We start from the raw sequence: 144,179 nt of genomic DNA, 5'->3' as shown, positions 1-144,179 counted from the left end.
GGGGTTAGGGATAGACACTAGGGGGAGGTTTAGGGTGCAGGGAGAGGGAGGTTAGGTTTAGGCACTAGGAGGGATGTTAAGTTTAGGCATAGGGGAGGGAGGGTTAGGGGAAGCGTTAGGATACCGACTGACAGGTGTCGGTATCCTAACCCTGTCGGGAGGACCACCGGCATCCCGTACCCAACCCGCGCAGGAGTGTGCACGGAGATAAGGTCAGAGATGTAAATAGGAGAGGATTGGATATATATCTGGTAAACATGGTATATGTGGCAAGTGTGTTCATATTTAATTAATATATGTAATTCTAATTTCAAATAATTTCTCAGTAATGTCTCTTTAATGACACTGTAAAATTTTATTCACATATTAAATACCTATAATTCATGTACCCCAGTCTGTTCTCGGAGGTCTGTCTGTGATTGTCAGCTCTTATGATAAGTCTTTTCTTTTAGGAATACCAGACAGAATTCCTCACTGAGTGGAGAAAGCTGAATCTAGATGTGGTCCTATGTCCCATGTTGGGCCCGGCCTTCAACATCGGTTATCCGGGGAGACTTTACGGTATTTCTATAAGTCACAGTGTTTCGTCACTAATTTATATATATTATTATACAGGGTGTAACTGGAGATTTATGGGCCCCACAGCAACATTTATTACGAGCCCTTTTGTACATTTTGTCCGCTGGAAATGGTGTGCCTTAGGTTTAATAGAAAACCATTCTCAGCTGTCTGGTCCTTGTAGCTGCACCCCCTCTCACTACAGTAGGACCACCTTAGGTCCTCCGATGGGGTCCTGCAGTGTATAATGACAGTGGCACATGCAACACTCACTAATTATTAGCAGCCAATACAGCAACATCAGATATAGAATGTGCATAATGTAATGATAATGATATAACTGGTGTACTTCATGTAAGATATAAGAAGTTCTTATTGCAGAATAAAAGGGAGATCTCAGCATGTGCGCTATGGTACATAAGGATATATTTATTTCAGTACAGAGAAAAAATATATATTCAATGTTCATGACAAAAGAATTATCAGACTCAATTGTCTAACTTACTTCCATATGGCCAGTATACCCATAGAGCTTTGTATGCCACCAATCTAATGTGCCCCATATGGCCAGTATACCCATAGAGCTTTGTATGCCACCAATCTAATGTGCCCCATATGTCCAGTATACCCATAGAGCTTTGTATGTCACCAACCTAATGTGCCTCTTATGGCCAGTATACCCATAGAGCTTTGTATGCCACCAACCTAATGTGCCCCTTGTGGCCAGTATACTCATAGAGCTTTGTATGTCACCAACCTAATGTGCCCCATATGGCCAGTATACCCATAGAGCTTTGTATGCCAACAACCTAATGTGCCCCTTATGGCCAGTATACCCATAGAGCTTTGTATTCCATCAACCTAATGTGCCCTGTGTGGCCACTATACCGATATAGATCTTTGTATGCCACCAACCTAATGTGCCCCGTATGGCCAGTATACCCATTGAGCTTTGTATACCACCAACCTAATGTGCCCCTTATGGCCAGTATATGCATAGAGCTTTGTATTCACCAACATAATGTGCCCTGTATAGCCACTATACCGATATAGATCTTTGTATGTTACCAACCTAATGTGCCTCTAATGGCCAGTATACCCATAGAGCTTTGTATTCCAGCAACCTAATGTGCCCTGTATGGCCACTATACCGATATATATCTTTGTATGCCACCAACCTAATGTGTCCCGTATGGCCAGTATACCCATAGAGCTTTGTATGCCACCAACCTAATGTGCCTCTAATGGCCAGTATACCCATAGAGCATTGTATTCCATCAATCTAATGTGCCCCGTATGGTCAGTATACCCATAGGCAACCAGCCAAATATGCCCCATATAGTCATACTCACAGAGCTTCATATACCAGAAGTATATGGCAGCGGTTCCCAAACTCTGCCATTACAGTCCAGGTTTTAAAGAATATCCATACTTGAGCACAGATGACTTAATTAGTACCTCAGTCAATTCGATTTAACCATCTGGATTTCGGTATGGCTATCCATAAAACCTGGACTGTAAATGTCGGAGTTTGTGAAACTTTGGTATATGGAATAGTTTTAAGCACCATAATTATGGGGATCAAATCCAAGACACAAATACAGTATACCACAAGCCACAGACACTGATCAAAGATCCATTCTCATTTATGATTTATACTACAAAACGTTACGTATAGAAGCACACATCAAAATACACTGAGCAGGGCTGTAACTAAGGTAGTGTGGCTTGTGCCATGGCACAGGGCACCACAGGTCAGAGGGCACTGTTTGGGCCTGTCAAATTTCTGTTTATTATCATTCTTGCTTGTAGCTTCCTCTTATTTCATCCCCAGCATCTCCTGGCCTCTTCTATCACTTCCCTGGCCCTTCCCCATGAAGCCATGGCCCTTTTTTGGGTTCATTATGTCCCTATTTGAAAAATGTGGGGGCGCCAATGCTCTTTCTGGTACAGGGCACCAAAAAGTCTAGTTACGGCTCTGGCACTGAGTGATTGGTCTGTAATGAGCAGGTGTTTGGGGACAGTACATATACAGAGCATTGGTCTTATACAAAGGAGAAGTGCTCAGTAATACTGTAACCTCATTTTGTACACAATGGCAATTAGTGTGCAACAGTGACAAAATAAGACGTATGATGTGAAGCTCACAGGGGATACAGTTAATATCCTAGCAAAGGGGATGCCGGTGCTTAAAATACCAGTGCCGGCATGCCGACACCGGTCAAGGTCCTGGCGCTGGAATCCCGACCACCGGCATTCTGAAGGTGAGTAGCGGGGTTAGGGGGAGGGTTAGGGGTTAAGGTTAGGCACTTGGGGGAGGATTAGGGTTAGGCACATGATGTCACAAAAGTCTTCCTAAATGATTTATTATTAGTATTAACATGTATGTAAATAGCACCAGCATAGTCCACAGCGCTGTTCAATTATGAAGCAATACAGCTATAAGTTTGGGTTTGGGTATTAGACAAAGCGATAAGAGGGCGCCACTTAGAAGCTTACATAAGTCACCAATCTCTCTTATGTCTCTCAGCTCCCATTGCCTGCACAATGCTGTACAATGTATTAAATTATCCGGCTGGAGTCGTTCCTGTTGGTTCCGTCACTGCGGAGGACGAGAAAGAGCTAAAAAATTACAAAGGTTACTGTAATGATCCCTGGGACAAACTGTATAAGAAGGTAATTATTATAGTGGTTTTTAAGATATAGGTGAGGTTTATTTGTGCTATCTCTCATAGGGCTCTATTTATTATCATTATTTTCACACCCTTTTCACATTATTTTAGTTTCACCCAAAGTTACTAAAGGGCAATTGGAGTAGAATTAGTAAAATTCCCTGTGATATTTCCTGAATTCGCAATACGAATTCAGTCGGTAATATCACACTACAATCTGCATTCAAAATGCGGATTGTATTAAATAGAGCCCATAATATTATTGTTATAAAGTGTCTAATCTCCAGGATTGTGTTTATTTATATATATGAGTACAAAGGGCCTGATTCAGAGCCGCTCGTAAGCGGCAGTATGCTCGTTCCGAGCGATGTTCGCCCATCTGCGCATGCGTACGGTTTTTAATACGCATGCGCGAACCAGTCAGTGCGGCCGAAAATCGTTTGTTCGCTATATAGCGAAGGCCTGCTATTTTGATTGACAGAATGAGGCGTATGTGGGTACAGGGGAAGGTGCTTGAAAACGGGGAGTGGAGATCAGAACGCAGGAGTGCTTAAAGGTCATAGCGGGCGTTTTATGGGTGTGCATAATTTAAACTGCAGCGTCATTGACCACGTCACTGGGTTATTTTATAGCCAGAACTGCTCGCAAAATTGTGGTAGGAAAAACCAACCACAAGAATAGCGAGCAGTTCATACGCTGTTCGATGTACTCGATTAATCTAATAAATAGCGGACATGACGTATGATGCGAGCGGCCAGGGGGCGTATTTTTCAAATAAACGTACGCATGTTTTGTTCGCTCGTTCAGACATGGAGGCGTCAACAGACAGCAAGGAGCGAACGGTTCATTTGAATAGCCACCCCCTTTTTCTGAATGAGCGAGCGCTAATTGCGTCCGGCTCTGAATCAGGCCCAAAGCCTGGACAGGTGTCTAAACATTGCTGGGGCTCAGTGGTTATGTGCTCTGTCTCTCTTCCTCCCCCTACTGTTTACTCTGTGTAACTGCTTCTCTATCACTATCTCTGCAGGCTTTGGAAGGAGTGGTGGGTCTACCGCTGTCTGTTCAGTGTGTGGCGCTTACCCACCAGGATGAGCTCTGCCTGCGTCTCATGAAAGAAGTCGAGACCCTTAGCGGCCATCACCAAAAGAGGCGATAAGCCCCTGCCTGGCTCTTGGGCAACTCATTAGAGATGACTATAAACTAGGGATGTGCAGGCTCGGATAGGTTCGAGTTTGCACGTGGAGTTCGGATTTTTCCCTCCAAAAAAACGGAACTCAGAAAGAGGCAAAACATCATCTTACATGGACGAACATCATCATTCCTGGACTTTTGTCCAAACTCGAACCTATCCGAGCCTGCACATCCCTACTATAAACATATATTATTAGTTATTATTTCATTAGAGAAACCTATATCGCTACTCTTTATTACTCTGTTATCTGTAGAGGTTACTAGTCGTTGACTGATCCTCTTCAGGGACAGCAGCAAGTGACAGCCATAGGTAGACTGAGCAATGAGGATTCTTATAGCAAAGCAGTTATTTTCATCTGTATCGTGTGTAATATAACTATGAATGTTCAGCTATAATAAACATATTTACGTTTGTTAAACACATATTCACTCCATTGTATTTGAAATCTTTCTGACATTGCAACGTTCTTTGTGTGGAAATATTCCAGCACAGAGTCTGTATTTGGATCCTGGATGCTGGAAACAATCAGATTCTTGTTTACTCTCTGTAGAATATACTAACATAATAATAATACTACTACTAATAATAATAATAATAATAATAATAATAAATAATAACGGAAGCTTACAGAAATACACCATGTGGATACCATGTGACAAGTTTTGAAATCAGACAGAAATTTTGGGAATCACATATTTAATATAAGTGAAGATTGACAGCTGATTTGGGTTCATTGCTTAAGGGCTGTGACCAACCACCAGAGGGGCAGAAGGAAAGAACAATAACTGCTTGGTCACCTCACCTGAGTGATCCTTCCGGCACAGTAAAAGGGACAGGGGCTGATATTAGTCACACAGGTAAGAATGATATCATACAGTCACTATACACAGGTAAGACTGATATCATACAGTCACTATACACAGGTAAGACTGATATCATACAGTCACTATACACAGGTAAGACTGATATCATGCAGTCACTATACACAGGTAATAGAAACAAGTGGAAAGCAGCATTGATAATGAAAATGTACACAATTTAATATACATACAAAATACACTAACGGCACCTAATATTTTGGACATTGACACCTACCCTGCATTGGAATACCAAATTGGATTTGGGACCTTATCCATTGTTTCCAGCACTGACTGTTAAGAGGCAGCATCCCTTGCGTTGGATTTTCGCTGACTGTGATGCCATCGCTAATTTCAGGTTCCTCAATCATCTTGGTCTAAGCTGGTAAAACTATCGCTATATCATTGGATTGCTTTTACAAACTTCATCCTACCCTCTCCTTGAATGACGTTTCATCGGTGTCCATTCCAATTTAATTGCAGCAGTATTTAGTGCCCACAGGGTTCATTTATTTGCATGAGATTCAATATCATGTGTTTTATTTCTCCATGTCACATGTGACCTTTTGATGCTCCATATGTTTCAATTTATCTGTGGTTTTTATATTGTATTTTATTGCATTCAGTGTATTTTGTATGTATATTAAATTGTGTACATTTTCATTATCAGCACTGCTTTCCACTTGTTTCTATTACTCTATAGGAGGCTGACTACCTCCCTCCAGCAGCTGCTAGGAAAACTGACACATGACAGCGCCCTCTATACTATAATATCTTTATAGACATTTCTCTACTATACACAGGTAAGGCTGATATCATACAGTCACTATATACAGGTAACACTGATATCATACAGTCATTATACGCAGGTAATACTGATATCATACAGTCACTCTACACAGGTAACACCGATATCATACAGTCACTATACACCGGTAACACTGATATCATACAGTCACTATACACAGGTAAGACTGATATCATACAGTCACTATACACAGGTAAGACTGATATCATGCAGTCACTATACACAGGTAAGACTGATATCATACAGTCATTATACACAGGTAAAACTGATATCATACAGTCATTATACACAGGTAACTGATATCATACAGTCACTATACACAGGTAATACTGATATCATACAGTCACTCTACACAGGTAACACCGATATCATACAGTCACTATACACCGGTAACACTGATATCATACAGTCACTATACACAGGTAACACTGATATACAGTCACTATACACCGGTAACACTGATATCATACAGTCATTATACACAGGTGACACTGATATCATACAGTCACTATACACAGGTAACTGACATTATACAGTTATTATACACAGGTAACCGATATCATACAGCACTATACACAGGTAACACCGATATCATACAGTCACTATACACAGGTAACACTGATATCATACAGTCATTATACACAGGTAACACTGATATCATACAGTCACTATACACAGGTAACACCGATATCATACAGTCACTATACACAGGTAACACTGATACCATACAGTCATTATACACAGGTAATATTGATATCATACAGTCACTATACAAAGGTAACACCGATATCATACAGTCACTATACACCGGTAACACCGATATCATACAGTCATTATACACAGGTGACACTGATATCATACAGTCACTATACACAGGTAACTGACATCATACAGTTATTATACACAGGTAACCGATATCATACAGCACTATACACAGTTAACACCAATATCATACAGTCACTATACACAGGTAACACCGATATCATACAGTCACTATACACAGGTAACACTGATATCATACAGTCATTATACACAGGTAACACTGATATCAGTCACTATACACAGGTAATACTGATATCATACAGTCACACTACACAGGTAACACCGATATCATACAGTCACTATACACTGGTAACACTGATATCATACAGTCACTATAAACAGGTAAGATTGATATCATACAGTCACTATACACAGGTAACACTGATACCATACAGTCATTATACACAGATAACACTGATATCATACAGTCACTATACACAGGCAATATTGATATCATACAGTTACAATACACAGGTAACACCGATATCATACAGTTACTATACACCGGTAACACCGATATCATACAGTCATTATACACAGGTGACACTGATATCATACAGTCACTATACACAGGTAACTGACATCATACAGTTATTATACACAGGTAACCGATATCATACAGCACTATACACAGTTAACACCAATATCATACAGTCACTATACACAGGTAACACCGATATCATACAGTCACTATACACAGGTAACACTGATATCATACAGTCATTATACACAGGTAACACTGATATCAGTCACTATACACAGGTAATACTGATATCATACAGTCACACTACACAGGTAACACCGATATCATACAGTCACTATACACTGGTAACACTGATATCATACAGTCACTATAAACAGGTAAGATTGATATCATACAGTCACTATACACAGGTAACACTGATACCATACAGTCATTATACACAGATAACACTGATATCATACAGTCACTATACACAGGCAATATTGATATCATACAGTTACAATACACAGGTAACACCGATATCATACAGTTACTATACACCGGTAACAATGATATCATACAGTCATTATACACAGGTAACACTGATATCATACAGTCACTATACACAGGTAACTGACATCATACAGTTATTTTACACAGGTAACCGATATCATACAGCACTATACACAGGTAACACTGATATCATACAGTCATTATACAAAGGTAACTGATATACAGTCCTTATACACAGGTAACTGATATCATACAGTCATTATGCACAGGTAACTGATATCATACAGTCATTATGCACAGGTAACACTGATATCATACAGTCACTATACACAGGTAACTGACATCATACAGTTATTATACACAGGAAACCGATATCATACAGCACTATACACAGGTAACACTGATATCATACAGTCACTATACACAGATAACTGATATCATACAGTCATTATACACAGGTAAGACTAATATCATAGTCATTATACACAGGTAACACTGATATCATACAGTAACTATACACAGGTAAGACTGATATAATACAATCATAACACACAGGTAAGACTGCTATCATACAGTCATTATACACAGGTAACACTGATATCATACAGTCACTATACAGAGGTAAGACTGATATCATACAGTCATTATACACAGGTAAGACTGATATCATACAATTGTAAGACTGATATCATACAGCCAATATACACTGATCACTATACACTGTTTATGCTGATTTCATACAACTGATATACACTGATCACTACTATGCACAATTAACACACAAGTCACACTGATATCGCACAATGAAATACCTTCAATGTAGAGCCTAACTATGTATTTGAGGGACAGAGATGATTTTATAACATTGTATATTCTGTCTGAGCAACTTACTGTAGGGCCCCATTGGTTCATAGTCTGACAGTTTTCTAATCATAATATGAGTTTTCTAAATATTAACACAAGCTTTAGGGCTTATGTATAAAGTAATTATAAGATATCTTTCCTGCAAGAATGCCTCCATAGACACAAAGCATTATATACCATCTGAAGATTGTGTAAATCGGTGAGTTCAAACTTGGTACATAGGGGTCAGACTGTAATCCTCATTGATTATAAAGGGGACTGCGATCTCCACTGATCCTGCATTAGGCTATTCCAGGCCTCCCATTGAAAATAGTCACACAGGATACACTGACTGCAGTGCAGACAGGAAGAAAGTTTTTTTCCCTGTCACCACCGACAGCCTTACTGCCCAGCTCACTCATCTCCCGGGCCGCACAAAGCTGAGCACATCGTAACCCCCACACCCCCCCTCTCGGCTGGTCGACCCAAGCCCCGCCCACCACTGCCGGTCGAAGCTCCGCCCCTATGTGCCTTAAGCTCCGCCTCCTGGGCTGTCCTACTGCAAAGCTGTGACTCACCAGACCAATTGCCTAGTTCAGGATGGAAGGCACTGCAGCCCAGCATGTCACTTCAGGTTAACAGGTCAGTGTAAAGTTTGGCCTCTGTGTATTATTTATGTATGTTTTGTGTGGATGTATGTATCTAATCTATATATTTATTTACACATATATATATATATATATATATCTGTGTGTGTGTGTTAAATTAGGTGGATACAGGAGGATATATTATACATATATATATTTATAATATGTGTGTGTGTGTATATATATATATATATATATATATATATACACACACACACATATAATATGTGTGTGTGTGTGTGTGTGTATAGAGAGAGAGAGAGAGATATCACACACACAGTGGTAAATAGGGAGGGTACAGGAGCTTGAGGCACACTTATGGCGACTGAAGAGGGTGTGGTATGATATGTCGACATTCATCATGTAGACTGTGATGGAATAGCGACATATCATCCCTGTTGGCCCACTTACATGCTCCTGACGGCTGTGGCAGCTCCAGCCCGGCTTCAGGGTACCAGCATTTATGACCTGACCTCTGCTGCTCCTGCCTTCCGGTGAGTATTCCCACTTCTTCCCCTGCAGCCTAACCCTAACCTTCCCCTAGTGCCTAACCAGGGCCAGCTCTTGGGATGTTCGACCAGTGCAGTCGAAAAGTGGTGCTCTCCCCAACATCCCGATTTCAGCGGGACAGCACTGTCCCGCTGTTCCACCCATGGGCCGAAGTGGCCCATGGGTGGTCTGGTTGGGAGGTCGGGTACCCCCACCGATGCACCTGTGCGGCTGTGCTGGACCCCGGAGTCTGAATGGATGCTGTGTGCAAACGCGCGGATCCATTCAGTGCTGGGAGAGGCCTGGGGGATACCCAGCTAGTGACAAAGTGCTGGGCGTTACACCTGACGTTACACAGGACGTTACACGGGAGGAGTGCCATGCGGGCATGCCCCAAATGTCATTTAGGGGGCATGGCCTATAGTAATTAGGGGGCGACTACCACCTGGGCGGCACAGGGGGTGCTAACCCTGGAGCTGGCCCTGTGCCTAACCTCCCTGCACAGCCTAACCCTAATCCCTACCTCTAACCCTCCCTGTAGTGCCTAGCAGCCACCCTCCGCAATCTAACTGTATACTCCCCTAGTGCCTAACCCTCCGTGCAGTGTCTAAAACCTATCCTCCTCCCCCACAGCCTAGCTTCCACTAGTGCAGGGGTGGAGAACCTCAGGCCTCGGGCCATATAAGGCCCGCCGAGTCATTTGGTCTGGCCCTCTGAGCTTTTCTCTGCTAACCTCATCTGGCTAGCAGGGGGCCTAGAATGGCACCCTGCAGCCAGAATCTATGTAGCAGTGCCGCCTGGAGCTTAGGACGCCTCAGACGGTCACACCGCTGCCCTTACAGCTCCCTAGAGAATCCTCAGGATGCTCCTGGAATTACTGTAATCACCGGCGACGTCACATCAAGGGAGCGTAGCCTGCACCGGGCCCGTGAATAATGTTATATATATATCATAAAGTTCCCCACACCTGCCCTAGGGCCTAACCCCCCCCCCCATACACAAATACACAGTCATTTTTTCATTAATTTGCATGACAACATGATGAATGTTAACATTATGACTGTCTGTTTGTATAAAATACACTAAAATCCATTTAAGTAATCATCGTCTCAGAACTTTTATTCATTCTTTTGTCAAGATTACCAAAAGGACAAATACAAGTTCTGAAAAATTGATTACGTAAATGGATCAGTGTGTTTTATACAGGCCGTCCAGAGTGTCACACCCATACACACACACACATACACACACACACACACAATCAGCTGGCTCCAGAGCGCAACACACACACACAATCAGCTTACTCCAGACCGCCCTGTGCCGGCACTGCCCCCCAAGTGCATGACGTTATGCTGTCCCGTAGAGGGGCCTGGAATTGTAACCCTGCCCGGAGCATCCTGAGGACGCTGCAAAGACTGCAGAGTGTCTGACTGGGCAGCACTGCAGGAGTGATACTGGCTGCATGGTGCAAGCACCCTACTAGCCAGTAACAAGGACCATGGGGTAGCGACAGTCCTGCAAACAGAGTCCTTCGCTCTGTGCAGCATCACCAGTCGCATACCTGTACTTATGGCACTGTATACAGTCAAACCAGGCCCACAACACAGGCCACACCCCTAGTGGCGGAACTCGTGACTGGTGGGCCTATGTGCAGAAATATGTTTTGGGCCCCCCTCCTCTGCCCCACCCCAAGTTCATAGTGCCGTGGGTGACAGAGAAAGGTAGAGGGTGACAGGGAGATGATGACAGGCAGTGGCTGATAAGGAGAGGGTGACATGGACTGGGTGACAGGGAGAGGATGACAGGGACTGGGTGATAGGGACTGGGTGACAGGAAGAGGGTGATAGGGAAAGGGTGACAGGCAGTGTGTGACTGGAACTGGATGACAGGGAGAGGGTGACGGAGAGGATGATGAAGAGGGTGAGAGGCAGTGGGTGACAGGGAGAGGTGACAGGGAGAGGGTGACAAATATATTACTTATATCATACCTCCCAACATGACCCTCTCCAGGAGGGACACAATGCTCTGGTCCTGGACTTCCCTGGTAATAGGCGGGGCTACAGCGCAGTTCAAATAGGGGAGCCACACCAACTGTCATTTCACACACTGCCATATATCACTGGCTGGGACTCACTGGCAGTTGGGGTGACTCCCTTATTTGAATTTTGGACTGTGCTGCAGCCCCACCTCTGGAGCCTCCACCAATCATAAATTACCAGGGAAGTCCAGGACCAGAGCATTGTGTCCCTCCTGGAGAGGGTCATGTTGGGAGGTATGCTTATATTACTATTTACTTACGTGATCCCAGAACTGGAGCTCGTGGATCCTCCTCTCCTCCTTGGATTTTAACAATGGGGACAGTCATGAAATTGTGACATCAGATCCCAGGCACCAGTGGCAAGGACTACCTCAGAGAGGAAGAGCCAGGCCAGTCGGGGAAAAGCAGGGCGGGACCGGGAGGAGCAGGTAGGAGAGAGGATATAAGGGGAGGAGAAGGGGGCCCAGCCGACTCCGGCCGGATCACATCCACGACCACAGGCAGCGCATCATTCCATAATGTTACCACTGGGACGGGTTGGCGTCACGTGGTGGTGTATAATCAGTCAATCTGACTCATTATAATGCAGCCAGCAGCAGGACCCTTTATTGCAGTGGGCCCCAGTGGAATGCACCAGCTGCACCGCCGGTAGTTCCGCCACCTGCACACCCCTATGTAAATCACACCTACACCACACTGGTCATGACCCCACATCACCAGTCACACTGCTGCAGCGCTGGTCACACCCCCTGCAGCGGCACACAATAGGTCCTTCATAAATTTCAGCTCCAGGCCCATGTGGACATTATTCTGGCACTGGATGTAACCTCCTATATATTGCATCACTTAGTACTCAGATATATCGATAATAAAATACACATATTGTGGCCAGTGCAGAGGTGGATGCAAAATCGGGCGCAATTGCTTCTGCATTTTGAGCACAATAAATGCGTATTTTTTACCTGTATAAAGAGCAGTTGGTGTATCAGCAATCCCGCTAGTGTCACTATTATCACCGCCAAATAGCGCACACATAACAACAATATCTTCCCTTTATCTGTCACCTAGACACAGGGCAAGCAGGTGCTCTGAGGGCTGAACCAATATTCCTCCTACCACCTCACTGAGAACTAGTGACATCAGAGGCACAAAGTGTACGTCAGTAGTTCCTAGTGTACTGAGAGGCAGCATTACCGGTCATTCTACCTGTATAACTACTGATACTTATACAGGTCACTTATTATTGAGGTGCAGTTTCCCTGTAAAGCAGACTACTATGACATCACAGTGTGTGATGTCATTACTGCCATATAACCTCCCCTCCCAGACACAGGCCCCTGATTTCCAATGAGGTGTACACAGAGCAAGATGCTTTGGATCCTATGCTGTGAGTATTCCAACATTTAGCTTGCATGCATGTAACATTATTTTATATTTATTTTATAAATGTAACCAAAGAGAGGCAGGCACATTTCTCGGGTTCCTTTACATAGACGCCACTTATCCCTGGGACATACATGCCACAGTTAGGCTTTTATATATCATATTTGCCAGGGCCGGACTGGGACCAAAAATAGGCCCTGGCATTTAAAGCACACAGGACCACCTCGTATCAGCATCTGACTCCTGGCATAGACTCCTCCCCTTACTATTCCTGACTCCTCCCACTTCTTAGTCTATGCTCTTACAACTATATATAATATTAGGACATAGAAGTGTACATTATTCTCTGTATTAAAATACACACACTACAGAGCTCATCCTGCAGGGGATTCATAAATGTGCTATAGTTAATCATTTGGTATTTGGTTGGTTCTGTTAGGTAACGCTGGCACTACATTGGCATAACTCCCAATTTTTGAAGATGGGGAAGAGGGACACTTGTGAGCACGCACCCAAAAATAGGGCTGTCATTCTCAAGGGCTGCTGCAGGCGGCAGGGCGTGCGCAAACAAATCCAAAGACCAACATTGGCCAGGCCGGTCCAGCCCATCTGGGCATTGGTCCTTCTAGCATTTGCCAGAACTTCCAGATGGGCAGTCCAACCCTGATATTTGCCAAGATTGCCCAGCCAGAAAGTGGAGCAAGCTGTGCGTGTGGGGCTCACACTAAAGGGGGGGGGGGGGTTTCCAATGTTTATTCATGTGTATTTATTAGAATACGTACATAGCAGCACATGAACATAACACACTATTGCATAGTCATATATACACAGGTAAAGGCTGTAACATGTTGTCTTTGTACTTACAGTCCTTGCATTTCTCCCTGGCATACAGTGCCAATTGGAAGATTATGAATATGATGGAGATATTGTGAGTATCATTTTGTTTATTCATATTTAATAGTATTTAAATGTTTTGTGACACGTGCATCAAAATGCCATTGAGTTATGAATCATACTTGCCAACTCTCCCTGATTGTCAGGGAGACTCCCTGAAGTAATAGCAGATATCTCCCTGACTCCCTGAAGAGTCCAGCAATCTCCCTGATTGCACCTTACCCCATTAGGAAGCTGTTATATACTTGGGAAAATAAAATTCAGAGACATATACATTCAAATGGGCTCATCAGTGTCATTTCCCTGCATTGAGATGTGTGGCTCGGTCTTCCAGAAATACGAATCCATCCGAATTTCATGAATCCGGGTAAATCCAAGTCACGGTTCTGATCTCCTGAGTCGCGGTTCTAATGTTTTCGTGGTTCAGAATTCAGATTTTAAATCCGAATTTTGGGTTTTGGATTGCATAAATTACATGATTTTAGCTGTTTTTATTTATTTTTTAATCTATTTTGTTTTTTAAATTCACATCCAAAACCAAAACCAACACACTTAAGGGTGGTTTTGCAAATCCAAAACCCCCAAAAATACAATGATGAATCCAGCTTCAAAACCAAAACACGGGGGCCAGCAAACATCGCTAATTTTCATATAAGGTTTCTTTCAGCCTCTTATATGGAACCCCTTGTAAAACACAATACAAGAGCAAGCCCTGAAAAGTATCAGTGTGATTTCATTAACAAGTAGATTTTGCGTAGAAACTACTTTAGTCATTAGGGCTCAAATACTATGAATAAATGTTATTATTAATAATAATATTATTATTATTGTATCTGATTTGTATAAAGCATTACCCTGGGCAGCAATAGACAGAAAGGAAAACACATGATAACTAAAACAGGGACATAAATGGTAGACAAAAAAAATAAAATGGTTTGGGAGGGCCCTGCTCATGGGTTAGATTACAGTCTAAGGAGAAAATGTCACATTTTAGATGGGAAGAGTGAGACTGACTCAGAAAGAGGATTAAGACAGTTCCAAAAATGGGATTACTGGTGGATTTATTATAGGTAGAAATAGAGTAGATTATGTGGGAGTAGGGTAGGTGTGAGGGCATACCAGTGTGAGTAGTATAGGAGGAGTAGGATAGGTGTGAGGGTGTACCAGTGTGAGTAGTATAGGAGGAGTAGGGTAGGAGTGAGGGGGTACCAGTGTGAGTAGTATATGTGGGAGTAGGGTAGGTGTGAGGGTATACCAGCGTGAGTAGTATAGGTGAAGTAGGCTCGGTGTGATCATATACCAGTGTGAATAGTATAGGTGGGAGTAGGGTAGGTGTGAAGGTATACCATGGTGAGTAGTATAGGACGAGTAGGGTAGGTGTGAGGGTGTACCAGTGTGAGTAATATATGTAGGAGTAGGGTAGGTGTGAGGCTGTACCAGTGAGAGTAGGGTAGGTGTGAGGGCATACCAATGTGAGTAGTATAGGTTGTAGTAGATGTGATGGTGTACCAGTAAGAGTAGTATATGTGGGAGTAGGGCAGGTGTGAGGATGTACCAGTGGGAGTAGGGTAGGTGTGAGGGCATACCAATGTGAGTAGTATAGGTTGGAGTAGATGTGATGGTGTACTAGTGAGAGTAGTATAGCTGGGAGTAGGGTAGGTGTGAGGGCATGCCAATGTGAGTAGTATAGGTGGGAGTAGGGTAGGTGTGAGGGTATACCAGTGTAAGTAGTATAGGTTGGAGTGGGGTAGGTGTGAGGCTAAAATATACACAGTCTGGCTACTGATGACATTGCCACATACTCTTAGCAGTTACCTGTGGACCAATTTTCATAAATATCCCATTGTACGTTATATATACAGCAGCAGTTTTTAACTTGACAAAACATTTATCTTTATAGTTGTATCACTGTTTTATATTTTTATCTTTTATCTATATAGTCTCCCCTTACACACCCTGAAGGAGAGGTTAGTGCCCCCAAGGACACCATGGGAGAGGCCAGCAATTCCAAGACCACCACAGAAGAGGCCAGTGCCCCTGAGACTACCACCAATGAGGCCAGTGCCCCTAAGATTGCCTTTGTAGAGTCCAAAGACCCTGACATCACCATGGGTAAGGCCAGTGCCCCCAAGACCACCGGAGAGGACAGTGCCTCTGAGACCACCTCAGGAGAGGCCAGCGCCTCTGAGGCTACTATGGATGAGGCCAGTGCCCCTGAAATTGCCACAGTAGAGGCCAGTATCCCTGAGGCTGCCATGGGTGAGGCCAGTGCCCCCATAAACATTAGAGAAGCTAGCACCCTCAAAATGATCACAATTGCTGCTAAAATAATTGAAAAAGCCAGGGTCATTGGAGTGGCCAGAACCCGCAAGACCAAAGGAGAGGCCAGTGCACCTGAGTCAGCCATTGAAGAGCCCAGTGCCCCTGACATCACATCTGTCAAGTCCAGTGACCCCGACATCATCATGGATGAGGCAAGTGCCCCCAAGACTGCCACCAGAGAGGCCAGTGCCTCTGAGATCACCTCAGGAGAGGCCAGCACCCCTGAGGCCACTATGGGAGAGGCCAATGCCCCTGAGATTGCCACAGTGGAGGCCAGTGTCCCTGAGGCAGCCATGGGTGAGGCCAGTGCCCCCTTAAACATTAGACAAGCTAGCACCCTCAAAATGATCACCATTGCCGCTAAAATAACTGGAAAAGCCAGGGACATTGGAGTGGCCAGGTCCCACGTGACCAACGGAGAGGCCAGTGCCTCAATGCCCCCTGAACAATACCAACCTCCTTCAAGTTATCTGCAGTTTTGGGTGGTGATCTTGTGCATACTTATTCTTGTACAGGCGCTGATATTTTGTGTTGCAATTGTGTCACACTATCTTTACAATAACAAGAACCCCAAACAAGACCACAGCCCTGACATTCAGGAGCCATGAAGAGAGACATGCGCCCCCACCATCACCCTGAGTGGCATGTGCCCCCACCACCAACAAAGATGCACAACCCCCACACCCACCCCCAGGGTGGCATGCCCCACCACCATCATTGGGCTCCCACTATCAACCAAAGAGCCATGAACCCTAAGGTCCACTTAAACATGTACTCAGAAATTGGTGTTTGGAATTTTCTTTCCCTAGCTGGAGTGGACTGAGATAAATGCTTGAAACATTTATGATTCAAATACATGGCTTTAAACTCTCTTAACTGTATGTGTGTTAATTACCCCCTTTGGTTATAATGATTTGGTGTATAAAGATACTACACTTATGGTCCTGATTCATTACGGAACGCAATTGTTATTGCAATAGTGATTACGCACGCAGTCTCACTGCGATAGTATGCTAATCCATTGCGATCACTATGCCGTTGCAGCGCTACATAAGGACGCCCACTTTACCTTACACACATCTGTAATCCATAGCAAGATAGTAAAACCATCGGTAACACAGAGTATCATCGCAGCCTCACGCACACTTGCACAAGCTCTGACCTTACTCAGGAATTGATAACCTCATCACACGCTATGAGTTCTCAAACTGCCTAAGGCTTTGCTGTGAATAAGTTATGCACGCCCATGCAACAGCGTTCAAACGCACTAGCACATCTGTGTTTCTCTGACCCCCCCCCGTCACCTCCCCACAAATGGCGCTTCCTGTCAATCCCTCGATTGGTCTGCGCAGTCCCCATAGCAGTGGCTGGTTCACACACTGTGATGCATATGCATATGCAGAATGGAACAATGGGCCGATTGCATGTGTATTTGCAGTTGCGAATGAATCAGGCCATATGATTGCTATTATGTCTCTGTTGTTTTCCCAATTGGAGTGTTTGCACCCTGATTGCACCTTGGGGAGCTACTACTTAGTTACATGGCTCAGATATTCATTACTTTCTGGCATAGGGACACACAACTTTCACCTCGGAAAGTAAGACACATTTCCTGTATTTTCATGTTATTACACCTTTTTGTGTTTGTTTGTTATTGCGGACGTCACCATGTCTCAGTAAGGTTCTACAAGTGGGCCGCCCTAGAATAAATTGGAGAACATTTTCGTGCACACTGAAGGTTAAAGATATTAAAGCTGAAAGCAGCTGCCCTGAACAAAAACAGTTTCCTATTATCTGCAAAAAGAAAAACAGCCTAAACCTGCTTTGGGATATGAGAGCTGACAGCAATGGGCCTGATACAGAGATAGATGTAAATATCTCCGCCTCTGTCTCTTTCTTTCTCCGAGGCTCTGCTAAAGTATGCAAAAGCCACAGGAAGGTGCTTTCAGTTATAAGATTCCCACTGCCGGCTTCTGTACTCCGCTGCTGCGTCTGAGGACGCGGCATCGAATCAACTGCATGACCATTGGACATCTGAGTAACAATAAGGTTATCAGGATGTCAAGTTAAATAACACAGGGCCTGATTCAGTAAGGAATGCAACTGCTAATGAAATTGCTAATACGCACGCAGTTCCACTGCGATAGTATGCTAATTGTGATCGCCATGCCACTGCAGCACTACATAAGGACGCCCACTTTACCTTACACACATCTGAAATGTTAGAAAGAGTGCGAAACCATCGGTATAATCAAGTACCATCGCAGCCTCACGCACACTTGCACATGGTCTGACCTTACTCAGAAATTGCTAACTTTATCGCACACTATGAGGCCTCAGGCTGCGTAGGGCGTCTCAGTGGATACTTAAAACATGCCCCTGCAATGGCATTCAAACGCCCTGGCGCGCCTGGGTTTCTCCCCCCCCCCCGTAACCACCCACAAACGGTACTTTCTGTCAATTACTATGCAATGGGTCTGCGTAGTCACTGCGATGGCAGTCCGGATTGCAGTGGCCGGTTCGCGCACGCACACTGTGATGCATTCGTATGCACAGAATGCAACAATTGGCCGATTGCGTGCATATTAGCAACTGCGATCCAAGCTGAATCAGGCCCACAGTAGGGTCTTTACAAAGAAGCAAGATATCATGTTACTGGAATCCAGTTCATACCAAGTAATGCCTATGTCAAGATACAAACTGTTAGCTCAGTCCCTTTGCTGCACATTTTGCCCTGGCCACCAAAAAACATCCTGCAGATGCCAAGTTCTGCACTTTCCTGACCAATTACTGACTCCATAGGGAGAGCGCAGTCCTGATCCACATTACCTAGACACCACAAATAGTGCCAGTGTTGGATTAGATTTCTGCATTATGCTTAAGCATTCTGTTCCTGTGCACAACTGCTTTCAGGAACTCCTCTGGCTTCTTCAGAAACGGGCAGAACAGCAGGGATAAAATGTAGGGCCAGAATGTATTATTTCCTTACTGCACATCACTTATTTAATGGGCCCTGCTGGTCAGCACTGTTGAAAATGGAGTACACGCTACTGCTCAGACTCCATGATAGTTCCTATGGGGAGGCTTCATTCCCTAACCAAGATGGCTGCTGAACCTAGCACTGTGCATGCACTGTGCCATCTTGTCACTATGTAAGAGCGACGCAGTGGTACACGGCTCCAGTGAGATCTGTGATTTACCTACTCCAGAAGCATTTCCAGAGTGATCCTGCATCACTATCCACATCCTGCATATACTCACTGGCTGGTGAGCTGTGTGACTCCCGCTCAAGATCCACTGCATCCAACCAGTGTGTATCTGAGTACTGGTGTATCCATCACTTCTTCAATAAACCACTATACTAGCCACAGCAAATGTACAGTGCACACTGCCATAGAACACATAGTGAAGACAGCACAGAGGCCCTGATTCAGAGCCGGACGCTCTGACAGAGCGCTCGCTCTGAATCAGGGCCGTCCTTCCTGATTTTAGAGTGGCCTCCTGGCTGCTCGCATAGCTGTGGGTGACCCTTATGGTAGGGTCTCGTCTTCCGCAAGCCCTGGAGTGCTTTTGGCTCTATCAGAGCCGAAAGCACTCCCACTGACATCACTTGTGATGTCAGTGGGGCCGGCCCCAGACAGTAGGCATTCCCATGGCAACGCCTCCGTCTGACCAGCATGCCCCCGGCAAGGGGGCATGCTGTCACTCACCATCGACAGCACACCCCCTTTGTAGCGAGACCCATAGCGACGGCTTGCCTGTTGCTATCCGGGTCTCGCGCATGCGCACGACGGAGCCGGGTCCGACGTGCGCATGCGCACTGGCCCAACATCAACCCGCTTGCGAGCGCTCAGTGCTCACGAGTGGGTCTGAATTAGGCCCAGAGGCCCTGATTCAGAGCCGGACGCTCTGACAGAGCGCTCGCTCTGAATCAGGGCAGGGCTATTTTTTTTTTAGCTGTGGGTGACCACCCACAGCTGTAGCAAGCGGCCAGGAAGATGGTCGCGATAGTCGCGACCATCGGGCTTGCGATGAGACCCTTGTGGTAGGGTCTCGTTGCCGCAAGCCCCAGAGAGATTTCGGCTCTAACAGAGCCGAAATCTCTCCCACTGACATCACTCTTGATGTCAGTGGGGCCGGCCCCAAACGGAGGTGTTCACATGGGAACGCCGCCATTTGGGCAGGCACTCCCCCGGCCCGCCCACCAAAGGGGGCGTGCTGTCACTCAACATCGACAGCATGCCCCCTTTGGTAAAAGACCCGGAGTGACGGATTGCCCATCGCTATCCGTGTCTCGCGCATGCGCACGACGGAGCCGGCTCCATCGTGCACATGCACACTGGCCCACCATCGACCCAGTTGCGAGCGCACAGCACTTGCGACCGGGTCAGAATCAGGCCCAGAGTGTTTCCAGTGCAGCATAGTAGCAGCGAAGCATAGAGCACACAAGCTGTATCATTATGTCTGTAAGAACATGCATACAGCCATAAATGGGTTTATCAAGCTAAAAGGTGCAGAAAATTTTATGACCTGGAAATAAATGCAATTAAAGTGTGAAAGGTTGTAGAAGGTCACAGTAGACAAACATACTTCCAGTGGTGTGCTACCAGAAGTTTTGACCCTCAAGTTTTTATAGTCTCTAGAGTCCTGGCCCTCCTTCAAGCAGGACTGGACCTTGGTCTCCGCCTGGCCTCGCTGAAAGTACATGTTTCTGCTCTGTCCATTTGGTTCCAGCGCATAATTGCTCCACTGCTGGATGTTCACACCTTCCTTCAGGATGTCCTCCGAATTCAACCTCCTTTCGTTCCTCCGGTGTCAATGTGGGATTTGTAAGTGGTTCTCCAGGCCCTTCAGAGCCCTCCATTTGAACCCCTGGAATCTGTGAAACTCAAGTGGCTCACAGCGAAGACTTTCTCCTGGCTCTTGCGTCCTCCCATAGGGTGTCAGATTTAGGGGCACTTTCCTGTCACTCCCCATTTCTGATCTTTCATCAGGACAAGGCTGTTCTTCGAACTTGTCCTGACTTCCTTTCCAAGGTTGTTTCTCATTTCCATATGAATGAGGAAATCGTAGTCCTGGGCTTCCAATCACCAGACCTCTCGGCAGGTGAGGCCTCGTTGAATGTGGTCCGTGCTCTCAGGATCTACGTGGACTGTACAAGTTCTCTTCGGAAAACAGATTCCCTATTTGTCCTCTATGGATTCCACAAGAAGGGCTAGCCAGCTAACAAACAGACTCTGGCCAGATGGCTTCGCATGACTATCTCACAGGCTTACACACAGATGAGCCTTCCTGTGCCGGCTACCATCTCTGCTCATTCCACTCGCTCCGTGGGACTCTCGTGGGCAGCTCGCTGTGGCACCTCAGCTGAATAGCTTTGTAAGGTGGCCACGTGTTCTTCTGTCCACACCTTTCTTATGTTTTATGCCTTCGATACCTTTGCCTCTCAGGATGCTTCATTTGGACACAGGATACTCCTCTCAGTTCAGGAGCATCCCCACCCTTGAATACTGCTATGGAACATCCACTGTGGATCCTTATGGACCCTGAAGAAGAAAATGAGAGTTATGGTAAAACTTACCTTTGTTAACTCTCTTTCTTTGAAGTCCATAGGGTCCACAGGGCACCCGCACTGATGCCCCTGGCTTCTCTGGGTTGGGTTTCCTGGTCACCAGGTTTCCAGTCTCTTTGATGTAAGAGTGTGATTCTTCTGTGTACCAGTCTTCCTTCTCTCCTCTCCTCCTCCTGCCTTCGGCTTGTTAACAAACTGATTTGCCTCAGACTCAGGGACGGGGTTTACGGGGGAGGAACCATTGCTTCCTGGCAGTTGAAGTCTTAGCTGTTTGGTGTCCGGTCCATATCCACCACCTACACCCCACAGTAGACCCAGGTGCAGATCCAAGCCCAAACGATATACAGTTTGTCAGTGGTTCCCAAACTTTTTTGAATCATGGTGCCCTAAAGCAGTTCTGGCCAACCTGTGGCTCTTCAGCTGTTGGGAAACTACAAGTCCTAGCATGCTTTATCAGCTGATCAGTGGTAGGGTATGCTGGCACTTATATTTTCACAATAGCTGGAGAGTCACAGGCCTGCCTAGAGTATCATCAGTTTTTATTATGATATCTTTGTCTTTTACAAAGGATTTTTCTATTGTGGAAGATGCAAAAACTTGCACAACCTCCAAATACAGAACTAGCAAACCTGTGACTTAATTCGAATCCAATACAACAAAGGACAAGTATAAAATTGAAGATCAAATCACCTGTGATACCAGCGGAGTAATGTATCTGCTAACATGCCCATGTATGAAACAATTTGTAGGTAAAACAACAAGATCTTTAAAACAAAGGATACATGAGCATCAAAAAAATATACTGCAAGAATTCGATGAACATAGTGTCTCACATCATTTTAAAAAAGCGCACAATAACCCTACTGACCGAGTCTATACATTTTTCATTTTTGGACAATTTTTTTTCCCCCCATAGGTTCTTACATCTCTTACAACATACCTCTATTGAACCATTGACTTGGTCTGACCATGCCCCGGTCACTCTTACAATCTCTACCAGTCTTCTTTCCCCTAAACCTTGCACTTGGCGCTTAAATGAAAGTCTTCTTTCGGATGCTTATTGTAGACTTCAGTTGGACCAGACTCTCACTGACTATTTTGAACTAAATCACACTCCTGAGGTTTCCAGCCTCACTGTTTGGGAGGCTCACAAGTGCATTCAGTATGATATACCGCTGGCCGCAACGGCAGCCCGACAGAGGAGGAAATCCCGATCGTCATAAAGGTAAGTATAAACTAATCTAATTCTACCCCCTAACCCTCCTTTAGGGTGCCTAACCCTAACCCCCCCTCTGCCTAACCCTAATCCCCTAAGTGCCTAAACCTAACTCCCCCTCCCCCGCCACCTAAACCTAAGTCCCTCGGGGGGTGCCTAACCCTAACCACCCCCCGGGGGTGCCGAACCCTAACCCTCCCCCTAACCCTCCCCCTAGCCCAACCCTAACCTCCCGGAGGGGGTGCCTAACCCTAAGTACCCCCTGGGAGCCCCTAACTTACCCCCCCTCCCCCCGAGCGGCTGTCCACACCCAGCGCCCGGCATCACTTTGATCAGGATCCCGGGCGCCGGTCTCCCAGCGTCGGTAAAATGACAGGCGTCTAGATTTGGACACCTGTCATTTAATCCTCGCCGGGATTAAGTAGTTGGGAAGCCGGCTGTCGGCATTGCAAAGGCTGGCTTCCTGAACGTATACCCTCTCAAATGTGTATTGAAGGGTAAATTGATTGGTCGTAAGCCACAATTGCTCCAGCAAATTAGATTGTTTGAATTGAAACACAAAAAGGGGTATTCAATATGGGAGCGAAAAGTCCGTGCTGGACTTTTCGCTCCACATCGGAGATTTTCCTGGGATAAAGTATCGGGCACGCGCCCGCTTTATCCCCGTATTCAATATAAAACCTACGAAAACGGGAACCTGCGAAGTGGGATCTGCGAAAAAATATGAAATTTACCTGGAATAAATTGTAGGACCCCCCTAAAGCTGTAAAAACATGGGGGATCACTATGGGTACCCCCGTTTTAGCCTGCAAATGAAAGTCGGCGATTTAAATAGCCGCAGCAGGTGTTTTTTTCCCGACATTGAAGAAGTGTTGCAGAAGAGCACTTAGGTTATTTTTTTCATTTGTTTAAGTGGTCTCATCAAATTTGGGGTACATGAAAATGGGTACTAGCATATTTTTATGTCCCTAAAGTAAGTTTTAAAAAATTCTGCAATTATGCACCTGCCGCTAATAGCCTATTGTAGAAAACACCTGCTGCATACTTGCAGAATAGCCCTGAACCTATTTCCCTATTGTTAAACACTTTTTTCCTTTTTTTTTTTTACCCCAATTTTTAAATTAATTTTTTGGGGTATCCCTATTTTTTTAAAAAACTTTTTTTTACAGTTATTTTTAAAATGTCAATCCCAGGGGTGCAGGCTAATTTTTTTAAGCCTGCACCCCTAAACCCCAATTCTGCACTTTTTTTCGCCACCTATTCAATGGTGAAAAGTTATCCCCGTTTTTATTCAAAGACTTTTCGAACCTGCGAAAAGTCTTTGAAATTGAATACGGTGTAAAACCAAAACCAGCAAAAATGACATCATCGGTGCGAAAACATCGCAAAAACTGAGTTTTCGCTCCATATTGAATACCCCTAAAAGCCTTTTTGACAGCTGCAGATCAGAAAACTTTATCCTTGGCCCGATCTGAATAAATATATATAAATATATAAATACCTGGTAATAATCTGAACTCAATAAACTAAAATCATTATTTTCAATGGGGCAATAAACCAGGTAAATTGTTGGCACGGGCCTTGCGGGCTCAGAGAGCGGTATCTTTTATAGAGGTGGTCAAGGATGGGACTGGTAGAGATTGTAGATTGACCCCCGCTATTGCCTCAGCATTTCAATCTTACTATTCGCAGCTGTATAACCTTTCGTCCTTGGGCTCTTCCGCAGAGGTTGGCGCTTTTCAGGAGACTGTATCTAATTATCTCCGGAAGGTTAGTTTCCCCTCTGTCTCCGACGGGGATAGAGACTGGTTAGACAGCCCATTCACATTGGAGGAATTGGAAGAAGCTCTAAAAAACACCACTACTGGTAAAAGCCCAGGCCTTGATGGCTATACGGTTTCGTATTATAACATTTTTAAGACCACTCTTTTACCCAAGATGTTGTCGGCTTTTAACTCTGTGGGGCCTATTCATCATAACTAAAGTTTCCCAGGAGGTAATTAGGTTTAGAACTCGCATGGAGTTCTACCTAATTACCGGAGGAATTCATAATTCCTCCTCCCTATAACTATCTATTCCGAAAAGCTGTCATTTTTGCGATGACAGCTTTTCGGAAAATAGACAGTTATCCCTGCCTGCTCTAACTTACCGCAGCTGGAAGCAGTGCTGCACATGCGCTGTTACATCTGTAAAACCAGCGCATGCGCAGCACTGCCTACAGATGCGGTAAGTTTGTGTCCCCCCCTCCGCTCACCTCCCCCCCGTTCAGCACTTACCTGCCCGCGCAGCAGCCTCCGGCTCCATCTGCTATGCTGTCATGTGGTCTCCCAGCAGCACACAGTACTGTTTAGAAAAAAAAAAAAAAAGTTTTTTTTATTTCTAAACTTTATTGTGCTCTGCTGGGGAGAACACATGACAGCATAGCAGACGGAGCTAAAGGAGAGACCAGAGCGCCGTAGGGAGATGCCGGGGGACCTGCACACGCTGACACAGGTAAGTGTTACCTGCTTTTCGCCACCTCACAGTGGCGAATAGTAACTCCATCAAATTCCGAAAATACATAATTTATCTCCTGTGCTAAGTATCTTCATGAATACTAAAATAACGTTATTTAAGGAAAATGTCTTTAAAAACTTTATTTTAGTGTTGATGAATAGGCCCCTGTATCTGATAAGATAGTTTTTTTTATCCCAGTCTCTTGAAGCCCATGTTGCGGTTATCCATAAGGACGGTAAGGACCCAGCCCTGTGCTCCAGCCAGGGCCGTAACTAGGGGGGGGCTGAGGGGTCATGTGCACCGGGCGCCATCCTCCAGCGGCACCGGCCACATACTTCTCTGTGCCGGAGGTCTGCAGATAGAGACCTCCGGCAGTGGTGCGCGCAGGACAGTGGTCACTGAAAATCGGCGGAAGATCCCGCCCTCCCTCCTCCTCATGGAAGTTAGGGTAAGAGCTCAGGGGGGGGGGGAGGAGGGAGCGGAGAGGGACGGCAGTGCTGCACAGGGCGCACTGCCGTCTAGCTACGACGCTGGCTCCAGCTATAGGCCTATCTCCCTACTGAATACAGATATTAAACTATTTGCCAAGCTTATTGCGAACAGACTGAAGATTCTTCTTCCTGCTTTAGTTCTTTCAGACCAGGTTGGTTTTGTCCCGGGCCGGGAGGCACGAGACAACACTACCAAGGTAACTGACTTGATGCATCTTGCTGTAACGGAAAAGTCCCCAGCTCTTCTGTTATCCACTGATGCAGAGAAGGCCTTCGACAGAATACATTGGCATTTCATGAGGGGTTTATTGGCACACATGGGGTTTGGTCCTGCCTCCTTGCATAGGATCCTGGCTTTATATTCCACACCTATGGCACGTATTAAGATAAATGGTGCCCTTTCTAACCCAGTGTGGATTTTTAATGGCACTAGACAGGGATACCCCCTATCCCCCATTATTTTTGTTTTGTGTATGGAGGCATCGGCTAGGACTATTAGATTAAACCTTGGCATGTCTGGGTTGTTTGTAGATGGGCGTGAATATAAGCTGGCCTTGTTTGACAACGACCTTCTGGCCGTCCTTACCAACCCCTCTGTTTCTGTACCTAACTTAGTTTACTAAGCACCGGGACTTTGGTGCTCTCTCTAATTTCAAAATAAACTACTCTAAATCTATAGCAGTTAACCTTTCACTCCCCCCACAGTGGCGGAAGGTTTAAAGGCCTCTTTTCCCTTCTCCTGGCATCCCCCAAAGCTTAAATACTTGGGGATTTGGTTGAACCGTGACCTGTCCAGGTTGTATTCAGCTGCGTCCAGATCATTGCATGATGATGTCATGACGCGGCGGCCGGGTTTGAGGATGGCTGCTGCACACACTCATGAGCTCCGCCTTCTGGCTCTTGCAGTGGGTAATGGGAAAGATGACGTCTCTCCCACAATGCAGAGCACGCCAGCCCGGGAGGACTGATGTGCGGCAGCATTAGCGCATGCAGGGGGGTTTCTGTGTACCCAGAAACCCCTCCTGACGAACCCAGTGATCGCAAAATTTGAGCGGGTTATGTAGTGTATGGCTGTGCTACATGCAGAGCGCCGCAACAGCCAATCACCGGTGAGATCTCAACCAGTCCCCACCGCTGTCTCCTCAGCCAGCAGGTAGCACCATCCAGCCACACAGACACTGGCTGGCCCACTCCCTCCTCCCGGGATTGCCAGGCCCCACCCACTGCCAGGAGCAGCAGCAGCGAGGGACGCACACAGTCTTCCCCCGCTCCCAGACTGGACTCGGAGCGACATCCTCACGCAGCCACGCAACTTGAGACCCGGAAGTGGAGCACAACAAGGTGATCACAGGGAGTCTGGCTCACACAATACAATGGCAGTGTCACGGCCAGGGTTTCTTGGCATGGTACCCGCCGGGTATTACCTGTGAGGTTGTTATGGCGGGGGGTCTCTGGAAGCGGTGCTGGTGTTTGGCGAGGGGCATTGGCTGCGCGTGGTTCTGTGCAGGCACATTGTTACTAGGCCTGGTGAGGTCTGGCGGTGTTTCCGTTCCGTGGGCATGGGCGCCGCCATCTTGCCTGCGGCCATGTGATTCCAGCTGTCCAATCTGGTAGGTCTTGTGCTCATTCCAGCCAGTCACAGCACGGCACTGAATATTTAGGAAGGTCCAGAGCCTTCCTTCCTTTGCCAGTGCAACATGTTTCTCAGCTGCGGCTGAGAGAGAGTACCTGTGCCTTATCTGCCTGCCTGTCGGTTACGCTACTAGCCTGAACCTTGCCTGCTCCAACCTGCTGGACTTACCTTGCACCCTCCATATACCTTCTTACCTGCCTGAGTACCTGAACCTACTGTTTCCCTGCACCTTGCTTCATTTCACTCCCAGCTGGACTTCACTACCTCTGCCTGCATCAGTTACAGCTCATCATACCTGCATTTAGTTACAGCTCATCAAGCCTGCATTTAGTTACAGCTCATCACCATGTCAGCTGATAGTTATTTTCAGCCTGTTGCACTATGGGGTAATGAATTCCTTTGTACATCCATGGAGGGAAGTTATAGTTTGACATGGGATTTATTACTATCTTTAATACCTTTGGTATATCCTCTTTTTAAGAAATTTATTCATTTTGGGTTTATATGAATGATTCACAATAGGAATATTCTACAGCTTGTTTAGGTCAGAATCTTCATATGTATTCAACTAGAATTAGTATATAGTTAGAGGTACTAATGGAATTGATTATATTTCACTTCCATTAGATCCACTCTGTTTGATGTTTTTTTTATCTAACAAGTGTATTACTGAGCTGTAAAAATTTTTTCCAGGTTGGAAGGTTCTAAATATAGCTAGGATTACAAGGGTCCATATGTAAATAAAGCGGTTACCAATGAGACCCGGGATCTAGAATGGGTACAAGTGTTATTTCCCACCTATAAGATATGATACCTCATTGTCACTGATGGAGGGACGTACTGTGGACCGCGGCGTTAATCACGCTGGGCTCCACGGGTTATACACTTCCTAGTGCGGAATAACATATTATTGGATCGTATACCGCTGTGGAGGAGGAGTCCCAGTGGAACGCAACGTTGTACGGCGTTGCGTTCCACAGGCCGCTCGCTTCCCAGCGGGCTGATCCTTATGATCTACATCTTTTAGCTCTGTCGTCTGTTAGCTGTCAGAGGATCAAAACGAGGTTTGGGACGCAGGGATACTTAATGCCGCGCCCCTCCCCATGGCTATTTCTCCCTGCCAAAAAACATGTGGTTTATATACACCAATGGGAGATAAGCATATAATCCTCTATAGGACGGAAGATATGTCCATACAATTAGAATATAAGTAAGTGGGTTAATATCCTTATTATATTATATAAGAGATCGGTTTGCCTCCATTTGTGTTTTATATAAAACTTAATTTTGTATTAAGGATAAAATATGTCAATGTTTTGTAGATTTTAAGGGTATGAGTGATGCAATTACACTCAGCGGAAATTAATCAATTCTAATGGGAGGCACTATTTAAGAGGCACATTTGAGAGACCACAGACACCTTGAAAAAGCTGCCAGAGCGGCAGTGAAACGCGTTGGTGTTACACCAGGATTCAGGCATCATCTGCACCTGCATTTGCACTTCATTTGGAAACCTATTATCGTTGGGACTCAGTCCTTATTTGAAGAATTCATGATCTTCAGCCTGGTACCAGGAACTGTGGACATTGAACTGTGACTTTGAGCATTTTTCTTCTCAGACCACCGCTACTACGAATTATTGGACCACCCTTCAGAGACTTACAGAGGTAATATTTGTCCATGTAGGAGGGTCCATGCGGTGAGGACAAATTATGTGCTCAGTCACTTATTGGATTTCCTTTTTCGGCTGATTGTTCCACCCAGATCCACATACTGAACCCATTCCAGTGCTAAACATTTGGTGCGGTATATTTTGTATTGCCTGATATAGGTGTATATTGAGGATATCAAGTCTACATTCATTTTTTGACATGCATGTCTATTTTTTATCTTAAATAGTGCCTTTTTATATTATTTTTATTTTTAATTTTCTCTATATATTTTTTACTACTTGCAAGTAATATTTATAGGTTGAATGCTATTTAGTGTTATTTTATTTGATTTAATGTGCTTTTGGTATTAACCAATAAATGATTCAAAGATTTAGCGCTGCTTTTTATATTTAATTTTCTGCATTTAGTTACAGCTCATTATACCTGTATTCTGTTTTAATCTCACCATACTTGTATACTGGACTATTCCTGCCTGTCACTATCTGGACATTTTCTCATTAACCCCCACTACAGTAACCAAGTGCACTTTAGTGCTATACCTGGACTTTTTCATTTGCCATTCCCATGTCTTCTAAGTCACTTATTAAAAACTTCACTTTTTCATTTAAGTCTGCTTCTGTGTCTGCTCCTATCACCACCCCGGGTCCACAACAAATTCAGAACCTCACAGCCATGTTTATACATATATATTTAATGTGTGTGTATGTATATATATATATATATATATATATATAAACCCCCCTCCCCCCCTAAAAATCCTGCATTTGATCCCTGGGCGGCGGAAGCTGTGGCTGGAGCGTGGATTCAGCTAAGTGTATTTTTTTATTTTTTTTTACGTTTGTATCTGCACTGCATCGGGGGGGGGGGGCACTTCTGAGGGCATCACTATTGGGGTTGGGGATTCTACTGGGGACTACTATTGGAGGGGCTACTGCTGGGGGCACTGAATCGGGGGACCTCTACTGGGGGGGTACTACTACTGGGGGGGAACTACTGCTGGGGGCACTGTATCAGGCGGGGGGACCTCTACTGGGGACTACTACTGGGGGGCACTGAATAGGGGGATCACCACTGGGGGCATGCATACGGGGGACCACTACTGGGGGTACTGCATAGGGGAGACCACACCTGGGGGCAATGTATAAGGGGCACTGAATAGGGGGGATCACTACTGGGGGCCTGCATAAGGGGGACCACTATTGGGGGCACTGCATGGGGGGGACTACTACTGGGGGCACTATATAAAGGGTACTGCATAGCGGGTACCACTACTGGGGGCACTGCATTGGGGGGGACTACTACTGGGGGCACTATATAAGGGGCACTGCATAAGGGGGACCACTACTGGAGGCACTGTATAAGGGAAACTAATGGGGGGCTGCATTTGTGGGACCACTCCTGGGGGCATTGCATGCTGGGGGTACAGTATAAGGGGAACTAATGGGGGCTGCATAAGGGGGACCACTACTGGTGGTACTGTATAAGGGGCACTACTAGGGGCCTGCATAAGAAGGACCACAACTGGGGACATTGCATACTGGGGGTACTGTATAAGGGGCACTACTGGGGTTAAGTAGTGTTCCCACTAGGCTGTTTTAGCAGGGCGTGATGCCCTGCCCTCGTTCTGGAGGGCAAAAAGCACCCTGCCCTCACAGCCTGTGGATCCCGTCTTCACCCGCGAGTCGCAGTGTCTCGCGGGTGGGGAAATGTGCGGTGACCCAGTCACCGCCGGAGAATAGACGCTTGGCGCATGTGGGGCACTATATAAGGGGGCTGTCTGGCGTGTCCGTAAGTGCCGGGCACGCCCCCAAGAGTGATGAAAAGGGGACGCGTCTTATAAACATGTCCCCTTTTCAATGGCCACGCCCCCTTTTCGGGCGCGCACACCCAAGGTGCGCGCAGAGAAGTGCCCTCTCTAGCTCCAGCGCCCTGCCTGCCACCGGAGCTAGAGTGAACACTAGTTAAGGTGCATATGGAAAGGAATGTTCAGAGCGACAAGAAAGGGGTGTGTGTCATGTTGACACGCCCTATTTTTAAGTGACCACATCCATTTTTTTGACGCGCACATAGGGGGGTCTCCATTTTTAAATTTACCCTGGGCTCTAAATACCCTTGTTACGCCACTGCTTGTATGTTGTTCTAAGATTAATTATATTTGTATGAGCATAGACTAAGAAGAAGGAGGGGTCATGAATAGTAAGGGGAGGAGGCTTTGCCTGGAGCCAGATGCTGACGCGAGGTGGGTCTGTCTGCTCTTGAAATGCCAGGGCCTCTCTTTAGTCCCAGTCCGGCCCTGGATCAAGGAAAGCCAAGCCTACCAGGTTGGTATCTACAAATCTAGGCTGAAAAATGGCATAGGAGTATTTTGCAAGTATACCTATTTGTGATTTTAATTGAAATAAATACATTTTGAAAGTAAGAGTCAGAGCAGCAGTACAAACGCACAGTGCTTATATCATACCTCCCAACTGTCCCGCATTTAGCGGGACAGTCCCGTTTTTCTGGGACTGTCCCACTGTCCCGCCCGCGGGCCGCATGGTGCCGCGGTGGGGGGGAATTTGGGGGAAGCATACACGCTGCTCTGCTATGCGTGTATGCAATAGACCTCTGAATGGACAGCGCAGCACATCCCTAGATGGACAGTACAGTGCCAGATTAATGTCCACATGGGCCTGGAGCTGAAATTTATGAAGGGCCTATTGTGTGCCGCTGCAGGGGGTGTGACCAGCGCTGCAGCAGTGTTACTGGTGATGTGGGGTCATGACCAGTGTGGTATAGGTGTGATTTACATAGGGGTGTGCAGGTGGCGGAACTACCGGCAGTGTAGCTGGTGCATTCCACTGGGGCCCACTGCAATAAAGGGTCCTGCAGCTGGCTGCATTATAATGAGTCAGATTGACTGATTATACACCACCACGTGACTCCAACCCGTCCCAGTGGTAACATTATGGAATGATGCGCTACCTATGGTCGTGGATATGATCCGGCCGGAGTTGGCTGGGCCCCCCTCTCCTCCCCTTATATCCTCTCTCCTACTTGCTCCTCCCGGTCCCGCCCTGCTTTTCCCCAACTGGCCTGGCTCTTCCTCTCTGAGGTAGTCCTTGCTACTGGTGCCTGGGATCTGATGTCACAATTTTGTGACTGTCCCCGTTGTTAAAAAAATCCAAGGAGGAGAGGAGGATCCACGAGCTGCAGATCTGGGATCACGTAAGTAAATAGTAATATAAGTAATATATTTGTCATCCACTGCCTGTCACCCTCTCCCTGTCACCCAGTGCCTGTCACACACTGCCTGTCACCTCTGCCTGTCACACACTGCCTCTCTCCCTGTCACCCTCTTCCTGTTACACACTGCCTGTCACCCTCTCCTTGTCACCCACTCCCTCTCCCTGTCACCCAGTCCCTGTCACCCAGTCCATGTCACCCTCTCCCTGTCACCCTCTCCTTATCAGCCACTGCCTGTCAATATCTCCCTGTCACCCTCTACCTTTCCCTGTAACCCACGGCACTATGAACTTGGGGTGGGGCAAGGAGGGGGGAATTGGTATGAAAAAATACCGCCGTGCCTAACCCTAATCCCCCCTCTAAGTGCCTATCCCTAACCACCCCCTTCCCCGCTGCCTACACCTAATTCCCCCATGGGGTGCCTAACCCTAACCCTCCCTCCCCCTAGCCTAACCCTAACCCTCCCGGGGGGTGCCTAACCCTAACTCCCCGGGAGCCCTAAATCTAAGTCCCCTCTCCCCCCCCCCGCGGCTGTCCGCTCGCAGCGCCCGGCATCACTACGATCGGGATGCCGGGCGCCGGTCTCCCGGCGTCGGGGAAATGCCGGGCGTCTACATCTAGACGCCCGGCATTTCACCCTTGCCAGGATATGACAGTCGGGAAGCCGGCTGCCGGTATTTAGGCAATCGGCTTCCCGATTGCATACCGAGGAGGGGGGCCCAAAACATATTTCTGCACATGGGCCCACCAGTCACGAGTTCCGCCACTAGGGGTGAAGCCTGTGTTGTGGGTGTGTTTTGACTGTATACAGTGCCATAACTACAGGTATGCAACTGGTGATGCTGCACTGCTCTGTTTGCAGCACTGTCGCTACCCCATGGCCCTTGTTACTGGCTAGCAGGGTGCTTGCACCCTGCAGTCAGTATCACTCCTGCAGTGCTGCCCAGTCAGACACCCTGCAGTCTTTACAGCATCTTCAGGATGCTCCGGGCAGTGTTGCAATTCCAGGCCCCTCTACGGGACAGCATGACGTCATGCACTTGGGGGGCAGTGCCAGACACAGGGCGGTCTGGAGTAAGCTGATTGCGTGTGTGTGTATGGGTGTGTGTGTATGGGTGTGACACTCTGGATGGCCTGTATAAAACACACTGACCCGTTTATGTAATCAATGTTTCAGAACTTGTATTTGTCCTTTTGGTAATCCTAACAAAGGAATGAATACAAGTTCTGAGACGTTGATTACTTAACTGGATTTTAGTGTGTTTTATACAAGCAGACAGTAAAGCTGACTGAGAGAATGCCAAGAGTGTGCAAAGCGGTCATCCAAGCAAAAGGGGGCTACTTTGAGGAATCTAAAATATAAAACATATTTTGATTTGTTGAACAATTTTTTTTGTTTACAACATAATTCCATATGTGTACTTTCATAGTTTTGATGTCTTTAGTAGTAATCTACTAAATAATTTAAATAAACAAAAACCATTGAATGAGAAGGTGTCTCCAAACTTTTGACTGGTACTGTATGTATATATATATATATATATATATATATATATATATATATATATATATATATATATATGTGTATATACAGTCAGGTCCATAAATATTGGGACATTGACAGAATTTTCATATTTTGGCCTCTATTCACCACCACAATGGCTTTGCAATGAAACACACAAGATGTGCTTTAACTGCAGACTTTCAGATTTAATTTGAGGGTAATTACATCCAAATCAGGTGAACGGTGTAGGAATTACAACGGTTTCAATATGTGCCTCCCACTTTTTAAGGGGCCAAAAGTAATGGGACAAACTAAACAATCCTAAATATAACTTTCACTTTTTAATACTTTGTTGCAAATCCTTTGCAGGCAATTACAGCCTGAAGTCTGGAACGCATAGACATCACCAGATGCTGGGTTTCATCCCTGGTGATGCTCTGCCAGGCCTCTACTGCAAATGTCTTCAGTTCCTGCTTGTTCTTGGGGCATTTTCCCTTCAGTTATGTCTTCATCAAGTGAAATGCATGCTCAGTCGGATTCAGGTCATGGGATTGACTTGGCCATTGCATAACATTTCACTTTTTAGCCTTAAAAAACTCTTTGGTTGCTTTTGCAGTATGCTTTGGGTCATTGTCCATCTGCACTGTGAAGCGCCGTCCAATGAGTTCTGAAGCATTTGACTGAATATGAGCATATAATATTGCCCGAAACACTTCAGAATTCATTCTGCTGCTTTTGTCAGCAGTCACATCATCAATAAATACAAGGGAACCAGTTCCACTGGCAGTCATACATGCCCACGCCATGACACTACCACCACCATGCTTCACTGATGAGGTGGTATGTTTTGGATTATGAGCAGTTCCTTTCCTTCTCTTCTCTTCGCATCACTCTAGTACAAGTTGATCTTTGTCTCATCTGTCAATAGGATGTTGTTCCAGAACTGTAATGGCTTTTTTAGATGTTGTTTGGCATACTCTAATCTTGTCTTCCTATTTTTGTGGCTCACCGATGGTTTGCATCTTGTGGTGAACCCTCTATATTCACTCTTGTGAAGTTTTCTCTTGATTGCTGACTTTGACACATATACATCTACCTCCTGGAGAGTGTTCTTGATTTGGCCAACTGTTGTGAAGGGTTTTTTCTTCACAAGGGAAATAATTCTTTTGTCATCCACCACAGTTGTTTTCCGTGGTCTTCAGGGTCTTTTGGTGTTGCTGAGCTCTCCGGTGCGTTCTTTCTTTTTAAGAATGTTCCAGACAGTTGATTTGGCCACACCTAATGTTTTTGCAATCTCTCTGATGGGTTTGTTTTCATTTTTCAGCCTAATGATGGCTTGCTTCACTGATAGTGACAGCTCTTTGGATCTCATATTGAGAGTTGACAGCAACTGATTCCAAATGCAAATGTCACACCTAGAATCAACTCCAGACCTTTTACCTGCTTAATTGATAATGAAATAACAAGGGAATAGCCCACACCTGTCCATGAAATAGCTTTTGAGTTGATAGTCCCATTACCTTTGGCCCCTTAAAAAGTGGGAGGCACATATAGAAACTGTTGTAATTCCTACAACGTTCACCCGATTTGGATGTAATTACCCTCAAATTAAATCTGAAAGTCTGCAGTTAAAGCACATCTTGTTTGCTTCATTTCAAAACCATTGTGGTGGTGAATAGAGGCCAAAATCTAAAAATTCTGTCAATGTCCCAATATTTATGCACCTTACTGTATATATATATATATATATATAGTGTTCAGTCTAGCTCCGGCGGCAGACAGGGCGCCGGAGCTAGAGAGGGCAACCCCAAAAAGGGGGCGTGGTCATGAAAAGGGGGCGTGTCTATAAAATGCGTCCCCTTTTCGTCATACTTGGGGGCGTGCCCGGCGCTTACGGACATGCCGGGCAGCCCCCAAGCGCTGCAGAAAGGGAGAATAGATGTCGGGCGCATGCGCCCGGCGTCTATTCTCCGGCGGTGACCGGGACACCGCATGTTTCTCCACCCGTGGGACACTGCGTCCCGCGGGTGAGAGCGGCACCCGCAGGCTGTGAGGGCAGGGCGCTTTTTGACCTCCAGAAGGAGGGCAGGGCGCCACGCCCCGCTAAAACAGCCTAGCGGGAACGCTATATATATATATATATATATATGCTCCTGTACCCACCTAATTTAACACACACACATATATATATGTATATTATATATATATATATATATATATATATATATATACACACACACAAAACATACATAAATAATACACAGAGGGTCTGATTCAGACCCGCTCGCAAGCGCTATGCGCTCACAAGCGGGTTGATGTTTGGCCACTGCGCATGTGTGAGACCCGGCTAGCGACGGGCGCTCCGTCGCGCCGGGTCTCGCACCAAAAGGGGGCAGCTGTCGATGTTGATCGACAGCTTGCCCCGTTTTGGAGACGGGCAGGGGGGCGGTTGGCCAAATGGAGGCGTTCCCAAGGAACGCCTGCCATTTGGAGGCGGCCCCACTGACATCACGAGTGATGTCAGTGGTGAGCTTCCGGCTCTATTAAAAGCCAGAAGCTCACTGGGGCTTGCGGGATCGAGCCCCTACCACAAGGGTCTCGTCGCAACCCCCGATGGTTGAGACCATCGTGACCATCACCTGGCCGCTCGCAATAGTTGTGGATGGTCACCCACAGCCATGCGAGCGGCCAGGAGGCCGCACAAACATTATTAAAAAACGCCCTGATTCAGAGCGAGCGCTCTTTCAGAGAGTCCGGCTCTGAATCAGGCCCAGAGGCCAAACCTTACACTGACCTTAAGCTTGAGCTTAAGGCACATAGAGGCAGAGCTTCGACTGCCAGTGGTGGGTGGGGCTTAGGTCGACCAGCCGAGAGGGGGGTTGTGGAGGTTACGATGGGCTCAGCTTTGTGTGGCCGGGAGGTGAGTGAGCTGGGCAGTAAGTTCGGCTGTCGGTGGTGACAGGAAAAAAATCTTTTTTCCTGTCTGCACTGCAGTCAGTGTATCCTGTGGGCCTATTTTCAATGGGAGGTCTGGAGCTGTAGCTCCACCCGCCCAATTGTTAATCCGGCCCTGGGACAGTACAGCACACTCAACCAGCCAGCCCTCTCTGCATGGAGACTCGGAACCTGAGCCTGACTTGGATCCTACTTGGAATCATTATGTTTGGGTTGGTCCGGTTCTACACGTGACAGTATCCCACACACGGAATGACAGGGTGGGGCAATGGAACTGGGACTGGTGTACTGTGAGAAGACCAAAAATGAGACAATACAAAAATATCCTCTGTAAATCAACTCAACATAAGTCATGACAGTCGGTGGGTTAAATATCATTGCATCAACTGACCCACGATTTCTTGGAGTTAAAGAATTGATGCCCATGGGGCAGCTGGATCATGATGACATCACACTCTAGACCATTTGGGATTTGGTGGCTTTGGATGCTGTGTTTAGAAGAACTGTTTGGTGGAAGTGTCATGGGATCCAGTGAGATTTCAAGCTTTGCGAAGAGTACTTGGTCCCGTTCCACTGCTTTCAGACTGAGTATTGACTTGTCTTTAAGGGCTTGAAAGGGGAAGTACCGAGGATACTAATAGCTGTGCTGGTGTTGATCCCTTGTGATCAGTTGGAACTCTCAGAGACACTCAGTTGATTAGGAGGATTTTGCTAGTTAGAGAATATGGACAAAGGTGGGAGGGTCAACACAGCAGAGAGTGAATTTCATCAAAGCACATATGGTTAGAAGGACAGATTCACATATTTGGAATAACAAGGAGAAAATGATTTTAGCCAATGCAACGCACAGAACAGGTCTTTGCAATGTGGTCTCTAAAACGACCACTAGGTGGTGCAACAGGACGGTAATGTAACACTTAACCAGAAAAAAAAGCCTTATGTGGTTAAAAGGTTTAAGGCTTTAAATGTAATGTGATAGTTCTATAATATAAAAAAGGGGTTGGGGGTGGAGTCGAGTCTGCATTCTTAGAGAAAAGAAAAGCAAAACGTAACTTTTAAAGAATTTTTTTTTATAGAAGTTGATGTGCCTTACATTTTCTGTAATGGTTAAAAACACAAAAGGACAGTAGATGCAAGGAGTTTCTGCATGCAACCCTGATCGCTTACATCTCTAAGAAAACATACAGTACATGCATGCAAATGTGACTGAAATCACATATGTAATGGGTAGAAGAGACATTGGACCTCATTCAGAGGCGGTCATAAGCGGCCGCTCAGTCGTACGCCTAACGACCGAGAAACTGAAAAAGGAAGCAATCGCACAGCTGGTCGGTCGCAACCAAAGTGACGCCCATACGTGAACAATACACCTCCTCTGATAGTAGCTAGCGATCGAGTCAGTCGTTGTGACGCCCACAAAAATTAACAAAAACCATATAGAATAAACCATCCCCATGAAATGTATTTATTCTTATTATTTGCTAATGCAAACTCAGCTGAATCAATTACGAGCCAATTAACAGTGTTATTAGCTACAACAAACGATTATTAGCTGCTTGCATTGTGTGGCACAAAATAGATACATCAATCCTAACATCAATAACATTCAATAGTGTCGATTGTACGCTGGGGCTTGCGGGAGCTCCTACCCTACCTTAAGCTGTACGATCAGCCAGGCCTCTAACCTGCTCGCAGAGTGACGTTTTACTACTTCCGGCCTTCTATGTCGGTCGTAGCAGGTAATTTATGTACGCCCCTAAAATGCCCTGAAAACGGTGAGGAACGCCTGCGTTTTCAGACCACCACCCCCGTCAACACCCACAAACGGCCTTTCATGTCAATCAACTCTCGGAAGCCACTTCCTGCTCGTAAGCCGTACGATCGACAGCATTTTGGAACGCAAAGCATCGTACGCACATGCGCACAACTGACCGTATGCATGTGTGGTTTGGAAACATCATATGCGTACGACCGAGCGGCCGCTTACGACCGACTCTGAATGAGGTCCATAGGCCGGGATGTACTAAAGGCGAAAATGCTGTAAAACCCCTGAAAGTGCATTTTTAGCGGGTTTTACTGCATTCCCCAAATGCTAAGCACCGGAATGCGCCCTAAGAGGTATATTTACTAAAGTGCAGGTTTTTAGAAGTGGAGATGTTGCCCATAGAGTGTACCGTCACGGCCGCCCAATAAATGGCACCTCTTCCCGGCACCTGAGAAGCTGCCATAACCATATACTAATGGAGAGCTCAGTTTCAGACCACTACCTGCCGCTTCCGTCTATATAAAGCCTGTCTCCGCTCATTGGTATCGCTGCCCCTCAGCAACTTCTTATGCCAGTGTGACACATACGGTGCCCCCCCACTCACCCACAACTGCCTGTCCCACTTTCCCCTGGCAGCAGCCCTAGCCATGGACCTGTGCAGTAGTCCCTGTGCCCCCCCCCCTCATCCACAACTCCTTGTCCCACTCCTCCCTGGTGGCAGCTCTAGCCGCAGACCTGTGCTGAGGGCCTGAGCATAAACGCGGCTGCAGATCTTCCTGACCTGGATGTCAAGAAGGATGCACCAGATAGAGCTGCGAGTAAGAGGGCATGGGCAGTGTCGGACTGGGTCATGAAGGGCCCACAGGGAGAATGCAATGGTAGGGCCCACTGGGGTGCGACGGCATAAAGCTTAAGGTGTGGCTAGCAAACTGAGGGTTGTGGCAGAAAGTGTTACAGTGCCAGTATTATACAGAGTGCATTGCAGTGGCCGGTATATAATACAGAGACAACGCAGTGACCATCATATTATCCAGAGAGCAGTTATTGCCATATAATACAGGGAGCATGCAGTTAAATGCCAACAGTGACCCATAATATAACACAGATAATATGAATACAATCCCCACCACCACGCGCACACACACAGCCCAAAGCAGTGACTGTGAGCCTGTTGCTGCCCGCAGGTCCCAGTCAGACTCCCACAGCACAGTTATTTCTGGGCAGACAGCAGTAGCATGTGTGACTGAAGCACTGTGTCGCTGTCTGTGTATGCACATAGCTTTGCGAGCTTTACGCCCAGACAACACTACTTCCTAGAACCGTGGGCAGAATACGGAAACAGTACAATTCCCAGCATGCCTTGCGTCTGTGTAATGGCAGAATGGCATCACCAAGTCAGCCAATTGGAGAGCAGTTCTATAATAGTACAGTCCATTGCAAGCATCTCCAGTCTCCTCCCCTCTGCCAGAGCACAGCAGGTATAACTGATGGTCTGCAACCACCGCATTTTGATGTCCATCCCTACTACACTCTAAATAGCACATACTGCCTGACAATGCACAGGCCACAATAGACTGTGCACAACAGACAATACAAAGGTATATATTTTATATATATATATATATATATATAAATTGTACAGGACACACTACACAGTGTACAGCAACACACATCTATAGCAATAGGCAGGTCACACTACACAATCACATATATAACAATGCAAAGGTCCTAGTGTACAATACAAATAAACAGGTCACACTAGAGACAGTACACAACATAAACACCTATAGCAATGCATAGGCATCACTAGAGCGTACTTGACTACTCTCCAGAAATTGTCGGGAGCCTCCCGAAAATCGGGTGTCACTCACGGCCCCCCGGAAGAGTGCGCAAGTCTCCCGGCCGCAACCCCTGCCGGCGACCGTTCTCACCTTGCATAGGTGACCGGTCCGGTGGGAACTGATGATGAGATTCGTGTAGAATCGCGTCATCGTGGCCCCGCTCCCGCCTACACATTGCCGGTATTCTCAGCATTGTGAAGCAGGGGGGGGGCCACGATGATGTGATCCCGCGGTCCCACCCACAAAACTGCGTCACTCCCCCGCTTACTATGCCGAGCTGCCTCTCTCTCCCGGAAAAGGCAGCCAGATTGTCAGCAAGCCTGCACTAGAGTGTACAGCACACATACACATACAGTATACTGTATAACAAGGTATAGGTCACACTACACAATCACATAACAATGCAAAGGTCCTAGTGTACAATACATATAAACATATATAACAATATACAGATCACACTAGACAATACAGAACACAAACACCTATAGCAATGCATATTTATCACCCAGCACACATACACATATATAACAAAGCAAAGCATCTATCATACTATTGTATAAAATGCATTTTACATGTATAACAACATACAGGTCACAACACAGTGTACATAACCACCTACATCAATACATAGGCCTCACTATATACAGTGTACCTAATGCCTCAATTCAACCCCCACCCCTTCCCCCACTCACCTCTTGCAGAAGGATCTTTCATCTGCAGTCACTGAGCAGGCAGAAGGAGGTAACAGGTCCCGCAGCTGTGAGGAGGAGGAGCAGCCATGAGACAAGACAGACAAGACACTGTGAGTGTAGTGCTCACAGTGAGAGGGAGTCAGGTCACTGAGGGTTATAGGACAATGTTGCTGGCTACTAGGACTGATGCTGACAGGACGGGCTGTCTGTGAGAGCAGCAGGAATCTCCCCTGTAGTGCCCTCAGTATGTGTCTAACGCGGTAACCTCTAATGTGGCCACTGTGTGTGATTCACCTATTGCCAATAGGTTATTGGGCAATTTCACTGTTGCTAGGACTCTGCATACAAATACTTTCTTTCTCAACATGAACTGTGTCTGTCTCCGCCTGCCAGGTCTGCCAGATCTCAGAAGAGAACTGTCCCACAACATCCTGTGCTGAGGCCACTCCCCCTACTGTGCTAAATGGTTGACAGGCATGCCTGTTTTTAATCTCTGCTGCTGATTGGACTAAAACACACAAGCAGCAATGTATACAGCCTATTATTTTACCTCCGCTGCGCTTCTGACACAGTGTCCAGGACACATGCTGTGCAGCATCACCCGGCCTCCCCCTCCTTCCCCGCTGCCGCGATCGCGGCCCGCTAAGCCCCGCCTCCTCGCTGAAAGGGACGTGGCCTCGGAGCAGTCGGGCCCACCGGGGAATTACCCGGCTCCCCGCTGGGCCAGTCCAAGCCTGGGCATGGGAGGCGGGGGCCTGGGGCACCAGCGACTGAATATGGGGGCAGATCTTTGGTAAAGCAATCTTCCCGGAATGTGAACTAGGCGGCAGTAGACTGGGAATTTTGTGATTTGTAGTCCCACCACAGTGGCGGTCTTACAATATCTTGACTCAAACTCAGTCCGTGGTTTTCCCCTCCATCAGTGGTATCAGGTGGCTTTCACCTCCATCAGGAGGACTCTGAGCCTCATACTAATTGCACTATACAGGTCACTATCTTATCTGTCCAGCTGGTTTGGTGTTCGTATTGCAGCATCTTACGCCATGCATGGTGGGAGACACCCTCACGCAATCCGGGACGTGCAATAGCATCCCCATTCAATCCTATGGAGACGTACTCCCGCGGACGTGCAAGTGCGTCTCCATAGAACTTAATGGACACGCGATCCCGGATGTGCCATAGCGTACTGTGGTGCGTGGCTGTATATACTATATGATAGATAGATAGATAAATAGATAGATACCATATTTATTTTCCCTTTTTTAGGAGGGGTGGCCAAATTGTAACTTGGCTCCGGGCGTCTGGGATGAACTTACGCCACTGTTTGAAACCCCTAAGCTGTAGGACAGTGGTACATCATAGCTGTATAGATAGTAGAGGGTTAATCTTTCTCAGTGTGTAGCCAATGGTAGAGTTATTAAGGCGTGGTGTGGGAGGAGCTACAGTTTACTTAGGGCAGCTGCAGATATGAGACAACCTCTTTTCAGCTTTTTCCCCTCTCTCCCAATTCTTTATTTTAATTTTTCTTTGCCTATTTTTGATGTCGCTTTTTTTCTTTGGCGTTGGGCGGGAAAGAACTGCAGCCGGGAGGTCAGTGGGCTGATTAATAGGTCACTCCCCTTTGATATACCTTTTGGCTGATTGTCGCTGTTGGGGTCAGCAGCCTTGGTTGGCTAACCGTGCGTTGGAAGGTATGGGGGAGTCTCATGTGACCTATGGACTTTCTGAGTGGGCAAGTGGCCCTGCAAGTTTTTCTAGTCATCTGATTTGGTAGTTGCTGACCTCTGATGGCTGCTGTTTCTTTCGGCCATCACCATAGTTAAGTTATTGATTGATTGATAATTAATAAAAAGGCTGACCAGTTTAATATATGCATTTAAGTTAATGTACTAGTGTCAATTGTCGATAGGGCATTAATCTTTCTTTTTTTAATAAGGGGTCTATTCAGCAATGATTTTTTTTCAGAAAAAATTCAGAAACTATCATTTCCGCATTTTTTATCTAAATCCACTATTCAGCAATGGGATAATGGAGAAGATAACACAATTATCTTCTCCATTAATTCCCATCTCGCAGAGTACCGCACTGTAGGGATCAGCCATTGATCTCTACAGTGCTTCAATGCTTTTTGCTATTCAGCAAAACAAAAAGCGTTAAATTGCTTGAAAAATATTTACTTTATATAACGTCATCTCAGAATGGCATCATACAAAGAAAATCCTTACATTTCCCGAAAACTGCAGGGACAGAGGGAAATTTTCCCATAAGTCCCTGCAGGATCTTTAAACTCCGCCCAGTCTCCATGCCTGCTTTGTGGTGACCGGCGAGGGTAAGAGTCTTCTACAGGGACGAACTGGGGTTGTAGATCAGCCCCGGCAGTTCCCCCTGTGCGCACACTGTAGGCACGTGAGCGCTCGCAAAAGGGGCGTGGTTATGTTTCACAGGGGTGTGAGGGATCATAGACCCGAAAGTCTCTCCATCACAAAGAGCCGCTCTTACCAAAAGAGCGGTCTTTTGTGGTGGTCATCATGTATACCGGGGTTATGAATGCCGGCATGCATGCGAAGGGCGGCAGGATGCATCCCGTCTGCGATGCTTCATGCATCCCACCCAGTGTGTGATTATTGCTCATCTGGTTTTACGCAGGTTTCCTAAAACATAGGAAAAGCTGACATGCCCATTTGTCATTTAGAATGGGAAATAGATATTAAGGAATGATATAACACTGATACCGTACATTTGGTTCTTATACTGTTCCTTTCAGTAAATAGGTTTAGCAAATCTTGTTGTCCTAGAGCAGGGGTTCCCAACCATGATCCTCAAGGCACACTAACAGTCCAGGTTTTAAGGATAGCCATAGTTGTTCACAGGTAACTTAATTAGTACCTTAGTTATTTTGATTTAACCATCTGTGCTTAAGAATGGATATCAGTAAAACCATGACTGTAATACCCCTTTTCCACCTAAATTCCGGGTCTGACCCGGAGTTGGAACAAAGTTCCTATTCGGATCAGACCCGGAATTTTGCCGGCGCCGACTCAGGATATTCCCGAGTCAGCGCCGCTCACACTGCAGACGTCATCTCCAAGCGCCACTGAAGCCGGACCAATCGGCCGGCTAGCAGCGCACTCCAGATCAACGTGACCCGGAGTGCGCTGTTCTCATAGCAGGGTTTCACGGGCTACGTCCGTGTTAAACCCTGCTAGTAACCTGGGTTGGACTGCCGGGTCACTCGACCCGGCGATCCAACTTTCTCCCCTTTTACACCAGGGAGCTGCCCGGGTTAACCCTTCAAAAACCCGGGTTTTAGCTCCGGTGTAAAAGGGGTATTAGTGTGCCTTGATGACCAAAGTTAGGAATCACTGTCCTAGAGTGTATAAGGAAAATTATTTTGTGTGATGAGGGAATGAGACCATACACTGCTGGTAACTCTTCCTGAGCCTTGTGCCTTATTCTACAGTGTGAGGTTCTCTCAAGAATTCCAATGCAATTTCAGTGCCTTGAGTGTGTAATGTGGAATAGCTGCAGCTGATTGGCTGGAATAGTAACCTGCAGCCTGGAGAGCCACCTCATATGCACCATCACTCAGCTTCCTGGTCTCATCCTCCTCCTCTGTGACATCATAACTGGGCTGGTCAAAGGGTGCAATAGTGCCTTGCTATGATACTGAGGGCCCGATTGAGACCTGTTCACTAGGCTGTGTTCGCACATAGCCTGACGATGTTTGCAATGTGCACATTTGTATGCATTGCAATGTGTGAACCAGTCCATGCGATCGCAAAGCAATCGCCTCTTGTATACAGATGCCTCGCTAGCTTGAGTGACAGGACGAGCCGTTTGTGGGTGGTGACAGGGATTGGTCGATGGAAATGGGGGAGTGGTGGTGTGAACGCAGGCGTGTCTGAGCGTCTTAACGCCATTTCAGAGGCGTGCATAATTAAGACGCAGTGTTATAGTACACGTCACATGGCTGAATTACACACGAAGCACTCGCAGTGTTGGCGGTTGGGTATGGTCTGCCACAAGTGCTACGTATGGGTCCGATGTTACTCGATGTTACCGATTGTTGCATACACTTCCTGGAGAGTCAGGCTGGTGGGCGTCTAAATGCACACCGCGATCGCACACCAAGACATAGTGGGCGTGCTAATGCCTTGGTGTGTGATCGCGGGATTTGCATACTTTGGCTTAGAGATGAGCGGTTTGGATTCTGTGGAATCCGAACCACTCCGAACATTGGGGATCCGAGTCCACCCGAACGATGTTCGGGTGTTCCCCGCCTGACTCGGATCCCCGTTCGAGGCCGAGCCGCAGCTCCCTGATGTCAGATTCTCGCGAGAGAATCTGACGTTAGGGCTCCTCTAGTGCAAGGGCTGGCTGGCAACTTTTAGCCTGGGGGGCAAACACAAGTAAGTGGCCCTGGCTTTTCTACCAGCACATTGTGGAGCTTGGCCCCAATAGGGTTACGCCATCTCCAGATGGCGTTACCCAATAGTAGCCTATGGGCTAGTATTTTGAAAATTCTTCCGGAGAGGGGTGCTCCGAATTCTTCTCTGTTGGCCCCTGAGAGCAGTGTACACCGAGGACCCGAACCAGAAAGCAGTGTGATAGCTGTGATAGCGTAGCTCTTCCCCAGGGCAGGCTCTTATCGGAGCCCGTCTCCTGGCAAGAGGATTTTAGTAAATTTGCATCAAATTATTAATTTACACATTGCAAATTTGGGCGTAAAATATTTATCACATCCACATTTAAATTGCAGATTGTGATAAATAAGCCCGTTAGTAACAGACAGTTGTGATTACCTGTCATCCTTAGGTTCAGTTTTATGGCACAAATGCAATTGGTCCTCTGTCTAGCCACCTCATTGCAGCCACCAGCCATGCGGTAATAGGGCAGAGGCAAACATGCTGGGAGGGGACATAGGCACAGATGGGGAGGGGGAAGAGGTGCAGATGGAAAGGGGGAAGAGGTGCAGATGGGGAGGGAGTACGGGCATACCTTATATGGAGAGGGGGATGAAGCTCAAACTTTTCAGACAGTAAAAAAGACTGCCGTGGAAAAGTGACAGTGGAGGAGACTGCAGGAGAAAAGGAAATAGTGGGAGAGACTGCAGGAGAAAAGGAAATAGTGGGAGAGACTGCAGGAGAAAAGGAAATAGTGGGAGAGACTGCAGGAGAAAAGGAAATAGTGGGAGAGATGGAAAGTGAGGGAGACTACAGTGTAGGGGATAAGGGGACCGTGGGAGAGACTGCAGGGGAAAGGGGATAGTGGGAGAGACTGCAGGGGAAAGGGGTCAGTGGGAGAGACTGCAGGGCACAATGGACAGTGAGAGATACTACAGGGGTTAAGGGGACAGCCAGAGGGATTGCAGAGAAAGGGGTCCTTGGGAGAGACTCCAGGGGAGAAGGGGACAGTGGGAGAGACTGCAGGGGAGAAGGTGACAGTGGGAGAGACTTCTGTGGTGTGCACTGCAGTTACAGTAGGGTCAGCCTTCTTTTGTGTGGTGCCAGTCGAAGCAGGGAGGAAAGAGAAGTGATGAAGTGAAGAGAACTGGGGGTGGGGCTATTGCAGAGCCAAGGAAGGGAAGCTGTTCTGGTGGGGGAGCTTGAGGGGGGAAGCTGTGTTAGTATGCCGGGGCCCTTCTCATGCTAGCTGCACTGTGCCACAGCCTGACACTGACAGCCAGGAGGCAGGTCGAGGAACCTTCCCGGCTGTCACTGCTAACATCGGCCCCTCACGCACAATTATAGTAGGTCTGACCTTACTCAGATATTGCAAGTCTTGTCACATACAGTAAGTATTCAAGCTGCGTATGCTGTCGCAATGGCTCATTTATGCACGCCTATGTAAGTGTTCAAACGGGCAGGCACGCCTGCGTTTCTCTGACCACCTCCCCCGTCACCACCCCCAAATGCTGACCTGACATCACTCACTCTAGGATGGCTTTCTGTAGTCTGTGTGATCACAATGCGAGTGCAATGCTGCTATCGTGTATGCGCAGTACGCAACAATCAGCCATCTGCATATGCTGTTGCAGTTGCGATCCATGCTGAATTAGGCCCTAAATTCAGCATTCTGCCAGAGGTGGTTTGTGTATGGGTGCCAGACAACTATAAAACACATGCTACTCTTCAAATGATGGCACTACCGAGACATGTCATCGAAACCATTTCCTCACAGACCAAGGAAACAATTCACTTAATGCAACACCAATCACTCTCTGTGCAGCCATTTAACATCAGATACACCAAACACACTTCAGGGCAGTCTGGTAGAGTGCAAGAAGTCTATTTTCAAGAAGGATTAGAAATAAGACAAAGCTTCAGCTAACTACATTTCCCATACTGCGGGAGAACTACAAGTCCCAGAAAGCCCTGCCAGTCACCAAATACATGATTCTGGGGCTCTTTATGGTACCAAAATTTGCATAACCACTAGATGCTTGCTCATCTGTATGCATTACAGTCACTCTGCTGCATGTTCAAGGTGAATGATTGACAGCTTTATTGCAAGATCTTATGCAGCAGGTCTCTTTGGAGTATGAGAGCTGAGGAGCCAGGGGTCACTGCATGCAGCCAGTTATTAACTGTACCTTGCGGTCCAGGAGGAGATGCAGCGGGGGTCCAGGTCTCCAGGATCTCCACCTGGGCTGTTGTTTGTAGAAAAACAGCCTGGCCTCCATCTTCTCTGCTAATTGGCCGGGGTTTGCGGCTCTCATAGTGTCGGTGCAGTGCGGAGATGGATCGCGTCTGGGTGAGACCTTCTCGGCTCACAGGGCATGTATTGGATGCTGCTGGCTCCTGTCTCAGCTGCTTCCTCATCAGGTGGTGCGGTGACGGGGAGGGTGAGTGAGTGAAGCAGCTGACTCCGGGAAGGAGCTTACGGCCAGCGGCCCTAGTGCCACACAATATGTACCGGCCCGGGGGGCAGCTGGCACCCTGCCCCCCGGCCCAGCCCACCACTGTCTCTGTGTATCCACAATCACAACTCCCTGCTCCATTTGTTTGATGGTTATTTCTCTATTGTTCTGAAATTCTTTAAGTGCTTCTACTGTACCTTTGTTTTGGTGAGATTGGGAGTTCTTCTTTGTTTTTTTAGTGTGTAATGATTCAAGGTGGTACATACTATCAAAGTCTATCAGAGGTGTTTATATTGTTGTCTTTCAGATAACTGAGATTAAAGTTTGAGGGTGGCTTGTGGTTACTGTTTATGGCTTTTGTCAGCAAATTACTGTGTGGGGTAAATTTTCTAAAGGGCAATTTAGCATTTTTGTGCAATTTGGTAGCTAGTTTGAAAATCAGAGATTTATTGAAGTCAAAATCGATGCCAAATCGGCCAAAAATGTAACTATAGAGCAGTTTAGAACATCGGAATGACCATCAAAACTTTACATAGATGATGGAGATTTACTAACGGTCGGTTCTGAATTTGACCGAGAAGCATCCAAATATCGACCAGACAATAGACCTGCTTGAGGCAGGTGAGTTTGGGAGAATCACTGCACAGATCACTATGATCTTAAGCCTAAAAACAATTAAACAGCTTTATATAAACTACTTTTATATGTTATGTTACATGTGCGTCCTAGACTGTCTTTTATACCGGTATTAGAAAAGCTAATATATACGTTTGTCCAGAAAGGTTGGTGCAGCCTGGCACTGTCCATCGGGATGTGTCTGTCGCGGGTTGGACTCTGCTCTTTACCATGATCCTGCATGCCATGCACACGTGTGCAGGAACAGAGCCTTAGGGGTCTATTTACTAAGCAGTGTTAGTAGACAGAGTGAAAAGTGATAAGAAAGGGATAAGGTACCAGCCAATCAGCTCCCAACTGTCATCTCACAGGCTGTGTTTGAAAAATGACAGTTGGGAGCTGATTGGCTGGTACCTTATCCCTTTCTTATCACTTTTCACTCTGTCTCCTAACACTGCTTAGTAAATAGACCCCTCAGTCTGGTGAGATCGCCAAATGTGAGACTGAGTTCTGCAACCTGGCAACTGATCTAATTTGCTGCAAAGGCTGCCTGTTACAGACAAGTTACTGATGGGATGCGCCCAACTAGTGACTGCCTGACAGACCTACTCTTATTAATATAATCAGGGTAGATCTGAACAGAGGATGGCGGGCTTCCAGCGGTGGCCATAGGCCACAGGCTGTACGCTTTCCATGGTCTGTGGTTTGTGCACCAATGTTCTACTTCTATAGTACCGAAATCCTTTTATGAATTATTCACCGAGCCTTTACACTGGTAGATGGTATGCAGTCAAACTTTTGCCTATAAAGGAGCATCATCTCAGCAAGTTAAGTATAATTGTATTCTATAGCACTTAATGCAAAGCTATTAGCTTATGTTCTCTTACAAATAGTTGCTGTGCGCTCGCAAGTGGGTCGATGGTGGGGCACTGCGCACTGCATTCTGGGGCTCGCTACAAACGGGGCGGCTGTCGATGTTGATGCAGCTCCTCCTACAATGGACCTTTGCGGAGTCCTGTAACCTGAGACAAACAAGGGAGTGGGGGCGCCAATGCTCTTGCTGGCACAGGGCACTAAAATGTCTGTGGATGAGGATTGCAATGGGTATGGGGTGATGGATGTTGCTGACTGCTGCTGTCATGTGTGCTGCTGGTTGATAGGTGCTGTGCTTGGAGAGGGGTGCTGGGTCAGAGGCGGAACTAGCGATGGTGCTAGGGGCATCACCCAAAATCTTGCCTAGGGCATCAAACTGGTTAGGGCCGGCTCTGGCTGCACGTGTCAGGAGTCTGTCGGGATGCCGCTGTCTGTATCCTACAACTATATTAAGCTAGCTGAGATTTTGTGTGTGTGTGTGTGTCCCAGAGCCTAACCCTATCCCCCCGTGGTGCCTAAACCTAACCCTCCCCCCACGGCTAACACCTAACCAGGCCCCTCTATACTTATGTTTGGGGCGCCGGCTGTCGATATTCCGCCGAGATTTAAACAGCAGGCAAGGTAACTACATCTCTGTTCATCCATTCCCCAGAACTCACCTAATAGGAATGGAATCGTCTATGAAGGACTGCCCCTCCCCCCTCACCACCACCTCCAAGTGACTATATGGACCAGAGAGGAGATCCCTTCAATTGCTTTTAGTCTCCATTTTTGGGATCCGTATGATACACTAATACAGTTATAGATACATTTGTTGCATTGGATTCAGCACTGATCTATTGCATGGACACAGCATAAGCCTGCCTAATACCTGTAACTATGCAGACAAGGGAAGCAAAGATACATGAGCATTCTTTGCTTCATTAAGGGGCCCATTTATTCATTATTGGGCTTATGACCCAATAATTATAACTTCTTATCTCCGCTATTCGCGCCAATAACAATTAAGTATCATCCAGAAGTATCAATCTTCACAGACAGGGACAGGGGGCTCCGATAGGATCCCGTCCCTGCGATATGTATAAGTAAAGTGATCGCATTAGACTCTGATTAATATCTTCTCACACAGGCGCTGGAAGTAAATGACAATCTGAACTGCGTGACCTTTTTTATGCCGGACATAGAGGCCCAGCTCAAAGGACTTCTAAAGAAAGAGGAAAAGGGTCCACTGTACGGAATCCCCATCTCTATAAAGGAACATGTCGGTTATCAGGTAACTATTATATTATATATTATGTCACAGGGCATCACTCCTCCCGCTGCTACATCTCCGACCCCATCTCAGAACACACTCCCTCTCACCTTCTCTGCTCTTCCTCTGACTGCCACCTGGGCTTGGTATAAAAGATAGTCAAGAATAAGATAGACAACAGATGTTAGACAGACAATAGGTTGACAGGGACAAAAGGTCAACACAGGTCGACAGGTACAAAATGTCAACAGGGTCAAATGGTTAACACAAAAATAGTAGACATTTATTTTCTAAACCCTATCCGTAACCCTCCTCTTGGTACCTAACTCTCCCTCATGGTGCCTAACCGTAACCGTCGAGGTAAGTGCGTAACCCGAACGGTCCCTTCAAGTGCCTATCCCTAACCATCTGGAAAGTGTCTAACCTTAAACAAAAAAAAAGTGCAGACCATATTAGTGTCAACATCTTGACCTTGTCAACCTTTATCAATGTCGACCTTTTCTGTGTCGACCTTTTGTCCTTGTCAACCTATTGCCTGTCTAACATTGTCAACCTTTTTCATAGCTATTATTATTATTATTATAATTTATTTATATGGTGCCACAAATGTTCCGCAGCGCCTTACCAAGTACATAAACAAATTGTAGACCAGCGACTTACAGAACAATACAATACAGGACCAGGACATGGATAATATATATATTGCTACATTAGCGACCATAACACCCAGATAAGCAACAGAGCAGGGCCGTAGCTAGGGTAGTGTGGCCGGTGCCATCGCACAGGGCACCACAGGTCAGGGGGCGCTGTTTGGGCCTGTCAAATTTCTGTTTATTATCATTCTTCCTCTTATTTCATCCCCAGCATCTCCTGGCCTCTCCTATCTCATCCCTGGCCCTTCCCCATGAAGCCATGGCCCTTTTTTGGGTGCATTATTTGAAAAATGAGGGGGGCGCCAATGCTCTTTTTGGCACAGGGCACCAAAAAGTCTAGTTACAGCTCAGCAACAGAGCATAAGCAACCAAGTGTTAGGTGCCCTTGTGGTGAGTAAGAAGTAGATGAAACTAAAGTAAGGAGAAGCACAAGAGGGTAGAGGGCCCTGCTCGTTAGAGCTTACACTCTAAAAGGGAGGAGAAGACAAACAGGGGTGACACAGATGGGGTAGATGGGGAGGAAGGAGCATGTAGCAGGTTAGAATGATATCTATCTATTGACTGGAACCCTGCTTCTGTGCTCCTCCCACTTTGTCACCTCCTCCCCCTCCCATGCTACTGACTATTCTCATCTGCACTGCACTACCACTCATCTGAGTGTCCCAGGGGGAGGAGGGGGCTGGGGGCATGTAGGCTGTATTGTGGGCTATTCACAAATGAACGTGCAGGTATCGGGCTGGTGTTAATGCGTGTTGATAGTGATGACGACTGCTGTCACCAACAGACGGATAGGGGTGGTTTGGTTTGAATACAGGAGAATATTTGCATTTATTTTAGACCACGCAATGTGACAGCGGCTTCGGCAGCCTTGAGGGAAATTCTGAATCAGGATCTTAGTGCTTAAATAATGTAAAAATTGTAAATTATAATTTGGTACACACTCACTATGATACCATCAGATAACCCAATATATAACAATCCAACTTGCAGCAAGTGCCGGAGCAAATCATCATTGCTCCGATGAGGAGACAGCTGATCCAAAAATCTCCTGTCTCTCCGAGTCTTTAGGAGCAGTGAAACTAGTGCGCCTACGTGAACTAGAGTTCACACTTGCGCACAAAAGCCCTGGCGTCTGGCGGAAGCAGCCAAACAGGGGTTTCGGATCCCTCTTTGCAACCCGGAACTCCTTCCAATATGGAGGAGCGAGGTGTGCGCTGCGAGCAGGAGCAAATATCATCTGAAGATGGTGAATGCTCCCGCAGGCAAGCTCCAAAAATATAGTATTTCCGGCGCTCAATGAATTTGTCTCCTCATACTAGTGTAAGGGGACAGCGGGCCATTCCCTGAGAGGAAGGTAAGCAGGAGATATCTGTGATACTAGTATATAGGGACAGCGGGCCATTCCCTGAGAGGAGGTTAAGCAGGAGATATCTGTGATACTAGTATATGGGGAAAGCGGCCCATTCCATGAGAGGAAGGAAGGAAGGTAAGTAGGAGATAGATGTGATACTAGTGTATGAGGACAGCGGACCATTCCCCGGGAGGATGTGATACTAGTGTATGGGGACAGCGGGCCATTCCCCGCGAGGAGGGTAAGCAGGAGATATCTGTGATACTAGTATATGGGGACAGAGGGCCATTCTGCGAGAGGAAGGAAGGTAAGTAGGAGATAGATGTGATACTAGTGTATGGGGACAGAGGGCCATTCCCCAAGAGGAGGGTAAGCAGGAGATATCTGTGATACTAATATATGGGGACAGTGGGCCATTCCGCGAGAGGAAGGAAGGTAAGTAGCAGATAGATGTGATACTAGTGTATGGGGACAGCGGGCCATTCCCCGAGAGGAGGGTAAGCAGGACATATCTGTGATACTAATATATGGGGACAGTGGGCCATTCCGCGAGAGGAAGGAAGGTAAGTAGCAGATAGATGTGATACTAGTGTATGGGGACAGCGGGCCATTCCCCGAGAGGAGGGTAAGCAGGACATATCTGTGATGTCTCCTGCATTACCTTTTTGATGGATGGCCTGAAAACTTATTTTCTACAAAAGCAGGTGAAAATGTCAATTTTCACCTGCTTTTGTAGAAATAAGTGATAATGAATAGAACCTTTAATAAAAGGCTCAAACTGATTCACCTGTGAATCACGGACGCCCTTTTAACAGCACCTTTGTTGGATTTTCAGGGCCATCCTTCCACTTGCGGCCTTGTGCAGTACCTCGATGATGTGGAGGAAGAGGACAGCGTCCTGGTAAAGGTTTTTAAGAAACAAGGAGCCATTGTGTTTGCCAAGACAAATGTTCCTCAGACTCTTTTATGGTAAATTCAAGAAGTCTCTGCTGTTTCTGCTGGTAGTTCCTATCCCCAGGTCTATGTGATCTGGGTGCTCGATGGCAGTGTACCTAGCTGCCTAGTCAGTGTTCCACGTGGCTCAGACTCATCCCATGCAAACTGCACAAAATGTGTCCAAATCTACATCAGCCCCAGTATCTCTATAGTTCAAGTTTCCCAACTTCAGTCTTCGGGGACCATCAACAGTGCATGTTTTCCAGATCTTCTAGTCTGTACAACGTACTGTTAGGGAACTCTGAGGACTGAGGATGGGAAACACTGCTGTAGTTCCACATGTGTCTAGTTCAGCTCATCTCCCACTTGAAACTCTGCTTATTGTATCTCGTATCTGCTGCTCTCTCTCTGTAAGCCTGATTCTCGTGATATGTAGCTGACTGCCCATACACAGTCAATATTCTGAATGTGGTCGCATTTGGACCTGAGTGTGACTTATATTCGGGTCCTGTATCTGTACTATTAGTCCTCATCTCCTCGTCCATCCAGTCAGACAAGGTCAGAACTATCCTGTTGGGCTTGAACTCCATTGAGGCACTGATCATACTGATATAGACTTCTTAGTAGTTTGGTTGGGGTTGGATTTTAAACTACTTAAACTCAATTCATTGCACTTCTATTATCTCACACTCTTCACACATAGATCCCATGGGATTGGAAAGATCATTTATTGTTTCTTGCCCTGGAGTGCAGCTAACAGTCACCCTTACTATGGGGCACAGTCCACTAAGCAGTGCTCAGTCTTATGCTGGCTACACACTTAACGATGAGTACCCAGCCGATGTCAAGTAAGGCGGATCCAGGTGGCAGTTCTGACATCGGCAAGTGAGTATGCCGGGAGTGACTTCGGGGGCCATTCAGCAGCATGGCCCCCAGTTGACGATATTGCCTGTTGGACCTGCATGCAGGTCCGATGGGTGACTACGCTGCCGATGCCCAGGAGCCAGCATCGTCAGTGACATAGTGGATGCACACTGCCCGATGTGGACGATATATAGTCCGATCCACAATATCATCTAGTGTATACCCGGTTAAAGGGGATTTGAACAGGATTTACACATGTCCATCCACTACTGGCAGAGGATCATGGGTAAGGTAATGCATACACAACTCTTTACCAACAGTCTGCACATGGAGAACACTGGACTGTAAAATCTACTCTTGTTATGTGAAACTCTTATATGTACATAATATATAATTTCCATCCTTTGCTGAATATTCTAATCACGCATCCATTATCTACATTTTCTGTATTAGGAATTTATTCCAATGCTATGTACTATTACATAATACTCTCTACCGCTTTCTCCTACTGTAGCTGTGAAACCAGTAACCCAATATACGGACACACACTAAACCCCCATAACAGAGCCAAGGGGGTATCAGGATCTTCCGGTGGGGAGGGGGCATTGATTGGTGGTGGAGGTTCAATTCTTGGTATTGGAAGTGACCTTGCTGGCAGCATTCGCCTCCTGTCCAGTGTTTGTGGAATTGCTGGATTTAAGCCAACTTCAAGCAGACAGAGGTGAGCCCTATTCCTCCTGTATATATTGTTATAATAATTTCCTACGGTCTGTCCCGTCTCCTCAATGCACACGGAGTGTATGCCGATGTGTGAGCCCTGACCGCTCCCATTGCTAGGGCGAAGGAACAGACCTAGCAAAGGAGGACTAGACGCCGGGAACGGGGTACCTAGTATCAGAGGAGCAGTGTGGAACCATGACGCCCGGAGAAAGTGCATGTCGTAGCGCCCCCTCCCTGTACTCAACTGTGCCAGTGGGGTATGGCCAGCCTGCGGGGGAATACTGAAGTGAATATAAAAACAGCAAACAGTGGCAGTATCACATTGGGTGTTGAGGTCCCATTGGGGGAATAGAATGCTTCGGTAATGCACTGTCTGACATTAAGGGGTAGCTGCTTTGGCACTGCTTTCTTTATGTATAGCACCTAGAATCTAGCTTTTATCTCATTTGCATCATTGTTATTAGTCAATAGAGGAGATAGTATTATATATTCTGATCACCTATGGGAAGCTCCATTCTCAGCTATGCTCCTACTTCACTAATATACATTGCACCTATATTAATGTGAGTACAACTAACCATGTTCTGTCTACCACTATCATTCCAGGTCTCCTAATACAGTGGGCTCTATTTACTACAATCCGCATATTGAATGCGGATTGTAGTGTGATATTACCGAGTGAATTCGCATTGCGAATTCAGGCAATATCACAGGGATTTACTATAAATCCCTTGCAGGGACAGAGCTTGCGATAAAGCTCTGTCCCTGCGGATCCCATCCGCACTCTAGTCGCGGTATTTTCGGAAAAAATACCGCAACTAAGAGCCCGCGCATGCGCCGACCGACCACCGCTACTACCCCCCACCGACGCTAAGCCCCGCCCCCCGGCGCTAAGACCCATCCCCCGCGACCCCCCCTCCCCCCCCCGCGACCCCCCCTCCCTTCATTACACTTACCTGCATCCTCCTGGCCTCCAGTGGTCTTCTCCGGGCTTCCCGATCAAGTGATCTCCCATACTGCACTGGGGCCCGATCACCTGATGACCGGGCCCCAGTGCACTGTGGGAGACCAGCTGACCGGAGAGGAGCCATCACCGGAGGCCCGATCACCGGTCCCTGGATTCAGGTAAGTAAAAAAAAAAATGTTTAATTTTTTTTTTCTTTTTTTTACAGCAATCAGCTTGCGGTCTATTTAGACCACATAGCTGAATACTGGTACCGGCTCCCGCCTCTACTCTCCCTGTTAGAGCAGAGTGGGAGCCCGGTAACCGGGGGAGACCCTGGATAACGCCACCTCCAGGTGGCGTTATTATCACAGGGCTTCCCCCGGTATTTTTTTACAATTTATTTTTAGTAACTTTCACACAGATCACATTTCCCATTACAATTATGGGAAATGCGATCTGCTTTACTAAAAATAAGTGATACTGGGGGTTGGAGTAGAATTTTACTAATTCTACTACAATTGCCCTGTAATAAATTCAGGTGAAACTAAAATAATGTGAAAAGGGTGTGAAAACACCCTTTTTCACTTTATTTTAGTAAAAATAATGTTAATAAATAGAGCCCAGTATCTTTTAAAAGATCTTTTAAATAACATTTTGTGGTCATGCCTAGGAACACCTCATTACTTTACATAGCAAAGCAGTGAGTTTTTTTTAAAACTCATACCTGCCAATAAGAAAAGGAGAGGGGTGGTGACAGAAGCCAATAAGAACGGAGAGGGGAGGGGCAAAGAGCCGATCCCATGGTAGATAGGGGAGGGAATTAAAGAGGTGAGAAGTGAATGTAATTAATCTGACAGTAAAGGAGAGGTGACAGAAGATGATCACAGAGGAGGGGGGGCCGGAGGGGAGACAATCTGGGCAGCTTGAGGGAGCATGAAATCTAGAAACGGATCTCCAATCTGTAACTTATTTAGGATATAGAGCAAAGAAACCGAGATAAAACTAACAGGCGGCCGTCATACTGTGCAGCGCCCCAAGAATTCCCGGGAAACCTGAATGGCGCCCTCTGTCCATTTTGGCGCCCAGAGCTCATGCTCCACTGGAACCACCCTCGCTATTCCCCTGCCTAGTATCAGAGGGAGGCGGGTGAGAACAGTACGAGCAGCTGCAACACTGCTGGGGCAGGGTGGAGCAAAGCTGGGGAGGTGATAGCATATGCCGGGGCCAATATACTTGTTAATATAATAAATATATATCACTAAATTAAAAAGAAAGATAGGGGGCGCTCCATAGTGCATAAATGTTTTAATTGCATAAAAACATTAAAAGGACCCTCAGTTACAGGTGTAGTACCAAGTATAGGACAGTGTAGGCTGGTTACCACATGATTCCATGCAAAATTTCCATCTGCAATACTGCTCACCACCCACTCAGGAATGAACTCGAGTCCACCATCCATGCCGGGCCTGTCTGGGAGTGTCGTTGCATGGGGTTAAGTGCAAAGACGCTGAACCGCTCGCAGGGGCGTATCTACAATGGGTGCAGGGTGTGCGGGGTACACGGGCCCCTGGGTCCAGGGGGGCCCCGCACTGCACACCCATTTTCCTGGTGACCTGTGCAAACTCTATAGACTCTGGGCACACCCTAGTGCCCAGAGTCTATAACTTCGGCGCTGGCCGCGCACAACTCACCGGAGAGAGAGGAGAGGGCCCGTGTCGGAGACTGCACACGGGCCCCCTCCTCTCTAGAAACGCCCCTGACTGCTCGCATACTCATATTCAGATGGAGAACCTGCCCATTCCATGGGGCTGGTCATTAATAAAATAGTGGAGAAGATATGTTTCAGTGTTCAATGAAAATATAATTTGTTTTGATGTTCAGCGATATATATATATAATTAGTAGTCGAGAGAAGAAAATTCAACAAAAACATAAAATTAATTCCAGACATCAAGCAATATCCTAGTAATTAAAATTCCTAGAGATTGTTTAATTCTATAGTGTCATTCAGTCCCAAACGGGTGAGGATCTGTAGCCAAAAAATCCAATAGGCTTCTCTCTTACAGAAAAGGCTACAGCGATCTCCTCCCCTATTGGTCACTTTAATGTTCCCGGGGGCTGATTCACTACCTTACGCAACTGCGATTATGCACCCAATCGGCCAATTATTATCGGGACTGTGGGGAGGCGAACGGTGGTGTGCCAGTGCATTTGAACGCCGTTGCTGGGGCGTGCATAAATTATCCACTGCGATGGCCTACGCAGTCTGAGATCTCATAGTGTGCATTGTTAGCAATTTCTGATGTGCGTGAGGCTGCGATGGTACTCGATTGTACCGATGGTTTTGAAGGCTTGCTAAACATTACGGATGTGTGCTGAGTATAGTGGGCCTCCTTGGGAAGTGCTGCGAGGGCATGGTGATCGCAATGTATTAGCATACTATCGTAGTTGAACTGCGTGCGTAATTGCTATTGCATATGTAATTGCTTAAGGTAGTGAATCATGCCCTCAATTCCTTTGATGGAAGCATTTTTTAGAGAACCATTCTGATATAATGTAATTTGTCTGGATATTTATTTAAAATTCTTCTATGTAGCATAAAACGGGTGTGCAATGGTCTTATGGTGCGGCCCACAAACTGTAGTGAATCATTCTTGACCAATATATTCCAAAACAAAACATTTAATTTTATGCTGTAGGTAGCAACTTTTTTTTTTTAAGTACACAATCCACAAACTGAAATCGTTGAGCAGATCCTGGAGCAATTCCCAAGAATGTACAGTGGGTAGAAATGGGCCAATCTATATGGACTATGACAAAGTGCTGCCAGCCCCTCACCAGTTTCTGATCCTCCTCCTCTTCATCAGTAGCAGCCATGAGCAGAGTTCCCTGGGCTAATGTCCATCACTTCTTTTGCAGGGGATTCCTAGTGAATTCCAAGGTTCCCGTTAGACCCAATTCCCCAGGTAACCCAGCACAAATAATGGTGCATAAACTATTTACAACTGGACCGATTCGTACAGTATATGAGAATATGAATTTCTAGCAGAATGCATGGTCAGAGAATTGTAGGTACGGTAATATCAGTTTCTAGAACAATATTTGGTCAAGATGGATGGGATTATATTAATTTCTAGCACAATATTCAATCATGGTAGATGAAATAACATCAATATGCACTAAAGACATGTAGTCAGGATTTAAAGTTAAATAATAATTGTTAGCCCTATATAATATATAATATTTCATTTTGCAGCCTTCGTGGAGTCCGTGCGTGCATTGATGGAATGACTGCAGGTAAAATTTGCATATTATTTGTGGATGAATAGATGTTGGAAATTGTATCTGGTTGGTTTAATTTAATATTGTATGTTATGGCGGGCATAAATTATGCAATTATGAGCCCAATATGTAGATTATCGGTGGAATAGGCCGATAATTGCATAGAGTATTGTGACCAATAAATCTTCCAACATGCACTGCTGCGGCCAGGGCCGGCTCTTCCACTAGGCAAGCTTAGGCAGCTGCCTAGGGGCGCCGGCCACTGGAGGGCGCTTCTGAGTCCGCCCTAACTACGGAGGGTGCGACTGCTGTGGGGACCCGCCGGCCCAGCGATCGCACCCCAGCGCTGGGATCGAGTATGGGATCCCATAGCGCAGGAACAGCAGCAGCATTGTGTAAGATGTGTCCCGCTGGGGACACATCTCAACAAGCGGCAGTCAGTGCTGGGACTGAGCTGGGACTAGCATCGGGTCCCGCACTGCAGTTCAAAGTTGGCACTGGTCGCCAGCCAATCCTGGCTCGTAGACCAGCTGCCAATCAAGAATGGGAAGCTTCTTAAGACTGGCTCGGCTGCGAGCCAGACGCTGCTTTCCAGCCAATGAGAAGCTACCAAGTGTCAGCTTCTCATTGGCTCACGCCCGGCGCCGGATTTGAGTGAGTGATACCGAGTGAGTCATACCCCTGCAGTGGCGGACTCAGGAGGGTGGCACTGAGGCACCTCCCCTGTCATTCTTGGGCACTTTTTTTAAAAATTACTTTACAGGACTACAGCATAGTACTGAGTCTGTCGGCTTGGCAACAGCTGCCTTCCTGACTTTTATGTGACATTATGCCGCGCACCCTTGATGAGATTAGGAGCCGCCTGTCATGAGTAGAGGAGGAGCCACGGCGCAGCCACTGGAACTGCTGTCTGCGACAGGCACAGAGAGCAGCAAACACTCAGGAGAAGCCCCGGCAAGTGCTGCTTCTGTTGTAGAACACACAGCACCACGGCTCCGCCCCCTCACACAGCACCACGGCTCCGCACCCACACACAACACAGCACAGCAGGGCTGGGGTCCAAGGTCAGCCTGACAGAGATGACAGCCACTGCAGCAAGAAGAAACTACTGTATACATATACTGATACAGAGCTGTCACTTGTTGACAATCAGTGCAGAAATGATGTGCATTGACTGTCAGTGATTGACAGCTCATAGCCTACTTATTAATATAGTTTATTCTTGCATCTCCTGGCTCCTGTCCCTCGGACCCTCACTGATAAAGGTTTGTGCTGCTAATGCTAACGTGAACTTTTAAGTAAATTCAGATTTTTATTTTATTATAAACTACTGATTGATTGATTGTTTTTTTGGGGAGGCGAGGGGAAATGGAGACACAACAAAAAGGGGGAGGGTACTAGCGGGTATTGCACACAGGGCCACTTGTTTCTTAAAACAATATATTAATAAATTGTTAGTATTCTGTATTAATAAAACATATCTATATTAGTGCTGTTATTGAGGTCATGTGACAGATTGTAATCAATGATATATTTTAACAGGAGCAGAAAATGGCCTCTAAAGCTGGGTACACACCATACGACGGTGTGACCAAACGATGTGTCAAGCGATGTAACAATACATCACATGCGCCGTACACAGGGGCATCAAGAGGGGGGTGGAGCGGGTACAAGTTAACAGGTTTTTTTTGGTGAAAATAACTAGTCCCAGCAATTTGGGGTACATGAAAATGGGTGCTAGCATATTTTAAAGTTGCTAAAGTGAAGTTTTAAAAAACGTAAAATATCCACCTGCCGCAATCTTAAAAACACCTGGGACATACTTGGGGACCCCCTTGGAGTCTATTTCGCTAGTTTTTAAGTTTGTCCCCCAAATTTCGAATTTTTCGCCCCCAAAATTAAAGTAAATTTTTGGGGTGATCTAAAGTATTTTTTTAAACTTTTTTTGATGCAGTTTACCTTTGCGGATCTGTCCCAAGCTTGCAGGGGGGTTCTCGCTACTTTGCACCCCAAAACACCTATTAATAGGCGGAACTTTTTCGCCTATTCCAATACATTGACTTTCCGCAGCGGCGAAAAGTCTATGGAATTCTGGGCCTGATTCAGACCTGCTCGTGAGTGCACAGCACTCGCAAGCAGGTCAATGGTCCCCCCCTGCGCACGCTGGAGCCGGCTCCGGCGTGCGCATGCGTGAGACCCGGCCAGCGACGGGCGCTCCGTCGTTACGGGTCTCGCACCAAAGCGGGGCAGCTTGCCCTGTTTTGGAGGCGGGCAGGGGGGGTTGGCTGGGCAAACGGAGGCGTTCCTGCAGGAATGCCTGCCGTTTGTGGGCGGCCCTACTGACATCACTCGTGATGTCAGTAGGTGTACTTCCTGCTCTATTAGAGTAGGAAGTCCACTGGGGCTTGCGGCCACGAGACCCTACCACAAGGGTCTCGTCGCAAGCACGATGGTCTTGACCATCGCGACCATCACCTGGCCGCTCGCATAAGCTGTGGGTGGTCTTCCACAGCTATGCGAGCGGCCAGGAGGCTGTCTTTAAAAAAAAAAAAGGGACGCCCTGATTCAGAGCGAGCGCTCTCAAAGAGCGTCCGGCTCTGAATCAGGCCCTGAATACGGAGGAAACTTTTCACATGGCGAAATGACGTCACTCGCAATACTTTTCCGCAGAAACTGACTTTTCGCCGCTAATTGAATATGCCCATTAATCCACTGAGCTGCTCAAAGTAAAAGTAGAACTATATACCATATATATTGTTGTATATGATACAATTATCTATATATACGGACCCTATATTCACAGTGAGCACATGGGCCACACTCCCTCACACAGTTGGCACCCCCCCCACACCACACATGTCAATCATGGTGCCCCCCCCCTGTAATTTTTTCCTGGATCCGCCCCTGTACCCCTGTCATCCAAAGTTACCAGCGTCGCGGATCCTTGACAGGCAGTTGTTCACCTGATGAGCTGGTTCAGGGGTGGGACAACTGCTGCTCTGCTGTCGGTACTCTTGGATGCAGAAACAAGAAGACGCAGCTCAGCTGCTATGACTCTCCTGTTCAGGAGCATCAGCCATAATACAGCCTAGACAAGCTCCCAATTAAGGGAACCCTGGAGATCACTCCACAGCTCAGTGGGGAAGAAGGGGTGTGTAGTGTGCTGCTGGGGGGCTATTCAAATTTCCATACCCCCACCTCTAAATTCCCACTTCGAGCACTGATTTTAGTATAACTTAAATGTATTAAAGAGCTTTTGGAGCAGTTTTCATAAAAACTACTCCACGGCCCTTAAATTTGCACTGTTTTAGTAGGCATATCGCCTTACCCATACCTGGAAGGGAAAATGTGATCTGTTTCAGATTACTAAAAGAAATTGTGAAAAGATGCAGGGGATGGAGTCCTGCTATAATAACGCTATTTAGAGATGGCGTTATGCAGGCTTTTCCCCCATTTTCCCATCTCCAGCTCAGCCTTCCCTGCCTGCTGACAGGAAAAGCAGGGCCTGGAGCAGGCTTCTGTAATCAGCCATGTGTGTCTGATAGACCACAGGCTGATTACATAGAAAAATAATCAGAATAAAATAAATAAATAACACTCACCTGCACCAGGGGCTGGTGATCAGTGAGCTCCTTCGGGACTCCTGTCAGCTGATCGCTGGGCTCATGCTCTGTGACCCCAGTCAGCTGCTCCTTTGTGCTGTAATCTGAGATACCGGTACACAGCACAGAGTATTATATGTCTGTTACTTCAGTGAGGGTAATGGGGTACAAGAGAGGTACACTTTTAATGGGAGTCAATGGTGACATTAAAAACGTGTAAGAGAGGGTGCATATTTGTACAATGTGTGTGTTATATCTATGACAGTAATAGGATGTAACAGGTACTGTGTACATGTGTTGCATGTGTGTTATTTCTATGATAGTAATAGGATATAAGAGGTACGCATTTGTTGCATGTCTGTTGCACAGATAGTAATACATTATATTGGGGTTGGACGTTTTTTTGGTATCTCCTATTGCCCAGACTGCGATGGAGTGTAAAAAGGGTGAACATTTATTATGTATCTGTTATTTCAGTGTCACTATGCACAGGACCTATGGCGAGAGATGTGGACGATCTGGTACTTTCCATGAGGGCTCTATGGTGTGATGAGTTTTTTCGCCTGGACCCAAATTTGCTACCCCTTCATTTCAATGAGGAGGTAATGAGACACACACACATATATAATAGGTGAGGAGTGTATGGGGATAGGGGAAGGGCTCCCTAACTCTGATGTTCCCATGGGAGGAGTGAGATTTATACTGATTTCCACAGAAAACCATAATAATATCATGTTTACAGCAGAAAACGGGGTATATCTTTCGGGAGCTTAGTACAGAATTTATAATTCACTTAGTGACCAACACTACGACACACCCTCATCTCGCTGATCTTTGTTCTATAGATTTACTCCTCTACCAAACCTCTCCGAATTGGATATTATGAAGAGGACGGATATTTCCAGGCGAACCCCGGTATGAGACGAGTTCTTCTAGAAACCAAACATCTTCTAGAGGATGCTGGACACAAGGTGAGAGGAGCACGCAGATGGGGCCCTTTCTGGTACATGTCAAGGTTAAGACTGGCCCACAGAGCAAACCCCTGGTAGGCCCTACTGCCTGGGGGCCAATCTCTCCTCTAGGGATCAGGTTCCAAGCTGTGAACTTGAATTATACATTATACATATGTTATAATTCACAGGACTATGATGTATTTTCTATAATGCATAGCTGTTCTTAATCTGGTACATTATCATGCATGCACTAGCAGTATTTACTATATATATATATTTTTGGGCAGTTCGACATGGTGCCTCTGCGAAGCAACTTTGTAAACTGTCAAGTGGTCCTCTGCCCATACCTTTGTGAAGTTCTATTCCTTTGATACCTTCGCCTCTTCTGTTGGGACTTTTGTGAGAAGAGTTCTCAGTGCAGCTCAGGAGCATTCCCTCCCTTAGGAGATTACCTTTGGGATATCCCAGGGTAAAGCCTGTGTCCCCTATGGAGAAAGAAGAAAAGGAGATTTTTTGGACCTGTATGTGACTCGTTCTTCCTTCTCCTCCTTCTTGCTTTAGGCATGTTAACTTAACTGAGTTGCCTGTGGCTGGGAGAGGGTCATGGGGGTGAGGGAGCAGGGGCTCATGGGTAAAGAGTTTTAACTATTTGGTGCCTAGACAACTACTCACCAACCTATACCAAGCGTAAAGCCTGTGTCCTATGGAATTGAAGAAAAGGATTTAACAGGTAAGCACATAAATGTCCTTACTAGAATATTCCGTATTTTGGAATAATTGCATACCATAATGAAATATCTTGGGAATGAGACCCAAATCTAAACAGACCTCATTTATGTTTTATATACACCTTATACACACAGCCTGCAGGTAGTTTTATACAATATTTTCAATAATTTTGTGGCTCAAACAAAGTTTGTGAACATATGTAAAATTAATTTATGTTTTATATATACCTTATACACAAAGCCTGAAGGTAATTTTATACAATAATTGTAATAATGTTGTGCCTTAAACATACTTTGTGTACATTGAACCATCAAAAAGTATAGGTTTCAATATCTCAGTCATGTGAAACAAATTCAATATTTCGTAATATTCCGTATTTCAGAATATTTGGATATGGGAGACTCAACCTGTACTACATTATTGCACTTTCTATCCTCACCTATAGACTGTCTCCTGTATTGCATTTACATGCTTCTGAGTGTCCTTTGCTTTGCAAAGTCTCATTTGGTAAAGTTTTCTTAGGAATAATTTTCTGTTTAAACTGGATCATTCATGCAGCTTCTGTAGTGCATCCCACATGCCCTTTGCAGTATTCTCGTGCCAGGTATGGTGACTGGGATGCATGGTGCCTGGTCCTATAACCTTGCTTCTTTGATCAGTCATCAAACAAACATAGAAGGTTTATGAAGCAAAACTGTAGTATGAACAGTGCCGGTTTCTCACCATACAGACACAGCATAACTAGTAACTAACATGGAGTCGATTTGCACTAGACTGAAAGACCATCTAGTAACATGTTGGTAACAGCACCACCTGTAGTACCTCCAGTGTAACTACTTAAGCAATGTTAAGACTAGAATTGTTGTAGTATTCCAACAACAATTTCCTCTTCACTTCTACATTTACTGCTTACATTACTTATATTTCACCAATTTTAGATTATATAAAATTATTAAAATAAAATTTTTCTTTTCAGCTCATCTTGTTCAGGCCTCCACGAGTGGGTTATGCATATGAGCTGCTCTGGAAGGCGTTTCTTGGAGACAAAGGGAAAACCGTAGCAGATAAGTTGTAAGTGGCATGTGCTGAGTACAAGTAGTGAAAGCTGGATATTAGGGTGAGGGGTAAATACATTTAAACATAGCACCCTGGAAGAATAATCATTTATTTATATAACACCACCAATTTACTCAGCACTGTTCAGAGAATATTTGGGTTTCATATCAGTCCCTGCCCTGTTGTAGCTTACAGTCTAAAGGGGGATGTACCAAGCCTTGGAGATACAGTGGTGTTTGAAAGTTTGTGAACCCTTCAGAATTTTCTATATTTATGCTGAAATTTGGCCTAAAACTACCTCAGATTTTCACACTAGTCCTAAAAGTAGAGAAAGAGAAGCAAATCAAACAAATGAGAAAAAAAACAGACGTGCTCATTTGTTTATTGAGGAACATTATCCAATATCACATATCTGTGAGTGCCAACAGTATGTGAACCTTTGCTTTCAGTATCTGGTGTGACCCCCCTTGTGCAGCAATAACTGCTTCTAAATGTTTCCAATACTTGTTGATTAGTCCTGAACATCGGTTTGGAGGAATTTTACCCCATTTCCCCGTACAAAACAGCTTCAACTCTGTTATGTTGGTGGGTTTCCTCCCATGAACTGTTCGCTTCAGGTCTTTCCACAACGTTTCGATTGGATTAAGGTCAGGATTTTGACTTGACCATTCCAAAACTTAAAATGTATTCTTCTTTAACCATTTTTTGGTGAATGACTTGTGTTCTTTGGGTCGTTGTCTTGCTGCATGACCCACGTTCTATTGAGACGCAGCTCATGGACAGATGTCCTGACATTTTCCTTAGAATATTCTGGTATAATTCAGAATACATTGTCTCATCAATGATGACAAGTCGTCCTGGGCCAGATGCAGCAAAACAGGCCCGAACCATGATAACACCACCACCACCGTGTTTCACAGATGGTATGAGGTTTTTATGCTGGAATGCAGTGTTCTCCTTTCTCCAAACATAATGCTTCTCATTTAAACCAAAAAGCTCTATTTTGGACTCATCTGTCCACAAAACATTGGCCCTCATTCAGAGCCGCTCGCTAGCGGCCGTACGCTCGTTCCGAGCGATGTTCGCACATCTGAGCATGCGTACGGTTTTTAGTACGCATGCGCGAACCAGTCAGTGCGGCTGAAAATCGTTTGTACGCTATATAGCGAGTGCCTGCTATTTTGAGTGACAGAATGAGGCATATGTGGGTGGTAACAGGGGAAGGTGCTTGTAAACGGGGAGTGGAGATCAGAACGCAGACGTGCTTAAAGGTCAAAACGGGCGTTTTAACGGTGTGCATAATTAATACAGCAGCGTCATTGACCACGTCACTTGGTTTTTTTTAACTCAGAACTGCTCGCAAAATAGTGGTTGAAAAAACCAACCACAAGAATAGCGAGCAGTTCATACGCTGTACGATGTACTCAATTAGTCTAATAAATAGCAGACATGACGTATGGTGCGAGCGGCCAGGGGGCGTTTTTAACAAATAAACGAGCGTATGTTTTGCTCGTTCGTTCAGACTTAGAGGTGTGAACAGACTGCAATTTGCGAACGGATCATTTGAATAGCCACCCCTTGTTTTAGAACGAACGACCGCAAATAGCGAGTGGCTCTGAATGAGGGCCATTGTTCCTATAGTTTTCAGGCTTGTCCAGGTGATCTTTAGCAAATTGCAGATGGGCAGCAATGTTCATTTTTTTTGCTTTTTCAGCCATGCATACCATTGTTGTTCAGTGTCCTCCTGATGGTGGACTCATGAACATTGACATTAGCCCATCGTGAGAAAGGCCTTCAGTTGTTTAGAGGTTACAATGGGTTCCTTTGTGACCTTGCAAACTATTTGAGGCTTTGCTCTTGGTGTGATCTTTTTTGGCCGACCACTCCTGGGGAGGGTAATAATGATCTGGAATTTTCTCCATTTGTACACAATCTGTCTGACTGTTGATTGATGGAGTCCAAAATCTTTAGAGATAGTTTTGTAACATTTTCCAGCCTGATGAACATCAACAACTCTTCTTCTGAGGTCCTTAGAAATCTCCTATGTTCATGGCCTGATACACTTCCACAAACATGTGTTGTGATCATCAGATTTTGATAGATCCCTGTTCTTTTAAAAAGATAAGTTGTCCACTCACACCTGATTGCCATCCAATAGATTGAAAATACCTGACTCTAATTTCACCTTCAAAATACAGTATCTGCTAACAGGGCCGCCATCAAGGGGGACGGCCGGGCCTGGAGTCCCGGGCCCGGATACTCTGGGGGCCCGACCGCTCCTCCTACCGCCTGTCCACTATTTCCACCCTGCTAAACTTACGTTCACTGACAGGCTCGGCTGGTGGTCCGCGGCCGCCCGTGCCCACTACTACAATATACCCTCTCACTATCTTTCCAAACGCCCGTCGCTGCTGCTATGTATGTGGCTGGCTGTTGGAGGCAGGCAGAGTGGATGCTCCCAGCCTGCTCTGTGCTGCTAACCAATAACACAATCGAGCAGACGGGAGCATCCATAAACACTGCAACAGCAGCGGGCGGTTGGAGAGGTAGGGAGAGGATATAGTACTGGGCGCAGGTGGCGCCTGTCAGTAAATGTAAATTTAACAGGGAAAAAGTAGTGGGTGGGAAGGCCCCGGGGCCCTCGTTGTGAGGAGGGAGGGAGATTACTCGGGGAAGGGTGAGGCTCTGTATAATGGGGGCTGGGGGGGCTCTGCCTATTTGGCCCGTCCCAGGCCCCATGATATCTGAAGGCGGCCCTGTCTGCTAAGCTTAAAGGTTCACATACTTTTGCAACTGTGATATTGGATCATTGTCCTCAAAAAAATTTAAAAATTAGCATGTTTAATTTATTTGCCTCATTTGCTTTAGTCTTTATCTAGTTTTAGGACTTGTGTGAAAATCTGAGGTAGCTTTAGGCCAAATTTCAGTAGAAATATAGAAAATATTGAAGGGTTCACAAACTTCCAAGCACCACTGTAGATAAAGTGGTGTAATTGCCCAATGCAACCAATCAGCATCTAACATTTCAAATGCTGCACTAGATAAATGACAGGAGCTGACCGGTTGCGTTGCGTAACTTTATCCCACTCTGCGGCTTGAAACATCTCCCCCTAAATTCCCTAACATACACACATGGAGACTAGTGTTAATTTAGAAGGAATCCAATTAACCTTTCAGTATGTTTGTGGCCTGTGGGAGATAACCATGCAAACATGAAGAGAACATGCACACTATACACAGTTAAGCCATGTCCAGGTATTTAAGTATTGTAGTCAGCAATTATCTGAAAAAGTGAAATGCGAACATTAATTAGACTGTGTATGAAGTACATTTATGTGATGTCTGCACAATTGGCTGGTAACAATCACTGTCAGGGTATGGTACATGAAAATGCTGCTCTGTGTTATATAGGGGTTTATTTACTAAGCTTTGTTAGGAGATAAAGGGCCGTATTCAATTTGAGGCGTTAAGTCCGGATCCGCAGTAATTTACTGATGATGACGTCATTATCGCCTGTTTTGGTTTTACCCCGTATTCAACTTCAAAGACTTTCCGCCTAGGCGGTAAAGTATCGCCTATGAATGACAGGCGGTAAAAAGTGCAGAATTGGGGTTTTGGGGTGCAACGTTTCGAGAAACGCCGTGCAGCCTTCAGTCAGTCCCCCAAAGGTAATCTGTGTAAAAAAAACAAAACTTAAGGACACCCCAAAAATTTACTTTGAAAAAGGGGGCGAAAAAAAAAAAGTTGGGGCACAAACTTAAAAACTAGAGAACTTGACTCTGGGGGGTCCCCAAGTATGCCCCATGTGTTTTTTGATTGCAGGTGTTTGCGCCAGGTGGATTTTTCACGATTTGTTTAAGTCACTTTAGCAAGTTTAAAATATGCTGAACCCCATTTTCAAGTACCCCAAATTTGATGGGCATAGTTGTTTTGCCCTAAAAAAACTTCTAAATGCTCTTCTGCATCACCTTATTCAAAGCCGCATTTATGCACCTGCTGCGGCTATTAGAAACCCCGACTTCCTTCAGGAGTTAAAAATGGGGGTACCCATAGTGATCCCCCATATCTGCACATCTTTAGGGGGTTCCCTAGAATATTTCCTGAAAATTCCCCTTTTGTTTAACCTGTAAAAAAACGGGGTAAAAATTTACAAAAAAAATTACATAAGGTTCCCCCCCAAAAGCCAAACCAGCCCCAGGCTTGCCAGGCAGTGCTGGTTTCTAAAAATATGGGGAACAAATTGTGTATGGTTCCACCGTATTTTAGAAACCAACCCAAGGCTGCAGGGACCAGTTCTGGTTTTAAATATAGTTGGAAAAAAAACGTGGGGATCCCCCTATAGTTAAGACCTGCACCAGACCCAACCGACTGGGGTGTAATGCCACAGCCAGGAGACCCAATCACCGGGGCTCCAGGTCCAAAGCATTAGCATCCCAAATCGGTCAGCGCAAGCCGGTGATCTCTGGGTCCCCCCTTCCCGAGCACCACAGGCTTACGCTGAAGCCTGGGGCTCTTCCCCATACCTCTGGTTTGGTGGGTATGGATGTAATGGGGGGGGCAAATAATGTAAAACTATTGTGTTTTACAGTGGAACTACAAGTGACAGCATGCCTGCCATTTTGCACTTGAGGAACAACAAGTGCCAGCAGACATGCGGCACCTGTAACTTCACTGTAAAATAAATAGTTAAAAAAAGACAAAACACACACACCGTGACAGTATAACTTTATTACACACACCTACCCATTCACACATACTTACCTATACCAGATGTGTCTGTCCCCTTGTCCAGTAGATTGTCCTCAATGAATGGGTCTGCAAAAATTCATACTCACCTATATTCTGGCGCCGGTCTCCGCAGTAATCCAGGAACTTAGCAAAACAAAAAAACGAGTTTACACGACCCACACAACAGCTATCAGTATGTGTGTTGCCACACATACTGATAGCTCCCGAATGCCAGCTGACGGAACATGCATGGAGCTGGCACTTCCCGAGAGCCAATCAGCGGCTGCACTGACTGTAGAGCGGCCGCTGATTGGCTCCGGCTACTGACAGTTCCTACGTGGTGTGAATCGCCCAAACATGTGTAGACATGGGGGATCACTATGGGTACCCCCATTTTTAACTCCTGAAGGAAGTCGGGGTTTCAAATAGCCGTGGCAGGTGCATTTTTGCAGAATTTATAAAAATGCGTTTTGGGACTTAAAAATATGCTAGTACCCATTTTCATGTACCCCAAATTTGATGGGACCATTTTTAAAAACGAAAAAAATTAGCTAAGTGCTCTTCTGCATCACTTCTTCAAAGTCAAGAAAAAAAACACCTGCAGCGGCTATTTAAAACCCGATTTTTCTTTTGCAGTCAAAAACGGGGGTACCCATAGTGATCCCCCATGTCTGGACATCTTTTGGGGGGGTCCTAGGATTATTTCCCGAAAATTCCAGTTTTTTTAACGCCGATCCAAGTATCGCCAGGTCCCGTTTTCGCCTACTTTCAAATTGAATACGGGGATACGCGGGCACGCGCGCGATACTTTAACGCCTACAAAACAGGCGAAGGCAGCGTTAAGTCCGGGCCGTAGCTCGGCTCAAATTGATTACGGGCCAAAGTGAACGGTGGTAAGGTACCGTTCACTTTATCTCCTAACAAAGCTTAGTAAATAGACCCCCTTTTCATATTGAAGTGAAAAAGAACAGAAAAAATAAAAAGGGTTTTGTCATATTTATAATTATAATATGACAAAAGTATGGAAAAACCAAGAGAAAACATAAAAATATGAGAGGAAAGTCATAAACACAGCCATGACCAATGATCACATCTTCCTACAATCACTGTGAGGAGCACTGCTCTACAAGGGAATAAGGGGAAGTCATACACCTTGACAGGATCAATTATCACATCTTCTTACAGTCACTGTGAGGAGCACTGCTCTACAAGGGAATGAGGGGAAGTTGTACACCCAGACAGGACTAATGATCACATCTTCCTACAGTCACTGTGAGGAGCACTGCTATACAAGGGAATGAGAGGAAGTTGTACACCCAGATATGACTAATGATCACATCCACCTACAGTCACTGTGAGGAGCACTGCTACACAAGGGAATAAGGGGAAGTTATACACCTTGACAGGATTAATTATCACATCTTCCTACAGTCACTGTGAGGAGCACTGCTCTACAAGGGAATAAGGGGAAGTCATACACCTTGACAGGATCTCTCCTTAGGGGTGCCTAACCCTAACCTCCCCCCAAGTGCCTAACCCTAATCCTCCCGTAAGTGCCTAACCCTAACCAGCCCTTCCCCACTGCCTAAACTTAAGTCACCCGGGGGGGTGCCTAACCCTCCCTCCCCCTAGCCTGACCCTAACCCTCACGGGGGGGTGCCTAACCCTAAGTCCCGCCCGGGTGCACTAAACCTAACCCTTCCCCCCCACGGCTGTCCGCTCGCGGCGCCCAGCATCCCTTCGATCGGGATGCCGGACGCCGGTCTCCCGGCATCGGGGAAATGAGCAGCGTATACATCTAGACGCCGGGAATTTCACCCTCGCCGGGATATGACAGTCGGGAGCCAGCTGTCAGTTTAATGTCAGCTGGCTTCCCGATTGCATCCCTAATTATCACATAATTTGTCCTCAGTCACAGGAACTTTTTCTGGATTTACCTAATGTTCTGGATACCAGATTCCATGCTGGACACCTCTAACAATATACAGTATATATAGAAATTAAGTATTTTTTATTTATTTGGTGTTTTTTTTACCTCAGACAGAGCCAATAATATGAGAATATTGCCAGCTGTGGAATGGAATCTCCAATGGATCAGAGCACAGGGATGAGGATAATTCTCTAGTTATATATAGATAACATTGCAGTAAGCAGACTGGAGGGCACTTAGGAAAGCGGGAGAGAATCCCTTTATGTTACGATGAGTTGATGTGCATAAGGATCTTTGCTCAGCATCTCCCCCCTAGCAGAGCTCTTAAAGAATATCTTATGACAATCGGTGTAACTATCAACGGGGGGCCTCAACTGTCTGCAGGCACCATGTGGCCACCTGTGATGCTTTCTGGCCTTGCTCCCCTATGCGGCCTATAGTCAGCAGGGAACTAAATGTTCAGCTGTGGGACTGCTGAAGCTCTAGAGTGCTGTGCACATGAGGCAGCACTCTAACGGATCCATAATAAAATCCTGGCCAGCGTTTGTGGGGCAGTCTCTGATGCCATGACCTCTGTGATCAGGAAATGCAGGGGGGCTAATAAAGATGGCGGGGGCTGATAACCTGGCATAGTATGTATAGGCAGGGGAAACTAAAAACCTTTGTCCGTAAGTTGCCCACTCTCCTGGAATGTTCGGAAAACTCATGCATTTCAGGGGTAGTGAATAAATGGGGCCACTTTAAATAACCACCTTGTATTTTATTTCTATTAGTAAGAACAACTTCATAGACCCCAACCTGGGGGAATGCGCACAACTCTGTAAGATGCCCGACGTGGTGAAGAGGATCCTGGGCTTCATTTTCCGGCCGATAGTATGTAGATACGAAAAACAAAAAAAAAAAACAATTCTTACTGTAAGTAAATTTGTGAACTTAATTAAATTTAACACGGACAATTTCAATATAAACAAAAATGAAAAAAACACAACATAATTATAAACACTAATTGGTCTATTCAATATGTTAATTATCATTGTCCGAACGGACTTCGACAGTTAACGTTTCTTCTCGACGAGAGCGCCGGAGGAATTCATCAAATCAGCTGTCTTCCCGAACACTTTCATTGCTCCTCTCGGAGCAGGTCACGCATGCACACAAGAGCTCCGACATCCGAAAGGATCCCTTTTCACGACCCAGGACTCCTTCCCATACGGAAGATGGCGAATGCTCCAGCAATCAAGCTCTGAAAATATTGTATTTATGGTGCTTGATGAATTCTGTCCCCATACTAGTGTATGGGGACAGCGGGCCATTCCGCGCAGGAGATATCTGTGATACTAGTGTATGGGGATAGCGGGCCATTCCGCCAAAGGAATTTAAGCAGGAGATATCTGTGATACTAGTGTATGGGACAGCGGGCCACTCCGCGAGAGGAAGATAAGCAGGAGATATCTGTGATACTAGTGTATGGGGACAGCGGGTCATTCCGCCAAAGGAATTTAAGCAGGAGATATCTGTGATACTAGTGTATGGGGACAGCGGGCCATTCCGCCAAAGGAAGGTAAGCAGGAGATATCTGTGATACTAGTGTATGGGGACAGCGGGCCATTCCGCCAAAGGAAGGTAAGCAGGAGATATCTGTGATACTAGTGTATGGGGACAGCGGGCCATTCCGGCAGAGGACGGCAAGCAGGAGATATATGTGATACTAGTATATGGGGACAGCGGGCCATTCCGCCAAAGGAAGGTAAGCAGGAGATATCTGTTATACTAGTGTATGGGGACAGCGGGCCATTCCGCCAGAGGAAGGTAAGTAGGAGATATCTGTGTTACTAGTGTATGGGGACAGCGGGCCATTCTGCCAGAGGAAGGTAAGCAGGATATATCTGTGATACTAGTATATGGGGACAGTGGGCCATTCCGGCAGAGGACGGCAAGCAGGAGATATATGTGATACTAGTATATGGGGACAGCGGGCCATTCCGCCAAAGGAAGGTAAGTAGGAGATATCTGTGATACTAGTGTATGGGGACAGCGGGCCATTCCGCCAGAGGAAGGTAAGTAGGAGATATCTGTGTTACTAGTGTATGGGGACAGCGGGCCATTCCGCCAGAGGAAGGTAAGTAGGAGATATCTGTGATATCTCCTACTTTACCTCCTTAATGAATGGCCCAATAACTTAATTTTTACAACTTTTGTAAAAATTAAGTGATGATGAATAGGTTCCTTAGAACTCTATTCATCAATCAAATTTCTCCTTAAATAATGCGGAAACGAGCAATTCATTCCAGAGCTTGGCCCTGGTAGCTAACGTCCCGAAAACTGAAAGCAAAGTGGTCACATTAGTGATCACTTTACTTTTACAATCAGCAAGGACAGATTCCTGCGAGTGCATTTAAATACATGCATGCGGTACATCATTCCTTATTGGCAATAATCATTTTCTAATTATTGGGTCTAAAACCTGATAATAAATAAACAGGCCCCATATTGTAGCTATACTTTTATCCCACTAATTAATAAATGATTTTTCTATATGAGAATATATAACATATCTAGCAAAAGCCCATAACCTGAATACTACTGTAAAGAAACAGACTGCTCCTGTCCCCCAACCCCTGTCCCTGTGTTTGGTAAGTGCGCCCAGGTGCCCTAACACTGATTAGTAACTTTCTCACTCTACAGCATAATTCCGAAAATCTGTCATTGCTCCGGCAGACACAATGGTTTACACAATGGTTACATAAGTGAATATGTTATGTTTTATTGCTTCACTTAATACTCGCTAAAATCCTAAGTGACACTTTGATAATGCCCCTGACATGGGTTTCCTAGCCCCAATAGTAATCCTTAGACCTTGAGTCCATGAGAAGAAATTAGCGGTGTGTAAGCAGCAGGTACATTAAGTTGTGACCAATGGGCATTTTAACTTTTTAACCCAAAGTAATGTCCCGTATACACAATACCCACAGTAGTAGTGCCCCTAATACACATAATGCCGACAGTAGTAGTGCCCCTTATGCAGTTCCTGCAGTAGTGGTGCCCCTTATGCAGTGCCCCCAGTAGTGGCAGTGGCCCTTATGCAGTGTCCATAGTGGTAGTGCCCCTTATACAGTGCCCCCTATGCAGTGCCCCCTATGCAGTGCCCCATGTAGTAGTGCCCCCAGTAGTAATGCCCCCAGTAGTAATGCCTCCCAGTAGTAATGTTCTCTGTAGTAGTACCCCCAATAGTAATTCCCAAATAATAATGCCCCTAGCTGTAATGCCCCCTGTAGTAGTGCCCCCAATATTAATGCCTGCAATAGTAATGCACCCAATAGTAATGCCATCAATAATAATGCCCCCTGTAGTAGTTCCCACAATAGTAATGCTCCCTGTAGTAGTGATACCAATAGTAATGCCCCCAGTAGTAATGCTGCTTACACACAAAAAACCCCCAACACAATACTTACCATAAGAACCGCACCTGAATCCCCGGCCATTCAACAGGCTGCTCCTCGGAACTATGGGAGAGACCTCATGACATCTCACCCATAGTGCACACTTCAGGAGCTGGAAGCCGGAGCTCTGGAGTGAGCTCCAGCCTCCACCTGCCAGTGTTGTTGTGGGGAAAGATCTGGGCGCCCGCTGGTAACAGAATATCAGTGGGCGCCCAGCAAATGGAGCCTACCTGCGGCGCTGGGCTGAGGTGGGCCGGAGGAGGCGTAACTGGTTCCGTCTCCAGATATTTGGCCGCTGTTGGTTAGCTACATAGCCACTGATTATAAAACTTCAGCATTCAGAGCAGATCCTGAACCATCTGTATAGTACATAGAACTCAGTGTTGCAATGCGGCATCTAATATTAACTTGAAGATAAAATATTTTAAAATTTATAGTGATGCTGATATTTTTTCCCTGTACGTAAATCTTATTTTAAATATTTCCAGTATCCGAGGATTTCCAGGTTTCTAAATTCCAGTGTTGGTGCAAGGTAAGACCCTGTGTGCTCTTCCAGATTATCTCTCATATACAATGTACACTATGTAGACAAAAGTGATTGGACACCTCTGCATTGCAGCTGGTTTAGCATGGGTCCGTGCATGGTCACATTAACTCTGAGAAGTATAAAGATGTTCATTGTGGCAGTTCTACAGAAGCAATGAATGTTTTTATCAGGATGACAATGCCACCTGCCATGTTTCCAGGGTGACGCTGGACTAGTATACAGAAAATGTGGTAACCTGGATGTACTGGCCACCTCTGACTCCAGATCTTAACCCCAGTGAGAACCTCTGGGACGAATTAGAACGATGGGTGCGTTCTAGGCTGACTCGACCTTCTTCAGTGTCACAGTTGGTCAGTGTACATAAGGCGGAATGGCAAAACATACCCCCTGCTGTTATCCAGTAACTTGTGGACAGACAGTTTGCCAAGAAGGGTGTCTGCAGTAATCACTGCACGTGGTGGACCTACAAAGTACTGACGTCAATAAAATATTGTTTATCTATGTCCTGTCAGTGTCCAATCACTTTTCTCTACATAGATATATTACCCTGGTGGATTATTCCACATAAATTCCCACCCGCTCACACTCTGTGTCCTTGGTGCAAATTTAAATAGGGGCGGGACCAAATTACTTGATTATTGCAGAATAGCGTCATTAAGCCTCGCCCCCTACACGGGAATCCACGTTTGCTCTAGAAATTCTCCCCCATTCTGCCTACTTCACTAGGAAGTGGGCAGGAATGCAGGAGAAGTGCCTACTCTACGGGGTGTGCGGGGAGTTACCCGAAAAATCGTGAGCCTCCCACGACTTCCGGGAGAGTAGGCATGTATGATACAGAGGGAGTGATAAATCTATGGATACAGCTATGGAAGAAATAGCAGAGCAGCGGTGGAAGGAGGCCCCCAGCATGATTAAGATTGGGGGCGTGACGTATGACAAGGCCCCCAAATTTACGTGCGACCCTTGCAAATGTTGGGTGGTATGAGGAATTGTCTACTGACCATTGTGGTTGGGGCTTACACAGTAAAAGAATTGGAGAATACATGGTGTAAACATGCGGATATTTTTAAGACCAGTCTAAAATGCATGTAGTCAGGAAGCCGGCGGGCGAAATGCCGACCGCCGGCTTCCCGACTGTCATATCCCGCCAAGGGACTAATGATAGGCGTCAAAATCCTGCCGCCTATCATTATCCCTACGTTGGGATCCTGACGCCTGGCACACCGAACGAAGGTAAGCCGGGCGCAGGGTGCGGACAGCCGCAGGGAGGGGGTTATGTTAGGGACTCCTGGGGGGGATTTAGGATTAGACACCCCCCTGGGAGGGTTAGGGTCAGGCTAGGGGAAGGTTGGTTTAGGGTTAGGCAACCCCAGGGGTAGGTTAGGGCTAGTCACCCCCCCGGGAGGGTTAGGTTTAGGGAGCGGGGAGGGGGGGTAGGTTTAGGCACTTACAGGGGGAGAATTAAAAAGCAATGGGAAAAAAGATCTAAGGCGATACAGATAAAATTATACTTAAATCGTGGAGGTCGTTGATATGGAGGTTTTTCCTTTTCTAGAGATGATCCACTCTGTGGAATACAATATGAAATTTAAACACAAACATAAAAGACCATATGTGAAGTAATATCAAAACGTAAAACCACAACAAAATGAAATAGTCCTTTTGTGTTTCTGAAGAAAAAAGAGTGATGGTGATATCACGTCCTTACCTCCGGCGGTGGAGATCTGCCAGAGGACGCTGCAGTGGGGTGACTGCTTCATCCGCTCCCCCTCTAGACCAAAGGTGCAGTTAAAAGCTGGCATCGGGGACCATGAAGAGGCCAGCGGCACCTGGCGGTTGGTGTAGCAGCGGGGAGGTAGGCTCTCCCCCGGCATCCTCTCCCCCAGCCCAGAGCACGATCCCTCACTTTGAGATTTCCCGCTTCTGAGCTGTTCCTCCTCCTCACCCTCTTCCCTATAGGCAGGGCCGGATTAAGGTCTGTGGGGGCCCCTGGGCAACAAACATGTGGGGGCCCCCATTACGTGCCCTTTATGCAGTGCACCCAGTAGTAGTGCCCCCAGGAGTGTTGCCCCTTATGCAGTGCCCCCTATGCAATGCCCCCTGTAGTTATACCCACAGTAGTAGTGTTCCCAATAGTAATGCCCCCTGTAGTTATACCCCCAGTAGTAATACCCCTGTATTTGTGCCCCCAGTAGTCATGCCTCCTGTGTGTGACCAATAGTAATGCCCTCAGTAGTAATACCCCTGTAGTTGTGCCCCCTGTGGTAGTAGCACCAGTAGTAATGCCCCCTGTGGTAGTGGCACCAGTAGTAATGTCCCCTGTAGTAATGTCCCCCCCGAGTAATGTCCCCTGTAGTAATGTCCCCCTCGAGTATTGCCCCCAGTAGTAATGCCCCCAGAGTATTGCCCCCAGTAGCAATCCCCCCCGAGTAATGCCCACAGTAGTAATGTCCCCCCCCGAGTAATGTCCCCTGTAGTAATGCCCCCAGTAGTCCCCCCCCCCAGTAATGTCCCCCACAGCAGTGGAAAAGCCGCTTGCGCTAAAAAGAGAAAAAAATAAAATCATACTTACCTTAAGCCCCGCTCCCGCTGCCTTCTGATCCGCTCGGCTGGCACTGCTCCTCTGCACTATGAGAGAGACGCATGACGTCTCTCCCATAGTTCACTGCCTGAGCCGGAACTCACGTGTGAGCTCTAGTCACCGGCTCTGGCTGCCGCTGCGGGGAGGGAGCCGGGCGCCTGCTGGTTACAATCTCAGCGGGCGTTTGGTGTCTCCGTGCGGCACCGGGGTTAGGTGTCCGGAGGAGGCGGAACTGGTTCCGTCTCCTCTGGTTCACTTTAACCCCGATGGCTGGGTGTGGGGGCCCTTCAGGTGTGGGGGCCCAGGGACAATCGTCCCTGTCGCCCCCCCTTTAATCCGGCCCTGCCTATAGGAGACACTCAGCAGCCATTAATTCTGAAGCTACAGGTCTCAGGAGATTTGGGTCCAGTCTTCCTTTATAACTCTGCCAGCCCTTTGAGGCTTGAGTAGTTGATTTAGTGCCCATTATAAGTAGATTTATTTATGTGCATTATACTGTCTTAAAACGTTCCGTCAGTTATATCTATCCCTGCTGCTCTTATTTAAACCCTCAACTACCAGGCGTGTAGGGGTTCATTATTACTTCACATTTACTTGTATTTGTGAAATGTGTCACTCTGCATTACTAGTCATACACTGATTGTGTGCTGCTAGCTGGTTATTACTATGTCTTCTAAGGGTAAACAGGAGCCTGAGGCCCCTGTGCTGGTTACTTGCAGATCCTATTCAGCGGGCTTGTCCCCTTAGGATTTCATGCAGAATGGTCTGTGTGTTATTTGTTATGTACCACCTCCTCAGTCCACCGTACCAGCCCCTGTCCAGGAGCCACCTTTGGCGTCCTCCTTATCATAGGTTATGACGCAGCTAGTGGACCTCTTATCAGCCCTCATGCTGCCTTCCACCATGGGGTACCCACAGCTATTACAGCCTACTATGTCAGTAACCCCTATGCATCCTCCTTGGATGGATGTTTATGTCCACTCAGTGCAGAATATGGCTCAATCGTCTGCCGCCTATCAGCAAAAGGCGGACAGACAGCCACTAAAACACTTAGGCGGACTGTATCATCCTCTCAGTCCACCCCGCTTTCGGATTCTAATGCATCATCTGTGGAGGCAAATGATGCACAGGGTTCTCTCTCTGGGTCTCCCTCGGGCAAGGAGAACTGTCATTCAACAGTGGATGTCCCTCCTTTAGTGAGGGCGGTTATATCGATCCTGAATGTAGAGGATGATGAGCCGGCCCCTAAGCCAAAAACCCAGATGTTTAAACGTCAAAAGGTGGTTAAGGCTGAATTCCCTCTATCAGAACAGCAAACTGAGCTCATGGGGGAAGCTTGGGGTACTCCTGGCAACGGTTCCAGGTCCCAAAAAGACTAGTGTCTTTTTACCCTCTCCCTAATAGTGAGTGTGCTAAGTCAGAAATCCCTCCTACTGTTGATTCGCATGTGGCAGCTTTGTCAGAAGTTCTACTCTGCTTTTACTTGTCTCAAGTCAGTCTGCTTGCTTTCTGGCGCTATCAGCAGGCCAGCTACAGTATGGCCGTGGCCTGTGTGGCTAAGGCTATCGAAGGATGGGCAGAGGCACTGGAAGAGAGCCTGCCATAAGACCCTACCAGGGTAAAACTGACCTACATCTCCCATATTTAGGAAGAAGCTGTCCCTAAGCCTAGGCTGTCCTCTTCTCTATTCTTTAGCCCTCATGGTAAGGCAAGTGAGCAGTCCTTTCCCAGGCAGTCTAGTTCTCACAAGACTACTAAGCCGCGATCCAAGCAGTCTTGGTTGGCCAGACGTCCAGGTTCCAAGTTTGACGACAAACTCTCCGTCTGATCTTGGCATTAAGCAACAACAGATGCTTGGGTCCGAGAAGTGATCTCTCAGGAGTACGCCCTCACCTTCCTCAGGTGTCCTCCACAGCTATTTTTTTTGCACATGTCCCCCATCAGACCCTATCAAGGCCCTGGCCCTCCAGGAAGCTATTCACTCCCTGCTGCGTTCATGTGTGAAAATACCGGTTCCTTCGGCTCAACGAGGAACTAGGTTTTTATTCCACTCTCTTTTTGATTCAGAAGCCGAATGCGTCTCACCAGCCTATTCTGAATCTCCATCCCCTCAACAGATTTATCCGAGTACCCAAGTTCCACATGGAAAATGTGTGATAAATTGTCCTGGCATTGGAGCCTGGGGATTTACTCCAACCCACCAGCAGTTCCTACAGTTTGATGTTCTGCAGCAACATTACCAGTTTCGGGTGCTGCCCTTTGGTCTGTCAACAGCCCCTCAGTTATTTACCATAATAATGGAAGTTATGGTGGCCCACCTCAGGTGCCATGGAATCAGAATCCTGCCATACCTAGATGACCACTTAATCTTGGCACATTCACCAGTTGTGTTACAACGACATCTCCACCTGACCGTTGACTGCCTGCAAACACACGGCTGGCTCATCAATTGGATAAAGTCCTACCTATCTCCGACATAGCGGATTGTACATCTTTGGGCACTCCTGGATTCTCGAATACAGAGGATTGTTCTGCCAGCGGACAAACTTTTTATACTACACTTGCGCAACTTGCTCTACAATCAGGGGGTATCCATTTACTTAGCAATGCAGGTCCTGGGGTCCATGGTATCTCCTTTGATATGGTAGAATATGCCCAGTTCCAGGCCCCTTCAACAATTGATTCTCTCCCGGTGGAACGGACAGTATCATCTGATCTGCTCCCAGATGATCCTCATCTCTCCGGAGGTTCGGTTTTCCCTCTCATGGTGGCTACAGACGTCCAATCCGGACAAGAGTCGCCCCTTCTAGATTCCAAATTGGGGACTTCTCACTACAGATGCCAGCCTTCGCGGATGGGATGTGGTAATCGGTCATCATACCTTTCAGGGATGGTGGACAACCGAGGAAAGTCGCCTGCCCATAAACATTCTGGAGGGGCAAACAGTGTACAGAGCGCTCTCTCTGGCACAAGATCTGCTTCGGGACAGGCCGGTCTAAATTCAGTATAAAACTTGACTGTGGTAGCCTACCTCAACCATCAGGAAAGCACGCGAAGTCGGGCAGCCATGCGGGAAGAAGCACACATTCTGGTCTGGGCCGAATGTCATCTCCCGGCAATCTCAACAGTGTTCATCCCCAGAGTGCTCAACTGGGAAGCGGACTGCCATCAGGACATACACGCCAGAGAGTGGGCTCTAAATCTGGATGGCTTTCAACTCCTGGTGGACAATGGGGCCTGCCAGACATAGACCTGATGGCTTCACGTCACAACCACAAGGTCCTCAGGTATGGGTCCAGGACCAGAGATCCCTCAGCTGCCTTCGTGGACGCTCTGGCAGTGAGGTGGGACTTAAATCTTGCATACCTCTTTCCTCCAATCTCTCTCCTCCTGAGAGTTCTCCGAAAGTTCAAGCAAGAAGTCGGGATGGTGATACTAATAGCCCCAGCCTTGCCCAGGCGACATTGGTTCATCGACCTACGAAGTCTCTCCATAGACACTCCATTCCCACTGCCTCTATGGCAGGATCTACTAGCAGAGTCCTTGCCTGTACCCATACCTACCTCATCTGTCTTTCACGGCATGACTCTTGAGAGATCCCTTTAAGAGCCCAGGGGGACCATATACTTTTTAGGGTCTCCCGGGGGCTTGCCTTTCTCCAGGCGGGGTTAGACCTCGACCTCCATCTGGCCTTCCTTAGAGTTCAAGTTTCTGCTCTGTCAATCTGGTTCCAGTGAAGGATCACTCCCCTGTCTAATGTTAGAACAGTCTTTCAAGGTGCTCTCCGCCTTCAACCTCCTTTTTGTCCATCCGGTGGCTCCGTGGGATTTGTCCTTGGTTCTCCGGGCTGTACAGGCTCCTCCGTTTGAACCTCTGGACTCAGTAGACCTCAAATGGCTGACAGTGAAGACGCTCTTTCTCTTCGCTATCTCCTCTGTGAGCAGGGTATATAATTTGACAACGCTCTCCTGTCACTCCCCATTCTTGATCTTTCATCCAGACAGAGCTGTCTTCTGTACCAGGGCTGGTAACCTCCCTAAAGTGGTATCCCGATTCCATTTGAATTAATAGATTGTGGTTCAGGCCTTCCAGTCCTCGGATATTTCTGCAGGTGAAGCCTCCTTGGATGTGGTTCGTGCTTTTCGGATCTATGTGGATCGTACTATTTCCTTTAGGAAATCAGATTCTGTATTGTATGGCAAATTTGTATGGCCATCATAAGCGCTTCTGCTGAACAATTGTGCAAGGCAGCCACGTGGTCTTCCGTCCACACCTTTCTCAGGTTCTACACCTTCTCCTTTCTGCTCAAGAGCGTCCCTGGCCTTAGGGGAAACTGCTATGGGACATCCCCATGGTATCCCTGTGGATCACCTATGGACCCTGAAGAAGAAATTTAGTTATGGTAGACTTATCTTTGTTAACTATATTTCTTCAAATATACAAATAGTTGATACCAGCGCTATATATAGTTGTTGTATATAAAAACTCAGATACGGATGTGTAGTCAATTAATATCGCATTTAATACATTACAATATAATAAAATTTGTTATATGGAAAATAATAAAATGCACAAAATAAGTGCTGTATTAAAAATAGTTGTAGTCATATGTAATCGCTATTAGGGGAGGCTGGTTAATCCATATTCGATAAAGACACTAGCTGTGGGACAATTGTTGGTTCCGTGTAATTAGGTACAGCAAATATTTACCAGGTGGCGTATCCTTAATCTCAGTCCAAAGAAATTATCATGTGTCCAAATCCTGTTGGTATTATCACAGAGTATAGACTGGGTGGGATCCACTTGTAGCTGTTATCCTGTGGAGTTGATGCAAATGTCCCAAAAGCAGGAAAATGTGTCAAAGTGTCCAAGATGAATGGATATAGATGGTGGAGAGGCTTAACGCGTTTCGTTGGTAAATCGATATCCAGCTTCTTCAGAAGTATACCTATTTCTTCAAAGTCCTTAGGATCCACAGGACGCCCACAAGGGTTCATTAGGGCCTTACAGAGTACGCAAACAGAAACAGTATGAACAAAACAAGAAAAAAATAATTACAGTACAGAACATTTGGTGCCATTGTTGGGCATGGGGAAGAGATGATTGTATAAGTGAGAAAAGGAGAAGCACATGAGGGAAGAGGGTCCTGCTCGTTAGAGCTTACAATCTAAAGGGGAGTGGGAGACAGATGGGGGTGACACAGAGGGGAGAGACAGTGAGTAAGGAGCATGGAAGGTAGGTTAGGATAAGAGCTGGAAAGCTTTGATAAAGGAGTGGGTCTTGAGAGCCTGTTTTAAACTTTGTAGAGATGTGGAGTCTGATAGGGAAAGGGAGAGCAAGAGAGTTCCAGTGGTAGGGAGCAGCACGGGCAAAATCTTGCAGGAGGGAGTGGGATGAAGTAATTAGTTGGTGAGCATTAATTTGTGGAGCGAAGTGGATGGGCGGGAGGGGATACAGTCAATATCCCGGCAATTAGAATACCGGCGCCGTAATCCAGACACCTGTCAGAATCCTGTTAGGAGGAGAGTTAGGGGTTAGGGATAGACACTAGGGGGAGGTTTAGGGTGCAGGGAGAGGGAGGTTAGGTTTAGGCACTAGGAGGGAGGTTAAGTTTAGGCATAGGGGAGGGAGGGTTAGGGGAAGCGTTAGGATACCGACTGACAGGTGTCGGTATCCTAACCCTGTCGGGAGGAAAGTGTCGGGACTCTGACCACCGGCATCCCGTACCCAACCCGGGCAGGAGTGTGCACGGAGATAAGGTCAGAGATGTAAATAGGAGAGGATTGGATATATATCTGGTAAACATGGTATATGTGGCAAGTGTGTTCATATTTAATTAATATATGTAATTCTAATTTCAAATAATTTCTCAGTAATGTCTCTTTAATGACACTGTTAAATTTTATTCACATATTAAATACCTATAATTCATGTACCCCAGTCTGTTCTCGGAGGTCTGTCTGTGATTGTCAGCTCTTATGATAAGTCTTTTCTTTTAGGAATACCAGACAGAATTCCTCACTGAGTGGAGAAAGCTGAATCTAGATGTGGTCCTATGTCCCATGTTGGGCCCGGCCTTCAACATCGGTTATCCGGGGAGACTTTACGGTATTTCTATAAGTCACAGTGTTTCGTCACTAATTTATATATATTATTATACAGGGTGTAACTGGAGATTTATGGGCCCCACAGCAACATTTATTACGAGCCCTTTTGTACATTTTGTCCGCTGGAAATGGTGTGGCTTAGGTTTAATAGAAAACCATTCTCAGCTGTCGGGTCCTTGTAGCTGCACCCCCTCTCACTACAGTAGGACCACCTTAGGTCCCCCGATGGGGTCCTGCAGTGTATAATGACAGTGGCACATGCAACACTCACTAATTATTAGCAGCCAATACAACAACATGAGATATAGAATGTGCATAATGTAATGATAATGATATAACTGGTGTACTTCATGTAAGATATAAGAAGTTCTTATTGCAGAATAAAAGGGAGATCTCAGCATGTGCGCTATGGTACATAAGGATATATTTATTTCAGTACAGAGAAAAAATATATATTCAATGCTCATGACAAAAGAATTATCAGACTCAATTGTCTAACTTACTTCCATATGGCCAGTATACCCATAGAGCTTTGTATGCCACCAATCTAATGTGCCCCATATGGCCAGTATACCCATAGAGCTTTGTATGCCACCAATCTAATGTGCCCCATATGGCCAGTATACCCATAGAGCTTTGTATGTCACCAACCTAATGTGCCTCTTATGGCCAGTATACCCATAGAGCTTTGTATGCCACCAACCTAATGTGCCCCTTGTGGCCAGTATACTCATAGAGCTTTGTATGTCACCAACCTAATGTGCCCCATATGGCCAGTATACCCATAGAGCTTTGTATGCCAACAACCTAATGTGCCCCTTATGGCCAGTATACCCATAGAGCTTTCTATTCCATCAACCTAATGTGCCCTGTATAGCCACTATACCGATATAGATCTTTGTATGTTACCAACCTAATGTGCCTCTAATGGCCAGTATACCCATAGAGCTTTGTATTCCAGCAACCTAATGTGCCCTGTATGGCCACTATACCGATATATATCTTTGTATGCCACCAACCTAATGTGTCCCGTATGGCCAGTATACCCATAGAGCTTTGTATGCCACCAACCTAATGTGCCTCTAATGGCCAGTATACCCATAGAGCATTGTATTCCATCAATCTAATGTGCCCCGTATGGTCAGTATACCCATAGGCAACCAGCCAAATATGCCCCATATAGTCATACTCACAGAGCTTCATATACCAGAAGTATATGGCAGTGGTTCCCAAACTCTGCCATTACAGTCCAGGTTTTAAAGAATATCCATACTTGAGCACAGATGACTTAATTAGTACCTCAGTCAATTCGATTTAACCATCTGGATTTCGGTATGGCTATCCATAAAACCTGGACTGTAAATGGTGGAGTTTGTGAAACTTTGGTATATGGAATAGTTTTAAGCACCATAATTATGGGGATCAAATCAAAGACACAAATACAGTATACCACAAGCGACAGACACTGATCAAAGATCCATCCTCATTTATGATTTATACTACAAAACGTTACGTATAGAAGCACACATCAAAATACACTGAGCAGGGCTGTAACTAAGGTAGTGTGGCTTGTGCCATGGCACAGGGCACCACAGGTCAGAGGGCACTGTTTGGGCCTGTCAAATTTCTGTTTATTATCATTCTTGCTTGTAGCTTCCTCTTATTTCATCCCCAGCATCTCCTGGCCTCTTCTATCACTTCCCTGGCCCTTCCCCATGAAGCCATGGCCCTTTTTTGGGTTCATTATGTCCCTATTTGAAAAATGAGGGGGCGCCAATGCTCTTTCTGGCACAGGGCACCAAAAAGTCTAGTTACGGCTCTGGCACTGAGTGATTGGTCTGTAATGAGCAGGTGTTTGGGGACAGTACATATACAGAGCATTGGTCTTATACAAAGGAGAAGTGCTCAGTAATACTGTAACCTCATTTTGTACACAATGGCAATTAGTGTGCAACAGTGACAAAATAAGACGTATGATGTGAAGCTCACAGGGGATATAGTTAATATCCTAGCGAAGGGGATGCCGGTGCTTAAAATACCAGTGCCGGCATGCCGACACCGGTCAAGGTCCTGGCGCTGGAATCCCGACCACCGGCATTCTGAAGGTGAGTAGCGGGGTTAGGGGGAGGGTTAGGGGTTAAGGTTAGGCACTTGGGGGAGGATTAGGGTTAGGCACATGATGTCACAAAAGCCTTCCTAAATGATTTATTATTATTATTAACATGTATGTAAATAGCACCAGCATAGTCCACAGCGCTGTTCAATTATGAAGCAATACAGCTATAAGTTTGGGTTTGGGTATTAGACAAAGCGATAAGAGGGCACCACTTAGAAGCTTACATAAGTCACCAATCTCTCTTATGTCTCTCAGCTTCCATTGCCTGCACAATGCTGTACAATATATTAAATTATCCGGCTGGAGTCGTTCCTGTTGGTTCCGTCACTGCGGAGGACGAGGAAGAGCTAAAAAATTACAAAGGTTACTGTAATGATCCCTGGGACAAACTGTATAAGAAGGTAATTATTATAGTGGTTTTTAAGATATAGGTGAGGTTTATTTGTGCTATCTCTCATAGGGCTCTATTTATTATCATTATTTTCACACCCTTTTCACATTATTTTAGTTTCACCCAAAGTTACTAAAGGGCAATTGGAGTAGAATTAGTAAAATTCCCTGTGATATTTCCTGAATTCGCAATACGAATTCAGTCGGTAATATCACACTACAATCTGCATTCAAAATGCGGATTGTATTAAATAGAGCCCATAATACTATTGTTATAAAGTGTCTAATCTCCAGGATTGTGTTTATTTATATATATGAGTACAAAGGGCCTGATTCAGAGCAGCTCGTAAGCGGCAGTACGCTCGTTCCGAGCGATGTTCGCCCATCTGCGCATGCGTACGGTTTTTAATACGCATGCGCGAACCAGTCAGTGCGGCCGAAAATCGTTTGTTCGCTCTATATCGAAGGCCTGCTATTTTGATTGACAGAATGAGGCGTATGTGGGTGGTAACAGGGGAAGGTGCTTGAAAACGGGGAGTGGAGATCAGAACGCAGGCGTGCTTAAAGGTCAAAGTGGGCGTTTTATGGGTGTGCATAATTTAAACTGCAGCGTCATTGACCACGTCACTGGGTTATTTTATAGCCAGAACTGCTCGCAAAATTGTGGTAGGAAAAACCAACCACAAGAATAGCGAGCAGTTTATACGCTGTTCGATGTACTCGATTAATCTAATAAATAGCGGACATGACGTATGATGCGAGCGGCCAGGGGGCGTATTTTTCAAATAAACGTACGCATGTTTTGTTCGCTTGTTCAGACATGGAGGCGTCAACAGACCGCAAGGAGCGAACGGTTCATTTGAATAGCCACCCCCTTTTTCTGAATGAGCGAGCGCTAATTGCGTCCGGCTCTGAATCAGGCCCAAAGCCTGGACAGGTGTCTAAACATTGCTGGGGCTCAGTGGTTATGTGCCATGTCTCTCTTCCTCCCCCTACTGTTTACTCTGTGTAACTGCTTCTCTATCACTATCTCTGCAGGCTGTGGAAGGAGGGGTGGGTCTCCCGCTGTCTGTTCGGTGTGTGGCGCTTACCCACCAGGATGAGCTCTGCCTGCGTCTCATGAAAGAAGTCGAGACCCTTAGCGGCCATCACCAAAAGAGGCGATAAGCCCCTGCTTGGCTCTTGGGCAACTCATTAGAGATGACTATAAACTAGGGATGTGCAGGCTCGGATAGGTTCGAGTTTGCACGTGGAGTTCGGATTTTTCCCTCCAAAAAAACGGAACTCAGGAAGAGGCAAAACATCATCTTACATGGACGAACATCATCATTCCTGGACTTTTGTCCAAACTCGAACCTATCCGAGCCTGCACATCCCTACTATAAACATATATTATTAGTTGTTATTTCATTAGAGAAACCTATATCGCTACTCTTTATTACTCTGTTATCTGTAGAGGGTTACTAGTCGTTGACTGATCCTCTTCAGGGACAGCAGCAAGTGACAGCCATAGGTAGACTGAGCAATGAGGATTCTTATAGCAAAGCAATTATTTTCATCTGTATCGTGTGTAATATAACTATGAATGTTCAGCTATAATAAACATATTTACGTTTGTTAAACACATATTCACTCCATTGTATTTGAAATCTTTCTGACATTGCAACGTTCTTTGTGTGGAAATAATCCAGCACAGAGTCTGTATTTGGATCCTGGATGCTGGAAACAATCCGATTCTTGTTTACTCTCTGTAGAATATACTAACATAATAATACTAATAATAATAATAATAATAATAATAAATAATAATGAAAGCTTACAGAAATACACCATGTGGATACCATGTGACAAGTTTTGAAATCAGACAGAAATTTTGGGAATCACATATTTAATATAAGTGAAGATTGACAGCTGATTTGGGTTCATTGCTTAAGGGCTGTGACCAGCCACCAGAGGGGCAGAAGGAAAGAACAATAACTGCTTGGTCACCTCACCTGAGTGATCCTTCCGGCACAGTAAAAGGGACAGGGGCTGATATTAGTCACACAGGTAAGACTGATATCATACAGTCACTATACACAGGTAAGACTGATATCATACAGTCACTATACACAGGTAAGACTGATATCATACAGTCACTATACACAGGTAAGACTGATATCATACAGTCACTATACACAGGTAAGACTGATATCATGCAGTCACTATACACAGGTAATAGAAACAAGTGGAAAGCAGCATTGATAATGAAAATGTACACAATTTAATATACATACAAAATACACTAACGGCACCTAATATTTTGGACATTGACACCTACCCTGCATTGGAATACCAAATTGGATTTGGGACCTTATCCATTGTTTCCAGCACTGACTGTTAAGAGGCAGCATCCCTTGCGTTGGATTTTCGCTGACTGTGATGCCATCGCTAATTTCAGGATCCTCAATCATCTTGGTCTAAGCTGGTAAAACTATCGCTATATCATTGGATTGCTTTTACAAACTTCATCCTACCCTCTCCTTGAATGACGTTTCTTCGGTGTCCATTCCAATTTAATTGCAGCAGTATTTAGTGCGCACAGGGTTCATTTATTTGCATGAGATTCAATATCATGTGTTTTATTTCTCCATGTCACATGTGACCTTTTGATGCTCCATATGTTTCAATTTATCTATGGTTTTATATTGTATTTTATTGCATTCAGTGTATTTTGTATGTATATTAAATTGTGTACATTTTCATTATCAGCACTGCTTTCCACTTGTTTCTATTACTCTATAGGAGGCTGACTACCTCCCTCCAGCAGCTGCTAGGAAAACTGACACATGACAGCGCCCTCTATACTATAATATCTTTATAGACATTTCTCTACTATACACAGGTAAGGCTGATATCATACAGTCACTATATACAGGTAACTGATATCATACAGTCATTATACGCAGGTAACACTGATATCATACAGTCACTATACACAGGTAATACTGATATCATACAGTCACTCTACACAGGTAACACCGATATCATACAGTCACTATACACCGGTAACACTGTTATCATACAGTCACTATACACAGGTAAGACTGATATCAGACAGTCACTATACACAGGTAAGACTGATATCATACAGTCACTATACACAGGTAAGACTGATATCATGCAGTCACTATACACAGGTAAGACTGATATCATACAGTCATTATACACAGGTAAAACTGATATCATACAGTCATTATACACAGGTAACACTGATATCATACAGTCACTATACACAGGTAATACTGATATCATACAGTCACTCTACACAGGTAACACCGATATCATACAGTCACTATACACAGGTAACACTGATATACAGTCACTATACACCGGTAACACTGATATCTTACAGTCATTATACACAGGTGACACTGATATCATACAGTCACTATACACAAGGTAACTGACATCATACAGTTATTATACACAGGTAACCGATATCATACAGCACTATACACAGGTAACACCGATATCATACAGTCACTATACACAAGTAACACTGATATCATACAGTCGTTATACACAGGTAACACTGATATCATACAGTCACTATACACAGGTAACACCGATATCATACAGTCACTATACACTGGTAACACTGATATCATACAGTCACTATACACAGGTAAGACTGATATCAGTCACTATACAAAGGTAACACCGATATCATACAGTCACTATACACCGGTAACACCGATATCATACAGTCATTATACACAGGTGACACTGATATCATACAGTCACTATACACCGGTAAGATTGATATCATACAGTCACTATACACAGGTAACACTGATACCATACAGTCATTATACACAGGTAACCGATATCATCCAGCACTATACACAGGTAACACCGATATCATACAGTCACTATACACAGGTAACACTGATATCATACAGTCATTATACACAGGTAACACTGATATCAGTCACTATACACAGGTAATACTGATATCATACAGTCACACTACACAGGTAACACCGATATCATACAGTCACTATTCACTGGTAACACTGATATCATACAGTCACTATACACAGGTAAGATTGATATCATACAGTCACTATACACAGGTAACACTGATACCATACAGTCATTATACACAGATAACACTGATATCATACAGTCACTATACACAGGTAATATTGATATCATACAGTTACTATACACAGGTAACACCGATATCATACAGTTACTATACACCGGTAACAATGATATCATACAGTCATTATACACAGGTGACACTGATATCATACAGTCACTATACACAGGTAACTGACATCATACAGTTATTTTACACAGATAACCGCTATCATACAGCATTATACACAGGTAACACTGATATCATACAGTCATTATACAAAGGTAACTGATATACAGTCCTTATACACAGGTAACTGATATCATACAGTCATTATGCACAGGTAACTGATATCATAAAGTCATTATGCACAGGTAACACTGATATCATACAGTCACTATACACAGGTAACTGACATCATACAGTTATTATACACAGGTAACCAATATCATACAGCACTATACACAGGTAACACTGATATCATACAGTCACTATACACAGATAACTGATATCATACAGTCATTATACACAGGTAAGACTAATATCATAGTCATTATACACAGGTAACACTGATATCATACAGTAACTATACACAGGTAAGACTGATATAATACAATCATAACACACAGGTAAGACTGCTATCATACAGTCATTATACACAGGTAACACTGATATCATACAGTCACTATACAGAGGTAAGACTGATATCATACAGTCATTATACACAGGTAAGACTGATATCATACAATTGTAAGACTGATATCATACAGCCAATATACACTGATCACTATACACTGTTTATGCTGATTTCATACAACTGATATACACTGATCACTACTATGCACAATTAACACACAAGTCACACTGATATCGCACAATGAAATACCTTCAATATACAGCCTAACTATGTATTTGAGGGACAGAGATGATTTTATAACATTGTATATTCTGCCTGAGCAACTTACTGCAGGGCCCCATTGGTTCATAGTCTGAGAGTTTTCTAATCATAATATGAGTTTTCTAAATATTAACACAAGCTTTAGGGCTTATGTATAAAGTAATTATAAGATATCTTTCCTGCAAGAATGCCTCCATAGACACAAAGCATTATATACCATCTGAAGATTGTGTAAATCAGTGAGTTCAAACTTGGTACATAGGGGTCAGACTGTAATCCTCATTGATTATAAAGGGGACTGCGATCTCCACTGATCCTGCATTAGGCTATTCCAGGCCTCCCATTGAAAATAGTCACACAGGATACACTGACTGCAGTGCAGACAGGAAGAAAGTTTTTTTCCCTGTCACCACCGACAGCCAAGCTTACTGCCCAGCTCACTCATCTCCCGGGCCGCACAAAGCTGAGCACATCGTAACCCCCACACTCCCCCTCTCGGCTGGTCGACCCAAGCCCCGCCCACCACTGCCGGTCGAAGCTCCGCCCCTATGTGCCTTAAGCTCCGCCTCCTGGGCTGTCCTACTGCAAAGCTGTGACTCACCAGACCAATTGCCTAGTTCAGGATGGAAGGCACTGCAGCCCAGCATGTCACTTCAGGTTAACAGGTCAGTGTAAAGTTTGGCCTCTGTGTATTATTTATGTATGTTTTGTGTGGATGTATGTATCTAATCTATATATTTATTTACACATATATATATATATATATATATATATATATCTGTGTGTGTGTGTTAAATTAGGTGGATACAGGAGGATATATTATACATATATATATTTATAATATGTGTGTGTGTGTATATATATATATACATATACACACACACACACACATATAATATGTGTGTATAGAGAGAGAGAGATATCACACACACAGTGGTAAATAGGGAGGGTACAGGAGCTTGAGGCACACTTATGGCGACTGAAGTGGGTGTGGTATGATATGTCGACATTCATCATGTAGACTGTGATGGAATAGCGACATATCATCCCTGTTGGCCCACTTACATGCTCCTGATGGCTGTGGCAGCTCCAGCGCGGCTTCCGGGTACCAGCATTTATGACCTGACCTCTGCTGCTCCTGCCTTCCGGTGAGTATCCCACTTCTTCCCCTGCAGCCTAACCCTAACCTTCCCCTAGTGCCTAACCAGGGCCAGCTCTTGGGATGTTCGACCAGTGCAGTTGAAAAGTGGTGCTCTCCCCAACATCCCGATTTCAGTGGGACAGCACTGTCCCGCTGTTCCACCCATGGGCCGAAGTGGCCCATGGGTGGTCTGGTTGGGAGGTCGGGTACCCCCACCGATGCACCTGTGCGGCTGTGCTAGACCCCGGAGTCTGAATGGATGCTGTGTGCAAGCGCGCGGATCCATTCAGTGCTGGGAGAGGCCTGGGGGATACCCAGCTAGTGACAAAGTGCTGGGCGTTACACCTGACGTTACACGGGACGTTACACGGGAGGAGTGCCATGCGGGCATGCCCCAAATAATGTCATTTAGGGGGCATGGCCTATAGTAATTAGGGGGCGACTACCACCTGGGCGGCACAGGGGGTGCTAACCCTGGAGCTGGCCCTGTGCCTAACCTCCCTGCACAGCCTAACCCTAATCCCTACCTCTAACCCTCCCTGTAGTGCCTAACAGCCAGCCTCCGCAATCTAACTGTATACTCCCCTAGTGCCTAACCCTCCGTTCAGTGTCTAAAACCTATCCTCCTCCCCCACAGCCTAGCTTCCACTAGTGCAGGGGTGGAGAACCTCAGGCCTCGGGCCATATAAGGCCCGCAGAGTCATTTGGTCTGGCCCTCTGAGCTTTTCTCTGCTAGCCTCATCTGGCTAGCAGGGGGCCTAGAATGGCACCCTGCAGCCAGAATCTATGTAGCAGTGCCGCCTGGAGCTTAGGACACCTCAGACGGTCACACCGCTGCCCTTACAGCTCCCTAGAGAATCCTCAGGATGCTCCTGGAATTACTGTAATCACCGGCGACGTCACATCAAGGGAGCATAGCCTGCATCGGGCCCGTGAATAATGTTATATATATCATAAAGTTCCCCACACCTGCCCCAGGGCCTAACCCCCCCCATACACAAATACAGTCATTTTTTCATTAATTTGCATGACAACATGATGAATGTTAACATTTATGACTGTCGGTTTGTATAAAATACACTAAAATCCATTTAAGCAATCATCGTCTCAGAACTTGTATTCATTCTTTTGTCAAGATTACCAAAAGGACAAATACAAGTTCTGAAACATTGATTACGTAAATGGATCAGTGTGTTTTATACAGGCCGTCCAGAGTGACACACCCATACACACACACACACACACACACACACACAATCAGCTGGCTCCAGAGCGCAACACACACACACAATCAGCTTACTCCAGACCGCCCTGTGCCGGCACAGCCCCCCAAGTGCATGACGTTATGCTGTCCCATAGAGGGGCCTGGAATTGTAACCCTGCCCGGAGCATCCTGAGGACGCTGCAAAGACTGCAGAGTGTCTGACTGGGCAGCACTGCAGGAGTGATACTGGCACCCTGCTAGCCAGTAACAAGAACCATGGGGTAGCGACAGTGCTGCAAACAGAGTCCTTCGCTCTGTGCAGCATCACCGGTCGCATACCTGTACTTATGGCACTGTATACAGTCAAACCAGGCCCACAACACAGGCCACACCCCCAGTGGCGGAACTCGTGACTGGTGGGCCTATGTGCAGAAATATGTTTTGGGCCCCCCTCTTCTGCCCCACCCCAAGTTCATAGTGCCGTGGGTGACAGAAAAAGGTAGAGGGTGACAGGGAGATGGTGACAGGCAGTGGCTGATAAGGAGAGGGTGACATGGAGAGGATGACAGGGACTGGGTGACAGGAAGAGGGTGATAGGGAGATGATGACAGGCAGTGGCTGATAAGGAGACGGTGACAGGGAGAGGGTGACATGGGCTGGGTGACAGGGAGAGGATGACAGGGACTGGGTGACAGGAAGAGGGTGATAGGGAAAGGGTGACAGGCAGTGTGTGACTGGAACTGGATGACAGGGAGAGGGTGATGGAGAGGATGATGAAGAGGGTGAGAGGCAGTGGGTGACAGGGAGAGGGTGACAGGGAGAGGTGACAGGGAGAGGGTGACAAATATATTACTTATATCATACCTCCCAACATGACCCTCTCCAGGAGGGACACAATGCTCTGGTCCTGGACTTCCCTGGTAATAGGCGGGGCTACAGCGCAGTTCAAATAGGGGAGCCACACCAACTGTCATTTCACACACTGCCATATATCACTGGCTGGGACTCACTGGCAGTTGGGGTGACTCCCTTATTTGAATTTTGGACTGTGCTGCAGCCCCACCTCTGGAGCCTCCACCAATCATAAATTACCAGGGAAGTCCAGGACCAGAGCATTGTGTCCCTCCTGGAGAGGGTCATGTTGGGAGGTATGCTTATATTACTATTTACTTACGTGATCCCAGAACTGGAGCTCATGGATCCTCCTCTCCTCCTTGGATTTTAACATCGGGGACAGTCATGAAATTGTGACATCAGATCCCAGGCACCAGTAGCAAGGACTACCTCAGAGAGGAAGAACCAGGCCAGTCGGGGAAAAGCAGGGTGGGACCGGGAGGAGCAGGTAGGAGAGAGGATATAAGGGGAGGAGAGGGGGGCCCAGCCAACTCCAGCCGGATCACATCCACGACCACAGGCAGCGCATCATTCCATAATGTTACCACTGGGACGGGTTGGCGTCACGTGGTGGTGTATAATCAGTCAATCTGACTCATTATAATGCAGCCAGCAGCAGGACCCTTTATTGCAGTGGGCCCCAGTGGAATGCGCCAGCTGCACCGCCGGTAGTTCCGCCACCTGCACACCCCTATGTAAATCACACCTACACCACACTGGTCATGCCCCCACATCACCAGTCACACTGCTGCAGCGCTGGTCACACCCCCTGCAGCGGCACACAATAGGTCCTTCATAAATGTCAGCTCCAGGCCCATGTGGACATTATTCTGGCACTGGATGTAACCTCCTATATATTGCATCACTTAGTACTCAGATATATCGATAATAAAATACACATATTGTGGCCAGTGCAGAGGTGGATGCAAAATCGGGCGCAATTGCTTCTGCATTTTGAGCACAATAAATGCGTATTTTTTATCTGTATAAAGAGCAGTTGGTGTATCAGCAATCCCGCTAGTGTCACTATTATCACCGCCAAATAGCGCACACATAACAACAATATCGTCCCTTTATCTGTCACCTAGACACAGGGCAAGCAGGTGCTCTCAGGGCTGAACCAATATTCCTCCTACCACCTCACTGAGAACTAGTGACATCAGAGGCACAAAGTGTACGTCAGTAGTTCCTAGTGTACTGAGAGGCAGCATTACCGGTCATTCTACCTGTATAACTACTGATACTTATACAGGTCACTTATTATTGAGGTGCAGTTTCCCTGTAAAGCAGACTACTATGACATCACAGTGTGTGATGTCATTACTGCCATATAACCTCCCCTCCCAGACACAGGCCCCTGATTTGCAATGAGGTGTACACAGAGCAAGATGCTTTGGATCCTATGCTGTGAGTATTCCAACATTTAGCTTGCATGCATGTAACATTATTTTATATTTATTTTATAAATGTAACCAAAGAGAGGCAGGCACATTTCTCGGGTTCCTTTACATAGACGCCACTTATCCCTGGGACATACATGCCACAGTTAGGCTTTTATATATCATATTTGCCAGGGCCGGACTGGGACCAAAAATAGGGCCTGGCATTTAAAGCACACAGGCCCACCTCGTATCAGCATCTGACTCCTGGCATAGACTCCTCCCCTTACTATTCCTGACTCCTCCCACTTCTTAGTCTATGCTCTTACAACTATATATAATATTAGGACATAGAAGTGTACATTATTCTTTGTATTAAAATACACACACTACAGAGCTCATCCTGCAGGGGATTCATACATGTGCTATAGTTAAACATTTGGTATTTGGTTGGTTCTGTTAGGTAACGCTGGCACTACATTGGCATAACTCCCAATTTTTGAAGATGGGGAAGAGGGACACTTGTGAGCACGCACCCAAAAATAGGGCTGTCATTCTCAAGGGCTGCTGCAGGCGACAGGGCGTGCGCCAACAAATCCAAAGACCGACATTGGCCGGGCCAGTCCAGCCCATCTGGGCATTGGTCCTTCTAGCATTTGCCAGAACTTCCAGATGGGCAGTCCAACCCTGATATCTGCCAAGATTGCCCAGCCAGAAAGTGGAGCAAGCTGTGCGTGTGGGGCTCACACTAAAAGGAGGGTGTGTGGTTTCCAATGTTTATTCATGTGTATTTATTAGAAAACGTACATAGCAGTACATGAACATAACACACTATTGCATAGTCATATATACACAGGTAAAGGCTGTAACATGTTGTCTTTGTACTTACAGTCCTTGCATTTCTCCCTGGCATACAGTGCCAATTGGAAGATTATGAATATGATGGAGATATTGTGAGTATCATTTTGTTTATTCATATTTAATAGTATTTAAATATTTTGTGACACGTGCATCAAAATGTCATTGAGTTATGAATCATACTTGCCAACTCTCCCTGATTGTCAGGGAGACTACCTGAAGTAATAGCAGATATCTCCCTGACTCCCTGAAGAGTCCAGCAATCTCCCTGATTGCACCTTACTCCATTAGGAAGCTGTTATATACTTGGGAAAATAAAATTCAGAGACATATACATTCAAATGGGCTCATCAGTGTCATTTCCCTGCATTGAGATGTGTGGCTCGGTCTTCCAGAAATACGAATCCATCCGAATTTCATGAATCCGGGTAAATCCAAGTCACGGTTCTGATCTCCTGAGACGCGGTTCTAATGTTTTCGTGGTTCAGAATTCAGATTTTAAATCCGAATTTTGGGTTTTGGATTGCATAAATTACATGATTTTAGCTGTTTTTATTTATTTTTTAATCTATTTTGTTTTTTAAATTCACATCCAAAACCAAAACCAACACACTTAAGGGTGGTTTTGCAAATCCAAAACCCCAAAAAATACAATGATGAATCCAGCTCCAAAACCAAAACACGGGGGCCAGCAAACATCGCTAATTTTCATATAAGGTTTCTTTCGGCCTCTTATATGGAACCCCTTGTAAAACACAATACAAGAGCAAGCCCTGAAAAGTATCAGTGTGATTTCATTAACAAGTAGATTTTGCGTAGAAACTACTTTAGTCATTAGGGCTCAAATACTATGAATAAATGTTATTATTAATAATAATATTATTATTATTATTATTATTGTATCTGATTTGTAAAGCATTACCCTGGGCAGCAATAGACAGAAAGGAAAACACATGATAACTAAAACAGGGACATAAATGGTAGACAAAAAAAATAAAATGGTTTGGGAGGGCCCTGCTCATGGGTTAGATTACAGTCTAAGGAGAAAATGTCACATTTTAGATGGGAAGAGTGAGACTAACTCAGAAAGAGGATTAAGACCGTTCCAAAATGGGATTACTGGTGGATTTATTATAGGTAGAAATAGAGTAGTATATGTGGGAGTAGGGTAGGTGTGAGGGCATACCAGTGTGAGTAGTATAGGAGGAGTAGGATAGGTGTGAGGGTGTACCAGTGTTAGTATAGGAGGAGTAGGATAGGAGTGAGGGGGTACCAGTGTGAGTAGTATATGTGGGAGTAGGGTAGGTGTGAGGGTATACCAACGTGAGTAGTATAGGTGAAGTAGGCTCAGTGTGATCATATACCAGTGTGAATAGTATAAGTGGGAGTAGGGTAGGTGTGAAGGTATACCATGGTGAGTAGTATAGGACGAGTAGGGTAGGTGTGAGGGTGTACCAGTGTGAGTAATATATGTGGGAGTAGGGTAGGTGTGAGGCTGTACCAGTGTGAGTAGTATAGGTGGGAATAGATGTGATGGTGTACCTGTGTGAGTTATATAGTTGGGAGTAGGGTAGGTGTGAGGCTGTACCAGTGAGAGTAGGGTAGGTGTGAGGGCATACCAATGTGAGTAGTATAGGTTATAGTAGATGTGATGGTGTAACAGTAAGAGTAGTATATGTGGGAGTAGGGCAGGTGTGAGGCTGTACCAGTGGGAGTAGGGTAGGTGTGAGGGCATACCAATGTGAGTAGTATAGGTTGGAGTAGATGTGATGGTGTACTAGTGAGAGTAGTATAGCTGGGAGTAGGGTAGGTGTGAGGGCATGCCAATGTGAGTAGTATAGGTGGGAGTAGGGTAGGTGTGAGGGTATACCAGTGTAAGTAGTATAGGTTGGAGTGGGGTAGGTGTGAGGCTAAAATATACACAGTCTGGCTACTGATGACATTGCCACATACTCTTAGCAGTTACCTGTGGACCAATTTTCATAAATATCCCATTGTACATTATATATACAGCAGCAGTTTTTAACTTGACAAAACATTTATCTTTATAGTTGTATCACTGTTTTTTTTTTTTTATCTATATAGTCTCCCCTTACACACCCTGAAGGAGAGGTTAGTGCCCCCAAGGACACCATGGGAGAGGCCAGCAATTCCAAGACCACCACAGAAGAGGCCAGTGCCCCTGAGACTACCACCAATGAGGCCAGTGCCCCTGAGATTGCCTTTGTAGAGTCCAAAGACCCTGACATCACCATGGGTAAGGCCAGTGCCCCCAAGACCACCGGAGAGGACAGTGCCTCTGAGACCACCTCAGGAGAGGCCAGCACCTCTGAAGCTACTATGGATGAGGCCAGTGCCCCTGAAATTGCCACAGTAGAGGCCAGTATCCCTGAGGCTGCCATGGGTGAGGCCAGTGCCCCCATAAACATTAGAGAAGCTAGCACCCTCAAAATGATCACAATTGCTGCTAAAATAATTGAAAAAGCCAGGGTCATTGGAGTGGCCAGAACCCGCAAGACCAAAGGAGAGGCCAGTGCACCTGAGTCAGCCATTGAAGAGCCCAGTGCCCCTGAGATCACATCTGTCAAGTCCAGTGACCCCAACATCACCATGGATGAGGCAAGTGCCCCCAAGACTGCCACCAGAGAGGCCAGTGCCTCTGAGATCACCTCAGGAGAGGCCAGCACCCCTGAGGCCACTATGGGAGAGGCCAATGCCCCTGAGATTGCCACAGTGGAGGCCAGTGTCCCTGAGGCAGCCATGGGTGAGGCCGGTGCCCCCTTAAACATTAGACAAGCTAGCACCCTCAAAATGATCACCATTGCCGCTAAAATAACTGGAAAAGCCAGGGACATTGGAGTGGCCAGGTCCCACGTGACCAACAGAGAGGCCAGTGCCTCAATGCCCCCTGAACAATACCAACCTCCTTCAAGTTATCTGCAGTTTTGGGTGGTGACCTTGTGCATACTTATTCTTGTACAGGCGCTGATATTTTGTGTTGCAATTGTGTCACACTATCATTACAATAACAAGAACCCCAAACAAGACCACAGCCCTGACATTCAGGAGCCATGAAGAGAGACATGTGCCCCCACCACCACCCTGAATGGCATGTGCCCCCACCACCAACAAAGATGCACAACCCCCACACCCCCAGGGTGGCATGCCCCACCACCATCATTGGGCTCCCACTATCAACCAAAGAGCCATGAACCCTGAGGTCCACTTAAACATCGTACTCAGAAATTGGTATTTGGAATTTTCTTTCCCTAGCTGGAGTGGACTGAGATACATGCTTGAAACATTTATGATTCAAATACATGGCTTTAAACTCTCTTAACTGTATGTGTGTTAATTACCCCCTTTGGTTATAATGATTTGGTGTATAAAGATACTACACTTATGGTCCTGATTCATTACGGAACGCAATTGTTATTGCAATAGTGATTACGCACGCAGTCTCACTGTGATAGTATGCTAATCCATTGCGATCACTATGCCTGTGCAGCACTACATAAGGACGCCCACTTTACCTTACACACATCCGTAATCCATAGCAAGATAGTAAAACCATCGGTAACACAGAGTATCATCGCAGCCTCACGCACACTTGCACAAGCTCTGACCTTACTCAGGAATTGATAACCTCATCACACGCTATGAGTTCTCAAACTGCCTAAGGCTTTGCTGTGAATAAGTTATGCACGCCCATGCAACAGCGTTCAAACGCACTAGCACATCTATGTTTCTCTGACCCCCCCGTCACCTCCCCACAAATGGCGCTTCCTGTCAATCCCTCGATTGGTCTGCGCAGTCCCCATAGCAGTGGCTGGTTCACACACTGTGATGCATACGCATATGCAGAATGGAACAATGGGCCGATTGCGTGTGTATTTGCAGTTGCGAATGAATCAGGCCATATGATTGCTATTATGTCTCTGTTGTTTTCCCAATTGGAGTGTTTGCACCCTGATTGCACCTTGGGGAGCTACTACTTAGTTACATGGCTCAGATATTCATTACTTTCTGGCATAGGGACACACAACTTTCACCTCGGAAAGTAAGACACATTTCCTGTGTTTTCATGTTATTACACCTTTTTGTGTTTGTTTCTTATTGTTGAGGGCACCATGTCTCAGTAAGGTTCTACAAGTGGGCTGCCCTAGAATAAATTGGAGAACATTTTCGTGCACACTGAAGGTTAAAGATATTAAAGCTGAATATTGCTGCCCTGAACAAAAACAGTTTCCTATTATCTGCAAAAGAAAAACAGCCTAAACCTGCTTTGGGATATGAGAGCTGACAGCAATGGGCCTAATACAGAGATAGATGTAAATATCTCCGCCTCTGTCTCTTTCTTTCTCTGAGGCTCTGCTAAAGTATGCAAAAGCCACAGGAAGGTGCTTTCAGTTATAAGATTCCCACTGCCGGCTTCTGTATTCCGCTGCTGCGTCTGAGGACGCGGCATCGAATCAACTGCATGACCATTGGACATCTGAGTAACAATCAGGTTATCAGGATGTCAAGTTAAATAACACAGGGCCTGATTCAGTAAGGAATGCAACTGCTAATGAAATTGCTAATACGCACGCAGTTCCACTGCGATAGTATGCTAATTGTGATCGCCATGCCACTGCAGCACTACATAAGGACGCCCACTTTACCTTACACACATCTGAAATGATAGAAAGAGTGCGAAACCATCGGTATAATCAAGTACCATCGCAGCCTCACGCACACTTGCACATGGTCTGACCTTACTCAGAAATTGCTAACTTTATCGCACACTATGAGGCCTCAGGCTGCGTTGGGCGTCTCAGTGGATACTTAAAGCATGCCCCTGCAATGGCGTTCAAACGCCCTGGCGCGCCTGGGTTTCTCCCCCCCCAGTAACCACCCACGAACGGTACTTTCTGTCAATCACTATGCAATGGGTCTGCGTAGTCACTGCGATGGCAGTCCGGATTGCAGTGGCCGGTTCGCGCACGCACACTGTGATGTATTCGTATGCACAGAATGCAACAATTGGCCGATTGCGTGCATATTAGCAACTGCGATCCAAGCTGAATCAGACCCACAGTAGGGTCTTTACAAAGAAGCAAGATATCATGTTACTGGAATCCAGTTCTTACCAAGTAACGCCTATGTCAAGATACAAACTGTTAGCTCAGTCCCTTTGCTGCACATTTTGCCCTGGCCACCAAAAAACATTCTGCAGATGCCAAGTTCTGCACTTTCCTGACCAATTACTGACTTCATAGGGAGAGCGCAGTCCTGATCCACATTACCTAGACACCACAAATAGTGCCAGTGTTGGATTGGATTTCTGCATTATTCTTAAGCGTTCTGTTCCTGTGCACAACTGCTTTCAGGAACTCCTCTGGCTTCTTCAGAACCGGGCAGAACAGCAGGGATAAAATGTAGGGCCAGAATGTATTATTTCCTTACTGCACATCACTTATTTAATGGGCCCTGCTGGTCAGCACTGTTGAAAATGGAGTACACGCTACTGCTCAGACTCCATGATAGTTCCTATGGGGAGGCTTCATTCCCTAACCAAGATGGCTGCTGAACCTAGCACTGTGCATGCACTGTGCCATCTTGTCACTATGTAAGAGCGATGCAGTGGTACACGGCTCGAGTGAGATCTGTGATTTACCTACTCCAGAAGCATTTTCAGAGTGATCCTGCATCACTACCCACATCCTGCATATACTCACTGGCTGGTGAGCTGTGTGACTCCCGCTCAAGCTCCACTGCATCCAACTAGTGTGTATCTGAGTACTGCTGTACCCATCACTTCTTCAATAAACCACTATACTGGCCACAACAAATGTACAGTGCACACTGCCACAGAACACATAGTGAAGACAGCACAGAGGCCCTGATTCAGAGCCGGACGCTCTGACAGAGCGCTCGCTCTGAATCAGGGCCGCCCTTCCTGATTTTAGAGTGGCCTCCTGGCTGCTCGCATAGCTGTGGGTGACCACCCACAGCTATAGCAAGCGGCCAAAAAGATGGTCGCGATGGTCAAGACCATCGGGCTTGTGACGAGACCCTTGTGGTAGCGTCTCATCTGCCGCAAGCCCTGGAGTGCTTTTGGCTCTATCAGAGCCAAAAGCACTCCCACTGACATCACTTGTGATGTCAGTGGGGCCGGCCCCAGATGGTAGGCATTCCCATGGGAACGCCTCCATCTGGCCAGCCACGCCCCTGCATGCCCACCAAAGGGGGCGTGCTGTCACTCACCATCGACAGCATGCCCCCTTTGTAGCGAGACCCATAGCGACGGCTTGCCCGTCGCTATCCGGGTCTCGCGCATGCGCACGACGGAGCCGGGTCCGTTGTGCGCATGCGCACTGGCCCAACATCAACCTGCTTGCGAGCGCTCAGCGCTCGCGAGTGGGCCTGAATTTGACCCAGGGTCCCTGATTCAGAGCTGGACGCTCTGACAGAGAGCTCGCTCTGAATCAGGGCAGGGCTATTTTTTTTTTAGAACGGCCTGGCCGCTCGCATAGCTGTGGGTGACCACCCACAGCTATAGCAAGCGGCCAGGAAGATGGTCGCAATGGTCATGACCATCGCGACCATCGGGCTTGCAACGAGACCCTTGTGTAACAGAGCCGAAATCTCTCCCACTGACATCACTCTTGATGTCAGTGGGGCCGGCCCCAAATGGAGGCGTTCACATGGGAATGCCTCCGTTTGGGCAGCCACTCCCCCAGCCTGCCCACCAAAGGGGGCGTGCTGTCACTCAACATCGACAGCACGCCCCCTTTGGTACAAGACCCGGAGCAACAGATTGCCCGTCGCTATCCGGGTCTCGCACATGCGCACGATGGAGCCGGCTCCATCGTGCACATGCACACAGGCCCACCATCGACCCAGTTGCGAGCGCACACCACTTGCGACCGGATCAGAATCAGGCCCAGAGTGTTTCCAGTGCAGCGTAGTAGCAGCGAAGCATAGAGCTCACAAGCTGTATCATTATGCAATGATTATGCAACATGCATACAGCCATAAATGGGTTTATCAAGCTAAAAGGTGCAGAAAATTTTATGACCTGGAAATAAATGCAATTAAAGTGTGAAAGGTTGTAGACGGTCACAGTAGACAAACATAATTCCAGTGGTGTGCTACCAGAAGTTTTGACCCTCAAGTTTTTAGAGTCTCTAGAGTCCTGGCCCTCCTTCAAATGGGACTGGACTTTAGTCTCCGCCTGGCCTCGCTGAAAGTGCATGTTTCTGCTTTGTCCATTTGGTTCCAGCGCATAATTGCTCCACTGCTGGATGTTCACACCTTCCTTCAGGATGTCCTCCGAATTCAACCTCCCTTCGTTCCTCCGGTGTCAATGTGGGATTTGTAAGTGGTTCTCCAGGCCCTTCAGAGCCCTCCATTTGAACCCCTGGAATCTGTGAAACTCAAGTGGCTCACAGCGAAGACTTTCTTTCTCCTGGCTCTTGTGTCCTCCCATAGGGTGTCAGATTTAGTCGCACTTTCCTGTCACTCCCCATTTCTGATCTTTCATCTGGACAAGGCTGTTCTTCGAACTTGTCCTGACTTCCTTTCCAAGGTTGTTTCTCATTTCCATATGAATGAGGAAATCGTAGTACTGGGCTTCCAATCACCAGACCTCTCGGCAGGTGAGGCCTACTTGAATGTGGTCCGTGCTCTCAGGATCTACGTGGACCGTACAAGTTCTCTTCGGAAAACAGATTCCCTATTTGTCCTCTATGGATTCCACGAGAAGGGCTGGCCAGCTAACAAACAGACTCTGGCCAGATGGCTTCGCGTGACTATCTCACAGGTTTACACACATATGAGCCTTCCTGTGCCGGCTACCATCTCTGCTCCTTCTACTCGCTCCGTGGGACTCTCGTGGGCAGCTCGCTGTGGCGCCTCAGCTGAATAGCTTTGTAAGGTGGCCACGTGGTCTTCTGTCCACACCTTTCTTATGTTTTATGCCTTCGATACCTTTGCCTCTCAGGATGCTTCATTTGGACGCAGGATACTCCTCTCAGTTCAGGAGCATCCCCACCCTTGAATACTGCTATGGGATATCCACTGTGGATCCTTATGGACCCTGAAGAAGAAAATGAGAGTTATGGTAAAACTTACCTTTGTTAACTCTCTTTCTTTGAAGTCCATAGGGTCCACAAGGCACCTGCCCTGATGCCCCTGGCTTCTCTGGGTTGGGTTTCCTGGTCACCAGGTTTTCAGTCTCTTTGATGTGAGAGTGTGATTCTTCTGTGTACCAGTCTTCCTTCTCTCCTCTCCTCCTCCTGCCTTCAGCTTGTTAACAAACTGATTTGCCTCAGGCTCAGGGACGGGGTTTACGGGGGAGGGACCATTGCTTCCTGGCAGTTGAAATCTTAGCTGTTTGGTGTCCGGTCCATATCCACCACCTACACCCCACAGTAGACCCAGGTGCAGATCCAAGCTCAAACGATATACAGTATGTCAGTGGTTCCCAAACTTTTTTGAATCATGGTGCCCTAAAGCAGTTCTGGCCAACCTGTGGCTCTTCAGCTGTTGTAAAACTACAAGTCCTAGCATGCTTTATCAGCTGATCAGTGGGAGGGTATGCTGGGACTTATATTTTCACAATAGCTGGAGAGCCACAGGCCTGCCTAGAGTATCATCAGTTTTTATTATGATATCTTTGTCTTTTACAAAGGATTTTTCTATTATGGAAGATGCAAAAACTTGCACAACCTCCAAATACAGAACTAGCAAACCTGTGACTTCATTCGAATCCAATACAACAAAGGACAAGTATAAAATTGAAGATCAAATCACCTGTGATACCAGCGGAGTAATGTATCTGCTAACATGCCCATGTATGAAACAATCTGTAGGGAAAACAACAAGATCTTTAAAACAAAGGATACATGAGCATCAAAGAAATATACTGAAAGGATTCGATTAACATAGTGTCTCACATCATTTTAAAAAAGCGCACAATAACCCTACTGACCGAGACTATACATTTTTCTCTTCTCCCCACAACTCTTATTCTTGATTGGACAATTTTTTTTTGCCCCATAGGTTCTTACATCTCTTACCTCTATTGAACCATTGACTTGGTCAGACCATGCCCCGATCACTCTTACAATATCTACCAGTCTTCTTTCCCCTACACCTTGCACTTGGCGCTTAAATGAAAGTCTTCTTTCGGATGCTTATTGTAAACTTCAGTTGGACCAGACTCTCACTGACTATTTTGAACTAAATCACACTCCTGAGGTTTCCAGCCCCTGACAAACCCAGTGATCGCAAAATTTGAGCGGGTTATGTAGTGTATGGCTGTGCTACATGCAGAGCACCGCAACAGCCAATCACCGGTGCCATGTCAACCAGTCCCCACCGCGTTGTCTCCTCAGCCAGCAGTTAGCTCCATCCAGCCACACAGACACTGGCTGGCCCACGCCCTCCTCCCGGGATTGCCAGGCCCCTCCCACTGTTTGGGAGGCTCATAAATGCATTCAGTATGATATACCGCTGGCCGCAACGGCAGCCCGACAGAGGAGGAAATCCCGATCGTCCTAAAGGTAAGTATAAACTAATCTAATTCTACCCCCTAACCCTCCTTTATGGTGCCTAACCCTAACCCCCCCCGTGTGCCTATCCCTAATCCCCCCTCTAAGTGCCTAAACCTAACCCCCCCTTCCCCGCCACCTAAACCTAAGTCCCTCGGTGGGGTGCCTAACCCTAACCACCCCCCGGGGGTGCCTAACCCTAATGGTGCGTACACACTGGGCGATTAAAGTGGACGACTGAACGATAACGATATCGTTATCGTTCAGTCGTCCACTTTATCGTCCATTTTTAAGCCCAAAAAGATGAACGATGACGACGACGCGCGTTCCCGCGGGTCGTTCGTCATCATCATTCATCGGGCTGACATGCAGGCCAACCTGACGATCTCGTCAGGTTGCTGCATGTCAGGGAATGGGGGAGAGAGCCCGGCGCTGAACGATATCGTTAATGATATCATTCAGCGGCTGTGCTCAATGTCATAAACGACATTGAGCACAGCCTGCCGGGGACACACTAGACGATATTGCTCAGGGAGCATATCGTCTAGTGTGTATGCACCTTAACCCTCCCTCCCCCTAACCTAACCTCCCAGAGGGGTTGCCTAACCCTAAGTCCCCCCTGGGAGCCCCTAACCTAATCCCCCCCCTTAGCGGCTGTCCACGCCCAGCGCCCGGCATCACTTTGATCGAGATCCCGGGCGCCGGTCTCCCAGCGTCGGTAAAATGACAGGCGTCTAGATTTAGACACCTGTCATTTAATCCTCGCCGGGATTAAGTAGTTGGGAAGCCGGCTGTCGGCATTGCGAACGTATACCCTCTCAAAGGTAATTGAAGGGTAAATTGATTGGTCGTACGCCACAATTGCTCCAGCAAATTAGATTGTTTGAATTGAAACACAAAAAGGGGTATTCAATATGGGAGCGAAAAGTCCGTGCTGGACTTTTCGCTCCACATCGGAGATTTTCCTGTGATAAAGTATCGGGCGCGTGCCCGCTTTATCCCCGTATTCAATATAAAGCCTACGGAAACAGGAACCTGCGAAGTGGGATCTGCGAAAAAATACAACATTTCCTGTAATAAATTGTAGGACCCCCCTAAAGATGTAAAAACATGGGGGATCACTATGGGTACCCCCGTTTTAGCCTGCAAATGAAAGTCGGGGATTTAAATAGCCGCAGCAGGTGTTTTTTTCCCAACATTGAAGAAGTGTTGCAGAAGAGCACTTAGGTTATTTTTTTAATTTTTTTAAGTGGTCCCATCAAATTTGAGGTACATGAAAATGGGTACTAGCATATTTTTATGTCACTAAAGTAAGTTTTAAAAAATTCTGCAATTATGCACCTGCCGCTAATAGCCTATTCTAGAAAACACCTGCCGCATACTTGCAGAATAGCCCTGAACCTATTTCCCTATTGTTAAACACTTTTTTCCTTTTTTTTTCACCCCAATTTTAAATTAATTTTCTGGGGTGTCCCTATTTTTTTTTAAAACTTTTTTTGACACAGTTATTTTTAAAATATCATTCCCAGGGGTGCAGGCTATTTTTTTTAAGCCTGCACCCCTAAACCCCAATTCTGCACTTTTTTTCGCCACATATTCAGTGGTGAAAAGTTATCCCTGTTTTTTTTCAAAGACTTTTCGAACCTGCGAAAAGTCTTTGAAATTGAATACGGTGTAAAACCAAAACCAGCGAAAATGACGTCATTGGTGCGAAAACATCGCAAAAACTGAGTTTTCGCTCCATATTGAATACCCCTAAAAGCCTCTTTGTCAGCTGCAGATCAGAAAGCTTTATCCTTGGCCCGATCTGAATAAATATATATAAATATATAAATAACTGGTAATAATCTGAACTCAATAAACTATTGAATGAAGGAGTGAAAAGAGATTTTTGTTTATGTAAAAATCATTATTTTCAATGGGGCAATAAACCAGGTAAATTATTGGCACGGGCCTTGCGGGCTCAGAGAGCGGTATCTTTTATAGAGGTGGTCAAGGATGGGACTGGTAGAGATTGTAGATTGACCCCCGCTATTGCCTCAACATTTCAATCTTACTATTCGCAGCTGTATAACCTTTCGTCCTTGGGCTCTTCCGCAGAGGTTGGCGCTTTTCAGGAGACTGTATCTAATTATCTCCGGAAGGTTAGTTTCCCCTCTATCTCCGACGGGGATAGAGACTGGTTAGACAGCCCATTTACATTGGAGGAATTGGAAGAAGCTCTAAAAAACACCACTACTGGTAAAAGCCCAGGCCTTGATGGCTATACGGTTTCGTATTATAACATTTTTAAGACCACTCTTTTACCCAAGATGTTGTCAGCTTTTAACTCTGTGGGGCCTATTCATCATAACTAAAGTTTCCCAGGAGGTAATTAGGTTTAGAACTCGCATGGAGTTCTACCTAATAACCGGAGGAATTCATCATTCCTCCACCCTATAACTATCTATTCCGAAAAGCTGTCATTTTTGCGATAGCTTTTCAGGAAATAGACAGTTATCCCTGCCTGCTCTAACTTACCGCAGCTGGAATCAGTGCTGCACATGTGCTGTTACATCTGTAAAACCAGCGCATGCAAAGAACTGCCTACAGATGCGGTAATTTTGTGTCCCCCCCTCGGCTCACCTGCCCCCCCTCCCCCCGCTCACCTCCCCCCCGTTCAGCACTTACCTGCCCGCGCAGCAGCCTCCGGCTCCGTCTGCTATGCTGTCATGTGGTCTCCCAGCAGCACACAGTACTGTTTAGAAAAAAAAAAAAAGTTTTTTTTATTTTTAAACTTTATTGTGCTCTGCTGTGGAGAACACATGACAGCATAGCAGACGGAGCTAGAGGAGAGACCAGAGTGCCGGGAGGACTGAAGTGCGGCGGCATTAGCGCACGCAGGGGGGGTTTCTGTGTACCCAGAAACCCCCCCTGACGAACCCAGTGATCGCAAAATTTGAGCGGGTTATGTAGTGTATGGCTGTGCTACATGCAGAGCGCCGCAACAGCCAATCACCGGTGCCATCTCAACCAGTCCCCACCGCGCTGTCTCCTCAGCCAGCAGGTAGCTCTGTCCAGCCACACAGACACTGGCTGGCCCACGCCCTCCTCCTGGGATTGCCAGGCCCCACCCACTGCCAGGAGCAGTAGCAGCAAGGGACGCACACAGTCTTCCCCCGCTCCCAGACTGGACTCGGAGCGTCATCCTCACGCAGCCACGCAACTTGAGACCCGGAAGTGGAGCACAGCAAGGTGATCACAGGGAGTCTGGCTCACACAATACAATGGCAGTGTCACGGCCAGGGTTTCTTGGCATGATACCTGCCGGGTATTACCTGTGAGGTCGTTATGGCGGGGGGTCTCTGGAAGCGGTGCTGGTGTTTGTCGAGGGGCATTGGCTGCGCGTGGTTCTGTGTGGGCACATTGTCACTAGGCCTGGTGAGGTCTGGCGGTTTTTCCGTTCCGTGGGTATGGGCGCTGCCATCTTGCCTGCGGCCATGTGATTCCGGCTGTTCAATCTGGTAGGTCATGTGCTCATTCCAGCCAGTCACAGCACGGTACTGAGTATTTAGGAAGGTCCAGAGCCTTCCTTCCTTTGCCAGTGCAACGTGTTTCTCAGCTGCGGCTGAGAGAGAGTACCTGTGCCTTACCTGCCTTCCTGTCGGTTACGCGACTAGCCTGAACCTTGCCTGCTCCAAGCTGCTGGACTTACCCTGCACCCTCCATATACCTTCTTACCTGCCTGAGTACCTGAACCTGCTGTTTCCCTGCACCTTGCTTCATTTCACTCCCAGCTGGACTTCACTACCTCTGCCTGCATCAGTTACAGCTCACCATACCTGCATTTAGTTACAGCTCATCATACCTGCATTTAGTTACAGCTCACCATACCTGCATTTAGTTACAGCTCATCATACCTGCATTTAGTTACAGCTCACCATACCTGCATTCTGTTTTCATCTCACCATACTTGTATACTGGACTATTCCTGCCTGTCACTATCTGGACATTTTCTCATTAACCCCCACTACAGTTATCAAGTGCACTTTAGTGCTATACCTGGACTTTTTCATTTGCCATTCCCATGTCTTCTGTCACTTATTAAAAACTCCACTTTTTCATTTAAGTCTACATCTGTGTCTGCTCCTATCACCACCCCGGGTCCACAACAAATTCAGAACCTCACAGGCAGCAGTTGCACCACGCCACCCCCCCCGCGCTTAGAAGATGGTTGAACAGACATAAGGAAGGAAGGTCAGTACACCCGGCTGCACAGCGCTCTTTCACACAGTACTCCTCTCTCACATACACACAGTGTTATATATATATATATATATATATATATATATATATTAGTGTGTGTGTGTATATATATATGTGTATACTTATATATTTAAAGTGTGTGTGTGTGTGTATGTGTGTATATATATATATATATATATATAGATATGTATATATAAACCCCCCTCCCCCAAAAAAATCCTGGGCGGTGGAAGCTGTGGCTGGAGCGTGGATTCAGGTAAGTGTATTTTTTTTTCTTTTTTTACGTGTGTATCTGCACTGCATCGGGGGGGGGCACTTCTGGGTGCATCACTATTGGGGTTGGGGACTTCTACTGGGGACTACTATTGGAGGGGCTTCTGCATCGGAGGGACCTCTACTGGGGGGGTACTACTACTGGGGGGGGGGCTACTGCTGGGGGCACTGTATCAGGAGGGGGGACCTCTACTGGGGACTACTACTGGGGGGCACTTTATAGGGGGATCACCACTGGGGGCCTGCATAAGGGGGACCACTACTGGGGGTACTGCATAGGGGAGACCACACCTGGGGGCACTGTATAAGGGGCACTGGATAGGGGGGATCACTACTGGGGTCCTACATAAGGGGGACCACTATTGGGGGCACTGCATGGGGGGGACTACTACTGGGGGCACTATATAAAGGGCACTGCATAGGGGTACCACTACTGGGGGCACTGCATTGGGGGGGACTACTACTGTGGGCACTATATAAGGGGCACTGCATAAGGGGGGACCACTACTGGGGGCACTGTATAAGAGAAACTAATGGGGGCTGCACAAGGGGGACCACTACTGGGGTACTGTATAAGGGGCACTACTAGGGGCCTGCATAAGAAGGACCACAACTGGGGACATTGCATACTGGGGGTACTGTATAAGGGGCACTACTGGGGTTAAGTAGTGTTCCCGCTAGGCTGTTTTAGCAGGGCGTGATGCCCTGCCCTCCTTCTGGAGGGCAAAAAGCACCCTGCCCTCCAGAAGGAGGGCAAAAAGCACCCTGCCCTCACAGCTTGCGGATCCCGTCTTTACCCACGGGTTGCAGTGTCTTGCGGGTGGGGAAATGTGCGGTGACCCAGTCACCGCCGGAGAATAGACGCTTGGCGCATGTGGGGCACTATATAAGGGGGCTGCCTGGTGTGTCCGTAAGTGCCGGGCACGCCCCCAAGAGTTATGAAAAGGGGACGCGTCTTATAGACATGCCCCCTTTTCAATGGCCATGCCCCCTTTTCAGGAGCGCGCACCGAAGAGTGAACACTAGTTAAGGTGCATATGGAAAGGCATGTTCAGAGCAACGAGAAATGGGTGTGTGTCATGTTGACACATCCCATTTTTAAGTGACCACATCCATTTTTTTGACGCGCACATAGGGGGGGTCTCCATTTTTAAATTTGCCCTGGGCTCTAAATGCCCTTGTTACGCCACTGCTTGTATGTTGTTCTAATATTAATTATATTTGTGTGAGCATAGACTAAGAAGTGGGAGGGGTCATGAATAGTAAGGGGAGGAGGCTTTGCCTGGAGCCAGATGCTGACGTGAGGTGGGTCTGTGTGCTCTTGAAATTCCAGGGCCTCTCTTTAGTCCCAGTCCGGCCCTGGATCAAGGAAAGCCAAGCCTACCAGGTTGGTATCTACAAATCTAGGCTGAAAAATGGCATGAGTATTTTGCAAGTATACCTATTTGTGATTTTAGTTGAAATAAATACATTTTGAAAGTAAGAGTCAGAGCAGCAGTACAAACGCACAGTGCTTATATCATACCTCCCAACTGTCCCGCATTTAGCGTGACAGTCCCGTTTTTCTGGGACTGTCCCACTGTCCCGCCCGCGGGCCACAGTGTGCCGCGGTGGGGGGGAAGTTGGGGGAAGCATACACGTTGCTCTGCTATGCGTGTGTGCAGAGGCAGAATAGACGCTGTGCGCATGCGCACAGCATCTATTGAGAGTACAGGGGGGAAGCCCGGGGGCTGCCCAGCATCTCAGAGATGCTGGGCACGCCCCATTAGTGATGCAAATGGGGGCCACGCCCCCTTTACGACTAGGCTACACCCCCTTTTTGGGGGCGCGCAGGTCCCGACTCTCTCCCAGCAAATGTTGGGAGGTATGTTATATGGATCCACTGGGGTACGGAAACATTCACAGGTGTATGGCCTGCAGCGTCACAGTGCTTATATGGATACACTGGGGTACAGAAACATTCATTGGGGTACAGTCTGCAGCGTCACAGTGCTTATATAGATACACCGGGGTACGGTCTGCAGCGTCACAGTGCTTATATGGATACACTGGGGGATATGGCCTGCAGCATCACAGTGCTTATATGGATACACTGGGGGATATGGCCTGCAGCGTCACAGTGCTTATATAGATACACCGGGGTACGGTCTTCAGCGTCACTGTGCTTATATACACTGGGGTACGGTCTGCAGCGTCACAGTGCTTATATGGATACACTGGGGGATACGGCCTGCAGCATCACAGTGCTTATATGGATACATTGGGGTACGGCCTGCAGCGTCACAGTGCTTATATGGATACACTGGGGGATACGGCCTGCAGCATCACAGTGCTTATATGGATACATTGGGGAATACGGCCTGCAGCATCACAGTGCTTATATGGATACACTGGGGTACGGCCTGCAGCATCACAGTGCTTATATGGATACACTGGGGTACGGCCTGCAGCGTCACTGTGCTTATATAGATCAGGGTTGCCTACCCTCCCGATTCGGGCGGGAGCCTCCCGATAAACGGGTGCAGCTCCCGGCCCCCCGGAAAGGCAGGCAAGCCTCCCGCATGTCTCCCCCTGTCTCCCCCCCGCCAGTACCTGATAAACCCCCTTCAGCGGGGGGCCGCTGACGCGATTTGCGTCATTTTGGCCCCGCCGCCTGCTTTACAATGCCTGTATTTCGGCATTGTGTAGCGGGGACGGGGCCAAAACGACGCGATCACGTGGCCACGCACCCTGTCACACCCGGAAACTGTCTTCAGCCCACCCGGCCACGCCCTTTTGCTGGCCACGCCCCCTGTTCTGCCGATCTGGCTGCTCCCTCCCGGAAGGAGCAGCCAGATAGTCGGCAAATATGATATAGATACACCGGGGTACGGTCTGCAGCGTCACAGTGCTTATACGGATACACTGGGGGATGCGGCCTGCAGCATCACAGTGCTTATATAGATACACTGGGAGGGATTTGGGCTGCAGCATAATAGTGCCTATATGTACAGCACAAAAAAATATACTTTTTAACACTTTTTGTTTTTACTTTTTATTTTATTTTTTACTTTTCTTGACTTTGTTTTACAGCCCCTGGATGGACTGCACACCCCCTGGATGGACTGCACAGCACACCTCTGAATGGACAGCGCAGCACATCCCTGGATGGACAGTACAGTGCCAGATTAATGTCCACATGGGCCTGGAGCTGAAATTTATGAAGGGCCTATTGTGTGCCGCTGCAGGGGGTGTGACCAGCGCTGCAGCAGTGTGACTGGTGATGTGGGGGCATGACCAGTGTGGTATAGGTGTGATTTACATAGGGGTATGCAGGTGGCGGAACTACCGGCGGTGCAGCTGGTGCATTCCACTGGGACCCACTGCATTAAAGGGTCCTGCAGCTAGCTGCATTATAATGAGTTAGATTGAATGATTATACACCACCGCGTGACTCCAACCCGTCCCAGTGGTAACATTATGGAATGATGCGCTGCCTGTGGTCTTGGATGTGATCTGGCTGGAGTTGGCTGGGCCCCCTCTCCTCCCCTTATATCCTCTCTCCTACTTGCTCCTCCCGATCCCGCCCTGCTTTTCCCCGACTGGCCTGGCTCTTCCTCTCTGAGGTAGTCCTTGCCACTGGTGCCTGGGATCTGATGTCACAATTTCGTGACTGTCCCCAATGTTAAAAAAACCCAAGGAGGAGAGGAGGATCCACGAGCTGCAGATCTGGGATCACGTAAGTAAATAGTAATATAAGTAATATATTTGTCATCCTCTCCCTGTCACCCAGTGCCTGTCATTTTCTCCGTCACCCACTGCCTGTCACACACTGCCTCTCTCCCTGTCACCCTCTCCCTGTTACACACTGCCTGTCACCCTCTCCTTGTCACCCTCTCCCTGTCACCCACTCCCTCTCCCTGTCACCCAGTCCTTGTCATCCTCTCCCTGTCACACAGTCCATGTCACCCTCTCCCTGTCACCCTCTCCTTATCAGCCACTGCCTGTCACCATCTCCCTGTCACCCTCTACCTTTCCCTGTCACCCACGGCACTAAGAACTTGTGGTGGGGCAGAGGAGGGGGAATTGGTATGAAATACCGCCGTGCCTAACCATAATCCCCCCTCTAAGTGCCCTTCCCCGCTGCCTACACCTAAGTCCCCTGGGGGGGTGCCTAACACTAACCCTCTCTCCCCCCAGCCTAACCCTAACCCTCCCGGGGGGGTGCCTAACCCTAAGTCCCCCCCGGGAGCCCTAAACCTAACCATCCCCCCCCACGGCTGTCCGCTCGCGGCGCCCGGCATAACTACGATCGGGATGCCAGGCGCCGGTCTCCCGGCATCAGGGAAATGCTGGGCGTCTACATCTAGACGCCCGGCATTTCACCCTTGCCAGGATATGACATTCGGGAAGCCGGCTTCCGGTATTTCGGTATTTAGGCAGTCGGCTTCCCGATTGCATACCGAGGAGGGGGGCCCAATACATATTTCTGCACATGGGCCCACCAGTCACGAGTTCTGCCACTAGGGGTGTGGCCTGTGTTGTGGGTGTGTTTTGACTGTATACAGTGCCATAACTACAGGTAAGCGACCGGTGATGCTGCACTGCTCTGTTTGCAGCACTGTCGCTACCCCATGGTCCTTGTTACTGGCTAGCAGGGTGCTTGCACCGTGCAGCCAGTATCACTCCTGCAGTGCTGCCCAGTCAGACACTCTGCAGTCTTTGCAGTGTCTTCAGGATGCTCCGGGCGGTGTTGCAATTCCAGGCCCCTCTACAGGACAGCATGACGTCATGCACTTGGGGGGCAGTGCCAGACACAGGGCGGTCTGGAGTAAGCTGATTGCATGTGTGTGTGTGTGTGTGTGTGTGTGTGTGTGTGTGTGTATGGGTGTGACATGTATGGATGGCTTGTATAAAACACACTGACCCGTTTATGTAATCAATGTTTCAGAACTTGTATTTGTCCTTTTGGTAATCCTGACAAAGGAATGAATACAAGTTATGAGACGTTGATTACTTAAATGGCTTTTAGTGTGTTATACAAGGAGACAGTAAAGCTGAATGAGAGAATGCCAAGAGTGTGCAAAGCGGTCATCCAAGCAAAAGGGGGCTACTTTGAGGAATCTAAAATATAAAACATATTTTGATTTGTTTAACACTTTTTTTTGTTTACAACATAATTCCATATGTGTACTTTCATAGTTTTGATGTCTTCAGTAGTAATCTACTAAATAATTTAAATAAACAAAAACCATTGAATGAGAAGGTGTCTCCAAACTTTTGACTGGTACTGTATGTATATATATATATATATATATATATATATATATATATATATTATATATATATACTCCTGTATCCACCTAATTTAACACACACATATATATATATATATATATACACAAAACATACATAAATAATACACAGAGGGCCGGCTAGCGATGGGCGCTCCGTCGCTCCGGGTCTCGCACCAAAAGGGGGCGGCTGTCGAAGTTGATCGACAGCTCGCCCCGTTTTGGAGGCGGGCAGGGGGGGTGGCTGGCCAAACAGAGGCGTTCCCAAGGAACGCCTGCCGTTTGGAGGCGGCCCCACTGACATCACGAGTGATGTCAGTGGTGAGCTTCCGGCTCTATTAAGAGCCAGAAGCTCACTGGGGCTTGCGGGATCGAGACCCTACCGCAAGGGTCTCGTCGCAACACCCGATGGTTGAGACCATCGCGACCATCACCTGGCAGCTCGCAATAGCTGTGGATGATCACCCACAGCTATGCGAGCGGCCAGGAGGCCGCACAAAAATAATAAAAAAAACGCCCTGATTCAGAGCGAGCGCTCTTTCAGAGAGTCCAGCTCTGAATCAGGCCCAGAGGCCAAACCTTACACTGACCTGTTAAACTGAAGTGACATGCTGGGCTGCAGTGCCTTCCATCCTGAACTAGGCGATTGGTCTGGTGCACAGTCACAGGACACAGCTTTGCAGTAGGACAGCCCAGGAGGCGGAGCTTAAGGCACATAGGGGCAGAGCTTTGACTGCCAGTGGTGGGCGGGGCTTAGGTCGACCAGCCGAGAGGGGGTTGTGGGGGTTACGATGGGCTCAGCTTTGTGTGGTCGGGAGGTGAGTGAGCTGGACAGTAAGTTCGGCTGTCGGTGGTGATGGGAAAAAAAACTTTATTCCTGTCTGCACTGCAGTCAGTGTATCCTGTGGGCCTATTTTCAATGGGAGGCCTGGAGCTGTAGCTCCACCCGCCCAATTGTTAATCCGGCCCTGGGACAGTACAGCACACTCAACCAGCCAGCCTTCCCTGCATGGAGACTCGGAACCTGAGCCTGACTTGGATCCTACTTGGAATCATTATGTTTGGGTTGGTCCGGTTCTACACGTGACAGTATCCCACACACGGAATGACAGGGTGGGGCAATAGAACTGAGACTGGTGTACTGTGAGAAGACCAAAAATGAGACAATACAAAAATATCCGCTGTAAATCAACTCAACATAAGTCATGTAAGTCGGTGGGTTAAATATCATTGCGTCAACTGACCCACAACTTCTTGGAGTTAAAGAATTGATGCCCATGGGGCAGCTGGATCATGATGACATCACACTCTAGACCATTTGGGATTTGGTGGCTTTGGATGCTGTGTTTAGAAGAACTGTTTGGTGGAAGTGTCATGGGATCCAGTGAGATTTCAAGCTTTGCGAAGAGTACTTGGTCCCGTTCCACTGCTTTCAGACTGAGTATTGACTTGTCTTTAAGGGCATGAAAGGGGAAGTACCGAGGATACTAATAGCTGTGCTGGTGTTGATCCCTTGTGATCAGTTGGAACTCTCAGAGACACTCAGTTGATTAGGAGGATTTTGCTAGTTAAAGAATATGGACAAAGGTGGGAGGGTCAACACAGCAGAGAGTGAATTTCATCAAAGCACATATGGTTAGAAGGACAGATTCACATATTTGGAATAACAAGGAGAAAATGATTTTAGCCAATGCAACGCACAGAACAGGTCTTTGCAATGTGGTCTCTAAAACAACCACTAGGTGGTGCAACAGGACGGTAATGTAACACTTAGGGGCCTATTCATTAAACATTAAAATTATCTGGAGATAATTAGCTTTAGAACTCTCATGGAGTTCTAGCTAATTATAGGTGGAATTCATCATTCCACCTCTCCATAAGTATCTATTCCGAAAAGCTGTCATTTTTGCGATGACAGCTTTTCGGGAAATAGATACTTTTCCCTGCCTACACTACCTTATCGCATCTGGAAACAGTGCTGCGCATGCGCTGTTACATCTGTAAAACCAGCGCATGCGCAGCACTGCCTACAGATGCGTTAAGTTTCGTACCCCCCCGATCCCGCCCCACCCCTCTCCCCCCTCCGCTCACCTTCCCCCCCCCCCCCCCGACTTACCTGTCCGCACAGCAGCCTCCGGCTCCGTCCTGCTGGTCTGTCATGTGGTTTCCCGGCAGACCACATGACAGATTAGAGAAATTTTTTTTTTTTTCTTTTTCTAAACTTTCTTGTGCTCTGCTGGGGAGCACACATGACAGACCAGCCTCCGGAGCCTGAGGACGGAGCAGAGCGTCGGGGGACCTGCACACGCTGATACAGGTAAGTGGATCCTGATATTCGCCACCTCACAGTGGCGAATAGTAACTGCATCAAATTCCGAAAATTGATAATTTTCGGAATTTGATGAATACCACAATTTCCACATCCCCATACTAATGTATGGGGAGTGTGGAAATTAACGCAGGGGAACTTAGCAAGGAGATATCTGTGATATCTCCTGTGTTAAGTCTGTTCATGAATACCAAAATAACGTTATTTAAGGAAAATTTCCTTAAAAACGTTATTTTAGTGTTGATGAATAGGCCCCTAAACCAGAAAAAAATCCTTATGTGGTTAAAAGGTTTAAGGCTTTAAATGTAATGTGATAGTTCTATAATATAAAAAAGGGGTTGGGGGTGGAGTCGAGTCCGCACTCTTAGAGAAAAGAAAAGCAAAACGTAACTTTTAAAGAATTTTTTTTTTTTTATAGAAGTTGATGTGCCTTACATTTTCTGTAATGGTTAAAAACACAAAAGGACAGTAGATGCAAGGAGTTTCTACATGCAACCCTGATCGCTTACATCTCTAAGAAAACATACAGTACATGCATGCAAATGTGACTGAAATCACATATGTAATGGGTAGAAGAGACATAGGACCTCATTCAGAGGCGGTCATAAGCGGCCGCTCAGTCGTACGCCTAACGACCGAGAAACTGAAAAAGGAAGCAATCGCACAGCCGGTCGGTCGCAACCAAAGTGACGCCCATACGTGAACAATACACCTCCTCTGATAGTAGCTAGCGATTGAGTCAGTCGTCGTCAGTCGCTGTATGTTAATTTTCTTCTGATGGTTGCGGCCGCTTGTGTTGTGTTGATGCCCACAAAAATTAACAAAAAACCATATAGAATAAACCATCCTCATGAAATTTATTTATTCTTATTATTTGCTAATGCAAACTCAGCTGAATCAATTACAAGCTAATTAACAGTGTTATTAGCTACAACAAACAATTATTAGTTGCTTGCATTGTGTGGCACAAAATAGAAACATCAATCCTAACATCAATAACATTCGATAGTATCGATTGTACTCTGGGGCTTGTGGGAGCTCCTACCCTACCTTAAGCTGTACGATCAGCCAGGCCTCTAACCTGCTCGCAGAGTGACGTTTTACTACTTCCGGCCTTCTATGTCGGTCGTAGCAGGTAATTTATGTACGCCCCTAAAATGCCCTGAAAACGGTGAGGAACGCCTGCGTTTTCAGACCACCACTCCCGTCAACACCCACAAACGGCCTTTCATGTCAATCAACTCTCGGAAGCCACTTCCTGCTCATAAGCCGTATGATCGACAGCATTTTGGATTGCAAGGTCTCGTACGTACATGCGCACAACTAACCGTACGCATGTGTGGTTTTGAAACATCATATGCGTACGACTGAGTGGCCGCTTACGACCGACTCTGAATGAGGTCCATAGGCCGGGATGTACTAAAGGCGAAAATGCTGAAAAACCCCTGAAAGTGCATTTTTCGCGGGTTTTACTGCATTCCCCAAATGTACTAAGCACCGGAATGCGCCCTAAGAGGTATATTTACTACAGTGCAGGTTTTTAGAAGTGGAGATGTTGCCCATAGAGTGTACTGTCATGGCCGCCCAATAAATGGCACCTCTTCCCGGCAGCTGAGAAGCTGCCATAACCATGTACTAATGGAGAGCTCAGTGTCAGACCATCAGCTGCCGCTTCCGTCTATCTATAGCCTGTCTCCGCTCATTGGTATCGCTGCCCCTCAGCAACTTCTTATGCCAGTGTGACACATACGGTGCCCCCCCCTCACCCACAACTGCCTGTCCCACTTTCCCCTGGCAGCAGCCCTAGCCACGGACCTGTGCAGCAGTCCCTGTGCCCCTCCCTCACCCACAACTCCTTGTCCCACTGCTCCCTGGTGGCAGCTCTAGCCACAGACCTGTGCGGAGGGCCTGAGCATAAACACGGCTGCAGATCTTCCTGACCTGGATGTCAAGAAGGATGCACCAGATAGAGCTGCGAGTAAGAGGGCATGGGAGGCGGGGGCCTGGGGCACCAGCGACTGAATATGGGGGCAGATCTTTGGTAAAGCAATCTTCCCGGCATGTGAAGTAGGCGGCAGTAGACTGGGAATTTTGCGATTTGTAGTCCCACCACAGTTGCAGTCTTACAATATCTTGACTCAAACTCAGTCCGTGGTTTTCCTCTCCAACATTGGTATCAGGAGGACTCTGAGCCTCATACTAATTGCACTATACAGGTCACTATCTTATCTGTCCAGCTGGTTTGGTGTTGTATTGCAGCGTCTTACGCCATGCATGGCGTGAGACGCCCTCACGCAATCGGAGACGTGCAATAGCGTCTCCATTCAATCCTATGGAGACGTACTCCCGCGGACGTGCAAGTGCGTCTCCATAGAACTTAATGGAGATGCGATCCCGGACGTCCCTGTGGTGCGTGGCTGTATATACTATATGATAGATAAATAGATAGATAGATACCATATTTATTTTCCCTTTTTTAGGAGGGGTGGCCAAATTATAACTTGCCTCCGGGCATCTGGGATGAACTTACGCCACTGCTTTAAACCCCTAAGCTGTAGGACAGTTGCACATCATAGCTGTATAGATAGTAGAGGGTTAATCTGTTTCAGTGTGTAGCCAATGATAGCTATTAAGGCGTGGTGTGGGAGGAGCTACAGTTTACTTAGGGCAGCTGCAGATATGAGACGGCCTCTTTTCAGCTTTTTCCCCTCTCTCCCAATTCTTTATTTTAGTTTTTCTTTGCCTATTTTTGATGTTGCTTTTTTTCTTTGACGTTGGGCGGGAAAGAACTGCAGCCGGGAGGTCAGTGGGCTGATTAATAGGTCACTCCCCTTTGATATACCTTTTGGCTGATTGTCGCTGCTGGGGTCAGCAGCCTTGGTTGGCTAACCGTGCGTTGGAAGGTATGGGGCAGTCTCGTGTGACCTATGGACTTTCTGAGTGGGCAATTGGCCCTGCAAGTTTTCCTAGTCATCTGATTTGGTAGTTGCTGACCTCTGATGGCTGCTGTTTCTTTCGGCCATCACCATAGTGAAGTTATTGATTGATTGATAATTAATAAAAAGGCTGACCAGTTTAATATATGCATTAAGTTAATGTACTAGTGTCAGTTGTCGATAGGGCGTTAATCTTTCTTTTTTTACTAAGGGGTCTATTCAGCAATGATTTTTTTTCAGAAAAAATTCAGAAACTATCATTTCCGCATTTTTTATCTAAATCCACTATTCAGCAATGGGATAATGGAGAAGATAACACAATTATCTTCTCCATTAATTCCCATCTCGCAGAGTACCGCACTGTACGGATCAGCCATTGATCTCTACAGTGCTTCAATGCTTTTTTCTATTCAGCAAAACAAAAAGCGTTAAATTGCTTGAAAAATATTTACTTTATATAACGTCATCTCAGAATGGCGTCATACACAGAAAATCCTTACATTTCCCGAAAACTGCAGGGACAGAGGGAAATTTTCCCATGTCCCTGCAGGATCTTTAAACTCCGCCCAGTCTCCATCCCTGCTTTGTGGTGACCGGCAAGGGTAAGAGTCTTCTACAGGGACGAACTGGGGTTGTAGATCAGCCCCGGCAGTTCCCCCTGTGCGCGCACTGTAGGCACGTGAGCACTCGCAAAAGGGGCGTGGTTATGTTTCACAGGGGTTTGAGGGATCATAGACCCGAAAGTCTCTCCATCACAAAGAGCCGCTCTTACCAAGAGAGCGGTCCTTTGTGGTGGTCATCATGCATACTGGGGTTATGAATGCCGGCATGCATGCGAAGGGCGGCAGGATGCATCCCGCCTGCGATGCTTCATGCATCCCACCCAGTGTGTAAATATTGCTCATCTGGTTTTACGCAGGTTTCCTAAAACATAGGAAAAGCTGACATGCCCATTTGTCATTTAGAATGGGAAATAGATATTAAGGAATGATATAACACTGATACCGTACATTTGGTTCTTATACTGTTCCTTTCAGTAAATAGGTTTAGCAAATCTTGTTGTCCTAGAGCAGGGGTTCCCAACCATGATCCTCAAGGCACACTAACAGTCCAGGTTTTAAGGATAGCCATAGTTGTTCACAGGTAACTTAATTAGTACCTTAGTTATTTTGATTTAACCATCTGTGCTTAAGAATGGACTGCAGGAGAAAAGGAAATAGTGGGAGAGACTGCAGGAGTAAAGGAAATAGTGGGAAAGACTGCAGGAGAAAAGGAAATAGTGGGAAAGACTGCAGGAGAAAAGGAAATAGTGGGAGAGATGGAAAGTGAGGGAGACTACAGTGTAGGGGATAAGGGGACCGTGGGAGAGACTGCAGGGGAAAGGGGACAGTGGGAGAGACTGCAGGGGAAAGGGGACAGTGGCAGAGACTGCAGGGCACAATGAACAGTGAGAGATACTACAGGGGTTAAGGGGACAGCCAGAGGGATTGCAGAGAAAGGGGTCCTTGGGAGAGACTCCAGGGGAGAAGGGGACAGTGGGAGAGACTGCAGGGGAGAAGGTGACAGTGGGAGAGACCTCTGTGATGTGCACTGCAGTTACAGTAGGGTCAGCCTTCTTTTGTGTGGTGCCAGTAGAAGCAGGGAGGAAAGAGAAGTGAGGAAGTGAAGAGAACTGGGGGTGGGGCTATTGCAGAGCCAAGGAAGGGAAGCTGTTCTGGTGGGGGAGCTTGAGGGGGGAAACTGTGTTAGTATGCCGGCCCCTTCTCATGCTAGCTGCACTGTGCCACAGCCTGACACTGACAGCCAGGGGGCAGGTCGAGGAACCTTTCCGGCTGTCACTGCTAACATCGGCCCCTCACGCACAATTATAGTAGGTCTGACCTTACTCAGATATTGCAAGTCTCGTCACATACAGTAAGTATTCAAGCTGTGTATGCTGTCGCAATGGCTCATTTATGCACGCCTATGTAAGTGTTCAAACGGGCAGGCACGCCTGCGTTTCTCCGACCACCTCCCCCGTCACCACCCCCAAATGCTGACCTGACATCACTCACTCTAGGATGGCTTTCTGTAGTCTGTGTGATCGCAATGCGAGTGCAATGCAGCTATCGTGTATGCGCAGTACGCAACAATCAGCCATCTGCATATGCTGTTGCAGTTGCGATCCATGCTGAATTAGGCCCTAAATTCAGCATTCTGCAAGTGGTGGTTTGTGTATGGGTGCCAGACAACTATAAAACACATGCTACTCTTCAAATGATGGCACTACCGAGACATGTCATCGAAACCATTTCCTCACAGACCAAGGAAACAATTCACTTAATGCAACACCAACCACCCTCTGTGCAGCCATGTAACATCACATACACCGAACACACTTCAGGGCAGTCTGGTAGAGTGCAGGAAGTCTATTTTCAAGAAGGATTAGAAATAAGACAAAGCTTCAGCTAACTAATTTCCCCTACTGCAGAAGAACTACAAGTCCCAGAAAGCCCTGCCAGTCACCAAATACATGCTTCTGGGGCTCTTTATGGTACCAAAATTTGCATAACCACTAGATGCTTGCTCATCTATATGCATTACAGTCACTCTGCTGCATGTTCAAGGTGAATGATTGACAGCTTTATTGCAAGATGTTATGCAGCAGGTCTCTTTGGAGTATGAGAGCTGAGGAGCCAGGGGTCACTGCATGCAGCCAGTTATTAACTGTACCTTGCGGTCCTGGAGGAGCTGCAGCGGGAGTCCAGGTCTCCAGGATCTCCACCTGGGCTGTTGTTTGTAGAAAAACAGCCTGGCCTCCATCTTCTCTGCTAATTGGCCGGAGTTTGCGGCTCTCACAGTGTCGGTGCAGTGCGGAGTTGGATCGCGTCTGCGTGAGACCTTCTCGGCTCACAGGGCATGTATTGGTTGCTGCTGGCTCCTGTCTCAGCGGAATGGGTATGAAATACTGCTGGCCGCATGGCCAGCGGTTCCATTCCCGTCAGCGGCAGCCCGACAGGTGCAGAGTGCGACGCAGCGGAAGCCCGACAGCGCTGGAAATCCTGATCGTGGATAGGTAAGTATCCACTAACCTAACCTAACCCCCCTAACCCTAACCCTCACCCTCCTTAGGGGTGCCTAACCCTAACTTCCCCCCCAAGTGCCTAACCCTAAGTCCCCCCCGGGAGCCCTAAACCTAAACCTCCCCCCCGCGGCTGTCCGCTCGCGGCGCCCGGCATCACGATCGTGATGCCGGTCTCCCGGCGTTCTGGGAAATGCGAGCGTCTACATCTAGACGCTCGGCATTTCACCCTTGCCGGGATAAGACAGTCGGGAAGCCGGCTGCCGGTATATAGGCAGTCGGCTTCCCGATTGCTTCCCGTCTCAGCTGCTTCCTCATCAAGTGGTGCGGTGACGGGGAGGGTGAGTGAGTAAAGCAGCTGACTCCGGGAAGGAGCTTACGGCCTGCGGCCCTAGTGCCACGCAATTGTACCGGCCCGGGGGGCATCTGGCACCCTGCCCCCCGGCCCAGCCCACCACTGTCCCTGTGTATCCAGAATCACAACTCCCTGCTCCTATTGTTGTCTTTCAGATAACTGAGATTAAAATTTGAGGGTGGCTTGTGGTTACTGTTTATGGCTTTTGTCAGCAAATTACTGTATGGGGTAAATTTTCTAATGGGCAATTTAGCATTTTTGTGCAATTTGGTAGCTAGTTTGAAAATCAGAGATTTATTGAAGTCAAAATCGATGCCAAATCGGCCAAAAATGTAACTATAGAGCAGTTTAGAACATCGGAATGACCATCAAAACTTTACATAGATGATGGAGATTTACTAACGGTCGGTTCTGAATTTGACCGAGAAGCATCCAAATATCGACCAGACAATAGACCTGCTTGAGGCAGGTGAGTTTGGGAGAATCACTGCACAGATCACTATGATCTTAAGCCTAAAAACAATTAAACAGCTTTATATAAACTACTTTTATATGTTATATGTTACATGTGCATCCTAGACTGTCTTTTATACCGGTATTAGAAAAGCTAGTATATACGTTTATCCAGAAAGGTTGGTGCAGCCTGGCACTGCCCATTGGGATGTGTCTGTCCCGGAAAGGACTCTGCTCTTTAGCATGATCCTGCATGCCATGCACACGTGTGCAGGAACACAGGGGTCTGATAAGAAAGTGATAAGGTGCCAGCCAATCAGCTCCCAACTGTCATCTCACAGGCTGTGTTTGAAAAATGACAGTTGGGAGCTGATTGGCTGGTACCTTATCCCTTTCTTATCACTTTTCACTCTGTCTCCTAACACTGCTTAGTAAATAGACATCTCAGTCTGGTGAGATCACCAAATGTGAGACTGAGTTCTGCAACCTGGCAACTGATCTAATTTGCTGCAAAGGCTGCCTGTTACAGACAAGTTACTGATGGGATGCGCCAACTAGTGACTGCCTGACAGGCCTACTCTTATTAATATAATCAGGGTAGATCTGAACAGAGGATGGCGGGCTTCGAGCGGTTGCCATAGGCCACAGGCTGTACGCTTTCCACGGTCTGCGGTTTGTGCACCATTGTTCTGCTTCTATAGTACCGAAATCCTTTTATGAATTATTCACCGAGCCTTTACACTGGTAGATGGTATGCAGTCAAACTTTTGCCTAAGCTATTAGCTTATGTTCTCTTACAAATAGTTGCTGAATACAGCTTGGTCACTATATAGCTCACTTAATCCAATGATTTTAATTATATACCATAGTGCATGTTCACATGCACATCACATGTGATATTTCAGTGGTTTAAAAATTGTTTACAGGGCCTGATGCAGACCCGCTCGCGAGCGCCATGCGCTCGCAAGTGGGTCGATGGTGGGGCACTGCGCACTGCACTCCGGAGCTCGCTACAAACGGGGCGGCTGTCGATGTTGATCGACGGCGTGCCCCGTTTTGTAGGCGGGGAGGGGGGGTGGCCGGACAAACGGAGGCGTTCCTGAGGGAACGCCTGCCATTTGTGGGCGGCCTTACTGACATCACTCGTGATGTCAGTAGTGAGATTCCTGCTCTATTAGAAACGCGCGTTTCGCTTGATGAACTTTTTTAAGTTGGAAACCCACAATAGCAATAGAAATAAATGCTAAACCAGACTATAGCTGTTTTAAATCAGTCAAAGGCGCCGATGACTGGCAGTTTTGACAACCCATTTCTTAGTAAATCAGGCCTAACATTAAGCAGACATACTGTATGCATAAGTAATAAATATTCCATAAGTATTATCAGGAGTTTGTGACAGGAGAGTGCATATATGGAGATTGCAGTTTAGCGCACAGTCTGTGCAGCTTAAGCAGGCAAAGTATTAATTCAACATGGTATAGCAGTTTGTGAGACTGGTCCACATTAATCGGCCCCAGCGACCCGTCTGTATAAACCTCGGCAGTGGGGGGAGGGGGGAAGTGACGAGATTTGCGCTGAATCGTGTCTTCGTGGCCCCGCCCCCTGCTTCACAATGCCATTAATCTCGGCATTGTGAAGAGGGGGCGGGGCCACAATGATGCATCATTTGCTGGGCCACGCCCCCTTTTGCCGCATTACGCCCTCCGTGTGAAAGCCTGACAGCTCCCTCCCGGAAGGTGGGAGCTAAATGTCGGCAACCTTGTGTTATAGTATTGATCAGCAACAATAATGAAATGATACTCACAGTAGATTGAATGGGAAGTTGCCTGCGTCACGGCAGTCAGCATGCTGGTGGTCAGAATCATGCGCCGGAATCCAGACAGCAGTAGGAATCCCGGTTCCAGAATCCTAACAGCTGACATCCCGATGCTGAGTATTAGGGTTAGGGAAAGGGCTAGGTTTAGGGTTAGGTACTAGGGGAGGGTTAAGGTTAGGCTGTGGGAGGGGAGGGTTAGGCTGCGGGAACGGTGGGTTAGGGTACTTAGCTGCACGCAGAGCCGGTCCTAGGCATAGACAAATTAAATAAATACCTAGGGGCATGCATTCCAAGCCTAGGGCCAATTCAGCTTCACAGCAGGAAATGAAGGGACTGGGACAGGTGGACGCACCTCTGCTCTTGCTGTCCTAACGCAATCGGAGGTCTCAGCTCAGCTCTGATTGGGCGGCAGCTCATACAGCTGGCAGCAGCGGGACTGGGGAGCAGAGACAGCGGGCAGTAAAAAAAATTGCCACTGGAGGAGGGCTGCTGGGCATGCCCAGCCACAGCAGCTCCTCCTACAATGGACCTTTGCGGAGTCCAGTAACCTGAGACAAACAAGGGAGTGGGGGCGCCAATGCTCTTGCTGGCACAGGGCACTAAAATGTCTGTGGATGAGGATTGCAATGGGTATGGGGTGATGGATGTTGCTGACTGCTGCTGTGATCTGTGCTGCTGGTTGATAGGTGCTGTGCTTGGAGAGGGGTGCTGGGTCAGAGGCGGAACTAGCGATGGTGCTAGGGGCATCACCCAAAATCTTGCCTAGGGCATCAAACTGGTTAGGGCCGGCTCTGGCTGTACGCGTCGGGAGTCTGTCGGGATGTCGCTGTCTGTATCCTTACCACTGGCATCCTGTACCCAACCCAACAGAACATAAACTGATTGCTTTCTATTGAGTGCTACAGAATACAACTATATTAAGCTAGCTGAGATTTTGTGTGTGTGTGTGTGTGTGTGTGTCCCGGAGCCTAACCCTATCCCCCCGTGGTGCCTAAACCTAACCCTCCCCCCACGGCTAACACGTAACCAGGCCCCTCTATACTTATGTTTGGGGCGCCGGCTGTCGATATTCCGCCGAGATTTAAACAGCAGGCAAGGTAACTACATCTCTGTTCATCCATTCCCCAAAACTCGCCTAATAGGAATGGAATAGTCTCTGAAGGACTGCCCCTCCCCCCCACCACCTCCAAGTGACTATATGGACCAGACAGGAGGTCCCTTCAATTGCTTTTAGTCTCCATTTTTGGGATCCGTATGATACACTAATACAGTTATAGATACATTTGTTGCATTGGATTCAGCACTGATCTATTGCATGGACACAGCATAAGCCTGCCTAATACCTGTAACTATGCAGACAAGGGAAGCAATGATACATGAGCATTCTTTGCTTCATTAAGGGGCCCATTTATTAATTATTGGGCTTATGACCCAATAATTATAATTTCTTATCTCCGCTATTCGCGCCAATAACAATTAAGTATCATCCAGAAGTATCAATCTTCACAGACAGGGACAGGGGGCTCCGATAGGATCCCGTCCCTGCGATATGTATAAGTAAAGTGATCGCATTAGACTCTGATTAATGTCTTCTCACACAGGCGCTGGAAGTAAATGACAATCTGAACTGCGTGACCTTTTTTATGCCGGACATAGAGGCCCAGCTCAAAGGACTTCTAGAGAAAGAGGAAAAGGGTCCACTGTACGGAATCCCCATCTCTATAAAGGAACATGTCGGTTATCAGGTAACTATTATATTATATATTATGTCACAGGGCATCACTCCTCCCGCTGCTACATCTCCGACCCCATCTCAGAACACACTCCCTCTCACCTTCTCTGCTCTTCCTCTGACTGTCACCTGGGCTTGGTATAAAAGATAGTCAAGAATAAAATAGACAACAGATGTTAGACAGACAATAGGTTGACAGGGACAAAAGGTCAACACAGGTCGACAGGTACAAAATGTCAACAGGGTCAAATGGTTAACACAAAATTAGTAGACATTTATTTTCTAAACCCTATCTGTAACCCTCCTCTTGGTACCTAACTCTCCCTCATGGTGCCTAACCGTAACCGTCGAGGTAAGTGCGTAACCCAAATGGTCCCTTCAACTGCCTATCCCTAACCATCCGGAAAGTGTCTAACCTTAAAAAAAAAAAAAAGTGCCGACCATATTAGTGTCAACATCTTGACCTTGTCAACCTTTATCAATGTCAACCTTTTCTGTGTCGACCTTTTGTCCTTGTCAACCTATTGCCTGTTTAACATTGTCAACCTTTTTCATAGCTATTATTATTATCATTTATTTATATGGTGCCACAAATGTTCCGCAGCGCCTTACCAAGTACATAAACAAATTGTAGACAAGCGACTTACAGAACAATACAATACAGGACCAGGACATGGATAATATATATTGCTACATTAGCGACCATAACACCCAGATAAGCAACAGAGCAGGGCCATAGCTAGGGTAGTGAGGCCGGTGCCATCGCACAGGGCACCACAGGTCAGGGGGCGCTGTTTGGGCTGTCAAATTTCTGTTTATTATCATTCTTCCTCTTATTTCATCCCCAGCATCTCCTGGCCTCTCCTATCTCATCCCTGGCCCTTCCCCATGAAGCCATGGCCCTTTTTTGGGTGCATTATTTGAAAAATGAGGGGGGCGCCAATGCTCTTTTTGGCACAGGGCACCAAACAGTCTAGTTACAGCTCTGCAACAGAGCATAAGCAACCAAGTGTTAGGTGCCCTTGTGGTGAGTAAGAAGTAGATGAAACTAAAGTAGGGAGAAGCACAAGAGGGTAGAGGGCCCTGCTCGTAAGAGCTTACACTCTAAAAGGGAGGAGAAGACAAACAGGGGTGACACAGATGGGGTAGATGGGGAGGAAGGAGCATGTAGCAGGTTAGAATGATATCTATCTATTGACTGGAACCCTGCTTTTGTGCTCCTCCCACTTTGTCACCTCCTCCCCCTCCCATGCTACTGACTATTCTCATCTGCACTGGACTACCACTCATCTGAGTGTCCCGGGGGGAGGGGGGGGTGGGCTGGGGGCATGTAGGCTGTATTGTGGGCTATTCACAAATGAACGTGCAGGTATCGGGCTGGTGTTAATGCGTGCTGATAGTGATGACGACTGCTTTCACCAACAGACGGATAGGGGTGGTTCTGCCAAATTTGAATACAGAAGAAGATTTGCATTTATTTTAGACCACACAATGTGGCAGCAGCTTCGGCAGCCTTGAGGGAAATTCTGAATCAGGATCTTAGTGCCTAAATAATGTAAAAATTGTAAATTATAATTTGGTACACACTCACTACTATACCATCAGATAACCCAATATATAACAATCCAACTTGCAGCAAGTGCCGAAGCAAATCATCATTGCTCCGACGCGGAAACAGCTGATCCAAAAATCTCCTGTCTCTCCGAGTCTTTAGGAGCAGTGAAACTAGTGCGCCTACGTGAACTAGAGTTCACACTCGCGCAAAAAAGCCCCGGCGTCTGGCGGAAGCAGCCAAACAGGGGTTTCGGATCCCTCTTTGCAACCCGGAACTCCTTCCAATATGGAGGAGCGAGGTGTGCGCTGCGAGCGGGAGCAAATATCATCTGAAGATGGCGAATGCTCCCGCAGGCAATCTCCAAAAATATAGTATTTCCGGCGCTCAATGAATTTGTCTCCTCATACTAGTGTATGGGGACAGCGGGCCATTCCCTGAGAGGAGGATAAGCAGGAGATATCTGTGATACTAGTATATAGGGACAGCGGCCATTCCCTGAGAGGAGGATAAGCAGGAGATATCTGTGATACTAGTATATGGGGAAAGCGGTCCATTCCACGAGAGGAAGGAAGGAAGGTAAGTAGGAGATAGATGTGATACTAGTGTATGGGGACAGCGGACCATTCCCCGAGAGGATGGATACTAGTGTATGGGGACAGCGGGCCATTCCCTGAGAGGAGGATAAGCAGGAGACATCTGTGATACTAGTATATGGGGAAAGCGGCCCATTCCATGAGAGGAAGGAAGGAAGGTAAGTAGGAGATAGATGTGATACTAGTGTATGGGGACAGCGGACCATTCCCCGAGAGGATGTGATACTAGTGTATGGGGACAGCGGGCCATTCCCTGAGAGGAGGATAAGCAGGAGATATCTGTGATACTAGTATATGGGGAAAGCGGCCCATTCCACGAGAGGAAGGAAGGAAGGTAAGTAGGAGATAGATGTGATACTAGTGTATGGGGACAGCGGACCATTCCCCGAGAGGATGGATACTAGTGTATGGGGACAGCGGGCCATTCCCCGCGAGGAGGGTAAGCAGGAGATATCTATGATACTAGTATATGGGGACAGAGGGCCATTCTGCGAGAGAAAGGAAGGAAGGTAAGTAGGAGATAGATGTGATACTAGTGTATGGGGACAGCGGGCCATTCCCCAAGAGGAGGGTAAGCAGGAGATATCTGTGATACTAGTATATGGGGACAGTGGGCCATTCCGCGAGAGGAAGGAAGGAAGGTAAGTAGGAGATAGATGTGATACTAGTGTATGGGGACAGCGGGCCATTCCCCGAGAGGAGGGTAAGCAGGACATATCTGTGATGTCTCCTGCATTACCTTTTTGATGGATGGCCTGAAAACGTATTTTCTACAAAAGCAGGTGAAAATTTAAATTTTCACCTGCTTTTGTAAAAATAAGTGATAATGAATAGAACCTTTAATAAAAGGCTCAAACTGACTCACCTGTGAAGCACGGACGCCCTTTTAACAGCACCTTTGTTGGATTTTCAGGGCCATCCTTCCACTTGCGGCCTTGTGCAGTACCTCGATGAGGTGGAGGAAGAGGACAGCGTCCCGGTAAAGGTTTTTAAGAAACAAGGAGCCATTGTGTTTGCCAAGACAAATGTTCCTCAGACTCTTTTATGGTAAATTCAAGAAGTCTCTGCTGTTTTTGCTGGTAGTTCCTATCCACAGGTCTATGTGATGTGGGTGCTCGATGGCAGTGTACCTAGCTGCCTATTCAGTGTTCCACGTGGCTCAGACTCATCCCATGCAAACTGCACAAAATGTGTCCAAATCTACATCAGCCCCAGTATCTCTATAGTTCAAGTTTCCCAACTTCAGTCCTCGGGGACCATCAACAGTGCATGTTTTCCAGATCTTCTAGTCTGTACAACGTACTGTTAGGGAACTCTGAGGACTGAGGATGGGAAACACTGCTGTAGTTCCACATGTGTCTAGCTCAGCTCATCTCCCACTTGAAACTCTGCTTATTGTATCTCGTATCTGCTGCTCTCTCTCTGTAAGCCTGATTCTCGTGATATGTAGCTGACTGCCCATACACAGTCAATATTCTGAATGTGGTCGCATTTGGACCTGAGTGTGACTTATATTCGGGTCCTGTATCTGTACTATTAGTCCTCATCTCCTCGTCCATCCAGTCAGACAAGGTCAGAACTATCCTGTTGGGCTTGAACTCCATTGAGGCACTGATCATACTGATATAGACTTCTTAGTAGTTTGGTTGGGGTTGGATTTTAAACTACTTAAACTCAGTTCATTGCACTTCTATTATCTCACACTCTTCACACATAGATCCCATGGGATTGGAAAGATCATTTATTGTTCCTTGCCCTGGAGTGCAGCTAACAGTCACCCTTACTATGGGGCTCAGTCCACTAAGCAGTGCACAGTCTTATACTGGCTACACACTTAACGATGAGTACCAAGCCGATGTCAAGTAAGGCGGATCCAGGTGGCAGTTCTGACATCGGCAAGTGAGTATGCCGGGAGTGACTTCGGGGGCCATTCGGCAGCATGGCCCCCAGTTGACGATATTGCCTGTCGGACCTGCATGCAGGTCCGATGGGTGACTACGCTGCCGATGCCCAGGAGCCAGCATCGTCAGTGACATAGTGGTTGCACACTGCCCGATATATAGTCCGATCCACAATATCATCTAGTGTGTACCCGGTTAAAGGGGATTTAAACAGGATTTACACATGTCCATCCACTACTGGCAGAGGATCATGGGTAAGGTAATGCATACACAACTCTTTACCAACAGTCTGCATGGAGAACACTGGACTGTAAAATCTACTCTTGTTATATGAAACTCTTATATGCACATAATATATAATTTCCACCCTTTGCTGAATATTCTAATCAGACATCGATTATATACATTTTCTGTATTAGGAATTTATTCCAATGCTATGTACTATTACATAATACTCTCTACCGCTTTCTCCTACTGTAGCTGTGAAACCAGTAACCCAATATATGGACACACACTAAACCCCCATAACAGAGCCAAGGGGGTATAAGGATCTTTCGGTGGGGAGGGGGCATTGATTGGTGGTGGAGGTTCAATTCTTGGTATTGGAAGTGACCTTGCTGGCAGCATTCGCCTCCCGTCCAGTGTTTGTGGAATTGCTGGATTTAAGCCAACTTCAAGCAGACAGAGGTGAGCCCTATTCCTCCTGTATATATTGCTATAATAATTTCCTACTGTCTGTCCCGTCTCCTCAATGCACACGGAGTGTATGCCGATGCTCTGCTGTCAGTACTCTTGGATGCAGAAACAAGAAGACGCAGCTCAGCTGCTATGACTCTCCTGTTCAGGAGCATCAGCCATAATACAGCCTAGACAAGCTCCCAATTAAGGGAACCCTGGAGATCACTCCACAGCTCAGTGGGGAAGAAGGGGTGTGTAGTGTGCTGCTGGGGGGCTATTCAAATTTCCATACCCCCACCTCAAAATTCCCACTTCGAGCACTGATTTTAGTATAACTTAAATGTATTAAAGAGCTTTTGGAGCAGTTTTCATAAAAACTACTCCACGGCCCTTAAATTTGCACTGTTTTAGTAAGCAGATTGCCTTTCCCATACTTGGAAGGGAAAATGTGATCTGTTTCAGATTACTAAAAGAAATTGTGAAAAGATGCAGGGGATGGAGTCCTGCTATAAGAACGCTATTTAGAGATGGTGTTATGCAGGCTTTCCCCCATTTTCCCATCTCCAGCTCAGCCTTCTCTGCCTACTGACAGGAAAAGCAGGGCCCGGAGCAGGCTTCTGTAATCAGCCATGTGTGTCTGATAGACCACAGGCTGATTACATAGAAAAATAATCAGAATAAAATAAATAAATAACACTCACCTGCACCAGGGGCTGGTGATCAGTGAGCACCTTCGGGACTCCTGTCAGCTGATCGCTGGGCTCATGCTCTGTGACCCCAGTCAGCTGCTCCTGTGTGCTGTAAACTGAGATACCGGTACACAGCACAGAGTATTATATGTCTGTTACTTCAGTGAGGGTAATGGGGTACAAGAGAGGTACACTTTTAATGGGAGTCAATGGTGACATTAAAAACGTGTAAGAGAGGGTGCATATTTGTACAATGTGTGTGTTATATCTATGACAGTAATAGGATGTAACAGGTACTGTGTACATGTGTTGCATGTGTGTTATTTCTATGATAGTAATAGGATATAAGAGGTACGCATTTGTTGCATGTCTGTTGCACAGATAGTAATACATTATATTGGGGTTGGACGTTTTTTTTGGTATCTCCTATTGCCCAGACTGCGATGGAGTGTAAGAAGGGTGAACCTTTATTATGTATCTGTTATTTCAGTGTCACTATGCACAGGACCTATGGCGAGAGATGTGGACACTCTGGTACTTTCCATGAGGGCTCTATGGTGTGATGAGTTTTTTCGCCTGGACCCAAATTTGCCACCCCTTCATTTCAATGAGGAGGTAATGAGACACACACACATATATAATAGGTGAGGAGTGTATGGGGATAGGGGAATGGCTCCCTAACTCTGATGTTCCCTTGGGAGGAGTGAGATTTATACCGATTTCCACAGAAAACCATAATAATATCATGTTTACAGCAGAAAACGGGGTATATCTTTTGGGAGCTTAGTACAGAACTTATAATTCACTTAGTGACCAGCACTACGACACACCCTCATCTCGCTGATCTTTGTTCTATAGATTTACTCCTCTACCAAACCTCTCCGAATTGGATATTATGAAGAGGACGGATATTTCCAGGCGAACCCCGGTATGAGACGAGTTCTTCTAGAAACCAAACATCTTCTAGAGGATGCTGGACACAAGGTGAGCGGAGCACGCAGATGGGGCCCTGTCTGGTACATGTCAAGGTTCAGACTGGCCCACAGAGGTACAGAGCAAACCCCTGGTGGGCCCTACTGCCTGGGGGCCAATCTCTCCTCTAGGGATCAGGTTCCAAGCTGTGCACTTGAATTATACATATATTATAATTCACAGGACTATGATGTATTTTCTATAATGCATAGCTGTTCTTAATCTGGTACATTATCATGCATGCACTAGCAGTATTTACTATATATATATATATATATATATATTTATTTTTTTGGGGGGGGGGCAGTTCGACATGGCGCCTCTGCGAAGCAACTTTGTAAAGCTGTCAAGTGGTCCTCTGCCCATACCTTTGTGAAGTTCTATTCCTTTGATACCTTCGCCTCTTCTGTTGGGACTTTTGTGAGAAGAGTTCTCAGCGCAGCTCAGGAGCGTTCCCTCCCTTAGGAGATTAGCTTTGGGACATTCCAGGGTAAAGCCTGTGTCCCCTATGGAGAAAGCAGAAAAGGAGATTTGTGTGGGACTTTGCTCTGCTTCAGGTTCTCCTGTCCGCATCTGCTTTGTTTTTGGACCTGTATGTGACTCGTTCTTCCTTCTCCTCCTTCTTTCTTTAGGCATGTTAACTTAACTGAGTTGCCTGTGGCTGGGAGAGGGTCATGGGGGTGAGGGAGCAGGGGCTCATGGGTAAAGAGTTTTAACTATTTGGTGCCTAGACTCCTACTCACCAACCTATACCAAGCGTAAAGCCTGTGTCCTATGGATTTAAGGGGTGAGCGGATTCGGTTCTACTCGGTTCCGTTCGGATTTAAAAACCGAATCTTATTGGCTATCAGCTGTCACGAGTATTGGATAGCTAATAAGATTCGGTTTTTAAAACCGAACGGAACCGAGTAGAACCGAACCCGCTCACCCCTAGTTTTAACAGGTAAGCACATAAATGTCCTTACTAGAATATTCCGTATTTTGGAATGATTGCATACCATAATGAAATATCTTGGGAATGGGACCCAAATCTAAACAGACTGCATTTATGTTTAATATACACCTTATACACACAGCCTGCATGTAATTTTATATAATATTTTCAATAATTTTGTGGCTCAAACAAAGTTTGTGTACAAATGTAAAATTAATTTATGTTTTATATATACCTTATACACAAAGCCTGAAGGTAATTTTATACAATATTTTTAATAATTTTGTGCCTTAAACATACTTTGTGTACATTGAACCATCAAAAAGTATAGGTTTCAATATCTCAGTCATGCGAAACAAATTCCATATTTCGTAATATTCCGTATTTCAGAATATTTGGATATGGGAAACTCAACCTGTACTACATTATTGCACTTTCTATCCTCACCTATAGACTGTCTCCTGTATTGCATTTACATGCTTCTGAGTGTCCTTTGCTTTGCCAAGTCTCATTTGGTAAAGTTTTCTTAGGAATAATTTTCTGTTTAAACTGGATCATTCATGCAGCTTCTGTAGTGCATCCCACATGCCCTTTGCAGTATTCTCGTGCCAGGTATGGTGACTGGGATGCATGGTGCCTGGTCCTATAACCTTGCTTCTTTGATCAGTCATCAAACAAACATAGAAGGTTTATGAAGCAAAACTGTAGTATGAACAGTGCCGGTTTCTCACCGTACAGACACAGCATAACTAGTAACTAACATTTAGTAGATCTGCACTAGACTGAAAGACCATCTAGTAACATGTTGGTAACAGCACCACCTGCAGTACCTCCAGTGTAACTACTTAAGCAATGTTAAGACTAGAATTGTTGTAGTATTCCAACAACAATTTCCTCTTCACTTCTACATTTACTGCTTACATTACTTATATTTCACCAATTTTAGATTATATAACATTATTAAAATTACATTTTTCTTTTCAGCTCATCTTGTTCAGGCCTCCACGAGTGGGTTATGCATATGAGCTGCTCTGGAAGGCGTTTCTTGGAGACAAAGGGAAAACCGTAGCAGATAAGTTGTAAGTGGCATGTGCTGAGTACAAGTAGTGAAAGATGGATATTAGGGTGAGGAGTAAATACATTTAAACATAGCACCCTGGAAGAATAATCATTTATTTATATAACACCACCAATTTACTCAGCACTGTACAGAGAATATTTGGGTTTCATATCAGTCCCTGCCCTGTTGTAGCTTACAGTCTAAAGGGGGATGTACCAAGCCTTGGAGATACAGTGGTGTTTGAAAGTTTGTGAACCCTTCAGAATTTTCTATATTTCTGCTGAAATTTGGCCTAAAACTACCTCAGATTTTCACACGAGTCCTAAAAGTAGAGAAAGAGAAGCAAATCAAACAAATGAGACAAAAAATAGACGTGCTCATTTGTTTATTGAGGAACATTATCCAATATTACATATCTGTGAGTGCCAACAGTATGTGAACCTTTGCTTTCAGTATCTGGTGTGACCCCCCTTGTGCAGCAATAACTGCTTCTAAATGTTTCCGATACTTGTTGATTAGTCCTGAACATCGGCTTGGAGGAATTTTACCCCATTTATCCGTACAAAACAGCTTCAACTCTGTTATGTTGGTGGGTTTCCTCCCATGAACTGTTCGCTTCAGGTCTTTCCACAACATTTCGATTGGATTAAGGTCAGGATTTTGACTTGATCATTCCAAAACTTAAAATGTATTCTTCTTTAACCATTGTTTGGTGAAATGACGTGTTCTTTGGGTCGTTGTCTTGCTGCATGACCCACGTTCTATTGAGACGCAGCTCATGGACAGATGTCCTGACATTTTCCTTAGAATATTCTGGTATAATTCAGAATACATTGTCTCATCAATGATGACAAGTCATCCTGGGCCAGATGCAGCAAAACAGGCCCAAACCATGATACCACCACCACCACCACCGTTTTTCACAGATGGTATGAGGTTTTTATGCTGGAATGCAGTGTTCTTCTTTCTCCAAACATAATGCTTCTCATTTAAACCAAAAAGCTCTATTTTGGACTCATCTGTCCACAAAACATTGTTCCTATAGTTTTCAGGCTTGTCCAGGTGATCTTTAGCAAATTGCAGATGGGCAGCAATGTTCATTTTGGAGAGCAACGGCTTTTCCAGCCATGCATACCATTGTTGTTCAGTGTCCTCCTGATGGTGGACTCATGAACATTGACATTAGCCCATAGTGAGAAAGGCCTTCAGTTGTTTAGAGGTTACAATGGGTTCCTTTGTGACCTTGCAAACTATTTGAGGCTTTGCTCTTGGCGTGATCTTTTTTGGCCGACCACTCCTGTGGAGGGTAATAATGATCTGGAATTTTCTCTATTTGTACACAATCTGTCTGACTGTTGATTGATGGAGTCCAAAATCTTTAGAGATAGTTTTGTAACATTTTCCAGCATGATGAGCATCAACAACTCTTCTTCTGAGGTCCTCAGAAATCTCCTATGTTCATGGCCTGATACACTTCCACAAACGTGTTGTGATCATCAGATTTTGATAGATCCCTGTTCTTTTAAAAAGACAAGTCCACTCACACCTGATTGCCATCCAATAGATTGAAAATAGCTGACTCTAATTTCACCTTCAAAATACAGTATCTGCTAACAGGGTCGCCATCAAGGGGGACGGCCGGGCCTCGAGTCCCGGTCCCGGACAGTCTGGGTTCCCGCCCGCTCCTCCTACCGCCTGTCCACTACTTCCACCCTGCTAAACTTACGTTCACTGACAGGCTCGGCCGGTGGTCCGCGCCTGCCCGCGCCCAGTACTACAGTATACCCTCTCACTATCTCTCCAAACGCCCGTCGCTGCTGCTATGTATGTGGCTGGCTGTTGGAGGCAGGCAGAGTGGATGCTCCCAGCCTGCTCTGTGCTGCTAACCAATAACACAATCAAGCAGACGGGAGCTTCCTCTCTGCCTGCCTCCCACAGGCAGCCATAAACACCACAGCAGCGGCGGTTGGAGAGGTAGGGAGAGGATATAGTACTGGGCGCAGGTGGCGCCTGTCAGTAAATGTAGATTTAACAGGGAAAAAGTAGTGGGTGGGAAGGCCCCGGGGCCCTCGTTGTGCGGAGGGAGGGAGATTACTCGGGGAAGGGTGAGGCTCTGTATAATGGGGGCTGGGGGGCCCTGCCTATTTGGCCCGTCCCAGGCCCCACGATATCTGAAGGCGGCCCTGTCTGCTAAGCCTAAAGTTTCACATACTTTTGCAACTGTGATATTGGATCATTATCCTCAAAAAAATTTAAAAATTAGCATGTCTAATTTATTTGCCTCATTTGCTTTAGTCGTTATCTAGTTTTAGGACTTGTGTGAAAATCTGAGGTAGCTTTAGGCCAAATTTCAGTAGAAATATAGAAAATTCTGAAGGGTTCACAAACTTCCAAGCACCACTGTAGATAAAGTGGTGTAATTGCCCAATGCAACCAATCAGCATCTAACATTTCAAATGCTGCACTAGATAAATGACAGGAGCTGACCGGTTGCGTTGCATAACTTTATCCCACTCTGCGGCTTGAAACATCTCCCCCTAAATTCCCTAACATACAGACATGGAGACTAGTGTTAATTTTGAAGGAATCCAATTAACCTTTCAGTATGTTTGTGGCGTGTGGGAGAAAACCATGCAAACATGAAGAGAACATGCACACTATACACAGTTAAGCCATGTCCAGGTATTTAAGTATTGTAGTCAGCAATTATCTGAAAAAGTGAAATGCGAACATTAATTCTGGGACCATGTGTTAGGCTGTGTATAAAGTACATTTATGTGGTGTCTGCACTGATTGGCTGGTAACAATCACTGTCAGGGTATGGTACATGAAAATGCTGCTCTGTGTTATATAGGGGTCTATTTACTAAGCCTTGTTAGGAGATAAAGGGCCGTATTCAATTTGAGGCGTTAAGTCCGGATCTGCGGTAATTTACCGCTGATGACGTCATTATCGCCTGTTTTGGTTTTAACCCGTATTCGACTTCAAAGACTTTCCGCCTAGGCAGAAAGTCAATGCAATGTAATAGGCGGTAAAGTATCGCCTATGAATGACAGGCGGTAAAAAGTGCAGAATTAGGGTTTTGGGGTGCAACGTTTCGGGAAACCCCCGTGCAGCCTTCAGTCAGTCCCCCAAAGGTAATCTGTGTAAAAAAAAAACACCAAAAAAACTTAAGGACACCCCAAACATTTACTTTGAAAAAGGGGGCGAAAAAAAAAAAGTTGGGGTCCCCAAGTATGCCCCAAGTGTTTTTTTGATTGCAGGTGTTTGCACCAGGTGGATTTTTCATGATTTAAGTCACTTTAGCATGTTTAAAATATGCTAAACCCCATTTTCAAGTACCCCAAATTTGATGGGCATAGTTGTTTTGCCCTAAAAAAACTTCTAAATGCTCTTCTGCATCACCTTATTCAAAGCCGCATTTATGCACCTGCCGCGGCTATTAGAAACCCCGACTTCCTTCAGGAGTTAAAAATGGGGGTACCCATAGTGATCCCCCATATCTGCACATCTTTAGGGGGTTCCCTAGAATATTTCCCGAAAATTCCCCTTTTGTTTAGCCTGTAAAAAAAACGGGGTAAAAATTTACAAAAAAAATTACATAAGGTCCCCCCCCAAAAGCCAAACCAGCCCCAGGCTTGCCAGCCACTGGTGGTCTCTAAAAATATGGGGAACAAATTGTGTATGGTTCCACCGTATTTTAGAAACCAACCCAAGGCTGCAGGGACCAGTTCTGGTTTAAATATAGGTGGAAAAAATACGTGGGGATCCCCCTATATTTAAGACCAGCACCAGACCCAACCGACTGGGGTGTAATGCCACAGCCAGGAGACCCAATCACCGGGGCTCCAGGTCCAAAGCATTAGCATCCCAAATCGGTCAGAGCAAGCCGGTGATCTCTGGGGAGTCGGGGGCCCCCCAAAGAAGGGTCCCCCCTTCCCGAGCACCACAGGCTTACGCTGAAACCTGGGGCTCTTCCCCATACCCCTGGTTTGGTGGGTATGGAGGTAATGGGGGGCCAAATAATGTAAAACTATTGTGTTCTACAGTGGAACTACAAGTGACAGCATGCCTGCCATTTTGCACTTGTGGAACAACAAGTGCCAGCAGACATGCGGCACCTGTAACTTCACTGTAAAATAAATAGTTAAAAAAAGACAAAACACACACACCGTGACAGTATAACTTTATTACACACACCTACCCATTCACACATACTTACTTATACCAGATGTGTCTGTCCCCTTGTCCAGTAGATTGTCCTCAATGAATGCGTCTGCAAAGAAAAATTCATACTCACCTATATCCTGGCGCCTGTCTCCGCAGTAATCCAGGAATTTAGCAAAACAAAAAAACGAGTTTACACGACCCACGCAACAGCTATCAGTATGTGTGTTGCCACACATACTGATAACTCCCGAATGCCAGCTGACGGATGCCAGCTGACGGAACATGCATGGAGCTGGCACTTCCCGAGAGCCAATCAGCGGCCGCACTGACTGTAGAACGGCCGCTGATTGGCTCCGGCTACTGACAGTTCCCACGTGGCGTAAATCGCCCAAACATGTGTAGAGATGGGGGATCACTATGGGTACCCCGATTTTTAACTCCTGAAGGAAGTCGGGGTTTCAAATAGCCGTGGCAGGTGCATTTTTGCAGAATTTAAAAAAATGCGTTTTGGGACTTAAAAATATGCTAGTACCCATTTTCATGTACCCCAAATTTGATGGGACCATTTTTAAAAACGAAAAGAATTAGCTGTGCTCTTCTGCATCACTTCTTCAACGTCAAAAGAAAAACACCTGCAGCGGCTATTTAAAACCCGATTTTTCTTTTGCAGCCAAAAATGGGGGTACCCATAGTGATCCCCCATGTCTGGACATCTTTTGGGGGGGTCCTAGGATTATTTCCCAAAAATTCCAGTTTTTTTAACGCCGATCCAAGTATCGCCGGGTCCCGTTTTCGCCTACTTTCAAATTGAATACGGGGATACGCGGGCACGCGCACGATACTTTAACGCCTACAAAACAGGCGAAGGCAGCGTTAAGTCCGGGCCGCAGCTCGGATCAAATTGAATACGGGCCAAAGTGAATGGTGATAAGGTACCGTTCACTTTATCTCCTTACAAAGCTTAGTAAATAGAACCCCTTTTCATATTGAAGTGAAAAAGAACAAAAAAAATAAAAAGGGTT

At 46.4% G+C, this 144,179-nt stretch overlaps 2 protein-coding genes across 2 annotated transcripts; both read left to right on the top strand.

Moving 5' to 3' along the window:
- Positions 1-48,302: 48,302 nt before the first annotated feature.
- Positions 48,303-89,260, top strand: LOC148431094 (vitamin D3 hydroxylase-associated protein-like). The gene is made up of 15 exons (XM_088466357.1): positions 48,303-48,317; positions 51,041-51,184; positions 54,003-54,136; positions 55,482-55,688; positions 59,889-59,929; positions 63,994-64,118; positions 64,362-64,487; positions 66,175-66,269; positions 73,686-73,785; positions 76,841-76,884; positions 78,576-78,734; positions 80,466-80,760; positions 85,480-85,588; positions 87,959-88,104; positions 89,132-89,260. The coding sequence occupies exons 1-15, from the start codon at positions 48,303-48,305 to the stop codon at positions 89,258-89,260; spliced, it is 1,869 nt and encodes a 622-aa protein (XP_088322483.1).
- A 14,953-nt stretch (positions 89,261-104,213) lies between these two features.
- LOC148431093 (vitamin D3 hydroxylase-associated protein-like) lies at positions 104,214-139,006 on the top strand (the record flags this gene model as incomplete). Its single annotated transcript, XM_088466356.1, has 8 exons — positions 104,214-104,234; positions 107,271-107,408; positions 125,659-125,721; positions 130,475-130,618; positions 133,667-133,800; positions 136,512-136,578; positions 136,880-137,005; positions 138,912-139,006. Coding segments are annotated over exons 1-8 (788 nt in total), but the record flags the coding sequence as incomplete, so codon positions are not given.
- Between the last annotated feature and the right edge of the window lie 5,173 nt (positions 139,007-144,179).

This window comes from Taudactylus pleione, unplaced genomic scaffold (genome assembly GCF_031769625.1).
Source record: "Taudactylus pleione unplaced genomic scaffold, aTauple2 ptg002904l, whole genome shotgun sequence".
NCBI lineage: Eukaryota > Metazoa > Chordata > Amphibia > Anura > Myobatrachidae > Taudactylus > Taudactylus pleione.
Note: the sequence above shows the minus strand (reverse complement) of the source record. Positions and strands in the feature narration are given on the sequence as shown.

What these genes read in the sequence shown, in the direction of transcription:
- LOC148431094 (XM_088466357.1), top strand. An exon ending in CCAACTTCAAGCAGACAGAG is followed by an intron (nt 55,689 to 59,888) that starts GTGAGCCCTATT and finishes TTCATTTTGCAG; the next exon opens with CCTTCGTGGAGTCCGTGCGT. An exon ending in TTATCCGGGGAGACTTTACG is followed by an intron (nt 85,589 to 87,958) that starts GTATTTCTATAA and finishes TATGTCTCTCAG; the next exon opens with CTTCCATTGCCTGCACAATG.